We start from the raw sequence: 144,179 nt of genomic DNA, 5'->3' as shown, positions 1-144,179 counted from the left end.
CCCTGTCTCTACTAAAAATAGAAAGAAATTATCTGGCCAACTAAAATTATATATAGAAAAAATTAGCCAGGCATGGTGGCACATGCCTGTAGTCCCAGGTACTTGGGAGGCTGAGGTGGTAGGATCGCTTAAGCCCAGGAGTTTGAGGTTGCTGTGAGCTAGGCTGACGCCACGGCACTCTAGCCCAGGCAACAGAGCGAGACTCTTGTCTCAAAAAATAAAATAAAATAAAATAAAGTCAGATTCTTACAGATCGACATGAGTTTCTTTAAACATTGTATGAGTTGATCTAGATTAGTGGTTCTCAAATTATGGTCCCTGTACCAGCAGCATCGGCTATTACCTGGGACCTTGGAATTACCAGAAATGCAAATTCTTGGACCTCATCCCAGACCTACTGAATCAGAACCTGTAAAGGCGGGGCCTGGCAATCTGTGTTCTTTTTTGGTTTTTTGGTTTTTAGCATCCAGCACTCCACTCAAGAAAGGCAATCTGTGTTTTAAAAGGCTACAGGTAATTCTGATGCAAACAAAACATTGAGTTCCAGATAATCTAGCCTTTCTCAATCACAGGACAGATTTGAGCCCTAGAGAACATGATTTCAGTGACTCTTCTGTCATTTCTCCCAAGTAGGTACCTCATATTCTAGGAGACTCATAGGAAAGGAGTTAATTATTGCATGCAACAGATGCCTTAGTGCAGTAGGGCTTAATTCTTTCTCTTAGAAGCGGTTGAGAAGGGCTAATCTAAAATGATCTCCCAAGGTTCCCTTCAGAGGTAAATTTATGTGATTTAACCCAAGGTTTCCAAACCATAAAATAAAGTATTCTAACACAAGGATTTGAATTTAGTTGTTTCTGTTTAAAATGTATTTTCTTCTTTTCTCTATTGTGATTTCAGATACTGATCCTATTGTGAAAAGGAAGAAATAAATTACGTACTTTTACTAAAAACTAGAGACTAGGATTTGTTGAGAACATGAAAATCTAGTTCATTTATCTAATCATAATAGTCATACTTACAAACTCTTCCTAGGATAGTGATTCACAGCCTTTGTTCTGCTTCAACTCTGTTTTGTTCAGGGTCCACTCCTAATCAGTAACACAGTAACATCTCTCATCACAATGCTGTGGTTCTCAGGGGACTAGCAGGGGGTGTGGAGCTTGAAAAGTCTTTTCGAAGATTATAATGTTTATCCCCTTTCCCCCTCCAACCACACAGAAAAGAATCACTGCACTAGAATAAAAGACAAAGTTGCTAAGAACAATCTAAGTCAGCAGAGAACATATCGCCCTACCAGAATAGCCAAGTTTTAAATAGACATTGACTGAGTTCCAGGACGATCCGAGAGCTCAGAGCATAATTCATTATTGTATACTTATTTATTCTCTGCAAAGAATCACTATTCTTTTCAAAGAAAGCAAAATCTGGTTATGAGGAAGGGAAGTTTTTCTTCTTTTCTTGTCAATCAACTAATCAACATTTTTATGTCTATTATGTATGCATCAATGTACTAGGCAATTTGTAGGACATATACGGTTTTATAGCAACTGGAGAGAAAAGATCAGAACACATGAAATAAGCAACATAAAAATAAAACACTAATAAGTGATAAATTATGAAGGACTAATTATAAAACCATCTGAAGTGGTTTTAAGAAATATAGATCCCTAAATCCAATCCCAGAAAGGCTGACATAGACTTACCAGAGGCAGGGCCCAGAAATCTGCAGTTAAGTCTGCCAGATGGTTGTGATAATCAGTCAAGTTGGGCACTTTATAAATACAGAAGAGAGGAAAATTAATTTCAACCAGTGCTCTTACCTCTTTCACGGAGCAGTGAAGCTGAGGGGGTCCCAAGGACAGGGTGGAATATGAGCAAAGCAGCAGAGAGCAGAGGGCATACCTGTGCACTCGCCTGGAGCTGCCTGTGCCAAAGTGCTAAGGAAGCTTTGGGAGGAGGGAATGAGTACCCCAAGCAGTCAGAGAAGGCTTCTCTCAAACTGAGTCCCAAAGATTGAGCAGGAGGAACCTGCCAGGTGATTCCTGGAGGTTCCAGGCAAAATTTGCACAAAAGTATAGAACCATGAAATGGCAAGTTATGTGACTAGCAGAAGCTCCATGTGACTAGAATAGGCAAAGGAAAAAGGAGAGGCCCATGAGAGATAGGGTAGGAAGTCATCAACATGTTTAAGACATAAAAGACTAAAAAGGATTGGAAATCTCAAACTCACAGGGAGCAAGTAATGTGCTGGATGTACATATGATATTTTGCGTGAGTGACAGGATCCAGAAACAGATGGAACTGGTAGGCCCAGGTCCCAGCTAGGAGGGGCAGCCTACTCAACCTAAGCCAATCATTGCCTCTATGGACAGTGAGGTCCCCGTGCTGCCAAGTCAGCTGATTTTTTTTTCCAAGGAAAGCCAGAATTCCTGATTTTTAGATAAAATCTACAAACTTTTAAATGTTGACTCAAAATTCTTTAAATTAGTAATCAGGACAAACACAATATAACTCTTGTCCTGGTAGGGATGCTAGTTTATCACCTCTGGGCTAGATTCTAATAAACTCTTACTGCATCCAAACTAGATGAATGTCTATCTGATTCACTATATGCCTGATTTACAGGTTGGCAGAACATGGCAACTAGGCTGAAGGTACTTTGGGGAGAACAATAGGAATCAAGTTTGGAGGTTTTATTCTGGAAAGATCTGCATATATCTCTGTGTCTGTATACATACACACAAACACACACACACACATATATAAGAGAGAGAGAGAGATATATATATACACATATATATATATATATCTTCCTTTGTTTAGTTTAAACATATGTAAGATGTTGCTCTCAAATTTTGTAACATTCTCTAAAAATTGCTAGGGCTAAGAAAATATACTAACATGGCCAGAAGAGTGATTTCAAAAATAGCATTCTTTAGTAATACAAAAGTATTTGAGATCATACAAGATTCAATTCTACATGCTAACATTTAAGAAAAAGAAGAGTTGTGTTTTTACTGTGCAAGCTGAAAAGGACTTTATTTGGTAGCATATATAAATTTGCATTTCATGAGCACCATGAGCAAATCTATGGTCTTTCTTATTTTCTCTTTGTTGGAAGGTCATTCTACAGGCAAATTCATTAAACATGGAAAATGGTGCTATTTTTCAGACAGCACTCTTTTATTTGAGAAAGAAAAATTATTTATTTTAGATGCCTGTTTAATCAACTCTTAGAAACCATTTTATGACAAACCTTAAGTTCAAGTTTATATTTCCCTCATTGCCATGATAAAAAAAAAAATTACCCTTCTATGGATTTTAGAAGTAATTTTCTTAAGGATCTCAGCTGTGCTATACAAACTTTTAATTACTACATAATTAAAAACTTTCTTTATAATAATTTTTAAGGTTATGACATAAAAGATGTTCCTCTAAACACTGAAATCAGTTTTTAATTATCCCCCCTACATTTTTTTTACAAGTATGAAAAATAATTTCTCTTTACTGTTTTTAAGACCTGAGAAAGTCTGGTGTTTAAGATCATTCACTATTCTTATTCTCTAGGAAAGGCAGTGTCTGGGATATCTTATTCAGGTTGTTAAAAAATAATAATAATAAATTTTTAAAAAAGAAAGGCAGTATGGTAGGCAGAATAATAGACTACCTCAAAGCTATCTGTGTCCTAATCTTCAGAACCTGCAAACATGCTATTTTAGATGGAAACAGAGACTTTGCAGATGTGGTTAATTTGAACATCTTAAAATGGGGAGATTATTCTGGATTTTCTGGGCATTGGAAAGAAAATACTGATAAACTTAGCTAAGGCATCATGGTTCATTCACTAATATTATGTTTTACAACTTAACATCAAAAAGTGAATCACGAATAAAACACTTTTTCTTTCAAAATTGATTGTGTGTTTTTCTTCTAGGCTGAACTGACCAATTGTATTAAGCATTACTTTTTGTTTAGTACCTTCAACAACCCTATGAGAAAAAAATAATTATTCCATTTTTATTATAATAAGGTAATTATGTACAATATATAAAAGATTAAACAAATACAAGTAGCTAAATCTTTCTATCTTTTCATATCTTGTTTATAAATCCTTCTTTGACTAGTCAAATAGGAAGGAATATGGATTCAGATATGCCTCAATCTCAAAATCTAGTTCCATACTTATGGGCATTAAGATGGTTGACAGATCATTAAAATACTGAGCCTTAGTGTCTTCCTCTGTAAAATGTCATATTTACATAGCCTTATGATGATTGCAGCATAATGTGGGTCAGGGAAATAATCCCATGTCAAGCCACAGCAGGTACATAATAACTTTGCCCCACTTCAGATGATGCAAAATAAGGAGCTAAAAAATGTACTACTAAGGAAAAGGAGCATTTATTCATTAGACACAAAAATGCTTGAGAACTACAAAATAAATTCTACTGGTACCAATGTGAAAACTCTTTAATTAAATGCCTACACAATGTAACTATACCAACTTATGGTTAAATATAATTTTCTAAAATATGCCATCACTTTGAAAACAATTTTCCTCACTTTTCAATAATCCCTAAGCACATACTCATTAACTGCCAAGAAATCATACCCCATCGTGGACTGAATGTTACGCCCAGGCAAATAATGTCAAAAGCAATGAAATTACAGCCAAAAAGTTTATTCACTTTCTAAACTACAAGATTTTAAATAAATTCTATTCTATTTGTTAAGGAGTGAAGCCTCCCTCCCCACCTTTCCCCTTAAAATAAGATGCTTAGTGTCTAGGAAACACTTAAAAAGTCAGTTGGAAAATGCATGGGGCGAAACGATCCAACTATGGGAATACATCCGTTGTCTAAAGAAAATTGACTCATCCCTAACCCTAAACTACAGCTACTGCAGCCACAAGGAAATCAAATGGCACGTTAACTGTCTTTCTCGGCATTTGGCCCATCTTCCAGTCCTGGGCAATTAAGAACGGAGCACATGCATTTTCCTTCTCCATGACCCCCAGCTAAGGATAGAACACGCCGGCACGCTGCAGAAAACCACCCCGTGTACCATCTGGGATGCACATACTCGGTTTCACGACCGACACACCCCGCCCCAAGCTCCTAGCCCTCCGGCCCCGCCCCCAAGATTCACACATGCGTATACCCAATAAAGAGAGCTTGGAGGCTTGCCTGATCCCCACGCCCAGCTGCCACGCAGCCGGTCCTCCTGCCCTTCTTTGGGCGGCTAGCTTCACTATTCGTAATACGCATGTGCAAAACTGTGGGGCGCGGCAACTCTTTAGTGGGCAGGGGCGGGGCGGGGGGCGGGACCAAGTTTCTTGCGCACGCTCGGAACATGCGCAGTGCAGGGGCTGAGGCGCCAGCTGTCGATTTGGAAGTTCCGGGAGAGTAGCGCATGCGCGAGTGTACGCGTAGCCGGCGAAGAGGGGAGCCTGACGACTCGGAAATTTGAATACCACAGTAGCATGGAGTGTGACCTCATGGAGACTGACATCTTGGAGTCGTTGGAAGATTTAGGGTAAGACTGCCAGGGTACGAGTCTCCCAAACCGCACACTGCCAGTCCCCCGGGAACACCTCCTGCGCCCCAGTCAGAGACACCTGCCTCTCCACGCCGCACCCCGTGGCTCCTGGCTGTTGCTTTTCTATGGCCCCGGGACCCGCCGTGCCACGTCCACTGCTTGCTCTGCCGGCTCGGAGCCCTCTAATCCCGACTCCCCTGGGCCTGCCCAGTGCTCCCTGCAGCCGAGTTACCCGCAGCGTTTGTCAGTCATGCGTGTCATTGTCTGGGCTCTGGTTCTCGCCACCCCCCACTCCCGAGCTTCTCTTCTTGCTCCCCATCCTCCTGCCCTACCCCCGCTCTAGAGGTTGCCAAAGTTGATTCTCTGTTTCCTTACTCGCCCTCCAGATTTCCTGCTCCCGTCTTGAGCTCCTACTCCTACCCCACCCCACTTCTTTCAAAATTTCTCCTTTGCCCAGTCATTCTCTGCATGCACCCAGGCTTCCCTAAACCACATGTCTGGGCGCTGCATCTGTTCCGCCAGCCAGCCCACTTGTGCATCTACCCTATCAGCACCTCCCTGAGAACCACTGGCAGTTTCCCTTGACTCTGACACTCTGCCTTGTTGAGCCCCATTAGCCCATCTTCACCCACTAAGAACCTGCATATTTGTGTTGCATTTTTTTCTCTCGTCCTGAGTTACTCAACCATAATTTGTCAGTATCTAAGAGCTGGAAATAGGGTTTCTTATCTCACTGGGTTACCCAGATCAATGTACTCTATTAAACTTGAGAACTTGGAACCTCTTAGGCTAAAGGTGGTTCCAGAAACAAATTGTGTCATTAAATATTTGCCTACAGGTACAGTGTCAAAACAAAGTACAGGTTACCTGGCTGTATTTTTAAGTAACAAGTCCTTTATCAAAACTTTAAAACTTTCCCTTAGGTTTTCCCATGACATAGAAACCTTCGAGAGAAACCTTTTTTTAGGAAAGGACACCTTGAGGGTTCCCAAAGTCTACCCACTGAAGTATTAATAACTTGCTATCCTGGCAGAAATTTTTAGGAAGGAGAGGGATCGTGCTTATCATCTTTGTCAATGTGAAATACTGTTGTTCTTTTCTTTGAAACTTGCTCTAAATTTTAATATATATTGCAGAGTTTAGGGGACTTATTTCCTTCATTAGGACATAAGTAAAAATTACATTCAGCACAATGGTCTCTTTTTACTGGAATCTCAGGCTGAATTCCTTGTTCACATATGAAACCATTCATTAGATTAAATATTTTTGAGGAACACTTGTTCCTGGCATTGTTGAGCTGCTGGGCATTTAAGGGTACAAGGTGAGGTGAAAGAGGTTCACAGGATACTATGAAAACAATACTGTGAGGAGCGAGTTCCCTTTACTGGGAAAGGAAATGAAGTACTAGGAGCTGCCTGGAAGAAATGGCACTTAATGGTGTTGAAGGAGGAGTGGAATGAGAGGAAGCGGTAGACCTTATTTAAATGTAGTCATTCTGCATGGACAGAGATCACTTAAGAATTGGCCGTGGATGCTGTTTCTTCCCATTATTGTTCTTGTACCCTCTTTTAACTTTTTCTTGGGCACTATAAAAGTCATTGTTGGCCAGGCGCGGTGGCTCATGCCTGTAATCCTAGCACTCTGGGAGGCCAAGGCGGGTGGATCGCTCCAGGTCAGGAGTTCGAGACCAGCCTGAGCAAGAGCGAGACCCCCGTCTCTACTAAAAATAGAAAGAAATTATCTGGCCAACTAAAATATATATAGAAAAAATTAGCCGGGCGTGGTGTCGCATGCCTGTAGTCCCAGCTACTGGGGAGGCTGAGGCAGCAGGATCGCTTAAGCCCAGGAGTTTGAGGTTGCTGTGAGCTAGGCTGACGCCATGGCACTCACTCTAGCCAGGGCAACAAAGTGACAAAAAAAAAAAAAAGTCATCGTTACTTGCAATTGTAATTGAATAATTGAGATGGATTTTCTAAAAACCATTGAAAATTTTAACCATAACTACTTAGTTTGGTGACACTCAAGCACTAAAATTCAGTCTTAATTAATTGATATGTACTTTTAAAGGATTCACTGAGAAATATTAAAGTTAAATGACTACCTTTTATCTCTAACCAGCACACAGTAGAAATTCAGTAACTACATGTTGAATAAACTAATGAAGTCTAAATGTGAAACATAAGGAGAAATTTCTAGACTTAGTGTCTTTATTCCAGTGTCTAATAACAGGTGGTTTTTAAGTCTAGATATCAGACTATATGTAATCTCATATTTTGTGTATGATTTTTTCCATTCCATATCATATGCTGTATAAACATATAATCGTATTTTAAAGGGATTGAAAACATACTTATACTTCTAAATTTCACATTATCTTAAACATATCTAATGTGTCATCTTTAATAGCAGTGTTTTTCTCAATATTTCATTTAAAAGAATATAAAATAATCTGAATAATATATTTTAAGATTACTTTGATAAAAATCTTAAATTCTAAAATATAGATGCTTGAAGCTCATTGTTACTGTTGCCTTTTATAAATGTTTGAACATTTTATAATTTTTAAAATTACATTGGAATCACCTACAAAGGATTAGGATTCAGGTGCTCCAGTTCATTGACTGGCCCCAACAATTACTAAATTAATTCTGACATTTCTCTGGTACTACTGTGTCTTACTAGTTTTAACTGTCATTAAATATAGAAAAAGGAAATAAATGGTTAATTGGAAAGTTTTTGCTTTTAAAGGAAGTCTAACCTAATTGATTCCTAAAACTTTCTAGATAAGATAACCTATAAATAAGTTTTATTTCTAAAATATAAGTTATAATTAGCTATCACTTGTTAATCTGGTTTTAATTCAATTCAGTTATAGTAAGAAAATAAACCTTTACAATAAGAGCTTTCAGTAAATGTACAGAAGAAGTTGACATAATTTATTCTGTTAAACATTCACATATATTTTGAAGGGTTGAAATATAGTTAACATTTAGGTTCTTCTAATGGTTCAATATGGTTCTAAATTTTATTTATATTTGCAAGTTTAGAAGTTGATAATCATTACTTATCTTTATTAAATTATTGCTTAATTACATAAATAATTTATAGGTGTGTTTTATCTGTAATAAATTAGGTGTGATTTTATATTCTTAAGTGTAATTTCTTACTCACCAGTTACAAGGGCCCATTGTTGGAAGATGGCGCTCTGTCTCAGGCAGTCTCGGCTGGAGCCAGTTCCCCCGAGTTTACCAAACTCTGTGCTTGGCTGGTGTCTGAATTAAGAGTGCTCTGTAAGCTAGAGGAAAATGTGCAAGCAACTAACAGTAAGTAAACATTCACTTTTAGGTACAAAATATAAAAACAAAATTACAGTATTATCAATTGAACATTAATAGTACTAAAGCTGAAATTTCAAGCTTTTTTGTAAATGTGCAGAGAAATTTTGTAAAGGAGCCAAGATATTTTTTCCTCCATTATTTTTAGAGATGAGGTAATTCAGAAGTCGAAAAGCCAGAATATAGTCACATAACTATTTAAAATTGGTGGAGGCTGAAAAGACCCTATTACTGAGATACAGAAAAATGGAGACCACAAGTATAGACTATGTGAACTTTCTGCATTTTATAAAACATGAATTTTAAGATCCTAGATTGGTGGCTAGAACTGGAAATTGGGATGTTTTTCTCTTAGGACTACCAGATTCCAGAAGCACATATACCATGGTAAATTCGATATAATTCTGTTATGCTTGGGAAGACAGAGAACACTTTGTTAAGAAGCTATCTTTATCATAGGAATGTACCATTAGATACATCGCAACCAGATTCAGCATGTTCAGATTTAGGGGGCTGAGAGCTGTTTTATATTTGCCAATTTTGTTAACGCTTTTAATACTAGTAGATGCTACAAAAGAGACAAAAGCTTGGAACCTGACACTTCACCATCTGGTTCCCTCCTGCCGTAGGGAGGGAGGGAACCTATAATAGGAGACCAAGAAAAATGCCCACCAGTTAACCCACCCTTATGGAGAACTATACACATAATCCCCTTTTTTCTCACATAATCCCATTTTGAAGAGCTCACCCTCTTATGTGTTAGTTTGTGTACATGTTAATTGCATTCAGTTCTAATTATTAAAGAGGGTATAGTGTGACAATGATAGCAGCAGCTTACATTTATTGAGCATATATTCTGAGCATTTTACATGTGTTAACTCATTTAAACTTCAGGGTAACCCTATGAAGCAGGTTTTATTACTTTTATATATTAACTGAGAAAGCCCAAAGAGGTTAAATGCATTGCCCGAGGTCACACAACCCGTAAGAGGTGGAGCCAGATTCAACCCCAGTAGTCAAGTTCAGGAGCCAATGCACTTAAACAGTGTGCTGTACTGCTTCTTGACCTAATGTTTCAGAGATTGTAGGAACCTTTGAAAACACCAATACTAGATGATAACTCTTTTTAACCTGGAGCCCTTTTGTTCAAATGAAACATGATATAGAACCCAACATATAAAATAGGTAAAAAGGTGTAGCTGTTCTACTTAAAGTAGAGAGAGGGTACCTTTAGCACAACTCTCTCCTCATCCTTCCCAACTGCCTCTAAGGGAGCTCTGTGTAACTCTGTAGGGTTCCCAATCACAGGTTGCAAAACATTGATAATATAGTCTTACAGATGAGAAGATGAACTCAGGTTGAGTGACTCCCTCAAAGTTTGTTAGTTAATTTCTACTCCTCCTTCTTCCCCTTTTTCAAATGGTTGTGAAAATAATGAGAAAAGAGCATTGTTTTTTTTCCTTGGCTCACCCAATGAACTGTACTTTTTTTTTTTTTTTACATATTTTACATATTACAGGAATATAGAACTATAAGCCATCTTTGCTGTCTTCAAATTAAATCTAACTGGGAATATTAGGCACAAATGAAACAACTTAGTTGTTGATTAGTACAGGAATTAAATGGTTCACTTTGTGGTTCACAGGGAGAGGAAATCATAAGTGCAAGAATACTTGAGGGTTTCATCAGGGAGCAAGACCACTGAGCTTCGATGGATGGGTAGGATTTGCTAGAGGAGAAAGTAGAGGGCATATCAATCGCAGGGAATAACTTAAATGCAGGCACAAAAGTGGAAATGAGACTGGCTGTTCCTGGAACAGTGAAGAGACTGGCCTGGCACAAATAGAGGGAGTATTTGTGAAGGGAGTAAGTAGGTGATTGTTACTGAATGTGCTGGGAAGGGCAAGCATAAACAGCTGTGAAGAATCCTTAAAGGCAGACAAAAAGTTTGATTAGATGAGGTAGGAATTAGGGAGCCGTTGAAGATTCTCCAGTAAGAGAATAACCTAATGAACACTGTTTAAGAAAGAACATTTTCAGCAGTGTGAGAAAAAATAAACTCAAGTTATGAGTCTTATTTTAAATTTCAGTTAATATACAGTAACTACTATGCTAATGAGAGAAACAATCAGTATTATTAAATAAGATTATTTTAATTCTTTAAAGGTCCAAGTGAAGCTGAAGAATTCCAGCTTGAGGTGAGTGGGCTGCTAGGGGAGATGAACTGTCCCTATCTTTCACTGACATCTGGGGATGTGACCAAGCGCCTTCTCGTTCAGAAGAACTGCCTCCTTTTGCTCAGTAAGTTCATGACTACTAGAATGTAGCTATTATTTTCTGTTTATGTTTTCCATGACTAATAAGCTGGTGGTTCTTATTTTGTTTCATTATGGATTTAATTCAAATACTATTTATTTTTTTAAATAAATAGTATTTATGTATTTATTTTTTAATAAATAGTATTTAGGAGCTGATGGTGGGTGTATGCATTGGTAGCATTGTTGTTTTTATAACTGATACTCTTTCATTTCAGCTTTGGTGGTACTCAGGCCGTTGTGCTTCACCTAGTGTGACCAGTGGTAGTGCTGGAGTGTTCAAGTGTGTGATCATTAAACCTTAGCATTTTAGACTTGATGCACATTTTAAAATAGACTGGGAAGACAGTGTGGAAATAATGAAAAATTTCTTTGGAAATTAGTTTCTTTGAGGAGAGTAAGCATTCATTAGATGCAGTTAATGGTTAATGTAATGACTTAAAGTATTCTGTTGATATTTCTTTGTGGTTGAATAATTGTTCAGGGGTTTTGGTTTTGTTTGTAAGTATTCTAGAATAATATTTGGATTGGTCTTGTACTTGCTAATCATTCTGGGAAGTAAATTTTTATGACAGGTTCTTCCCTTGCATGTTTTTTATATACTAACTATTGTCTGTCTCTTCACTGAAAAACATTTAGTAGACTCAAAAATTTTATTGCCTTCTATAAACTTTCCACTAAACATAACTAATAGTCTTAACTCAGAATTTTTGTAGCATTCTAAAGCACATTTAGGTTAAGCTTTGGTTAACTAAATATTATAGTTCTCACTATGACAGACATAATTAAGAGGACTTTTTAAATGTTTGTTTTTACAACTACGCTTTGATTTCTGAAAAGTAGCACAATTCGTGTTTTGAAGGTTCAATTAGGAAAAGAATATGTTCATAGCCATTATACTTAAGCACTAAGTTATTCCAGAATCACTTTCTTAACTTCCCCTTTGTCTCAAATGGGTGTTATTGGGGGAGTATGCATATAAGGTTAGATATTGCTTTCTAGCTATTAATATTGCCACATATAGTTCTTACATATTCATTCAGTATCCTTCAAATTGTATAATTTCTATAACTGGCTCAATAACTGTACTCACCTGGTTCTTCCTTTGTAGCATTGCTTATCCTTCTCAATAATATTTGCACTTAGAATATGTTATCTACATATGAAGATAAGAGCTGTGGGGAATGCTTAGTAATGACTCTGAATAGTTAATTTCTTCCAAAGAGCTCAGAGTTTGGCCTTTTTAACGCTGTTGCTTACAAGAACCACTTTAATGTAAATCTTTTATAAAATGCTTTTTACTCTTTGCTGTTTTTTAAGCAGACTGCAGTGAACATTATTTTGGACTCAGGGTCATAATTATAGACTGTATTTTAATGTGCTGTCACCCTCAAAAGCTTTTCAAGAATATACAACTGTTTGTTCCTCAATTAAATTACTAATCAACTGAAGGTTACTCGTTTCTAATTCTTCATACGTACATACACACTATTTCCTTCTTTATCTTTGCTTCTATTTCCCCATTCTAATATATTCCCCTCAGTTTTTAACCTCTCTTTCATTTTGGTATTTATGTGCGTGTACTCATTTTCTACTTGCTCTTTGTAAATATTTCTCATCTTTCCAAGTATCAGTTGTCACATCTTAATGCTATAATTTTACTTCTTCTAGCACCCTTACCTCAATAATTTTAGTCTTTTATCACATTGTATTTTAAAGGGAAAAATAAACCAACCTCATTAGAATTGTTAGTGAAATAGAATAGTCTTTCAGTGAGTGGCTGAAAACTCTTATGTATCAGAGTAAGGATTCGTTGGCCTTTTATGGTTCTCAGATTATTTCCCTTAGGTAAGTTAAGTCAGATATCTGAGTTCCTAATAGATGAAGAACTATTCACCTTTTTGGGGCGGGGGGAGGGCATATATTCTTTATTCCTAACTAGACTGTCAGTAGAAATATTCATTTTTGTGTGTTTTTTAATCATATTTCTAGTGCCTTTCCTTGTGCTTTGAACACATTGATTACAGTGAAAGTTTTTTCATGGTAATTGTATTGGTGAGGTAATTTTGTGAATACCTGTACTATGTTGTCCCAAATTTAAAGAACCAGTATATTAAATCATAATATATGATATTCTAGAACAAGGGTTGGCAAACTTTTTCTAAAAAGGCCAGATAATATTTTTGGCTTTGTTGGCTGTAAGTTCTTTGTTGTGGCTACTCAGCTCTGCTGTGGTAGCATAAAAGCAGCTCTGGACAATACGTAAATGAATGAGTGTGGCAGTGTTCTGGTAAAACCGTATTTATAAAAACAGTTGTTATTGTTATAACAGTGGAGTTTTACTGTTTTGATGTTTTAACTCCTAAAAATACAGTTTGTTGTATAGAACATGTAAAGATTTTATAGTATCAAACCCATTTAAGATGACCTTTCCAGAAACTTAGCTATATTTATTGTTTTGGAACAGGAGTAGGCAACTTTTCAGAAATGATTTGCTAAAATTATGGCCCCTATGTTTCTAGCATTACACTTTGGGTGTAGGAAATGAGATATTCAAGGTGATCTCTTTTTTTTTTTTTTTTTTTTTGTACTTTTAATAGGACTTAAGGGCCTTGAAAATGTCTTTTTCCAAAACTGTTTTCCTTGTATTGTGAGAAGGATCTGACTTTGTCACGTAACTTGACATCTTAAGATTCAAATGATTATTAATCATCTTTATAAAAATTGAAATGTCCTTGGGAACGTTAAAGGAATGAGATTGACTATTGATATCTTCAACTGAATTACCTGAATTGCCCTCATTATACCTGGCTGAAATCAGCACACAAGGGGATGATACTGACACAAAGGAGACTCTGCCAAGAAGTGATTTGAAAGTTTTGTTGTTGTGGGGGGAGTGGGGTGAGGAAAGTAGGGGGAAAGGGAGCCCTGAGAAGAACATTAGATGGAAGAGGGCTTTCTTTTTACACCCAGAGGGGAACATAAGTATACTGGGAAAGGAACTTTTGGGAGTTTAGTGCCTTCCCACTTCTCCTGTAAGTTAAACTTTGAATACTTAAAAATGTGTTTCACACCGATTCTGAACAGGCTACCTAATCACTGGGAGACAAGAGGGTAAGGTAGTTGTATCACTGGTGTTCACAAGTGGTAATAAGTAAAAAAAAAAAAAAAAAAAAGGAGCACTTTTAATTGTCACTAAAAATTGGCCACCTGCCACTGTTTGCTAATTTTTTAACAGATGCCAACCCCTGTTCTGGAGGTTCCTTAATAATGGAAGAATCCAAATTTTTAGATGTGATCTACCTCGATCTTTTGGTTTCAAAGAAGAATCACTTACTTTTAAATTAACCTTTAAGCATTAATATCGGTTAAATACCTAAATTACATAACCAATTTATACGTTATATCATTTGCAGGTAAAATGGTTTTCCTTTCTTGTTTTTATCCATTCTTGCAGCTTTAAAAGTTACGTATCATTAGGTCTATAGAGTTGTGACTCCAGACTTATGACTATAACTGTAGCTGTATCTCATTTTGAAATCTTATTTTGTTTACTTCAGCATACCTCATCTCAGAACTAGAAGCTGCCAGAATGCTCTGTGTGAATGCTCCTCCAAAAAAAGCTCAAGAAGGAGGCGGTAGTGAGGTCTTTCAAGAGTTGAAAGGCATATGTATTGCTCTAGGAATGTCCAAACCTCCAGCCAATATAACTATGTTCCAATTCTTCAGCGGGATTGAAAAAAAAGTAAGACCTTTAGTACCAAATTGTAGTGTATTAAAGGCATAGTCCTACATTTGTTTGAAATGAAACAATTAAGTTAATTTCTCTTAATGGGAACCTAATGTGCATATTATTAAGTAATTGTTACTAATTGAGTTTTGGGTTTTTATCCTAGATACCTTAAAGAGAAATCAGTATTTTAGCATTTTTTTAAAAAACATGTTAGCATGTTTCTTTTTAAAAAGGAAACTTTACACTTTGGTTTATAAGCTAAAGTAAGCTAGGTATAATATAAAAAGGATTAAGATTTAAGTCCTTTAAAAATTATTTGATCATTGAACTTTGATGCAATTAATTTTTAAGGTCTTTATCATTAAATGTTACCACCCTTCTCCCCATTGACTGGTCAGAAAAGGATGTTAATATTTTGTTTTTAAATCCAATCACTTCGGGTCTCATATGTTTCAATTGGCAAACTAGATTTGTTGACTGATAACATTAATTTGGTATGTGAAAATAAATTAGGATTATTTTTATACCACACATCAACAGCTAAGATTTTTTATCTCTTAGGAACAAGCAATTTTAACAAAAAATTAATGAGTAGCAGAAAATGGTATTTGTTATAGCAGAGTTATTCCCTATTGCGTATCTGCTGGACTCTTAAGAATTGGTACATTTGCCTTGTGGGGTAGACTGGCACCATGATGCACAAATACGGCTGAACTCTACAGGGGAGCAGCAGTGTATCCATAGTCCGTATTTGCCTATGTGTTCATTCATCCATTCAGCAAATGCTCATTGAGTGCCTACTGTGGTCAGGCACTGTTCTAGGTGCAATGAAGGAATCGTGCTTCTATAGGCACATGAGGAGTGGGAAAAGTGAGTGTCTTGTGGGTCTTTTACATTCACATTTACATTTCAAAACATCCTCCACCTTTGCCTCTGTCAGGAATCTTCTTTTGATGGTAAGATATGATGGGAATTGGGAAGATGAGGAGGATATGTTTTAGTTTTGGATTTTTTATTCATTTGTTTATGTTTTTGTGTCAGTTAAAGGAAACACTAGCAAAAGTTCCACCTAATCATGTGGGAAAGCCTTTATTGAAGAAGCCAATGGGACCAGCCCACTGGGTGAGTAGTGACCATCTTGAATAAACTTTGTAAGGAATTATCTATTTCATGACTTTTATGCCAACACTTATATTTTGTGTTTTTTAAATTATGTTTTGTAATGTGTAGTTTTCTAGGTGGACATCCTTGGAATCATTTTTGTGAATCTCAAGATTTATGCAGAGTAATTTTATTTGTGTAAGATTAGAAATACTTAATGTTATAATTTGTAAATATTTCACATAGCTGATTAAAATAAACTGAAATTCAATATGACGCATGTTTCCAATTGCCAAGTGGATTGCCTTCAGGCCAAAAACTTAATTGGACTGAGCATCACAAACTGATTTATGGGAAAGCCAAATAAGAATTTTGTACTTTATATATTTATAAAGTTTTAGAATTAGCTTTTTGTTGCCTGTCATTTCATTAATTATTAATAGATTATGTGGAAAAGGGACTGTGTGTTAACTGCCTGGAATTCAGTTGTGAATGACACAGACACAGTTTCTGCCCTTATAAAAACAGAGGATCAAGCAGATTTAAATTCTAACTGGTCTTTTTAATTTTGCTTTAGGAAAAAATAGAAGCAATTAACCAAGCCATAGCCAATGAATATGAAGTCCGGAGAAAGCTGCTAATAAAACGTTTGGATGTCACTGTACAGTCCTTTGGCTGGTCTGACAGAGCTAAGGTACACATTAAATAATTTAAAAGATCAGAGTATTTATAGACATGATCCCTAAACATCTAAACAGGTTAGATAAAATGGAAACTACAAGAGAAACACGTAAGAGACACACATAAGAATTTTTCCTTAGTGACTTGCTGAATAGCAACTCTTTTATCTATTCAGCAATAATAAAAGCACTTATTTTTCAACTTTTTAATACTTTTCAGCAAAACTAAATTTTATAGTCTCTACTGGAAGTACCTGTTTGTGAGAGAAATGGAAATATTATAGAATCTAAAAATTACTAAAATAATAAATTGTTTTCAAATTATTTGTTTACTATATTTTAAGCTAACAATTTAATTTGCTAATTGAATTTAGAAATATTAGATTTACTATGATCAAATATTAAAATCTGTTAATGAAGAATTGGTAAGACTCAAGTTATATTTCAGCTTAAACAGATAATCCAGGTAAAAGGTCTCGGTCATGCAACAGATAATTTATTAACTTATAGAAACCAAAGATGGGAAAATTAAGAAGCAAAATTACTGAAGTGGGTTTACATTCTTATATGTCAATAGAGAAAATGAATGTGTTTGATCTGAGACCAACGTTAGGGAGAACGTTTTTTATCTTTTTGGCCCCACAACCCTAAAGAGAAGCCTTCCCACTCCTCCCCTGTCCCCACCATCACTCTTTGCCATATCAGCAGATATGACAGCTATACTTTAAGGTAGTTCTTGACTAGGTAGGAGCAATGATTAGTTTATAACTTTTCCTGCCATCTGTCACCTAGTAAATATCATTATCAAATATTTTGTAGATCTTTAACTTATTTAATATGAATTTATGCCATTCTGAAAATTGACATTTGTCTTTGAACACTTTTCTTTCAACAGAGTCAGACAGAAAAATTAGCCAAGGTTTACCAGCCGAAACGTTCAGTCTTATCTCCTAAAAGTACTGTTTCTGTTGCCCATCTTTTGGCAGCAAGACAAGACTTGTCAAAGATTTTAAGGACTAGCAGCGGCTCTATAAGAGAAAAGACTGCCTGTGCCATAAATAAGGTGATGAGAATACCTTTAATTTTCTTCCAAACACATTTATTTCAGCTCATAAAATAAAATAGTTTAAAATATCTTTCTTATTCCATAGGTGTTGATGGGCAGGGTTCCTGACAGAGGTGGTAGACCCAATGAAATTGAACCTCCGCCCCCAGAGATGCCACCGTGGCAGAAAAGGCAAGATGGCCCCCAACAGCAAGCAGGAGGCCGAGGAGGAGGGAGAGGTGGCTATGAACATTCCTCATATGGAGGACGAGGAGGTCATGAACAAGGAGGAGGGAGAGGTGGACGTGGTGGCTATGACCACGGTGGCCGAGGGGGAGGAAGAGGAAATAAGCATCAAGGAGGCTGGACAGATGGAGGCAGTGGAGGAGGAGGTGGCTACCAAGATGGTGGTTATCGAGATGCAGGTTTCCAGCCAGGTGGCTATCATGGCGGCCACAGTGGCGGCTATCAAGGTGGAGGTTATGGTGGCTTCCAGACATCATCATATACAGGAAGTGGATACCAGGGTGGTGGCTACCAGCAGGACAATAGATACCAAGATGGTGGGCACCATGGTGATCGAGGCGGTGGTCGCGGAGGGAGAGGTGGTCGAGGAGGCCGAGGTGGTCGTGCAGGCCAGGGAGGAGGTTGGGGAGGAAGGGGGAGCCAGAATTATCACCAGGGGGGTCAGTTTGAGCAGCACTTCCAGCATGGAGGTTATCAGTATAATCATTCTGGGTTTGGACAGGGAAGACATTATACTAGTTGAGGCTACAGACCTTTACATTTTGCTAGAGCTCAAGTAATAGAAACTTAGTTTCAGAATCCTGAATCCAGCATTCTATTTTGAATTAATGTGAGACCACAGGTGGCAGGCAGATTCCTGCTTGGCATAAGCATTTGTAGGTCTTCATTCAGTTCTGTTGGTTTTTTCTTTTAATGGATTTACATAATGTTGTTTATTTGAGAAACACATACAACATCTCTCCTTTCTATGAAAAAATTTTAAAAGGTGATTAAAATTGCCTTTAATTGACCAGTAGACTAATTCCACAGTCAGAACATGCATAGTTTTTGAAGAAATTACTTGAATAAGTAGTTCTCATGTTTTCAAGATGCAGTTTTGAAAATGAGGATTCGCCTAGACTTTTTTAGATTTACTACTAGGAAACCTCATATTAACAATCCATGTATATGTGTTTTGCTTAAAGTATTCTAATGCCTGTTTTCCAACCACAGTTCTGCCCTGGTTGGCTTTTTATTCAGAGAGGTTATGCCACAGTTGCTTCATGATAGAACTTTAGGTCAGTTCCTATTAAATGAGCTCTTCTGCAGATAGCACATTCAGTAGCCTTATTCTGTTGGTGGAATACTGTACCATATGCTCAACTCTGAAAACCTTGAACACGGCCAAAATCCATAAAGATTATAAAAGCAAACTAAGTTGTGAACCTATAGTACATGTAAGCGTTTAGTTAAGTATAGCAATTCAAACTGACCTGCATCCATCCAAAACAAGTTCTTCCTTCAACTTATTTTTACTTGAAATCTGCTAGAAGAAACAGCAAACCAAAATTTGTTTTATGCACGAGTTAATACCACTGGCTCAGCAAATACAAGTTAGTTTGCTTTAGGCAGGAGACTTTTTTTGTAATGGAAGAAATGCACTACAAAGGAAGACAGATTTTTGCTTAGTGCAGGAGGCCCTTTTTTATTGCTGCAGAAAACAAAAGCCTGGCTGAGTTGATGTTTTACATTGTCCTTTACTGAAATCTACATGACATGATGCTTCTTGCTGGGTTTTTGTATACGTAAACATTGTCAAGCTGTGAAAGAAAATGGCTGGAGGTGTGCTTTGTGTGAAAGGTGAGCAATAAAGTATCTGTACGTTCTCTCTTTGGTCTGAGTTTTATTTTAGCAACTTTTTTTAACTGAACTATTCTGGAACCTCACATCAAGCTTATGAGCTGAGGTTTTTGTTCCCAAAGATTCTTGAGTATTTCCTTAAAACGTATTTTGTAGTGAAAGATAACCCTTATCCTAAACCTTAAATAAATTGAAAAATGGCTATTTCCAAATTTACTTTTTATTGTAACAAGATAGCTAGAAAACGTCACTACTCATCTCTGGCCACTGGGTGTAGCTGTTGCTACACATATTAGGCAAAGATAAATTAATGTCCCTAACAATGGGGGAGTTTTTTTTTTTAATGAAGTGAATTGAAAATATAAATACATGTTTGTTAAAAGAGAAATTGTATTTTCCTACAAAATTGGGCTTTTTTTAAAGAATTCATGTCTTGCCATTAAAATTTTTCTACTTGGTATTGAAATAAGCACATTCTTCTGAGAACTAAAACTATCTTTGAAATCCCACATTGGTCCTTTTAATTTTACCCGTTTATTTTTCAGGTAGCAATTGCCATTTTAAAATGTTCAAATTTGAAGACAGTTTATTTTTTTATCATTAAAGTTAAGGTTTTAAGTTGTTTTGAACACTGTGTTGGCTTCTTTATGCTGTTAAATATGTATGTTTGGTATACGTAAGAGTTTCTTATTAAAAATAAAATTGTCAAGGTTTCATACCTTAAAGTGATACCTTAGAGTGTATTCGCAGTTAGGTTAGTATTTGTTTTGCTCAGACTCCACAATATATCTAATGAATACGTGTTTCATTCTTTTGACAAAAACAATTTTGATTTATATTTATGGTTAATAGATTGCTTTTTCAAATATGAGTATCTAAGAAAGCAAATGATACATTTCTCCATGATGGCTCTGAAATTTGCATCTTCATTTTCTGCTTCAAACTAGATTTTCCTCCCACATTATGAAACCATAAAAGAATTGAGTTACTCTTCGACATAGATTAAGTTCTCTAGAAATAGTGAATTGTAAACCATGAGTTAGTTTTGTTAAGTTCTTAGATTTTGTATAGTGTCTTTTGATATTATATTCATTCTTAACCTTGTAGTAAATAATGATTTACTGCATTAGGGCATGTGGGAATTTCTTTCAGAAATCAGAAAATTTCTAGGAGGGAATTTTTAACATGAAATCTTAAATTATTGTCTTTTAAAACAGATATACTTGAGACAAACAGAACCTTTTCTTAATGTTTTGTTTTCTCCCCCTACCAAGAACTAGAACAAGATGTCAGTATTCTCTAAGAAAATTATTAAAGTTGTATCAGTGTCATTTTCGTTTTTTCCTCTATATCCAAACTAAGCTAGTATCCAACTGTGTCAGACATAGAGTTAAATAAATTCTTCCTGGAGGAAGGCATTTGAAGTCATTTCTATATATGCTTAACTGATTTCCCAGTGCCCAAATCACCTCTATTCTTATACTTGAATACTTTCAGGTTGTGCCCATTCCACCTTTCTGGATATTTTGCCTGCCTATAGTACATCCTTTTGAAAATAGATTTTAAATATGTGTATATTATTTAATCATCATCCCCCCTTAAGTAATTTGGATGGTGTTTGATTCGTTTGTTTTTTAACAGAGAACACCATTGAGTTTACCTAAAATATAATACATTGATCTCAGAGTATCCAGCATTATATAAGATGTCTTTTTTTCCCCTACTTTTCTTATTTCTGTCATTCCTCATTAGCATGATTATAATAACTAGAATTGTTGTTCAGTGATGTATTTCCACATCTGTATACATTAATATATTCCTAGGTTCAAATCACTGATTGAAGCAGGTATGCATGTCGGTGTTTGAACTTTTCACCTTGCGTACATACAGTCACCTGGAAATTTGTGCTTGGTGAAGAAGTTGCGTTAAACCTAATTGTTGGTATGAGAACTTCCACAGTAAATCATTCACGGTCCACTAAATATAAATAAAGTAGTGTGGGGCAGATATAGAAAAAAAAAATTTTTTGTTCCCCACAAATTTGAAGGGAAATCTTGGGGAAAAAAATCTCTTAAAATGTCAGTATTTGTTAAATCGAGTTATAATTTCTTCAAGAAAAAAGGCCTGCAGTTTAGTTCAATAAAAACTTTATTTTATTTTATTTTTTAGGCTAGGCTAGTGAAGCAGTGGGAGTGGAAAAGGAACAAAGGAATCTGTAACTGGTTGTGATCAATTAGTTATAAACACGACTGCACTCACACCAGCCAATAAAAACTTCAGTGTCTGCTATATTCCAGAACTGTGTTGGGCTGAGGCACAAAGATAAGTTAGAAAGTCCCTGCCTCAGGAAATGTCTAGTGACAGAGCCAGAAACATAGATAATTGTAGCATAAATAATGAAAGTTATGCCAGGATACTGGTATAGCATAGTGTTTCAGTATTAACTCATATAAGGTGGAAATTGGCAGGAGTTGGGAAGATTGCAGGGGTCAGATAATAGAGGGCTCTACTTGCCATCCTAAATAACTCAGACCTGTTTTATGTATAGTAGTATACCAATAAGAAAGAGTATGGCATGTTCAGATTTATTAATAGACTATTATAAATATATAAATTGTTGGCTAAAGAGTATAGCTTTAGGGAGGGGGCGAAGATTGGAATCAGAAGCATAGAGCTTAAACTAATGTAGTATAATAATAGGGTTGGAGAAGGCAGATTTGGGAAATATTTAGGAGATAAAATTTACAGGAGTTTATTAGGACAAGAAATCTAGTATAACCCCTGCTTTTCTTGTTTTGTGATTAAGTAGATGATAGACTGTTAATTGAAATCAAAATTACAAGAAAGGGGAAAGGTATGCTGGAGAAAATAATTTCACTGTGAAACTCAGGAAAATGCCTGGAGGTAGAGGTTTGGGAACAGTCAGCATCCAGTGATTTTGCCTTAGAACATTCTATCAAAACAATGATTCCATCAAATCACCCAAGGTGGGGAAAGAGCAGTGGACCAAGGGAGGAATCTTGAGGAATAATCATTTAAGGGGCAGATGGAACAGGGTCACAGAGTAAGAGGAAAACCAAGAGAAAGATAGCATGGAAGTCTAGGTGTAGTAGTAAGAGTAGCAGTTTATTACTGTTTATTGAGAGCAATGTGAGTACTACTATTAACTCCATTTCACATATAAAGAGAATGAAGCCAGGATGATTGAATAGAGTTGTCCACACCCATATAGCTAGTAAGCAGCGGAGCTGGAGTCAGACCTAGGGCCATCTGGCTCCAGAGCTCAGTAATTAACAATTCCAGATGCCACGGAGAAATTCAACGAACTAGAGCTGAAAAATAGCCATTACATCTTACAGCCCTTTCAAGGGCAGTTTCAGAATAAAGAATGAGCCAGTTTTCTGGAGTTTAAGGAAATAACGAGACAAGAAAAAATAAATTTAGAGTACAGTTGACTCGAGCAGCCTAAGTTTGAACTGTACAGGTAAACTTATGTGTGGGTTTTTTTTCAACCAAACACTGGTGGAAAATACAGTATTTGAGGGATAAGAAACCCATGTATATAGAGGGGCCAGCTTTTCTTATTATACATGGGTTCCACAGGACCAAGTATGGGACTTGAGTATGTACGGATTTTGGTATATGCAGGGCCCTGGAACCAATCCCCCACATATACCAGGGGTCCACTGTAGTTCCAGAAACTTCTCTGAGAAGGGAAGGACAGAGTAAAATAAAAATACAAAATTTAATGGGATGAAGTGATATACTCAAAAGTTATAAAAAGCCAAGGAAATTTTCAAGGAAATGTAGCAATTAAAGATCTTTAAGAACCCAAAAGTGTCCATTGTAGAATTGTTAAGGAATTCAAAGCAAACATATCTAGTACTCACTGTTTCTTATTGCTATTTTCTTTTTTTTTTTTTTGGTAGAGACAGGGTCTCACTATGTTGTCCAGGCTAGTCTCGAGCTCCTGGTCTCAAGTGATCCTTCTGCATTGGCCTTCCAAAGTGCTGGGATTACAGGTGTGAGCCGCAGCACCCAGCCAAATTGCATTTTTTTAATGAGGCATTTACAAAATGGTTGAGATAAATGAGGTTTTCTTTGGGAAATGTATGAAAAGTACTACCAAGTCCTTAGAACAGGTAGGTTTATTCCCAGTTATACATAGTTTTCAGCACTTACCAAGGCCTTAGCCAACACTGGCTCTGTGTCTTAAGGCCTAACTGTTTCAGAATTGTTTCTCTGTCGAGACAAACCAGGTGTGGAAGATGACCAATCACAAGTCAACTACACTAACGTGAAACTACAGAGAAACTTACTTCATTCTAACTAATCCTCAGTTATCAGAAATTAGTAAAAAAATCTAAAGAAACAAGCAGAAAGTATTAATAAATCCCAACCTAAAAGGATGAGCAAGGACTATTTTAAAATCTTGTTTTAAATGATAAAATATAAATAGCTTTAAACTTTGTGGTGCTCTTTTAAAGTTAATTCCTTACCAAGTTATTTACACTTGATCTTAGCCAAAAGGCCAAGACGTGACTACTAAATTATTTAAGTGCTTACTATGGAGAAAAAAATAGAAAGCATGTTTCCTGTAGAGGCACTTACTCTGTAACAAACTGGAGCAGTGAAATTTGTACCCAAATTAAAATTTGAGAGCAATGGGCGGATACAACAAATACTTGCCTCACAATTCATTTGAATCATCGGGAGGCAGTTGGTCTGGATTCAGAACTCTGGTACACTAGCTACGTGACCTTGAACAAGTTATTTAACCTGGCTAAACCATAATCTTACAGTCTGTAAAATGAAGGTAATTCCCACCTTCTTAGAAGAGCTGTAAGAATTAAGTGTCATAATCCCTGTAAAATGCCTACTGCAGTGTATAGCACATAATATGCACTCAGTGTTTAGCTATCATCATCAATACAGAGGTAATTAATACTCTGGAACTCCCTAAGCAGAATCTTAGAGAGAACATCTGTTTACCCCTCCTCGTTCCAGTTTAGAACAAATGTTGCAAAGAAGTGCATAGCACTCCATTAGCTCTCCTTCCTACAATTTCAAACAGCCTAAAATAGCCTGAATGTCCACACATGCAGAATCCATGATGGGCAATCTTCTATGTATCCTTTTGCTTTGTTATTCTAGCTTTTTTTCTAATATGAGAATCCTCCATAGTATTCAATGTGTGACTGTAGCATAGAGCGGCTTTGTAACAGCATTGTCAAGGACAACAAAGAGAGTTGAAAGATTGTGAAATTCTGCTCATTGACCCATGTTACAGAATTCTTTTTATATCCCTTTAAAACATTTCCTCTAGTTGGATATGCTTTTTTTTTCTCATCTAAAACAAAATAAACAAGGTAGAATTATGCCTGTAATTTAGCATAGTGTTTTCCAAAATGGAATAAGCAATTGTACCCAAAGTCATTGCAAAGGTCGTGCTGCTCGGGTGGATAACTTTAAGCAAGGGATCCTCATCTTCCACAGGTATCCTTTCCTAAAACTAGCGGAGAAAACAGCTTTTCCTATTTGAAAAAAGAAAAGAAAAAAAAAAAAAAAGCCAAAAACTCATTCCCCATCTTCTACTTGTGAATTGTCCCAGGGTATAAAACCCTCCAGGTGCCAAACAAAGAAGCAAAACAAAATACTGGTTTAGGAGAGCCTGCTTCTACATCTGTTCGAATCATTTTACCCCTTAAATCGTTTTATACTGTACTTATTTTCCTAAAGGATCAAAGTGGCCTGTATAGGGATATCCTGAGTTCAGAGCAACCAAAACAATATAGGTTAGTTATGTGGGTTATTATAAACATACCTAGAATCTTTTATGAAAACCAAATTTGTCGAGATACATTGGATAAAACTCATACATAAACTGTTAAATGACTTTCCCATTCAGGGTTCTATACAGTAAGGTAGTTAAAACCTATGTTGTCAAATCATGTCATGAAATCTTTATTCCAATCACAAGCAATGTTCATTTCATCTTACAGCAAACAATAAACTTATTTAAATTTATGATGAAACATTTTTACATAGAAACTTAAAAATAAGCAGGTAAACAGGCTTAAAGACCACTAATATGGTAAATGGTTTTATGTGTATCTGAGGGATGTACTTCATTAATAATGCTCTGTCCTTGACTGGAGAGATTTCTCTGCATATTGTATACCACACAAAGCCCCTTTTTGAGACTGTAGCTTCTACCATCGTCTGTGATAGAAACTACCTATGACGTTATTATAGGTATAGGAAAAATAACTGGTGGTGTGAGGTACTGGAAAGAGGATTATATTAGGAGTTTTTTAAAAATAAGGTCTCAGTTCTGCTAGTCACTAGTTCTGTGATTGTGCTATTTCATTAAATGATTATTAAAACAGTATGCATTCTTTTGCAGTCAGTTCTTACATTTGTCATTCTTGTCACCTTGCCTCTGTTACTATCATTATTAAGTTTTTGAATAGGTAATATGTAGTTCAAAATGCAAAATGCAAAAAAAACAAAGTCATCCGATGAAGCCTCACCATTGCCCCTCAGCCACACAGTTCCCCTCCCACTGACATCTAATTTATTACGTGTGTATTTGTGTACTTTCAGAGATATTTTAAACAATCTTTTCCCCCATTTGTATACACATGATGGCATACAATACATACCATTTTGCTCCTTGGTTTTTGTTTTGTTTTATTTTGTTTTTTGAGACAGAGTCCCGCTCTGTCGCCCCAGCTAGAGGGCAGTGGCATCATCATAGCTCATTGCAGCCTGAGACTCCTGGGCTCAAGCCATCCTCTTGCCTCAGCCTCCTGAGTAGTTGGGACTACAGGCACACACCATTAAGCCCAGCTAATTTTCTTCTATTTTTGGTAGAGATGGGGTCTGGCACAGGCCAGCCCGATCTCGGACTCCTGACCTCAAGTGATCCTCCCACCTCAGCCTCACAGAGTGCTAGGATTACAGGTGTGAACTATCTCACCCGGCCTTCTGTTTTATTTTTTAAGCCTAGTGAAGTGAAGCATGGGAGTGGGGAAAAAACAAAACTGTAACTGGTTGTGATCAATTAGTTTAAATACCACTGCTCTTGGGCCAGCCTGCACCTTGGTTTTTAGTTAAAAATTTATGCATATTGGCCGGGCGCAGTAGCTCATGCCTGTAATCCTAGCACTCTGGGAGGCCGAGGCGGGAGGATCGCTCGAGGTCAGGAGTTCAAGACCAGCCTGAGCAAGAGCGAGACCCCGTCTCTACTAAAAATAGAAAGAAATTATCTGGACAGCTAAAAATATATAGAAAAAATTAGCCAGACAATGGTGGCGCATGCTGTAGTCCCAGCTACTCAGGAGGCTGAGACAGGAGGATTGCTTGAGCCCGGGATTTTGAGGTTGCTGTGAGCTAGGCTGACACCACAGCACTCTAGCCAGGGCAACAGAAGGAGACTCTGTCTCAAAAAAAAAAAAAAAAAATTATGTGTATCAATTCATATAATTTCTTCTTTTTAAAAAATATCTGGATGGTATTTATTACGTTGTATGGGTGTAACCATTTATTTAACCAAGGCTTTACGGACAGACTTTTTTATTTTTATTATTTCCAATTATTTCCTATCCTGAACAATACTATTGTGAAAAACCCTGTCCACTTTTTTATTTCTCTTATGTCCAAATACGGCTTGAGAGGTCACAAGCAAGAGCGTGGATTCTGGACACAGACCCAGTCCACCCCCCCCCACTAGGTGTGTGTCCTTGGGCCTGTTTAAGGACTTTGGGGTGAGTGGCTCGCCCTGTGTAAACTACTTAGAACAGTGCTTGACATGTAGTAAACACTGTAACTATTAGCTACGGCTATTACTATTGTTATTGCCATCATCATTATCTTTAGGATAAATTCCCAGATGTGGAACTATTGGGTCAAAAAGAAAGTACATTTCTAATTTTGATGGATATTGCCAAAATGATCTTCATTGAGGTTGCATAAACTTACATTCCCAATAGTGATGCATGAATAGAATGTCTGTTTCCCACACCTGTGCCAAGAGAGTGTTCAAATATTTTGAGTGAGATAAGAGAAACTGCTATCACAGTGTAGTTTAAAGTTGAATTTGTTTTTTAGTAAGGGCTGTAACATGGTTTCATGAGTATCTTGGATTTCTTTTGGTGTGGATTTTCTGTTCAATTCCTTTGCCCATTTTATTTGAAACTGGGATGTTGAGTTTCTTATGAATTGGCAGCTCTTTATATATTAGGTAAATTAGCTCTATGTTGGTGATGGTATTTGCAAATATTCTATTTTTTTATTAGTTTTTTTGAGACAGAGTCTTGCTCTGTCACCCAGCTGGAGTGCAGTGGCACCGACATAGCTCACTGTAACCTTGAACTCCTGGCCTCAAGTGATCCTCCTGCCTCTGCCTCCCAAAGTGCTGGGATTACAGACATGAGCCATTGCACCTAGCTGAAGTATTTTTTGTCCATCCTTTCACTTAGCTTTTGGTAGGATGAGCCACTCAGACTTTTTCTATATTTTTTTTTACATAGCTGATTTTTATCAATCTTCTCTTTTATGGTTTCTGTGTACTATGTCTCACTTAGAATGGCTTCCCCTATGCAAGATAATAACTTAAAATAATTTACCCATTGTTTACTTTTATGGTTTTATTCTTTCCCATTTAAATCTTTCATTCATTCCAAATTAATTTTAAGATCAATACCCAGTTGTCTCATATCATTTATTATTGAGTGATGTTTTTCTCTGAAATGATATGAGATGCCCACTTTATCATATACTTAATTACCATATTGCTTCTTCTGTTTCTGAACTTGCTATTCGATCTACCTATGTATGCACTTGTAATACACTGTTTTACTTGTTGGGGCTTTATGTTTTAATATCTGACGGGGAATTAGTAGTCATTCATTACTCTTGTTCAGGTACTTCCTAGCTATTCATGTTTGTTTGTTCCCCCATGAACTTTAAAATCAATTTGCTAATGCAAAAACGAAAATCCTCTTAGTGTTTCGAGGGGACAGCAGTATTAAATTCAAAGGTTAACTTGAAGAGAACTGAAACCTTCATGATGTTTTCTTCCTATCCAAGAACTTGGTGCCTTTCATTCATCTCAGTCTTCTTTTGTGTCTCTCAGGAACATTTTAAGGTTTTCTTTGTATAGCTTGCTTGTTTCTTAAGTTTATTCCTTGATATTTTCCTGTTTTTGTCACTGGTATATGAAGTCTTTTATTGTTTTCTAACTGATTGCTGTGTGCATTTATGAAAACTGTTTATTAATTTAATGCCCAACCATCTTACTGATTTTTCTTATTGTTTGTAATAAGTTTTCAGTTTGTTTTCTTGGGTTTTTAGGTACAGGATCATATCACAGTAATAATTTTGCCTACTTTTAAATATTTATACCTCTGTTTTCTTTTTCATCTATTTGTATGGCCCAATACCTCAAGGCAATCTTAGATAATAGTGACAACAGGCCTTCTTATCTTAAGTCGAGTCCTTAGTATAAACGCTTGCGCTGCTTCCTCTTTAAGGATCACATTGGTTTTGTGGTTGAAATAGATATATTTTAATCATATTTAGAAATTTTTACCTGTTTTGACTTTAAGAATTTTTAAATCAAAATGAATGTTGAATTTCATCAAATGTTTATTATTAACATGATCATATAGTTTTATTGTTTATGTATGATTAGCATAATAATATTCAAAACATGATTATTAATTATATTCATAAATATATGAATATTGAGCCATTCTTGAATTTCTAATATCAGCCTTCATATATTTTACTGTATTTACAACATTCTGATTTGCCTTGATGTTCATAAATGAGATTATTCCAGTTCTCTTATTTTGGACATTCTTATTGGGTTTTTGTATCAATATTATGTTTACTTAATTTAAAAGATTCTAGAAGTTTTTTCTTTTTTTTTTTGTTTTTTTTTTTTTTCTTTTTTTTGAGACAGAGTCTCGCTCTGTTGCCCGGGCTAGAGTGAGTGCCGTGGCGTCAGCCTAGCTCACAGCAACCTCACACTCCTGGGCTCAAGGGATCCTACTGCCTCAGCCTCCCGAGTAGCTGGGACTACAGGCATGCGCCACCATGCCCAGCTAATTTTTTTCTATATATATATTTTTTTTAGTTGGCCAGATAATTTGTTTCTATTTTTAGTAGAAACGGGGTCTCGCTCCTGCTCAGGGTGGTCTCGAACTCCTGACCTCGAGTGATCCACCCGCCTCGGCCTCCCAGAGTGCTAGGATTACAGGCGTGAGCCACCGCGCCCGGCCAGTTTTTTCTTTGTATTCTAGAACACTGTTAAATTTACACTGAAATTATCTACACTTTAAAAGTTTGATAAAATTTTCCAGTGAAACCATCTGAGCCTGACGATAATTTTGGACAGTAGCTCTTCAACTCTACTTCTTTTATTCTTAAATCAGTTTTTGTAAATTATATTTTCCTAGAAAATTATCCATTTTAACTAGATTTTTATTTATTTTTTGGTCTAGATTTGAGCAAAGTAGTCATTTATTTGTATTATTCCTTGTCTAGTAATGTATTTAAGGCTATAATTTTTCCTCTGAGTAGTGCTTCCGCTGAATCTTGGAGGTATTGTGTGCAGTGTTTTCATGATAATTTGCTATATAATCTTCAATTTAAATTTCCTCTGTGTTTCAAGACTTATTTGAAAGGTTTGGACAAGGTGGGTTTTGTTTTGTTGTAATTTCTGAACTTTAGGTATTTCATTTTTCTGGTTTTGATATTAAATTCTAATTTTATGGCATTATGGTATACTTTTATCTGTATTATTTCCAATTTTGAAATTTAGTGATGTTTTTCTTGTGGCTTAATATATGGTCAATTTTTGTGACTGTTTCATAAGAAGATGGAACAGGAGATGTATCTCTGTTTTCAAAGGACAGAGTTCAATATGTACTTTTATCAGTTGTAGCATCATAGCTTAGAGTACAGAAAAAAGCCAGACTGATGGGAACCAAATCCCAGATTTACTACTGTGGTCCTATGCAAATTATTTAATAGCTCTGTGCCTCAGTTTCCTCATCTGTAAAGTGGCTGTAATAATAGCATCTACCTCCTGGGGTTGTTGTGAGGATTAAATGGGTTAATATGTACAAAACATTTACAACAATGTCTGGAATGAAATAAGCACTGTATATGAGTTAGCTAATAAAATTATTTAAATCTACCTTGTTAATTATTTAGTTCTTTTAGAGCAGCACCACTGTTCAATTAAAATATAAGCCATATATGCAATTTTAAGTTTAAAGTAGCTGTGTTAAAAAAGTAAAAAAAGAAGTCAGTTACAGATTGAACTCCTTGTTCTACTACTTTCCCCCCTCCTCACTACTGCACTTGACTAGTCTAAAAAAATAAATAAATAAATAAAAATTAAAAAAAAAGTAAAAAAAGGCCAGGTGCAGTGGCTCATGCCTGTAATACTAGCACTTTGGGAGGCCAAGGCAGTAGGATCACTTGAGGCAAGGACTTTGAGACCAGCCAGGGTAACATACTGAGACCGTCTGTGCAAAAAAATAAAACTAGCCAGGCGTGGTGGTTCCAGAAGGATCACTTGAGTCCAAGAGTTTGAGGTTACAGTGAGCTATGATTTACACCACTGCACTCTAGCCTGTGCAACAGAGTGAGACCTTGTCTCAAAAAAAGTAAAAAAAAAAAATGAGCATTTATTATCATAGTTTCTGTGAATCAGGAATTCATTTTGTAGCTTTAATTCTTGGAGAAATTATTGGAGAAACAATTTTCATATGTTTTGCAGCAGCTTGTTTTCTGGTCAGAAGTCTTCTGATGTTTGTTTAACTGTCTTTTTTCCTCTAGTATCTCCTGGGTTTTTTGTTTTAACTGTTTTAATTTTGAGCTTTTATCCAAAATTTATGAGGAAGGAACCAGGATAGTGTTCACACCAGTTAAAATTTTTCTTATGATCCTAGGTTTTGAGTGTAAGCTCAGTTAGCCTTTATGTCTTGGTGGGGACTGGCAACTATGGGGTTTTTTATTATTATCATTATTTCATCATAAAGGCTTTCCAGCACTCTGCTGTCATAAGACAGATTGCTTCTTGCAAATACTGTTTGTCCGCGTGCCCTGGCTCTTCTGCTTCTCAGAACGAAAGCAGGCCTAGGAAGCTCCTGCCACCAGCTGGTATAATGCTGTTTCTTCTGTTGTAAACAAAGAATTGAGAACTTGCACTTGAGAGTATGCCCCTTCTTTCCAAGAGGGGTTATTGGTTGCTGCGTGTTTGTGTGTTTGTGTGTGTGTGTGTGTGTGTGTGTGTGTGTGTGTGTGTGTGTGTGTGTGTGTGTGTATTGTAGCCAGTGAATCCCTTTCTCCCACAGCAACGTCTGTCCACGGCCTCCTGCAAGCCCCTCTGGTCAATGTCTGATGCTCTGGGCCATCTATTCCTCTGCTGGGTCTAAGAGATTTGAGATCTCTCTTGGTTTCTCTGCAAGTGGAACTTGTTTTTGTTTTTATTCTCATTGTTGCTTTTTTAGTAAGAGAGGAAATAATTTCTTTTCACCCACCATTTTTTTTTTTAGAGATAGAGTCTCACTCTGTCGCCCAGGCTGGAATGCAGTGGCGCAATCACAGCTCAAACTGTAACCTCAATCTCCTGGGCTCAGGTGATCTTCCCACCTCAGCTGCCCCAAAGTGCTGGGATCACAAGTGTGAGCTATCGCGCCGCGCCCAGCCCACCCACAACTATTTCTTGGACTCCAAACCTTCAGAAAAGCTTAAAAATTAGTACAGTGAACATCCATGTACCCTTTACCTACAGTAAACATTTTAATATTTTGCCATATTTTATCTCGACACAAACAGAAACCTTTTTTTTTTACTGAACCCTTTGACAGTAAGTTGCAGATATTGATAATTCATCTCTAACTACTTTGGTGGGTGTCTCCTAAAAATAAAAACATTCTCCCAAATAACCATAAAATCCTTACCACACTGAAGTGAATTAACAGTCATTCAATACATCATTTAATATGTAGTCTATATTTAAATTTCCCCAGTTGCCCCCAAAATGCCTGCTTTGTTTAATTTTTGACCCAGAATCCAATCAAGGTTCATAATGTTGAATGTGGTTGTTGTGTTTTATTAAATCTCTTTTGATCCAGAAGTGTCCTCTTTCTCCTTTTTCTGTTTTTTTGTTTTTGTTGTTGTTTCATTTTGTTTTGTTTTGCTTTTTTGATGACATTTTATTTTTGAAGTGTCCGGGCCAGTTGCCTTGTAGAATACTCCACGTGATACTTTCCTTATGCTCCTGTGGATAAACTACATGTCACTTAGATTCTGAATGGATATGAATTCCAACATGATTGGTAGTAACATTTGTAACAGATAAAATATGTGTTTTTGTTTGAGGTCTGAGTGCTCTCTAGACTTTAGCCAGCAGGTTTTGGATTCAGCCGGGAGGAAGCTATTTGCTGACAAGCCTTAAATGCCAACTAATTTCCTTTACTTACCCACCTTAAATAGTTGTAAATATATGCTGGTTATCAAATAAATGGTTTGCATTTTATTTTAAAAGTTAATTTTTGTTTTCCTCTTGTCTCTCTGTAGTAAACTAAATTCTTTCAAGATCTAGCTTTTTAAATATATTTGCTTTAGCCTATTTATATGTACCCAATATATGGATTTTTCTCCAAACTCTTTTACATTTTACCCATGTGGTTTCCTAATCTTGCCTACCTATTTTCCAACAAGGCAAGAATAGCCAACGTTAGAAAACAAACCAGAGCTAATCCTACATACACACACACACACACACACACACACACACACACATATACAGAGTACCAGGAATAAGGAAAACTCTTTTGAATATTTTCATATATGCTTCTTTGTTTAAATATTTTTTTTCATAGAAAATTGATAAATGTTGGGTTTAGAGCCTCCAAAGTATACAGCCATATAATACATAGAAAGTCTGGGCTCTTGAGATAATTTTAGAGAAGAATCCTGCCTAATTGCAAAATATTAATATTAACTTATAAAGTCTTTACAAAGTACTTTTTACATATATTATCTGACTTGATTTTTACAACAACTCTCTGAGGAAGCTGAGGATGTGGTACATCCTTTGTCAAATGAAGAAATTGAGGCTCAAATAGATGAGGCTCTTGTCTCTCTTTGTCAAATGAAGAAACTGAGGCTCAAATAGATGACGTACCTGACTTGCCCAGGATCCCATCACTATAAGCCACAGAGATGAGATTTAAATCAGGTCGTGAATTTCATGCTAAAAGAATGCTTTGGGAATATAATTTGACTGAAGTTATCTCCTCAGTCATTCTAGACTCTTGTATATTTTGGCAAAATTAGTGTCCTTATTTTAGAAATACTGAAGCTTCCTACCATCAATAAACAGTGGTGTTCTCTTCCGTAGGAGTCTTGCCTTTATTTTAAATTAGCAAACCCTGCTGACCATTGGAGAGACTCTGGTACCATAAAAATTCAGGGACTTTATTGCTTCAGGGGGCATCCACTCAACATAAGGGTTCAAACACCAATTTCGAGGCCGAGGCCGAATGAGGTTGTTCACACCTGTAATCCTAGCACTCTGGGAGAAGGAGGCGGGAGGAGCATTTGAGCTCAGGAGTTCAAGACCAGCCTGAGCAAGAGCAAGACACACACATCCCCACTCCCCACTCCCAACCCCCATCTGTACTGAAAATAGAAAAAGTTATCTGGGTGTGGTGGTGAGGGCCTGTAGTCCCAGCTACTCAGGAAGCTGAAACAGGAAGATTGCTTGGGCCCAGGAGCTGGAGGTTGCAGTGAGCTATCATGACACCACTGCACTGTAGCTCGGGTGACAGAGTAAGACTCTGTCTTAAAACAAAACAAAACAAAAACAACAACAAAACAAAAACACCAATTACAGCTGCTCTGGTTTAGGTAGATCTAAAAAGAAAGGCATCTGTCCAATTTGTACACCCTTCAATGAAGACTCAATTGAAGCATCTAATAAATCCTTCCCTAATACCTAATTTTTTTTTTTTTCTTTGAGACAGGGTCTCACTCTGTCACTCAGGCTGTAGTGCAGATCATAGCTCACTGCAACCTCCAACTCCTGGGCTCAAGTGATCCTCCCACCTCCGCCTCCAGAGTAGCTGGGACTACAGGCACATGCCACCACATCCAGCTAATTAAAAAAAAAAAATTTTTTTTTGCACTGATGGGAGTCTCACTGTGTTGCCCAGGCTGGTCTTGAACTCCTGGCCTCAAGAGATCCTCCTGCCTCAGCCTCCCAAAATACTGGGCTTACAGGCGTGAACCACCACACCCAACCAATAATACTCATTTTTAAGAGTTTGGTTTTGTTTTTGCTTTTCACTTTCAAGGCAACAGTAATCATTGAACCTACAAAACGAAGGTCTGGAGGAACCAACCATAATAGTTCTTTTTGCTCCATCCTGGGTTTGCCTATTTTATTTTACTGTTTATGGGAAATTGACTGGAAACATCAGAGTCACCATTGGTTGTGAGTAAATGATATAATCAAAATATATAAAGCAGCTTTGTTATGGAGTTAAATTCTTCTTAAGCAAAGTGTTAATAATAGTTGTGTGTGTATACTTATACATATATGTATATACACACACACACAGTAAGTCCTCACTTAATGTCTTCGAGAGGTTCTTGGCAATGGCAACTTTAATTGAAATGACATACAGCAGGGCCTGGGATAACATCAGTTCATTCAATGTCATTTCATTGTAATGTTGACAAGAAAAAATGTTGGTCTTGTTTTACATTGTTTCACTTAAAGTTACAGGTTCCGAGAATCTATGGACAATGTTAAGTGAAAACGTACTGTATATCCACACATAACATATAGGCACATATATAGTTCATATACACATATATTTATTTGTTTTCTTTTTTGTTTATGTTTGTTTTTTACTCAAGTTACATTTAGAATCTTTGTCACAGGAAAACTGACAATATAAAACTCTTTTTATATGTGAAAACTCAAAAATACCCAAAGTGGCAAGTGAAATAATTTCTCTGAGAAGTAAAAGAATATTTATTAACAAGTTTCTCCCAGAATTTTCTTTGAAAATTTTTTAAACACATGAAAGTTTTCCAGTACTTAAATTGCTGTCTTCTGTTTTTAATATCATTACCATGTATTTCCTTGCAATTACGAATCAGAATAGATACTGTATATACATGGAACCAACACTCGGGGATGGCTCTGTGCCCTCTGAGGTGCTTGCCAACGGTGACTTCTCTTATTGTCTAGCTTAATCGCGCTCGCTCAACTGAGAATTTCATTTAATTTGCAGTATTGCCAATCCCTGAATGTGTTTAGCACAGTAAGGCAGTGCTGGCATATTTGGAACCGTATTTTAAGTCAATGGAACCACTGTGCTTTCATCCCCACACGCTCTCAGCTCCTGAGGACTGAGGCCAAGTTTTGCTTGTCTTTGTGCATCGAGCATGGGACCTGCCCAGAGCAGGTGCTCAGCAAACTTGTCCTCAGTTGCTCAGAACAGTCCTCAGCTGTCCTCAATGGAGGAAAGAGAGGAGAAAGGCTTTACAGAAGTGACTTCCCCAAGTCACTTGTTTTTTTTTTTTTTTTTTTGAGACAGAGTCTCACTTTGTTGCCCAGGCTAGAGTGAGTGCCGTGGCATCAGCCTAGCTCACAGCAACCTCAGACTCCTGGGCTTAAGCGATCCTACTGCCTCAGCCTCCCGAGTAGCTGGGACTACAGGCATGAGCCACCATGCCCGGCTAATTTTTTTGTATATATATTTTTAGTTGGCCAGATAATTTCTTTCTATTTTTGGTAGAGACGGGGTCTCACTCTTGCTCAGGCTGGTCTCGAACTCCTGACCTCGAGCGATCCACCCGCCTCGGCCTCCCAGAGCTAGGATTACAGGCGTGAGCCACCGCGCCCGGCCCCAAGTCACTTGTTTTATGTGGAATATATACACTTTATCCTCAAATGCGGACCAGCACACCTCTGTGGAATAGTTTATGACTAGTCACTTGGTATCAAATCATTCCCCTCACCCACAGGCTCAATCCCCTCACCCACGGGCTCAATCTCATCTCTGTTTCTGAATATCTTGAATCAAGTTCTCTCTCCTCTAATCGTGTAAGAAATAGACTCATATCTAGTTATTTTCAGTCAAAAGAAGATATTTAAAATACTGATATTTTAAAAGTTTAAATGAAATGTTGATCAAAGGTGATTTATAATTATTTTCTATGAATATCCTTTAATTACAGATGGCAATGTCTTAGGAAAAGTACAAGGCTTTGTTTTTACAACCAAAAGGAAGGTTTTGGGTTTTTTTAAACAAACAAAATTCTTAAAATTATTTTGGGTTTAAAAAAATTGATGGTTGGTTTGCATTTCACCTAGCCATTTGTTCCATGGTTGTTCTGCTAAATTTTATCCCCCCCAACTTGAATTGATTTCTTAATTGTTATTTCTATTTCAGAAATCTTAAGAAAGATGGCTTAACCCAGTCAGATTGGATAAGAATAGTTAATCTTCCCCCATGGCTGCTATAAATATTAGAAGAGCTTTCCCCACTATGTCATAGCTTCCTAGGGATGCAGAATTGGTAAGACTTATGTGATATATACATGTGTGGCTTGTTACACATCATAGCAAGAATACGGTACGACACGAACAATGTAAACGGCTCCTTGTTGCAAGTGATCATCATGAGAACTGCTGCATTCCAGGCTCTAAAGGGTTTCCTTGTCCTCAGCAAAATATTAAGTCCTGGTCCCATCCAAAGGCACACAAAAAGACCTCTAAATCAACTCCTTGTTAAACACCCCCTTCCCACAACCCACACAAAAGCTTATAAAAATATTGAAATATTATCCTCACCAAAAAAGCAAAGTCTGAGTTTTAGAAAATGAGTATCAAGTGCTTGCGGAAAAGCTTTCATTTCACCCGTATTATAAATGGCTCTAGAGAAAGATACCTAAGAAAACTACTAACTACGTAATACAGACCTTATGGCACCTAACTAAGGGCAGGGCAGGAGAAATAAATAGTTCATAGTCAGGGTGAATTCTCTGTCCCATAGTCCAATCACGGAGATCCCACAATGTCACAAGGCAGGAAACATCCAGACATCTTTCTAGATAACTTCCTGAGAGTCTGAGCTTTCTTCAATGATTCTCATTCTGCTCCTTCCAAAAGCCAACATTATTGCCTTCAGTTTCCACAGCCTGAAGTCAGCCATCCTGAAATACAAATCAGAACCTGTTACGTGGCTAGGTCTCATCTAACAAAGTAAGAGTGTTCCTAGAAAGCAGTTTTTCAGATGAATTTGAGGAGAACATCGGACATGATCAGTACCTTATAGTCTTAGGATTTAGTAGGAATTAAAAGATCACCTCGTCTACCCAGCACACGAAATCTTAAAGACTCCCATACAGAGTCCTAAAGGATGCTCACGCTACAGTGTTTCCTAAAGGGTGAGCCACAAAGCAAAAATCCCTCAAGATGTATGTATACATCTTATATATGTATCCTGTGCGTAAGTTTAGTCTGGCCTTTCCCAACCCTTCTATGGTAACTATTTATTGATTACATTTAATTTAGCATAAGAAATGGAAAACAGGCCAGGCACGGTGGCTCACACCTGTAATCCTAGCACTCTGGGAGGCCAACGCAGGTGGTGGATCCTTTGAGCTCAGGAGTTCGAGACCAGCCTGAGCAATAGCAAGACCCTGTCTCTACTAAAAATAGAAAGAAATTATATGGACAACTAAAAATATATATAGAAAAAATTAGCCGGACATGGTGGCGCATGCCTGTAGTCCCAGCTACTCAGGAGGCTGAGGCAGGAGGATCGCTTAAACCCAGGAGTTTGAGGTTGCTGTGAGCTAGGCTGACGCCATGGCACTCACTCTAGCCTGGGCAACAAAGTGAGACTCTGCCTCAAAAAAAAAAAAAAAAAAAAAAGACATGGAAAACAAAAGCAGAATTATAAAGGAAATACATATATTCTTACTGCCAAGACAGTAATCTCAACCTGTTCTGCCACCCAAGTGCTCAGTCGTCATTGGTGAGATGACATCAGCTGCCACAGAAAATGTTCACACCATTATGTTTTAAAATGAGTGCAAATCTTGAAACCCCATTGAAGGGAATATACAGATTACAAACACAACTACCTTTTCTGTCTTCTATCATTTTTAATTACAGGACTCAAAAACATCATCTGATACTAAATAATAAATGTGTACATCATTTTTTGTAATGCAGTTCATTGGCCTTTCCTGGCAGAAAAATTCTTAAATCTGAAAACTCCTTTGTCTGCATATTCAACGCTTGGGTGTAATTTTGTCACATTTTTTCCTTCGTGCTTTTTCCCTAAACAAGGCAAATGTCTTCTCATTTGTTACTGACTTGGATGGTAGTGAGACCATCCAAGCATGTCATATATATGCACTTTATACAACAACATACTGTCTTCATTAATTAGCACAAATGAAATTAAATACCAGTGGTCAGTGAACCACCCCTATGATTTATGAGATGAGAACATTGAAAGGGTAGGAGAACATTTGAATAGAAAAGTTCAATTTCCATAGAACAAAATTAAATTTAAAAAACCCAGATCTTTGTTTCTATTTTTCTTCAATAGAGATTAATGCAGGAAATCTTACCTACGTAAGTGATTCCTACACTTAACAAGCTGTGAATTTCTCCTAACTCAGGAGCACGGTTTAAGTAACTTGAACTGTGACAGGCCAATGGAAGTGAGCTCACAGCCAATTTCACTATTTGTTAAAGAAAAGCAGGCCCTCCTCTGAATTCAGAGATGTCCACAATGTCGGCACCATCCTGAGCACTCTCGTGGGCATCCTACGATTCTACCCAGAGTAGCTCTTCTTCTGAGAGTTCAGGGACAGCCACCACACTCATGGAAACAGCCTCTGCAGGCTGAACTGGCACATGGGGCAAGAAGCACAATTTCTGGCATCATCCAGAAAATCTTGCACAATGATTCTTTTTTTTTTTATTTGATCACAGACTCACATGAGAACCTGTTCGATACTATGGACTCCTCTTCTCCCCAGAAATGAGCATATGTCCACATATAAAGTTCTTTCATGAACCTCCCTGAAGCCATTTTTTAGACCTCATGTTTAGAGCCCTTGCCTAGTATATACTAGAAACCTTCCTCTCGCACCAAATCATGAGCCTTTTCTTATTCACCTTTATATTCCTAGCTTTAACTATGGTAGACCAGTAGGAGTGGAAGTACAGGACTGATACATTTGCCAAGATGATCAGTAGGGGAAATGTTAAAAATAAACTTGGTGTTGCAAATCCAAGAGACAGCAAATAAATTAGTTGATTGCCTGGGGCTGGGGCAGGGTGGGGGAGAGTGACTGCTCACAGGGTTTCTTTTGGGGATGATGAAAATGTTCTAAAATTAGATTGTAGTGATGCTTGCATAACTCTATATGAAAAGCCATTAAACTGTACACTTTATATGGGTCATTTTCATGGTATGTGAATTATATTTCTAAGCTGTTTTTTAAAGTTGGTGTTATGACAAAGGAAAGAATGGCTCAGCAGAAACTGACAATAAACTTCATGTGACTGGAGATAATGTGTGGCCTCCTTATTAATTGTCCTCAATGAGGAAGGAACTAGATATTTTGGCTAAAGGTCATTGGAGTTTTTCTCATCATGGGAAACTATGGAGACCGTGTGTTTAGGTATCCTGAAGAGTGGAATGTGGAATTCCACCCATAAGACTAAATATCCCGTAGGATCTCTGCCTAACCCAGACTCCTGTTTAGGAGAATGACTCAACACAGCTTCAATGACCGTTCTCCCTGACGTTGCTTTAAGGGTTAGGAATATGACAAGCCATTTTCCCAAATCCTTTTTCTTAATACACTATAGACGGTTGACTAATAAATGTATCTAACTCCAACTGGAACCAATTTATATTTAAGTATGCTCTAACAAATTTCATATGTATCCCAGTTTGCTTTGGATGATCTGAGTGTAATTCTTGTGTGGAGGCAAAGCCTGGTTTGTAGAACCTCGAGGTTCCCATATCTCTGGTTCTCCCCACCCCTTTTTCCATCATGCTGCCAAAAGTCTCTTTTTTAATAGGGGCAAGAGTATTTTTTTTCCAATTCTCCTTCCCTCTCTACAAGTCTTTGGCTTCCACTGCCTCCCCTGAGTTTGGGCCCTGGTTCTAGCTTGGAAAACCAAGCTGATCTGTATAGTGTGCTGGTCTATTGGATACTTGCAATAGTGGTGGCATCCTGGGCCATCATGTCAGTACACAGACATGACAATCTTCATTAAGTTTTAAAACTCAGTCCAGTTCAATTTCCTACATGATGAAACTGAGGTCCAAAGAGAAGAAACCGTATGCCCAGGGTCATGTAACTAGCCAATGGCAAGACTAAAAGTGACACATTCCCAACCATCCTGCTTTCAAAACTCCTCGGCTGCCTCCTAGATCCACTATAATGCTCATCTCAGGACCTCAGCCTCCTTCTTTAGATTTTATCTGTGGTTTCACCCCATACTGACCTCACCATCCTGTCTGCTCTCCTCTCCTTCATCCTGATCGGGTTCGAACTCAGTGCCTCGGTCTACAACATCCACCCCAGCCTGCACCCTGGGCTTCTCGTTTTCCCACTTGGCAAAGCCTTTGTCCTTTGCTGCTTTGTCATGGAACTTGGATTTCATTTTGGGGAAGGTGTGGGGCCCTGAGTCTCCCCAGCCAGCCTCTGACCAGACAGGTTCAGTCTGGGTGGCCTGGCTGGTGGTGGCCCGCTGCAGCCGCACAGAGATCTTGCGAGAAGAGCCTGTGACCAGCGTGATGGCTCTGCTGTCCAGGTCCCGGTGTCCAGCAGCAACCCCAGGAAACTCAAACACCTCATCCTGCACTGGAAGGGAAAACAGGATGCTGATTATTTGACATCTGGCTGCTCGATATTATAGCAAACCATCAAAGTTAGTGCAAACGACAGGAGTCCGACATGCAAGGTCCTAAAGGAACAGACTAGGGACAGAACGAGAAATTAGCTGCAGGGAAGTTGCATGTTAGTATTGCAAAGCAGAGAGAAGAGAGGGTGGTTTGAGAAGAGAGGGTGGTTTAGTCACTGCTGCTCACTCTAAAGAGAGCCTTAGTGTTTATAATGAGTCTGATCAGTTTCAGAGCCAGAACCCAAACGAGGTCCAGGTGTGAGGAAGTGCGCAGAGAGACACTGTGGCAGCAAAGAAAGCAGAGGGCATTACCTGGGGGCAGCGAGGGGCTTCCAGGCAGTGACCCGTGACTACTGCCCAAAGAGGGCGCCCGGGCAAATCTCCTGCAGGCCAGAACCAGGAGGTCTTTGCACTGTTTATGACAATTGGCTCCACAGTCTGAAAAATTCCAAATGTGTCACAGATGATTATGTATCTGGTGCTGACTGAGCTGCTGGGGTGGCCCTTGAGCTGTCCAGCCTCCCCGACCCAACCCCAGTTTCTGTGTTGAATTTCAGAGTCCAGCTCAGGCCCATGGGGTGTGTCTAGGGGCTGGAAAAAAAGCCATTGGGCCACTCTGAGGTTCCCAGAGTTCTCTTAAATTTGCTCAGTGTGTTCCTCTACACAATTCCTTGACATGTCCAGGGAGCAAACACCATGTAAATCATGTGGGGTTGGGATTCTTTCCCAGGCTGAGAGGGAATCCTCACAGAGGGTCCTGACCCAGAGTGAGGACAAGAAGCCTCGGCTTCTGGTCTCTCCCAGAGCTGACCGCGGCCTCTGGTCATTCACCGTGAGGTGCTGGTCTGGATTTTTAAAAATTTTTTCATTTCCCAAAACCTTTTCCAGAGCAAGTGATTACATCTTCTGCTTCCTTTCTTTGTACAGAAATAGAAAACCAGGTGAGCATATGCTCAATACATGCTCCATATTTGTCTACGGTTTGAAATGGTATATAGCAGATTCTGTGAAACTGCCCATTAGGATGCTTCACATAAGGCAGGATTCATATATTAATTACTACTTGGGGTAGAAAAATGTGGCCACTTGCGGAGACAGCTCACAATTGTTCCATATGATGAGGGTCCTACACTTTATTTAGAATCACTGAGGAGATGTGATCATTTTAAAGAGCGTATTTCTCTCCTACCATCAGAGAGGACCTTTCTCACTATTTCCAATACCCATTTCTCCCGCAAATGGTCTTGTTTCAAATAGGCTTAATGACACGTTCAGTCTATTTTAATTAGTTTTTTCACTCTATGTGCCATTAAGAGAAAACAAAAGATGATCCAAGGGTTTAACTGATTTTCATCTTCATAAAACTATGCATGTGTATGTGTGTGTGAAGTGCATGTGTGTGTGTATGTGTGTGTGTACGAGCACCCACATGCAAGCCTTGTATGTTTTAGGGGCTGGAGGACAGCAACCAAAATAAAACTGATGACTCACTGCCGGGCAATAAGATATTGCAGTGTTTTCGCTTCTTGAAAGTAAAAATTCAAGTTAGACCAAGACAAGTGATAAAGAAACACCAAAGGGAAAGTCCTTCTGAGCACTGAACAGTGGCTCCCTTCCAGCAGGGAAGCTGTTTGTTCGCACAGCATGAGGACCAACAACTGAAAGCTGGCTGGAGAAAAAAAGGCATCACAAGGGGAGCAGCATTCATCCGAAGGCATCCCGTGATTGAGAGATTTCTTTTTGTAGTTTTATTATATTTTTCAAGAATGTTATCAGATTCCTGAAAGAACCTGTATAAATTGGCTCTTTTTCATAAAATATCTAGCAACCTCTTAAACTAAACACCAATAAAGTGCAATAATCACATACATACAAGTAGCAAAATGCTTCACACACATTCATATTGCATTTGTCAAATATACATTTATTCAATTGTTTATAAATTTCAATTAAACAAGGGAGATAGAGGGACACATTCATTGAAAGGGACAAAAATAAGTTTTAAGGTTTCTTCTCTTTTTTTCCTCATCATCTATGTGATTTAGTGAAAAAAAAAAGAAAAGAAAAGAAAGAAATAGATAGCTATGTGTGAGTGAGAAGAAATGTCTATGAATTATATTAATAGAAATGAGTGTGTGGGTTTCTTCCTTGCAGGAAAAGGTTGTTATATATAGTATTTTCGTTAGGCCTATCCCAGAATTCCTACCTTCACTGGATGCTGTAGAAGGGCAAGGACTAGATTTACATGTGTTGGTAAGGGTGGTTTGCAACACTCGATACAATTTGAATTTTCTCCCCAAAGACCCACGTTCTCAATGATGCCAACAGCTTTTGTGCATTCACCGGACGAATTTGATTCCTACCCAAAATGTCAACTTTTTAAAAATGGTGACAAAATAACATTTCTTTACCTTTGCATTTGTATCCTTGCTTGATTATGCCCCACAGCTGTAACAAAAGACAAAGGAATGTCAGCGAATCTGAAGAGAAATTTGAAAGGGAAACAAAGCCACAGAGAAGGAAGTCCTGGTATACCTGAGGACTGGCCGGGCACAAACAGGATGTAGCTGCTCTTAACACCCTTCCTGCCAGATAGAAGAGCCCTCTCCCAGCCGCTCCAGCTGCGGTGATAACACGAGTTTTGCTTCCCTTTTCTCTCTCAAAGCCAGCTGGGAGCCGGGATGGAAAAACTAAAGTTGGTGCATTTGTCGGACTTTGGCATGATGCACTCTCAGCTAGATTTACAGGGGAGGCGACACTTTGTCTCTGGAAGCCCCTCGCTGCCTCTTTTTAACGAGAGCTGCCGGTGGAGCCCACCGCGGGAAACAAAGCAATCTAAGAAGGCCACATCATACTGCAGCATTTGGATTTTGCCAGGTTATTCTGTCAAGTAGTATTTGTACCTTGAAAGACCACAGAAGAGGAAACGACTTATTTATTCATGTATTCACTCTCCACATTTGCTCCGTGTTTGGCCTGCGCCAGGGCTGTGGGAGATGCAGAGAAAGCTCAGATTCTGCCAACCAAGGAATCAGTGACGTCCGTGTGGTTAACAAGTAGGAAGTGACACATGCCTCAGGAGAGACGGGAGGGCCTGCCGTTCAAAGAGGGAGTGTTTGCCCAGGGCATTGTCTTGGTGGTGGTGACTTTGCCCCCCTGACAGACTCCTAAGCTCCATGGAGAAGGGGGCCTTGCCATGTCCTTTCTTGTCTCCCCACAGCACTTGGCCAAGGTAATAGGGACACCAGAAATGTACAGTATGGATAATTAAATGGGTTTAACGCAAGTTGGAGAAGCTCTATTGCTAACTTTTTAGTGGTTAGGTTAGGTGGCTGTTGTCTACTTAATAAAATGATGTTTGGGCATGGTGGCTCAAGCCTATAACCCTAGCACTCTGGGAGGCTGAGGCAGGAGTATTGCTTGAGGCCAGGAGTTCAAGACCACCCTGAGCATGAGCAAGACCCAATCTGTACAAAAAATAGAAAAATTAGCCGGGCATGGTGGCCCATGCCTGTAGTCCCAGCTACTCAGGAGGCTGAGGAAGGAGAATTGCTCAAGTTCAGGAGTTTGACGTTGCAGGGAGCTATGATGACACCACTGCACTCCAGCCTGGGTGACAGAGTGAGACCCTCAAAAAAAAATAATAATAATAAAATAAAATGATATTGAAAAAAGCAGGGACAGTGGCCTCCTGGGACTGAAGAGGGTGCCACTCACAGAGCATTACAGGAGAACAATGCCCCGTGCCTGGGCGGCAGGGCCCTATAAAAACAGTAAGCTGCCATTTGCAGCTACTTACTCAAGGGCATCAGGAAGACAGCTCCTTATGGAATGGGCAAGGACATTCCACCAGTGGATTCCTTTGAGCCTTAAAAGTTATCTGGTCCTTCAAAATACATTATTGAGAGGCAAATACCTCCTGGGACAGGGGAACATTTTGCCTTGGAGACAGGAAGGATTATTTGACAGCCAACTGGAAGCAAGGCGTGGAATGGCTGGCAGAGGGATGGGCGAGATACAGAAAAGGGAAATGGTTGTCAGGATAACCGTATCTTCAGCTTTAAGATAATCTAGTTTGCTTCTCTTTTGTAAAAGGTGAATGTAATGATCCAGGAAATTAAATAATTTGCAAGGTCTCACAACCTGGAAGTTCTTTCCCCAGAGCCCCTGGGTAATGATGATAACAATAGTAATGATGATAGCTAACACTTCTTGAGCTCTTGCTGTGTGAGAGGCACAGTTTTAAGCTCTTTACACGTATTAACCCATTTAATGCTCATAATAGCCTTATGGGATAGGTAATAATATTTTTCTCATTTTTAAAGATGAGGAAACTGACCTACAAGGATGTAAAATCACTTGGCAAAGTCTTATAGGTAGTAATTAGGGAAAGATGTGTCACTTGAGGGGAAGACAGGAAGCCACTGCTCCTGGGTACTTTGTGCGTGAGCAAAAGCCACTGAGGCAGGACAAGAAAGGATAAAATTTAAGAAGAGGCATCCTAATATCTGGATATGTTACATGATTAGCATAGCCACCGGAACTGCTGAACAAGACATAGTCAAGCAAGAGTCCTACCAGGAGAAGAAGTCATGCCATGGTTTGCTAATGCTTACTTAATAACCAGGGGAAAACACTAGCCGGGAAGAGGCACTGGGTCAGTGTGCGGCCAAGGACGGTAGAGGGTGACCTCATGTAGATGGTGTGATGTGCAGGAAGTATTTCCCACAGTCCTTTGATTTGAGACCATGGGCTGCTGTAATACTCGGAGTAACTGTGGTGTAAGGAGCACTGGACTGAAAGTCAGGAGACCTGGATCTGACTCATGGTCTTGTTGCTAGTGGTCCGTGTGACCTTGGGGAAGTCACTTAACTTCTCCAGACTCAGTTTCTTCATCTACAAAATAAGGGAGTTACCAACACTCTCCCAGTTCTAGAATTATAACTCTAGAGTAAATCTAATGCAGAGCAAGAGGCGTCGTTGTCTTCCTTACCCTTAAAACGGAATGTATTTCAAAAGCAGATGGTCCACGCACTAGGCAATGGTTCCTTACATTCCCACACAATTCCCTTCAATGACACATCTATAGAGTTATATTTATACAGTCCTTTGAAAACCAATGGACTTTTTAAAATGTTGTGTGAGTAAAGATCAAATCAAATTGTACCAATGAAATTAAATATATTTTTTTAAAAAATAAAAAGGGCCATAAAAATTAAAAGTGACTTATTTTTAATTAAACTCCAAAAGTATTAAGGAACACTAAAAAAAGAAATGTCTCATACTCTGAGCTATGTGACATGCAGGATCTCTGATATTATGACCACAGCAACATGGTGGGCAAAGGAACTCCCATTTGCAGATAGGAAAACAGACTCCAAGACAGTTAATAACTTGGTCGAGGACAGAATTAGCAATGACCAAAACAAAGATTCAGACTCAGGGTTCCAGATTCCAAGTCCAGAGCCTTCCACTTCACCACAGCTGCATCAATAACAGAGCACCAGCACCAGCACCTCTGCTCTGATGAGTTGAGGGGGAGGTCGTAAGAAACACTGCCTTGCTGTTCCTTGGAACCAGTGCCTCCATAAAAGGGAGGGACAGAACAGAAGGACCAGAGGGCAGAGATAATACTTTGAGGGTTTTTTGTTTTTTTTTAATTTTTAGGGACAAAGTCTCGCTATCTTGCCCAGGCTGGACTTGCACTCCTGATCTCAAGTGATCCTCCCATCTCACCTCTGCCTAGCTGGGACTCCAGGCATGTGCCACTACACCCAGGACCCTGAGATTTGATAAGGGACTCCCAACTCTCACACCCCACCACAGGACAGATGTATCAGCCTGACTTTGAGCCAAGCCATGCCATGGCCTAACAGCCTGACCTTCTTGTTCACTACTAGATCCCACTCTGCAGGCGAATGCTATACAAGCCCCATCCCACATCAGCATTTTTCAGGTGCAGATACTTCCAAAAATTCCCATCAGAACAGAGAAACTAGAGAAACACAAAATAGGAGATGCATTAGTTTTTCAGTAAAGTGGTCTGAAGATGCGGCCCCAGTGGATATTCTGACAAAGGAAGAACTCCCTCCTGGGATGGTAAAGAGAGCTGGTTGGTCTGGCTTTGCCCTTGACCACATCAGCTGCTCTGACCATCTGGGGCCATCTTTGAGGTAACAGCTGCCTCTTACTTACCCATTCTCAAAGGGGTGTGTGCTTGAACATAAACTCCTGCCCTTGGGCTCCCCAAAGCCAGTTCTTTGAGCATGGGATGGGAAAAATGTAATTTAGTGGTAGGATGTGAATTCAACAGGGGTCAACAGTGGGATGTGACTGCTGAATAAAGCTGACATACCTGAGCTCTGGCATCTATAAAAAGGGGCAATTGTCACACTCATCTGTAGGACAGACCTCTGTCACCTGACATACCACATTTTCTCATTTCATTTAACTTAGGGATAAACTGGAAGGCGTTCATGGCCCAAGAGTCTATGTTAAGGCTAGGACCACAGAGTGACCTCAGTTTCCCAAGAATTATCAAACACGGGGAAGGAAGCATATAATCATCACATGCTACAATGTAGGTAGAGCACAGGACTCAGCGTCAGAACACCTATGCTCAAGCCCAAGCTCTGGTAATGATTAGCTGTGCAATCCTGGGGACTTGGTTACCCTCTCTGAACCTATCTGTCTTCATAGCCAAGACAGAGAGAGTAAACTGCCCACCTCAAGGGCTCATTGTGAGGATTAATTACATTAATGTCTATGGAAGTTTTTGTTGCTGGCAAGTGTTAAGGAAATGTAATTTATAATTACAACCATCTTCTCTCCAAAAATATCTTTTCCTTTTTGAGTTGTGAATTATTAAGCAAAGCCATGATGGATTCCTTGTGACTAATACCATATGAAATGAGCACTGGAAGGAACTGGCTAAGATAAATGTTCCCCTTAATTGCAACCACTTACAAATATCGTTGACGAATGCCAGCGCTTACTGGGCTGACACCTTTCCCTGGCAGGATTCACAGACAAACCAGTCTCTGGGTTAACAGGCTTCACCAGCCTTTCCTGTCTTTGCCGGCCCTGCGTTCCCAGAACGTAGCTAAACCCCATAGATCCTGCTTTTGTTTTTATTTAATCTCTAATTTCAGGGAGCCATCATGTTTTCCTTCTGATCCAAAGCAGACAACGGACTCTATTTAGTGTATCATTTTCCCACCTCCTCTGAACGCCGCACAAATAACTACACACCAGAGAAAATAATGGAAAACAGACTTACAAATCCTGCACAGTGTTCGCAGAAGGTTGGCTTCAGATAGGTCATCTCCTGAAAATTATGGACAAATCCCGGTCCCATTTTACAGTGTAGCTGGGATTTAGCTCTCAGGAAGTAAGCCATCATTTCATCTTTACTAATCAGGCCATCCCTGTTAAAAGAATCAAAGAACGAAGGGATCTTTGAGTATCACGTTGCTAAGTAGCCACCGTACTCTAATCACATACCTCCCAAACCTTTGTGACCAAAAGCAGATGAGGAATGTTCACTTCTCTGTTACATCCGAAAGGAGGGGAAGGCTTCAAACGACAGCTCCAGGTGTTCAAAATCTTTTTCAGTAAGCAGAAGAAGGTGTGCGTGTATGTGCCTGCCTGACCATACTCATGTGTGCATACATGTGGCCTGTGCACCACAGCACAGAAATCTTCATTACCGAAGAGAAGCTTCCAGAAGGACATCTTTCTAGCCATTGCCCAGCAATAGAGTTGCAAGAATTAGGATGCTGGGGAAAGGCAGGAAACTGTAATAACTGCACCTGCCATTCTCAGGTTCATTCAGCTTGATGCCATCCAGTCTGCTCCCATGGTGATATTTTCATTCACTTCTCACTGGCTCACAGGCCATTCGCTAGAGCAATTCCTCCAGATCTTCTCCACACAGAACAAACCTCCGGTTCTCCCCACCTCCCTACCCTGACTCACCACATACCCTGACTTCTTGTTTATCAGAAAAGATCAAATCCACTTGACATGGGTGAGCTCCATATTGGCTTCCCTCCACATTTGTAAAGAGATCACACCTTTCCTTGACAGTTCAGAATTCCTGTGTGTCTCCCCTGTCCTCTCTCGGGGTCCTCCTCTCTCTCCCACCTTCTCCCCACTCTCCTGCCCCCGCAGACTCTGCCCCTTCCAGCTTCTGCTCCGTCTCTTCCCTCATGTCTCCCTCACTTTACAAATGTGCGCAGGACTTTCTCTTCTAAAAAATCCCTTTCCTCAATCCTGCCTTCTCCAACGCTTGTCTTTTCTCTCATCCTTCTTCTTACTCCCAAAGTTTTCAAAAAGAATATTAATTAGGCTCTTTTTCCCTTTCCTCCAGTTGCTCTTTGCTCCATATAATAGGGATTTTAACCCTAGCATTCTATTAAAATTGTCACCAAGGACATCCTCCATGACCGTTTCTCATTGGCAGCAGGTGACACAAGGCACATTTCCTCCTTCTTGACACCCTCTCCTCTAGCGACCCCTGTGATTCCACACGGCCCTGATTTTTCTCCTTCCTCTCCTGCTCCCCCTTCTCTGGCTTTTCTGCAGGACCCACTTGTTCCTTTCAGCTGCTACACGTGGGAAGGGGATTCACCGAGGACTCATTCCTCAGGCCCGGGGCTCACCTCCCTCTAAACCTCCCCCCCAGAGTTGCTCACACACTCAAGACTCCAGTTCATGCCACTGGGCTGAAGACTTAGTCTACATCTCCAGCCCTGACAGTTCTCCTGAACTTTGGCACCACTTCTGCAACAACTTGCTGGACGTCTCTTCCTAATGGTCCACTCTCCTCTCAAAATTGACATACCTAAGCCCAACTCCGCATCTTTCTTCCCAACACTCCCTGCCCCAGGCTTCCCTATTATCTGCGATGCTATAATTCCCCTGCCCCCTGCTTGAGAATTTAAGATCCCTTTCTCAGCTTTTAGGCAAAATAACTTTAGTAATACTTAAAATTTATAAAATTTAAAGAGTCAGCATGTCTTGCTGATCTCAAGAACAGCAAATTATCCCGCAATCACTGCATTTGATCACAAACACACATAAGTGGCAGTATATTCATGATGAAGAAGGTTATTTACGTAGCCTAGCAGATTATAGAGATGTAGATGATATAGATACAGATACAAATATGGGCACAGCACCACCGAGTCACACAACCCCGGGGGCAGAACAGGGCCCTGGAGCACAATGCCCAGGCAGCAGCCCTGGCTCAGGCCCTTTCCTGGCTTTATAGAGAAAGGAGGAGCAATGCGCGTTGCAATGCATGTTGCCTAGCATGTGCCCTGTCTTTAATCCTATAGATCTGTTGATACAAAGTAGCTGCCCAGCCAGGAGCTACGTTTCCCAGCCTTTCTTGGATCTAGGTGTGGGTCATGTGACTACTGGCCACCATGCCAACTTGAGCAGATGTGAAATATAATACTTCAAGACCAAGGAGTTTGAGAAACTGTGGTGCTTCTCCACCTTCTCTTCTCTCATCTGCCAGAGGTATGCAGGGGAGTCCAGGACAAAGCCACAAGACAGAAGGAGCCTAGTTCATGAATCAGCAGGAAGAGGAATGCTGACCACCCACCAGGAACACTGGACTCTTCCCTGCATGAGGACAAAACTTCAGTGTGTGAAGCTACTGAAAGTTTGGGGTTTCTCTATTACAGGAACTGCTGGGATCTAACTAAAGGCACCTGGAAATATCCCATCCCTCTCTGCAAAGCAATCCATCCCCAGCTTATCGTGGGGATTTTCACATGTCATCAATGGGCACATGCATTCTCAGGATGGTGAGGCCAGTTTCCGTGAGTGCTGGGCTGGTCCTGGCATTGACCCAGAGAACGCACTGTGCTCACCACCCTCTCCCTCCCTTCTGGTAACCAAAGACACTGGGTTGTCTCTAGCCTTTTTTTTTTTTGAGACAGAGTCTCGCTCTGTTGCCCGGGCTAGAGTGAGTGCCGTGGCGTCAGCCTAGCTCACAGCAACCTCAAACTCCTGGGCTTACGCAATCCTTCTGCCTCAGCCTCCCAAGTAGCTGGGACTACAGGCATATGCCACCATGCCCAGCTAATTTTTTTCTATATATATTTTTTTAGCTGTCCAGATCATTTCTTTCTATTTTTAGTAGTGACAGGGTCTTGCTCTTGCTCAGGCTGGCTCAAACTCCTGACCTCAAGCGATCCTCCCACCTCAGCCTCCTGTCTCTAGTTATTAAGTGGAGTTCTAAAAGGATTTCTACCTGAATGAATGGAGGAGTTTTATTTGGTCACTGACCCATCAAAACCTCCCAGTATGGCCTAAAACCTATAACGACTTCTTCCTCCTGGGATCTTTCTTTCATGGGAGGCAGATTAAAAGTTTAATGTTGTCTAAAATAACAGATCCTAAGGAGCTTTTTGTGGAAGAACAGATCCTTGAGATGCTAGTAGGGACTGCAGGGAAGGGGAAAGGTTCTTTGGTAAATATATACATATATGTAAATATATAAAATAAATTTGTGAAACAGTGCACAGCCCGTCTACCCCCTAGGGAATCACAGTGTAGCACACCTTAGCCTATTAAAAGTTTTGGGAAGTTGCACAGTAGAGACACCTATTTAACGAGATTTAACCCTGTGTTTCTCACACTTGACTAGTTAATTCCTTTTTCAAAAGTACTAATTAAACTGGGCGTGGTGGCTCATGCCTGTAATCCTAGCACTCTGGGAGGCTGAGGCAGGAAGATTGGTTGAGGTCAGGAGTTTGAGACCAGCCTGAGCAAAAGCGAGACCCCTCTCTACTAAAAATAGAAAAATTAGCCATGTGTGGTGGCGCATGCTTGTAGTCCCAGCTACTAGGGAGGCTGAGGCAGTAGGATCGCTTGAGCCCAGGAGTTTGAGGTTGCTGTGAGCTAGGCTGATGCCATGGCACTCTGGCCCAGGCAACAGAGTGAGACTCTGTCTCAATAAATACATACATACATACATACATAAATAAATAAAATAAAATAAAATAAAAAATAAAAATAAAGTACTAATTAATAGCAACTTCTGTGGAACAGTTTGGAAAACAACACCTTACAGAAAACATCTTCTTTTTGAGACTTTCCAATATTAGCCACTCAAAACTTTAGTACAGTTAGCCATGGTAAAGTTTGAGGTATCAACTTAAGGTATCACATTGTCTGACAAAGGAAGTCATATAAGCAAACTATGAATAGTTCGACTAATCTCACACTATTAACAATTAATCAAATTGTTAGTGCCAGGCTTTCTTAGCATTTTTTTTTAAATCACTTTTTTAAATGAGTTGGGTCTTAGTCTCTAAAGCCATTTAATTTTCCAGGAATCATTTGAAGCTAAAGAAAAAATGAATTTTTTCTTCATTTATCAAGACAACTTTTGATCAGAAAAAACAAAGTATGGATGCTTCTTGGCCATCTGCAGCTACTATCTGCTTTCATGAAGACCATAAATAATCTTAAAAAAACTTAATGAATTTTAAGATTTCCCTCAGGTCCACTAATGCTGAGGAATCTCTCAGGCTATATCTAACTATATTTCTCCTCTACTCTTTTTTAGTGGAGAACTTTTGGTGTTGAGAGCTAAGCAGAAGTGTTATATAAGAAATGGAGAGCCAGGCTAATTTGCAAATGGACACCGGTTCAAAGCTGGTCTGCCCTGTGATTCCATCCAACTGATCATAAACACCAAGAATAAAATCAGTGACAAATTAGACATCTCTCATCAACGCTGTCTTGAAGGGTTGAAGGTGTCAAGATGTAAATTGTAGGTTTCCCTGATGTTCTCTGATAATGACTTTCTGCTTTAGGACAGTTGAATTAAAATATAATAAAATTAAAACTTACTGATCTTTGTCCAGCACACAGAAGGAATCCAAGAAGGGAAAATTGGCAGCTATACTTTCAAAGTCCTCTTGGGAGATGTACCCATCATGGTCATGATCATAGTTCCTAAACACAGACTGCAAAAAAAAAAAAAAAAAGGACAAGCATTTATTGAATGACTATTCCTGAGTCAGGTTCTGAACTTGTTATTGTGAAAGCAATGATAACTAACATATTATCCATCCTGTCAAGGAGCTTAGAATCTAGTGAGAGATAACTAAATCAAGAAGACTTTATAATATAACTAGGTAATTGGTTTGCTGAAGATAAAAACAGAATGGGTAGGGGCGGAAAGGAGGTAGATTGAGAACAGTTTCCTGGAGAAAGCAAGGTTTAAACTGAGACCTCAGGGTTGGGTAGGAGTTAAGCGGGGTATATTTACAAATTCCAATACTCTGACAATAGAAAATAAAGCTTTAAGATGTTACAGTATCTCCAAAATTAAAGTATACATTTAATGCAATTCCAATCAAAATCCTGGTAGAAATTTGTTGTAAATGAATAAAGTAATTCTAAAGTTCAAATAGAAGTGAATGTGTTAAGAATAGGCTAAAAATTGTTTCAAATGAAGAGTAATGAGGGGGACCAGGCCCTTCCAGAAAGCAAATATTTTACAAAGCTACATTAATCAAAATGATAGGGCACAATTTACTGTAGACAGTGGAGTCCAGAAATAGATCTATGTATATGTAGGAATTCAAAATATGAAAAAGTATCTTTTCAAATCCACAGGGAAATTATGGATTATTCAATAATTGTTGTTTAGTTAAATGGCTAATAATCTTACAAAATAAATCACCCCCAAACTAAATTCTAGATATATTAAATATTTTAATGTAAAAAAGCTATAAAAGTGTCAAAGATAAATAGACAAAAATATTTTTTCATTTTTCATAATCTTTGTGTGGGAAAGGCCTTTTATAGCATGACATCAAAGTCAGAAGCCATAAAGAAAAAAATGCAAAATATCTGAACCCAAAAAGCTCAATTAACAAATTTAAAAATAAATGACCAACAGAGCAGTTTATTTGCAACATATGTGAGAGCAAAGACACAAAAGTTGAACAGGCAATCACCAAAGTAAAAATACAAATGGCCAATACATTCAAGGAATGGTGTTCAACTCTGCTAAGAATTATATATATATAAATGAAAATTTTTGAAGTCTCAGATTAAATAGAACATTAAAATACTGTCATTGATAATTTTCTAGGGTATGAGACAATAGGTGCTCTTGTAGCAAGTTAGTGAAATAAGTAGCCACAATGTTCTTGGAGGACAATCACTTGAAGAAGTGCCTGCTCACTGACAGGGCAATTCCACTGCTGGGAATCTGTTCTAAGGAAATAATTGAACAAGATTGCTCAAAGACATACATGTATGTATGTATGTAGTATGTATATGTGTGTGTGTGTATATATGTATATATGTAAAGAGAGAGAGAGAGAGCATAAAGTCATGCAAGATAATCAACAAATCATCGGTGGTTAGTTATCTCTGGAGAATTGAATTACCAAGGCCTGAAAGTAAAGCTTTTTATTTTCTATAATTTATGTAATGCTTTAATGTTTACAATGATCTGTCTTCCTTTATAAGCAGAGAAAAATTAAAAAGGTTTTTCAGTGCCCTTTGCTAAATTAGGTTTTCCAAAAAAAATTGTATATTCTTTCTGAAAACACATGTATGCAAATGTATATTTGAGTTGGATTCCAATTATAATTAAATTTTCTCCTCTTTCCCAGTGGTTTTTATGTTATCTATTAATATCTATATTGTCCTACGCTGCAAGCTGCTTCAGGAGTACTTTGGGAAATATGCAGGGTATAAATAAATGAATTAATTTAAAAAATTGACTAAAATGGGTTATTAGCTCCCATTGCAAGTTTATCCACAGATAACTGAATTATAATTGCAAAAATCACAAAACATTACATTTTTTTGAAAATCCCAATATCAATATTTATCTATAATCGAAATTGCTTAGAAGTTAACTATTTTGCAGTGCCTACTATTTATTTTGACACCCATGTATATATACTAAGAGTACCAGATTTTTTTGTGGAATAAAACTTACAATGCAAATTCATAATAAAACAGAGAAGAGAATGAGAGAGAGACAAACTGAGACTCCCCATGTGGCAGCCAGCCTGCATAATGAGATTGGGAGGGAATTGTTCTGCCTTCCATTTCCTGGTGTCAGACATTCCTAAACTGCAACTGGGTCCTTGCAGTCCCTGAGGCCCCTGTATCCTTTCCCCACTTCCCTGGCTGCAGGCTGGGTCTGTTCCTACCATCACACGGCCTCCACTGGGCCTTATCTCCTTCTCAGCCCTTTCCCTCACCAAAATTCCTCCTGGCACCACCCTTTCTAATCTTTTCTTCCTGTCTCACACTCCATAAAACTTTTCTTTCAGTGCCTCATAGTTCCCCGGATTATCCAAGATATATTAGAATATTCTTGCTTTTTCTTTAAATAACCTTTCCCAGCAAAAAGCACATTATATTCCAAAGACTCAATTCTACTGCACCAGTGGATGTACCTACCAATCCATTAAATAGATGTTTAATCAGGGATCACAGTTTCCTGTGCCTGAGATGTTTCCACGTTCCCTACATTGGCATTTCTTCTCTTCTTTGTATGTGGAAAACTCGGACAGAGGCTTGTCTCACATCAGGTGATTTTTCTGACCTCAATGGCATTGTGCCGATGTCACAAAATCCCCAGAACACCGCAGGGGAAACTATCCGATTTACAGGATTGTTTTCCTGCCCTCAGGAAACCAATTTATTGGGCATTTTATTGTGACCCGTGTGAGTTTTTCGTGAGTGATTCGAATCCCCAAACAGTCCCAAGTGAGTGGCGATGGCAGAAGTGGCAAACGCCTGGGAAAGAGAGGACCTGGGCAAGGGAGAACAGACTGACAAGAAGGGGAGGGGACCTTTCTGACAGGTTCTCCCCAGAGGCCGATGCCAGGTAGAGCTAAGTGTCTGCTAAATGGTTCCTACCTGCCAGAGGGCTGTTTTCATGGACCCGCCTCATTCCTGGACAATTGCAGAACACTCTGGAAAGAGAAAGGGACCTTCTAGTGCTCTCCCTTTATTCTCCCTCAAACACTTACCTCGACTAATTTCCGTATGTGCTTGTTGATGACTGTGGGGTCCGGCTTCGGCATCACCCCCGACGCCCACTCCAGGGGCACCACAGGCTTGGTGGGCGTTGTAGGGGAGGTAGGCTGCTGAGAAAACACACACATTTCTCAACTTTAACTGGGGCCTTGAGCTACTAGAGACACCGAGAAAGACAAATAGGTTTTGGATATTACTAATACCAGTAAAATTACATTTATGTAGCACTTAAATGTTTATAAAACAAGCATCTTTTGTTAAGGGAATCTAATCTATAACTAAATACATGTTTAGATAGTGCCTTTTGTTTAGCAGCAGCCTAACTTCTATTATAATATTTTAAACAAGAAAAAAAATGCATTCCCAGTCCATCCAAAAATCCTATCCACGTTCCCCAAATATCACTAAAAGATCCTAAACCCCCCTATATAACCATCCATCATGGATTTTTGTATAATACAAGATATATAAACATCGGTTATCTAATTCTTTAATACTTGGTATTAGCGATCAATTAGTAGGTGCACGTAGCAGATAGGTATCAGTACATGGCCAAGTTCATGTCCTTATGCCTGCACCTCATTTTATGTGTTTAATCACTTCTGAGTGCTCTGCTAATCATTAGGTCTCTCTGGCCCTCTTTGGTGAACTTCCTTTCCCCAAAGGGTTTTCCACTTACTTTCAAGACTTTGCACTTCATCATGTGAGGAAGTTGGTGGCATAATGCATCACATGTTTGAACAACACAAGCACACAACTCTGTCCTACCAGGAGACCAGCAAAGGCTGCAGTGCATTTTCTATCCTTTTTCTGAAACCCTCGTATGAGGTCAACATTTTTGTTGGTGCACATATGCAAACCCGTGATAGCAAGTTTTTCATTTGATAATGAATGGGGGATAAACATTTTTGCAAGAGGAGCTGAGGAGCAACCATACTCATTTAAGCTCCCACGAATGTTGGGAAGTGGGTGTTACTAGTATCCTGCAGGTGACCAACAAAACCAAAAATTATCTGCCTTTTGGCTATGTTCACCCCTACACTCACACACACTCACCCCACACTCACACATACACATTTACACACATACCTACACACACCAGGCCTCTTCCTGTCAGGATTTTCGTCTTATTGATCAGCTAAAGGATAAGCCCACAGTTCCCTAATTGTATAGCAAGGTGCTCTGGAGCACTGCAGTGAATTCAAACAGGCACCAAAAGATATTTCAAACGTGAAATATGAAGATACTCAATATTTGTTGGATGCCACAAGAACCACCACCTCAAAATTGCTCAAGTTCCCCCATTAGATCATACTACACTCCTTGCAATGATATCATATCATTGTAAAGGAACAAAATTTAGATTTACTCGAGCTTATTTTCAGGATAAATTCTTGCCAATTTTAGGAGACATTTCCATCAAACACACAAAAGTCTTTTTATTTGCTGTAAGAGCAGAAGCTTTCAATGTGGAACAAGAAATAACGGTGGCAGCGTCCAGCCTGATTTCAACATTTAAAAAATTGTAGTGTCCAACAGGCACACACATCCATCAGTAAGTAATTGTGGTTATTTAAGAATAAAATAAAATATTAGTTTTCCTTAAATGTAAGTATATTAGTTTTTCAAGTGTGTACCAAGTTGTTAGAACACGTTTGGACCTAGCTATTCTGTAAGTGGAATGGTTGAGGTTTTTTTTTTTCCTGACCTAAGGGTGCCATGAAAAAAAAACTGCTGAGATAGTAAAACACAAAGAACTAGTGAGCCTCTAGGAACAGAAAAAGGTTGAGTACCTCTGGGACTCACTATTCAGGTTAGGTCAGCCAGCACCGTCTGTAAGCACAGTAAAGCTACAGGCTCTTAGTGATAGAATCCCAACTGGAAAGAATTCACTAGTTATCAGCACATGTCAAATAGGATGGCACTCCACTTAGAGAAGAGACAGAAAGAGACTGGGAAATGTGTTTCCATAGATTCACAGGGTTTTAGCACTGGGGAAAGGACTTTGAAGCCTTCTGCTCTCACAATAAATAAAAAGACTTGTGTGTTTGACAGACATGTCTCCTAAAATTCGCAAAAATTTATCCTGAAAATAAGATAAAGGACGTCGAAAGGTGCACAGGCAGGCAAGTGTGCTAACATGGTCATTCCTACCCTGTTCCTCGTGTGAGGGGTGGTAGAAACAGCACCGGGATTGAAGACAGGCCGGAAACCAAAGCCCAGTTCTCCAGCTTCCTGGCTGTGTGATCCACTAAGACACCTGCGATCACCAGACCTGGTTTCCTTAACAGAGTTAATGAAATAATGCGTGTATGATGCCCTGACAGGCGTCCAACAACTGGTAGCAATCACAGTGCCTGGTAAAGGTAAAGGAAGGTGTCAGGAGGTGGAAATTCTGGGTACAGTACAGCTTAACACACCATGACCAGGTTCATAGTGCCAAAGCTATAGAATGATGGAGCAGCTTACAAACTCCTTTTATTCAATAGCTCTACCCTTCTTGCTAGCTCCCGGTCATGCTAACTCTAAAGTCTAGGTCTGCATTCCTCCCTTTGCCTGTCCGAAAGGCCTCCCAGGAGGCCCCGTTCTGCAGTACTCTCAGGAGACACCTCTACAAACTGGCAGGAAGTAGAACGCACTCATGGACCCACCACATGGATTATTTTAAGATCAGAGGCTCCCAGGTCAACTGACTCAGACTTAAGTGCATGCCCTGCCAGGGCCAGCGAACAGCTGTCATCATCATTCAGTCTCCTTCAGTCCGCTGGTTCGGACTCACAGCAGGTGTTAACGGACTCAGGGGCTGTAGTTGTTGCCAATGTGCTACAGAGCTCAGCTGGTAAGGAGGCAGGTAGCACATGAGATCTTTATAAGAAAATTGATATCGAGATAGAATTGTAAGAAGCAAACACACACATTTTTTCCTTCAACATGCAAACCTCATCCTCACCGTAAATTTTAAATTCATCCAGGCATTTTTTCATTAGTGTAAAACATATCTAAAATATAGTTCACTCACTAAAACTAATAAGCAGTGTACATTCAATAATGTAATTTCCTCAATCTCATTATTTAATGTTTATTTCTTAAGAGTTAGCCACTGATGATGTGAGACACTATCCAACGTGATATTGAAATTCTGAGCTGAGTCAATCATTTTTAGAGAAATTTGTGACTTACGATCAAATGTAAAATGTATCAAATTTTATGTTGAATGGAGTTTTTTTAAAAGCCCGGAAGAGTCTAAATGATCTTTAACATTAAGATGAGTTACTATTCTTTGTTTTTTTCTTTTTGGTCCTATGTGTACATGAGTTCTCAGCAAGGACACAATAAATAGAAGATCAATAATAAAACAGAGTAATGAGAATGACGTTCTTCCTCTTTATTTGCCTCTGATATAAAGAAATAATTCTCAAACTGTCAGGGCTAAGCTGTTTCATTGCTAAAGTGGGAATAATATCAATTTCTAAAATTCTTCAGTCTTTAGAACACAAAGCAACACTGTAACAGCCAATTACTGTAAATGACCCAAAAATGGTGTTTGGCACTGATTTTTAGAGAGAAAACAATACTTACCGATTTAGAGTTTCTAGGCTCCAGCACCAGTGACAGTTTGTAAATATCATCCTCTGTGTGATAGAGGTCCAGAGAAAGCTGCAACAATGTTAGAAGGGAGAAATAAATATATTGGATAGTATTTATTAATTTACATTGCTGAAATACATTTCACATTGAATGTTTAAGTTCAATGTCTAATACAATAATTTGAGTGAATGCAGAACAATAAAAAGACAGCACGCAGGGGCGGAAAATGAAATTTACAAAAGGAACCGTTAATCCCGGTGTGCTCAGCAGCATCAGCAAGACCAGCAACTCAATTCCTCAATGTTTATTGAGCAACTCCTCGGTGTGATGTCTGACTTACAGACAAGGGATACTTGATGATTACAGGCGGGAAGCAGGGACAGATGCATAAAATAAGATTAGTAATAAATGCTGCCTGGGAGGTTGGATTAAAGAACTGTGGAAATAAAGGGGCAATTAACTAAGTTCCTATAATTTGAGAGCATTGTGCTAAGTCCTGGTGATGCAAAATGATATAAAATCATTTCTTGCCCTCAAGAGCCTCACAATTTATTTGAATAAATAGGACTTGAACACAAAAAGATGTGTTCATACCAATAAAAGGCAGCGATGCTGAGTGTGAAGTAAGCCGCTGCACTCTAAGTGCTACAGGAATCATTCAGGGAGGCGTGTAGCTCATACGTGAGGGCAGAGGTTTTGTAGCCAGGCAGCTCTGGGTTCAAACACTGAGCCTGCCACTGGCTAGCTCTGTAAACTTTAGCAAGTTACTGCTTCACTGAGACTCAGTTTCTGCATCTGTAAAATGGGGATGATCATAAAAGTCCCTTAAAATAAGGCTTAAAATCAGCCTGGACTATTCCACCCACGTCCTTCAATGGACACTCGATGAATCACACCCACCTCATCAGCAACACAGATAACCAAATGCTGGCTCCTTTCTTTGACCATTTAGGCATGAGCAATGTCCTCTAACATGCTTTGTCTAAAGATAAAGGCTTAATGTGCATGGGTGTGGAGTGAGGGTAAAGAGAAAGGAGGAAGCAAGGGAAGACTCAGACGCAAAGGATGTTTGTCAAGAATTTATTTTTTGTTTTACCTCCTTTAAAAGAGAAGTTAGCATCCTAATGTTTCATTCTTGAACCATTCATTCATTCAACAAATATTTACCAATCATCTAATATGCGCCAGGGAATATTCTAGTCACTGTTCTAGCAGCTACTGAATCCATTTAAATTAAGGACTTCATATATCAGGTCATATATTGTTTTACCTACACTTTGTCACCTGAAGTTTTTTCTAAACAAAATAAAATTGACTTTACCGTCAAAGTGCCTCAGCATATTTCAGATCATGAAAATCCTGTTCATAAAGAACAAACATTGTATCCACCTTCCCCTGAACAGCAATCACTCCTACCTCCAGGGACTCTGCTTTTTTATAGGAAAGAAGCCATCCACATGTCACAAACAGGTGTCTTTAGGAGCCAGCCCACTATATAAAGGAGTGAACTGGAATGCACAAAAAATAATATTTTGACAGAGACATTGGTACCATGATGTCTTATTTGGAAAGAGTCTTTGCAGGTGTAATTAACTTGGGGAGCATTCCTCTTAGCTCTGCAATAAGAAAAATGTGTGATGAAAATGGGATCTGACACTGGCTCTCAGTGTTAGGAAAGCAGCAGGGAGAAGCGCGGTCATGTGGTCTGTGATGAAGAGGGGAGACAGCCACTACTCAGTTATGGCAAGTTGTTGCCGGCCTGACACTGGACCTCGAGTTGCCAGCCTTTCTGATTTGTCAAGAGAAGCCAGAAATCTGGAGTTTTATATGAACTATTCCAATTTTTAAACACTGGCAACTAACAACAAGCAAAAATTTTATGATTCCACTTGGGCCAAATAAAACACATGTGCCACGGGCAGTTGCCCACCATTTTGTAAATTCCACAACAGACAACTCTGCTGGGCTCTAAGCCCCGTGAAAGTGGGCAGCACATCTGTCTTTTCCTCCTCTGCACCCCAGTCCCAGCTTGCAGCCTCGCACTGTGAAGGTGACATAAATAGGGAAAGAAAACCAAGTGACTTCTTCCTTCTGAATTCCTTGTTACCAGGAGTTAATCCAGACTTTGACGAGTGTGTCCTTTTCCTCCTAACTCGGCCTCCACGTATTGTGATGATGGGTACCGGCATCCACTGGAGATGAGATGACAGCAGCACCAGAGCATCCAATCAGAAACCCAAAGAGGCCACATGCTAAGTTGGGGAGATGTTCTTCCAAAAGAAACAGAACATCCTTGGGTATTTTCATGTGTCAAATGGACAGACAACTGACCCAGTGATGGAAGTGCTTTGGTCTTCTCCAAATGTTTGCTCTCTACTTATTAGTGGTGTGAACCAGGGCAAGTAATTAACCTTCTTGAGTCTCAGTCTCCTCATCTGTAAAATGGGAATCATAAATAATAGCTCCCTCCCAGGGGTGGTGAAGATTCAGTGAGCCAATGTGTGTCCAGCTGGGTTTGTTTAGAAGGTCACAGATGCAGGGTTCGTCTTCCAGTCAATGCAGCAGCCAAACCCCACTGTGTTTATTGGTGAATGTAAAGTTGCCCTTGAGGTGACTCCTGCCACCTCTGCTTTCCCAGCCCTGATCCTACTTCCTCTCTCAGATCTCCTCTGGGCTTTACAGACCTGCCCAAAGAGCCATCCTTTCTACTTCCTACACACCTATAGTATAATATGGGCAGCTTTGTCAATGGGATTTCCAGAATATTCGTTTTTGTCTAACACACTTTGAGCTGGTTGTTTCTGACAAATGTTCTGATCTTATTGTTTCAGGTTGTTGCCTTTAGTAGCCGATCCTTCCAGTACAGATGGTGGCAGATTTAATCTTCATGGGAGGGTCTACATTGGCTTGATCGTTTATTATAAAATAATGGGCATCAAACTACCTCCACTCACCATTTTTGAAACCATTCTTCTTCTTTTTAAAAAAAAAAAAAATGAGACTGTAAAAATACAGGGGCTTTCCAGTTATTTGCATGTACTCAGAATGGTAAAAGTAACTGATAGGGCTAAAAATACTATGAAAAGATTCAGAATATTTCATATACCATGAAACAGAAGCATCAGCTTTGAAAGTTCCTTGTGACATGAATTGGTATCACAAGGGGAAACTCCAGATCTTCCCCAAAAGGGGGACTGATCCAAATCCCAGCAGTTTGGCGGTGTGGTCCTCCCTCCTTCCCAAGCCCAGGGCTGTTTTCAAGGAGCAAAAGATACAATGATAGTAACGACAGGCACAGAGTCCCCACTCTTGTAGATTTTATCCCATAATTAACTCTTTCATTACATATCCATGAAGAGGGTGGGAGAAAGAGGTATTATTTAATGTTTACAGATGTGGAAAAAAGTAAATTAGATGTCAGCAAACCATCCCAGAGAAAAGCCCCAGGCTGGGACACAGTTTGCCATTTGCAAGCCTTTTGTTCTTTATGAATCTTGGTTTCTTCTTTTGTCAAAAAGGAAGAGGCAGGGGTGACATTACACTCATTGCCCTGCCAGGCTGCATCACAGGGTTTTCGTGAGAATTCACCGAGGAAATGTTCGTGAAAAGTGCTATGAAAACTGTAATCAAATATTACAGAAAGTTCAAGTATTGCAATACAGCCTACTGCATTGAGTAGGCATTCAATAATTGTTGATTCACTTAAGAGTTTTCTTTTTCAATCCTCCAGGCTCTCAATCATATACTGGGGCCTCACTTGGGACCATGTTTAGATGAAAACAATCACTTCAGGCAAAAACTTGACTTAGAGCCCTGTGGCAAAACGAATCTTCCCTTCAAATGCTGTGCTTATGGACACCCTCACAAGCATTTGGGCAGCTGCAGTCAATCACAGGGTTCTAATCCAAATATGTTACGTTCTTCATAAAATAACCCCTGAGTTCCAGGGAACACAGGATAGAAATCTCCTCAGTTCTCATATCGAAGAGATTAACTCCCCAATAGTCAGGAAGACTGAATGTATATTCCTATGCACTAAACCTCTATCCTTGGTTGTGGGGAGAGAGAAAGGACCGGCTTGATGTTCAGTGACTCATGTACAGGACTGTGCTATCATGATGAGCCATTGCGCTGGTATCACAGAATCGGATTGACCCTTGGTTCTTTATTCTCAGGGCTCCACCATTCCTTACATCTAGAATCGTAGAAGTTTAGACCTGGAAGAGACCTCAAAAATGAGCACAAAACCCTTAAGACAAAGCCAAAGTCAAGGCCAGTTAGCAAGGAGACAAAGTTAAGCAACTGCAAAGGCAGGGAAAAAGCAAAATCTCCCATCTTGGATTTTGCCACTAACTATGCTATACAACATTGCAGTTGCCAAATCCGGGGCATGGTGGCTTCTAAATTTTCCTTCAATGAGAGAGAGAGAAAAAGAGAAAGGGGGAAGAGAAGAGAAAGAGGCGCTCTGGCATCCTTTTTCTTTTTTCTTTACTTCCCAGCAAAAAGGAATTTTTTCTTAGTTTTTATTTCTAGAGTTTACATTTTACATTTGTACCCCTACAATTTTATTGAAAATTCTTCAATATTTCTGTAAACATCCATTTGTTATAATGTTGCTTGCTGCATTTATAACTCAAAATTAACTTCCCTACTCCATTATTATCTTTTACCTAGACGAGAAATTGCCCAAGAGTGGGCCCCTGCTCTGTGAGAGTTTGCTCAGCTTCGTGGACAGGCTGGACACAGGCACTTGACACCCAGGCTCCACACCGAGACTGGTCTGCAGACATCACCTGTGCCTGTGGGTTTTGCTGTCTGATTGGGCCTGCCACTCTGGTCACTTATTCATGGAAACCAATTTGCATGGCAAAAGATTAATAAATGCAGGTGCTTGGATTATTGTGAGTTGACTTCCCCCCCCCAGTAGAGAATGTCTGTGTGTGTACTATTTGTCACACAAACACCCTAAGAGATGCATGTTTTTGTGTGTTGGCCACTTCTGCTTCATTCTAACGGTGCAGCTAGCATCGTTGCCTACACTTAGGGGTCTATTCTTGGGTAAACAATTACATGTTCTAGGAGCAGTTTGAAAGAAGGTCTAGAAAGCAAACTCCTACACCAATGCATCAGTCCTAGGGGATTTAGGTTCTCAGAACTTAAGAGGACTTACTGGTTTCATTTTCTATGGCCATAAAAGGATAATAGTCAATTCAGTATTGCAGCCAAGTTTCAGATGCTACGGCGTTATACACCCAAACAGGGAAGTTGCACCTCTACTTGCTTAAGCGAGGGTGAGAAAATTCGGTTATGCTTCTTCCTCACACAAAGAAGCAGCCAATGGAAAATGTTCTCTTCTACACACCTGCTACATCTAAAAGTTCTAGGACCTGGAGACCAGCTAAACATGTGTGCTACAAATGCCAAAAACATATACGAGTGGTAGGTGAATTTCTTTCGTCTGAGTCACATCACTCCTAAATACAGCATTCAATTCATCTACTGAGTTCTTAAAATTTGCCTGGGACTGTGAGAGTTGCTAAGGATGTGATGTACAAGGCAGGCAAATAGAAAAAAAATCTAACGCAAAGTGATACCTCCGACAGTGAAGGAAAATGTCAAGTGCAAGGGCAACACACGTGACAGATGCATTACTGCATTGGAGGGGAGCAGAGAATGCTCCAGAAAGATAGAGGCTTTTGAATGTGAACTAGCCACATGGATGGAAAGCGATGGGATTTTCCAAGAAAGTACAGAGGCCAGGAAGCAGGGCAGCATTCCATGATGGAAAGTCCTAGTTCAGCGTTCCTCAAAGGCTGGTGTGCTGTGCGGAGGGTGATGACAAACGAAATTGGGCTGATGGCTGGAGACCGAAAGGACCTCGAATGCCGGGTTGAGAACTACATGCTGGTGGTTTGGGGAGGCTGGTGGTGGGGACAGGGAGACCACAGAGGAGGCCCTTGCACTACTCCAGGCTTCAGCTACAGCAGTGCAGTGAGGGTAAAGGGAAGCAGGTGATCTGAGGACGTACAGAAGGAGGTGATGAGCGAGATGAGTGTGATGAAGGAGAGTGAGGGCTGAAGGCGGGTCTGGAGGAGCCTCTCTGAGAACTCTCAGAAGCAGAGACTGGGCCCCACAGGGCCCCAAAGGAAATTTCTTTGCCCCGAAATTTGCTGGTTATGGGTGTGGGCCTTCTTTTCCCTTGTCCTTTGAGCTTTCTTCTCATGTACTGACCCTGAAACCAGTTTTCCCCCAAAGTGAACCGCTGGCACACATCCTCCTATGTCCCTGGAAAGCAAGGTGCCGTAGACTTATTTAGCACAAACTCGGCCCCGTGGAACTCACCGTGAGCAGGTTGATCAAATCCATGTTGGGTTCTAAGTGGTGAGAGGCATTCTGCAGGGAGACCAGTTCACTCAGGGTAACGGAGAGCTGGTGCATTTTCACAATGTTCACTTTGTTCTCCTCGGTCCAGTCTGGGAAAATGACATGGACCGCTATCAAGTCTTTCAAGTGTACTCCAAGAATGGGGATTTTGAAGCCATCACAGTCGGCAAAGGCCTTGCGGTAATTGCAGTAATTGCCGTTGGAGGAGACTAACTCTGTCATTTCATTCCAGTTCTGGGAACAGATGGAAAAGTAGAATTTTCAAGCAGCCTTCCCTTCTGCCCACCCCGAGGCCCTGCAATGTGTGGCTAAGAAATTCCTCAGCTACTGAGAGAAGTATCAATTGCACTGACGCTGATGAATAAAAATACTAACCAGGAAAAAGACAGCTAGAAAAATGCACTAGGCCTGCCTGTGAGTTGGGCAGGCTGCTCCATTCTGCTATAAAATGGAAATTGCCTGCACCTCTGCCTATGTACTAGGGATGTTGGAATCCCTATAACTATTAATATAATATGTTAAATGGCATCATGTACACTTAAGTATTTTGCAGTTCATGAAAATATTACAGCCCACAAGTTCAAGCACGTAGCATATTAAAATTTCTTAGTTGTTCCAAGAAAGTTGAATTCCAGATATTACCTGAGGTTAATCTGGGACAGTGTGGGGTAGGAAAAGGTGCACTGAAGTGTGAGACAGCTGTGGTTTTGGACTCTGCACTCACTATCTAGAACGGTAACCTAGAGCAAGTCACTACAGTTTCTTTGGGCCTCAGTTTACTTTTCTATAAGAAAGAGAAGTTCAAATATACAATTTGAAAAAAACCAAAGCAGTGGTCATTCCAAGTCTCTATAAGCCTCTATCAGATTCTTATTCTTTACAACATTTAAAATTTGTCTTTGCTTTTTATTTGAAATTTAGTACAAAGCTAAAAGAAAATGAAACACTTACATAATGAGTCCCATTATACTTGGAATGAGTGCAGAGTTTGAGGTCAGACAACAGTACTTCTGTGGCTTACTTCCTCTCTAGTTTATATGGACAAGTTATTCTTGGTTGCTTAACAGCAACCAGACCTTCCTAATAGATCCCAATTTTGATTAGTCTACTCTCTCCCAAAGCAGCCCACGTGACTCAGACGGAACTGTTTTCATTCCCAGGACCAAGGATGGGTTCTGACTGACCGTCAGAGTAATCCCATCCCTCTGGTTTGTGATTGGTTCAGGAACACAAGGTTAAGCCAATCAGCACATTGTATTCTTCTGGCTACTGTTATTGGTCCACATTTGGACACATGACTTGAGATGGCTCAATCTATCTAAAAAGGTCTTTAATTCTATGGGGGCAGAGTTGAAGTGAGAAATCTTCAACTCACATGAACAAGAGAACATAATTTCCCAGTTGCCGCAGACAGCCCAATCAGGAGGGAAACCAGTCTGATGAAACAAACAAACACCCCTGAGACCCAGAGGAAGGCAGAGCAACTGAGTCGGAGCTCTGACCAGCCCACGCCTGGAATCTGTTCTGCCTCTGGACTTCCAGGTATGTTAAACAAATACATTTCCATATTGTTTAATTAATTTAGATTTTTTTCCTTTTCTTTTTAAACTCAAGCCAAAAGTGTCCTTATCGAAACAGCAAAGTACACTCTTACAAGAGAATCTTTTCACAAAGATGAAATGCTCCTTTTTGTTCAGTAAGGAAAAAATTATTATTGTGGTACAGAAATAAATATGGCAGAAAATCTTGGTTTGGGAAATGATCACTGTTTTTTTAAAAAAAAAAATATATATATATAGTCCTGATATCTATAAATCTAAGGATTTCTATAAAAACTCTATGTCTTCCCCTTCCTTTGTATCTTCCAGTGTGCTGAACACAATGTTATGAATAGAGCAGGCATTCAATGACATTTCAGGAGGGTAGGGTAGGAACTATTTCTCTTATTCACTTGTATCCTCTGTGGGTATCACAGTGCCTATCACACAATAAGCACGATTTGTTGAATATTTATAACTACAATATGTTAACAGCATGTCAAAGCATTCTTATTGGGACATCTACCACCACCTCCAACCTGTTCTACAAGGTGGACTCAACTGGTTGTCTATCCCCTTTCTACTTTGTCCCCCAGGTGAAACCTGAGGAAAACTTTCCCACTCTGAGTGACATTTGTTAGGAGTATATATACTAAACCTAAGCAATTTACAAATGAATATTTTACTTATAATAAGGACCAAATCCACTATACCTTTGTAACTTCTGAAGAAAGATGAGAATGGGTCTCTTTGAGGCGTGAAATGGAACTATGACTAAGGCCTCCCACCACCGCCATCAGAGTGTTAAAATTTTTGAGCTGAAGGAGCTTCTGCAATAAAAATGTTAACATCAGTACTTTGTAAGGATTTTTGAATTATTCTGAACTTCTTGAATTACGGGTGAATGCATGCACAATTATAATAACAAGGATCAAGGAAAAAATAACATCAATTTAAAATGAAGCACAAATAGAATCCATCAGAAAAACAAATTAATTATTTCATAGAAAAATAGCTACACTAAATGCTTCTAAGCATTGCTTTTTGAAAGCAATCTTCTTGCATGAGAGAAGTATGATTTAGACATCAGTGGGTAGTTTAATTGTCGGATGCCCCTACATTGTGCACACCAAATTTCCTCAATAGCTTATGTCAATAGAGTGAAGAAACATCTAGAATCTAGGGACCACAGTCTGATTACCAGACATACCTTTGCAACATTGATAAACTTTGTGATGACTTCTGCCCTTTGCTGGGGGGTTGGTTTGCTAAGAACCATCAACTGGACCCACTTAGAGATTCCATTAAATAAAGCAATAGATCTCTCCAAGGTTGGGTTATTCTCCAGGCAGCCATGGATGACATAGCTTTGATAATCGGTGAACTAGTAAAGGAAGATTCAGAGATTCTGAATTATAATGGAGCCTTTGCAAAATCAAAAATTAGAATATTGCATAGAAGAGGTGAGATACTGTTTCATAAGAGCATAATAATTTCTTTTATTTCACATTTATAATCACATCCTACAAGTTTGAATGTGTCCCTTTAAAACCCCACTCCCCCCCCCATAAACATACACTATTACACATCACAGTATTGCTGGGGGAGGAAGGGGCAAGACTCAAAGTCATATTCCACTGAGTTCCAAATTTACCGGATTATAAGATCCACCTGGGGTATTTGCTAAAATGCTGATTCCCAAGAACACTCAAGATCTGAAAGAGCAGTATCTCCAGAAGAAGAACCTAAGAATTTCCATTTTTAACTCACAGCCAATGATTCCAAGGATCAGTTAAAGGTACAAGTTAAAGGTACAATGGCACACAATAAAAAAGAGGAAATGAACCTAAACATAATGATTTCAAATTAGAACCATTTTGTAAAGTTGTCAAGGGGAATAAAAGGGTAAGAAAAAAAATGTCAGTTGAAGTAAGTCAGCTTTTTAGAACACAGACACATTTTCAGAAAGTTAGCATGGATGTCATCAAATACATAAGTGCCTTCTATCATATAAACAGTACAAGGGATTCCCTCCCCTGGCCTGCCTGCGGAGGCTCATGAAGTTCCTCTCCAAGTAGGATTCCATAGTGAAAGAATTAATGTCTTTTGGAAATTCAGGCTTCTAACCAAGATGGTCTTCTTTGCAAGCAAGAATGTAATTCATTCTCTGGCAACTGGGAGAAAAAGGAAGAGAACTGATGTCCCCAGAGCTTGGTGAGATAAAACAAAGTAAAATGCTGACTGTGAACCAATGTGGAAATATTATCATAACAAGAGGATCACAAGTAAGCAGCTAAGAAGAGGCCACAGTCTGGAGGGAGAAAAAGGATGTAGAGAAGGAAAAACGCCATCAAGATGAGTAGGAAAGAAAAGTGTAATTCAGGATCTCTACCTCTGGTAAAGAAACAATATGATGTTGAGATTCTCCTTAAAGCCTACAATTCCTATTTTCAACCTACACCCATAATTAGGCATTTATACAAATCCCAACCTAAATAAATATTTTTCCCCCAAAATGAAGGGCCTAGCAAAACATGTTCACTTGGGAGAAGTCAATGGAGCTAAATCAACCTTGAAGGGTTAAATCTCCACTGAGTATTTAGAAAAATCATGCTTTAATCCTATGAAAGGAAACATTGAAAATAGCGACAGAAATATAGCTCTGGAGCCATAAAATAAAGACAGAATCATATTTATCTTTGGTTAAAAGGGATTGTTCCTGTGAATTAAGGGCACTTTTCCAGTGGCACAGTGATGGAGGCTGCCAACACTTCAGAGCATGAAAATGCGGGTCTTGGGAAAGTTGGCATGGTGGTTGTTATCCTTGGAAGAATAAATGTCAAGTTTCTTACTGAGATCCTTCTAAAAGATTTATGCTCCAGAAAAGTGAGGTGCTCAGCCAATTCAACGGGCTCCAGATGGTCAAACAGCAGACAGGCTTTTCCCTTCTTGGATACTTTTTTCCTCTGTGTGACTCTTCTCATCCAGTCGTAGGAAGGACTGTAAAAGAAGAGTCTGGTCAATGTGCTGAAAGCCCATTTCACTCAATGGAAGTTATTAACCCACTGACTCTGTAACTGTTGGCCTGTTTCCAGGGGCTTGTGCAAAATGCATGCCCTTTCATATTTGAAGAGAAAACCAATGAGCAATTGCCAACAGAACATAAACTTTGAGTTGAGTTGTTTTTCCAGACAGAGTGGGTTTTGCACCGATCCATCCGGAATCTCTTACTTGGTCTTCTTGCAACCAGCAAGGTCTGGGTCAGAAGGGAGAGGTCAGGGCTAGGTATATAAATTTGGGAGTTTATCAGGGTACAGATAGTGATTTAAGTCACATGGAAACCACCAGAAGCTGTGGTTCTCACACTTCGGTATAACACAAATTTTCTGAAAAGCTTGTTGTAAAGACAGAGGCGTTGACCTCACTGTAAGAGACTCTAATTTACTACGAATGAACCTGAATAATATTTATTTTTTAACAAACATCCCTGGTAATTCTTAGATCATTCACTGTTGATCATTCTTTAAGAAGAATTCTAAGAAAATAGAATAGGATATGAATGTCTAACACAAGAGCACACATTGGCAAGAGGGGTAACCATACTTGGGATCATCAAATAGTTTCCTCTGTGCAAAGTTAGCTAGTTGATATGAAACTAGCCTAATTGCACTGAGTTCCTAATAACTGAACTAACCAGCTCATGGCACAACTATGGTCAACAACCATAGCACCACACATGGTACAGGGCTTCTGGGCTTCTCAAATTTGAGTGAGCATGTGAATCACCTGGGGATCTTAAAAGTGCAGATTCCAATTCAACAAATTTAGGGTGGGGCCCAAGAGTCTGCATTCCTAGTGAGCTCCCAGGTAAGGTCAATCCTGCTGATCCGCAGACCACACTCTGTGTAGCAGAACCACTGGAGACATTAGCTAGATTCGGATTCAATAACTAAGTGCTGAACATCTATTGTGTTCCAAATGCTTTCACACGCTATCTTATGCACTTATTAGATGCTCATGATAATCCCACGAGAAAGGTACTATCCTCATCTTACAAATAAAGAAACTGCAGCTTGGAGAGATGAATTGTGTCCATTACTATACCCATTGCAGCAAGGCTTTCCTTACAGAAGCAAACCTTAATGAATTCTGGAATGGTATGGATTCAGGACAAGTGGGGTCATCTCTACTCCCTTCCCAAAGCAGTGGATCCATCAAGTTTGAAAGACGCTTGTACCACTCTTACATGCTGGATATGTCGATGAGACCGATGTGTTTTTCGTATCCTAGTTGACTAGCTACTTCTTGGAATTCCTCAGTCATACGAATCAAACCAAGGTCCAAATTAAACTCTGCAGGAAACTTCAGAATCCAGTACCTGAAAGGCATCAAATCTTTTTGACAGCTGTAAGATTTCAAGTTAGACCTCTATGGAAACTATTATACCATTTTACAGACTACCTATAACACTGAATCCAGGACCATAATTCAAATTAGCCATCTCCTATCCCCCTTCCATCGTACTGAGTCTCTCTCTTCCCTCCTTCAATCAAAAACCACTCTCATCCTAGCCTCTCTTCCTGATTCTCTCTAGAACCACAGTGGAGAGGAAACCCCTCCCCTAATTCACGGCAAGGCGGTGGGAAGGTGTGTGGTGAGGGAGTAGAAGAAAATGAATTTACCCTTTCTAAGAGCTAGTTGCATTTCCTAATCACATTGACCCCAACTTGATCTCTAGTCCAAAAGATAAAGTACGTGCCCACCCCACGCCCCAGCAGAGGAGGGCCAGTTTTAACAAAGTCGGTATCAAGGGTCTCTGAGTAGCTTCTATTGTCAAACTAGGTCTGCTGCTTGGGGAAGAGGAACACTGTCAACAATTCCAGAACTAGAAACTACAAGAAATTAAATTAAAGCATATTTACCTCATGAAGTAGCAGATCTTTAATCGAAACTCATCACAGCTTTCTCCACTGGCATTTCTGTACGTGCACCAGTTAAAGAAAAAATCCTTGCACCCTGTTTCCTTTGCACACACCTGCAGCTATTTCATCAATTTGTCTGAATGCCTTGTAAGAGGGCCATACTGGGGACATTCGGGTTATATGGACACTCAAATGGGGAGGGAAGGAGGCTCTGATGACTTCAACACTGAATAATCTAAACTTGATTTCTTATAGCACTGAGATGTATTTTTTGGTCTGGAGGAAAAGCCACTTATAAAATTAGTGTTACCTACCGGAGCACTTACAACCAATGACAGCCAACTATAATTACAATTAGACTGCCAACTATACATAATTAAAATTAATAGTACACAGAAGAACTATTTTAGCCAAAAATACTTTGTGTTTAGGATTAATACCTTATATAGCCATGTACCACATAACAACAATTCAGTCAACAAAGGACCATGCATTATGGCAGTGGTCCCACATGATTATAATGGAGCTAAACAAAATTCCTAATGCCTAGTGATATTGAAGCCATCATAACGTCATAGCCCAATGCATTACTCACATGTCTGATGCTAGTATAAACAAACCTACTGCTCTGTGAGTCATATAAAAGTCTTGCACATATAATTGTGAACACCACATAATATTTGATAATAATAATAAACAGCTATGTTACTGGTTTATGTATTTACTATACTATACTTTTTGTTGTTAGAGTACTCATATGATTTTTTTAAAAAAAAGTTAGCTGTAAAACAGCCTCAGGCTGGTCCTTCAGGAGGTATTCCAGAAGAAGGCATTGTTGTCATTGGAGATGGCAGCTCCATGTGTGTCACTGCCCCCGGAGACCTTCCAGTGGGACAAGATGTGGAGGTGGAAGACAGTGATATTGATGATCCTGACCCTGTGTAGGTCTAGGCTAATGAGTGTGTGTTTTAGTTTTTAGCAGAAAAGTTTAAAAAGTTAAAAATAAAATAAAAGATTTTTTCAACAGGAAAAAGCTTATAGAATAAGGATATAAAGAAAGAAAATATTTTTGTATAGCTGTACAATGTATTTGTTTTAAGATAAGTGTCATTATAAGAGTCAGAAAGTTTAAAACTTTATTAAGTAAAAAGGTTAATTTATTATTGAAGAAAGAAAAATATTTTTTATAAATTTAGTGTAGCCTAAGTGTACAGTGTTTATAAAGTCTACAATGGTATACAGTAATGTCGCAGCCCTTCACATTCACTCTCCACTCACTCGCTGACCCACCCAGAGCAACTTCCAGTCCTGCAAGCTTTATTCATTGTGTTTATACATGTATACCATTTTCTTATCTTTCACATTGTCTATTGTATATTTCTATATTTAGATACACACCTACATGCCATTACATTATAACTGCCTACAGTCACATTCTGTACAGGTATGTAGCCTCGAAGCAATAGGCTATATAGCATAGGTGTATAGTAGCCTATGCCCTCTAGGTTTGTGTAAGTGCACTCCATGATGTTCCCACAATGATGAAACCACCTAATGATGCATTTCTCACAAGTATTCCCATCATTAAGTGATGCATGACCATGTAAGTACTCTAATTTCTCCTTCCTTCCTTCCTTCCTTCCTTCCTTCCTCTTTCCCTCCCTCTCTCCTTCCTTCCTTCCTTCCTTCCTTCCTTCCTTCCTTCCTTCCTTCCTTCCTTCCTTCCTTCCTTCCTTCCTTCCTTCTTTCCAACAAAGTCTTGTTCTGTCACCCAGGCTACAGTGCAGTGGCACAATCACAGTGAATTGCAGCAATCACAGTGCATTGCAGCCTTGACCTTGTATACTGGAGCAATTCTCCGACCTCAGCCTACTGTGTGGCTAGGACTATAAGCATATGCCACCATGCCTGGCTGATTTAAAAAAAACTTTTTTTTTTTTTTTTTTTTACAGATGGGGTCTTGCTATGTTGCTCAGGCTGATCTCGAACTCCTGACCTCAAGTGATCATTCCACCTTGGCCTCCCAAAGGGCTGGGATTACAGGCATGAGCCATTATGCCTAACTTCTAATTTCTTTTTTTTTTTTTTTGAGACAGAGTCTCACTTTGTTGCCCGGGCTAGAGTGAGTGCCGTGGCGTCAGCCTAGCTCACAGCAACCTCAAACTCCTGGGCTTAAGCAATCCTCCTGCCTCAGCCTCCCGAGTAGCTGGGACTACAGGCATGTGCTACCATGCCCAGCTAATTTTTTCTATATATATTTTTAGTTGTCCAGATAATTTCTTTCTATTTTTAGTAGAGACGGGGTCTCGTTCAGGCTGGTCTCGAACTCCTGACCTCGAGTGATCCACCACCCGCCTCGGCCTCCCAGAGGGCTAGGATTACAGGCATGAGCCACCGCGCCCAGCCTCTAATTTCTTTTTTAATATTGGAAAATGCCGGCCGGGCGCGGTGGCTCATGCCTGTAATCCTAGCCCTCTGGGAGGCCGAGGGGGGTGGTGGATCACTCGAGGTCAGGAGTTCGAGACCAACCTGAGCAAGAGTGAGACCCCATCTCTACTAAAAATGGAAAGAAATTACATGGACAACTAAAAATATATATAGAAAAAATTAGCCAGGCATGGTGGTGCATGCCTGTAGTCCCAGCTACTCGGGAGGCTGAGGCAGTAGGATCGCTTAAGGCCAGGAGTTTGAGGTTGCTGTGAGCTAGGCTGACGCCACAGCACTCAATCCAGCCCGGGCAACAGAGAGAGACTCTGTCTCAAAAACAAACAAACAAAAAACAAATATTGGAAAATGCCATTTTCAGGTATATTAATATACAAGTTGTGTTATTTATTTTCAAGTCTATTTATTCATACTCTTTTAAACAAATATTTATTGAGCTCCTGCTATATGTCAGGCATTGTGGATACAGAATAAGCAAGGAATCCAAAGGGAGGAAAATTTAAAGAAGTGTTGATACACAAGCATCTTCAACTTTTATATAACCTGTACTTTCCCATACTGAACTTCACTATGCCTAAATATCCTTTTCTTATTTGTCATTTCCTACATCAGTGGCCACACGAAGGGTGAGAACACTGTTGCGGGCACATGCTTTGGACAATGTCTGGATCGTGGAGAGGCTGGGGCCAGACTGAGTCAGTGCCCTCTGTCCTTCCCTAGTTCTACCCTTTCACAGTGGGACCCACGGGACCCTTGGACCCCTGGGAACTAGAATCTTGCTCTCTTTCAGGGCCCTCGGTTCAGCATGAATAACCCCTTACCCTCTTTAACATCCCCTTCTGCTCTGAGGTTAGCGAAGAAGTGGGAAGTGGAGGAAGCTTGAACTGAACAGGTCGAAGCCCCACGTGGCCCAGGCAGCCTTGTCAGGCCTTAATAACATCTGATGGACCCTTTCCCTCTAAGGATCCCCCTGCCCTGTAGCGGTTCTCACTCATCTCCAGGGCCCCCTGGGCTTAAAGAGGGCAGAGGCTGCAAGAATCTACATTAAAGATTATATAATAAACATTAGATGTCAGGGGATAAAGCCTCCTTACACATGGAGACTGCATTTTCAGTCATTTGGCTTTCAACCACTTTTCAGGACCACGTGATGTACAAAAGCGGTAGACTGCTAACAGCCCTCATTATAGGATGGGGTTTCTAACTCTGTGGGTTTTGTTTGGTTGGGTTTTGTAATGTTAGAAGAAAATTTAAAATTAGTATCAACCAACAAATTACAATAAGCCTGCTAGAATGTTCATTGAGTCTTGCCAGCAAAGGAAGATGTGAAAACTAAGTTGGTGTTTGTGCCTGAGCCAGAGCATATTATTTTGGCTGGCGCTTCCATATGATTAAGCTGTATCCTCTCTGCCACCATTTTGTCATCCTAGAAAAAATAAATTAGGTCTTGAATCATTGTTAAATATTCATTCATTGTACTAACAGCAGACATGTTTAACACAAGTTAGGAACATTCAGCCTACAGTTCCTGTTTCATTTTTACATCTTAGCGATTATTTCTAAGTACAGCCAAAACATGCAGATGGATAGTCAACTATTTGGTCCATCACCCAGATGTTTTGTCTAGACATCTATATATATTCACAAAACAGCTGGGTAACTTACTGAAGACTGTTTATTCATCTTAATTTACTGGCTTTGGATAGACACTCTATCTAAATATAGAAGTTGATTTATGATTGTAAAAATTACACAGTAGTTGAAAAGATATATGCAAAGAAGTTTTTCTGCCAATTCAGTGGAAGATAAATACCATCGGTGCATCAGTAGAACTATTCTTGGCAAATAACTATTATTCAGCTCTCCATTGTCATCTGTTTAAAAAAAATAAAACAAGGGGTGAGGAGAAAACAGTGCTACTCTTTACTGTTTCTAATATCTCTAGAGAAATAACAGTGTCAAAAATTTCTCATAGACTCACTTTCTGCTAGTATTTCCTTGCAGAAATTGAGTTAAGGTGGGTGGTTCTCACCTTTCCTCTGGTTTACAATTGACAGATTTAGCAAATAAACATACAAGACACTCAGTTAAATTAGCATTTAATGTAGACAGCCATTACTTTTTTAATATAAGTATGTCCCAGGCATTATTTAGGACATATTTACACTAAAGATGTTGTTTATCTGAAATTCAAATTTAACCATTCACCCTGTATTTTATCTGGCAACCCTGCTCTGGTTTAACTCTGATTCCCATAGTAACCAATTCAGCAAACAACTCCAGTGTGACTCTGCTTGTGCAAGAAATAATCCAAATGAGGTGGATCCAAAAGTAACAACATGAAAAGCATACAGCTGTCAAGTCTATGATCTGGTAGGAGAAAGAAGATGTGTACAAATATTGAATGCAGTAAATGATTCTACCCACACTTGTCTGAGTCAACAGACAAAGAAATACTCAGAGCAGCACGTACTATCTGCCATAAGAAAGTCACAATCGGCCGTGAGAGGGTGCAAGAGGCAACCAGCATTCCTGACGGGGGAGATTAGCAAGGGTGTCATGAACATCTGACACAACATCTGATACGAGCCCTGAAGCAGAATTTCAATGACAGGAATTCGACAAAGGCATGGAGGTAGAAAAGTGCAGGAATGTTTCAGAAACAATAAGTGGGCCGTTTGGGGCATGAGCTGTGCACAGTGAGGAAAAGGAAACGCAGAGGGCAGTGAAACTGGACAGACAGACTGGGGTCAATTCAAGAGGCCTTAAATGCCGAGGTATAGAGACTGAACTCTGGCCCACAAGCAACTTGCCTCTGAATGGGGGGAAGTAAGATATGGAGATGTACTAAAGGGACAGAAGGAGAAAAGGCACGTACCAAACATCTCAATGCACGTGCTCAGCAGTTCATCCAATGTTGCAGCTTTCCCAAGGCCACTTGACCCCATTGTTCTTCAGCCGTTGTCAAAAAACCATAGACATTTTCAACATCAGATAGACCATCCCCATAATCACGCAAGTCGGTGACGACTGCTGGTGACCTCTGTTCTTAGTTGTACTTCAAATAAATTCTAAATAAACAAGAAGAGAAGGTTATTAGACTCCACTAAAGCATTGCTTTCCCACCTGAAAAGATAATGACTTCCACAGACTATATCTTTCTGAGAGAAAAGTATCAAAGTGACTGAGATTACAACACCCGCCATAATGGCAAAATGCCTGCTGAGCTGTCCCTGAGTGTGGAGGGTGCTTGAGACCATAGAGATGTTCCCTGTTAAATACCATCCCATTTCACAGCTGGAATTTTTTTGATATAGTATTTTACACTTTCTTCATATTCTTCAGTGATAAGACATTCAGGAATATGATAAATGTTACTTGGTTTAATATCAATATAAGTATATAAAGGGAGATAAATTTTAAAATACAAATATATTTATAAACATTATCCTCTGTGATTATATAAATGTTCAACAACATTTAAAAATGTTTAAAACTGTAAAAAAAATTCTATTGGCCTAATTTCTCATACAGTAACATTATTATTAGCAGTGGCAAGAATATTAATAATAATGTATTGAACACTCACATTATGCACCAGGCGCCATACCAAATGCTTTATGTATATATATTATCCCACTTGACCTTCACAACAATGCTGTGAAGTAGGAATTATTACTCCCAGTTTACAGATGAGGTTATGGGATTCACAGAGATTCAGCAAAACCACGCAATTATTAAGGCCTAGAATCAGGACTCCATTATCAAAGAAACTTTCTGGGTTACCTTTTCCCTTTTAATTACTCACTCCCTCAAGTGAGGGTATCACAAACTGTCATAATTTTGCCCCCTGATCTAGTGTGAAGAATATCACCCACCACACCATCTCAGAAAGAGGATATAAACCAAATTATCTGTCACAGAGGTGGAAGGACAATGTGGGGACGACAGCCATCCCATTTTACAACACTGTCACGGGGAAAAATGGGAGTGGAAATAACCTCTTAATAGTTGCTTATACTAAAAGCATCCCTGCTGGGGAGACACCATCACTTTATTTTACAGAGCAGGTCCTTGATGGCGGGCCCATATAGGACTTGGAGAAGTAGGGGCGCTGTCATGATGTAAGACTTTCATCCACTTTGGATAATTTAGTAGGCAAATGTGGTCATTGAGGGTGCATCTCGTGAGCTGTTTGAAACAGCCAATGTTTATTTTACTCACAAACTTTATTTATTCAACCTGACCTATGCCAGGCCCTAGGTTAGGCACTGAGGCTGCCAAGATGAACCACAAATCATTGTCCTTTCCCTATCTTCACTGGGCTCCCAGTCAACTTCAGAAAGAAAACACAGGAATGAATAGGAAAAATACCTAATATCCATATGGTTGTATTACTTCAGTGAGACCACTGAAGAGTGACATTTGAGTGAGTCTGTTCACCGGGCATATCACTCTGGGGAAAACATGTTTGCTGTTTATTTGTTCTATGAAAGAACAATATTCCTGTGCTGATGGTACCACTCTTAGAGCACAGAAGGAAGGGTTATTTCAAGTGTGCAGTAAAAACAATAGCAACACTGGATCGATGATCTCCCACTTGTACTGCTCAAACGATTTCAGAAGGGATTATTAGAGTCATCTGAAACCAATATTTTTATGTCTCTTAACGAGGTTACCTTATCAGTAAGGCCTTTCCTGACCGCACTATTTAAATAACAACACCACCTCTCACTTGGCATGCCCTACCTCCCTTCCTGGATTTATTTTTTTCCAAAACACTTATCACCATCTGACATACTATATATTTTGCATGTTTTTTTTTTCAATCTCTCTAGTGCCATAAACATAAGCTCCATGATTGCCGGGATTTTTGTGTTTGTTTCCCGTATGCTTCTCAACGACTAAGGTTTTGCTTCTCACATAGAAGATACTCAAAAGGTATTTGTTAAATTAATGAATGAGTAGATTAATGGATGAAGAAATTAATCAAATAAAAATTGCCAAAGGTTTGTCTTGAATATGAGTATATTTATGTGTGTGGAGGTACTGTAAATTTTTAAGAGGTTATTTTTCAGTTTGTTTTACTAATTTAAATGAGCTTTAAGTAAATATCACTGGGACAAAAATTCCTTCCAGCTTTCTAGACATAATAGGATCGTGTATATTTATAATAAGAACTTGGTACCTCTTCCAGGACATTCTGGGGCAGCACTTCCCTGATTTCCTTAATGTAGGTTCTATCAGTACCTTTAAAACTCAAGATCGACCAATTAACAAGTTTAATTACCTTCATGTGCATACAGACATTTTTTATCCTGTCACTCACTAAAAAGTAGACATATTATTTAGAACCAAGTAACCTAGATTGACTGAACTGGTTTCTCAATTCAAAACTAAAATTATGCAGTTGAGCTGTTTGGGGATGGTGGTGACCTCCTTGCAAGGGGTTAGAGATAACCTGGTCCCAAAGACCTGTCACCATGTTCAGAATTATATTTGTGATCTGCAAAGAAGCTGGCACTTGCTGAGCCAGGTGGGCCAGGCTATCCAGTTACAATCTGTTTCTGCAATCAGTAGATGTGTCTGCATCTCTGCTTAGCATCCTGCCGCCTGCACACGTACCTGAGATCTCATTTCATACGTGTGGACGTTATTGTGTCTACAACTGCCTTTTCAAAAATAAGGATTCTTTATTGCAAAAGCAATAAACATTCTTTATTTAAAATAGGGCAGTAAGGGAAAAGGAAAGGAAAAAGTTACCTATAATCTCATCATCTAAAGATAACTCGTGTTAACATCATAGCATGTTTCTTTTAGTTTCTCTAGGTACATTTATTTTTTAAGGGAATTTCTTACATAATCTCCAATAGTTTAAAGAAATACTTACCTGTTGTTTTCATACAGATTGATTTCCAACTGCAAAAAATTTTAAGGGCAGTTACCATCATTGGGAAATGTACTGAGGAAGCAGTCTCTAGAACTGGTTTGTTCAACTCAGATTATAAGTACTTTGGAGAGCCTGATAAAAGAACAGAAAGAAACCCCCCAAACAGAATTAAATAAAGGAAACCTAAAAGAATCCACATTGTTTTAAAGCATTTCCAAAAACCTGGAGTTATAGGTAGTATAACTCCAGTATTTGAGATTTTGTCTAAACTTTACTCATAAAATCAATTAAAAAGGCAAAGTATTCAAAACAGTTTTTTTGTAACATAATGTTTTTTTAAGCAGGGTTTTTTAAAAACTCAGCCTGCAGAAACCCCCACAAATTGACAAATATGGCAAAAACAAGTTTTATACACTTACTATAAAATACTATTTTTGCCCAAATATACTTATATCAGTGGATTACTCATTAAGAATTTCTAAACACTGACTTTGGAATCTTAGTAAATCCTTAAGACTGTTTGTTGTGGGGATAACCAAACTCTGACCCTAAATCACTCCTGATTGTGTCAGCATGAATGTCCATGTTATTTTAGTCCAGGTTGTTTAGTCTCCCGATGTCCCAATGCTTTAGGACTTGCAGTAGTGTTGATAGCTCTTTGGGCTGTGATGAAAATTATTGCTCTTCAGCATAGACATTTTTCTCACAAGTCTGCACAATAAGCTAAATTTCTCCCCTAGTTTGAGTTACTTCTAAGTGAGAAGTTCTTATTTCAAAGGGCAATAGAGTTCTGTTGGGTGTGATTTCAAAGGCCATGATATGTTCACATAACAAAAACACTCATTAACATGACTCGTAAAGCCTCTGTCTTCAAAAAAAAAAAAAATCCTTCTGAGGTTACCTAGGACAATAAGAACTGTGCTCCCAATTTTATAAGTGGTAAAAGGGAGTTGATTCCATGCAATTGTTCATTAACAGATATAATGTATATACATTAGCACCCCAGACTCTTGACTCAGAAACTTTCAATTTAAAAATTGAGTTTCAACATTAGAAAACCAAATAGGGAATGTTTTACTTACCTCGGAATAAAATGCCATTAGTGTTGCTTACTTTACTTGATTGTTTAAGGATCAGTGAGATCCATAAAGTGTACTCACCAGGGGCCTGCAAAACACTGGAAGGGGTCTCCCTTTTCCTGCACTACCTCTCAAATAGTTAAAGCCTTTTAAAAGTTGAAGACTGAAGTAGAAATGACATGACAAGAGATGTTCATTTCATTTAGAGAAGGGAAAAGGAAATTGAAGGAAAAATACTGTGATGCTAGAGCATCTAGGAGCGGACCAGATGGCCTCATTACCAACAATAGACTCCCATTCCAGGGAAAGTTCTCAAGCCAGAGTTAGGTAATGACTGTCAGAGATGCTGTAGACTAAATTCCCAGACGGTGTCTAGGAAGTATGCCAAAATGACAGTGAAGGTTTCTCCTGGCTCTACGATTGTAGGATTTATAAGGTGAAATATTATATCTAGTAAGTATTCACCAAATAGTTTTGAAATGATGTTGGCATAGTAGAACTCCAAAGATTGCCTTGTCTATCTCTATTCCAAGAAAAAAAAAAACAAACAAAAACCCTTGAGGACACTTCTTTGCTAATGGCAGATATTATCTTTATGCATAAATGACCAAATATTTATCTTTACATTCATATGACCTTCATATGGAGACAAAGAAATTTCTCTAAATGCCTAAATCCTTTGTGAAAACAAGTGGTAATTATTACAAACATTTAAATCATAAAGACTAATGACAAAGGTGTCACAGCATTCATTGTTCTGGCAACTTGCAAGCTTCATTTCCCTTTCTCACCACAGACACAAGACTTTTTTTCAAAAGCGCTGTGATTATATTATCTGATACTCCACAAGAGAATCATGATTATTGAGTTCAGTAAGAGAAATGATAATAAAACTCTGAGAGATAATTAATTTATTTGACAAATACGTACTGAGGATCCGCTAGACACCAGACACTAAGCAAAACACTACAGTGCCTGGTGGGAAGGGCTGGGGCTGGGGGAGGGAAGGATAAATGGGTAAGCAAGACAGACATAATTCTTGCTTTTCTACTCTAGCAAAGAATTGAGAAATAATTACAATAAAATATCCTATGAAGCACAGAGCAGATGAGGAGGGGTACTAATTCAGTCTAGGAGCCAGAGGAATTTTGTTAACAGCTAGGCAAAGAATGGGTGAAAAGATAGCAATTAAGAGAAACTGAAAGACATTTAGAAATATTAAAGAATGTGGCAAGAGATGAGACTAAACAGTCAGTAGGAGTAGCTCATGAACAGTATTGTGAGCTACATTAAGGAGTATGGACTTTATCTGAAGAGCAACGGGAAACCATTGTTTTAAAGGTGAGTACAGGAGAGTGTCATGATCATTATCTGGATTTTTTTAAAGATTCTTCCAGCTACAGAATGGAGAAGATACTGCAGTAAAGACCTACAGTAAAAGGGGGGAAGCCAGTTAGTAGTGGATTATAACCCCCCAGGCAGAGATGACGATGGTCTAAACCAGCATGTGGCAATGGAGATGGAGGGAAGTGGCTGGTTACAGAATTTATTCTGAAAATAGATCCGATGAGATCTGTTCATCACTGGCTATGGGGAAAGACCAGAATCAAGGATAATTCCCAGACTTCTAGCTATATGTTTGGTTGGGTTATGGTGTCCTTCCCCTGAGACTGAGAAATTGAGGGTTGGGGGAGGAAAAGCAAGTTTGGGAGGGGCAAATTATGAATTCACTTTTGCCTATGTTGAGTTAGTGATGTCTGAGACATTCGAGGGGAAATTTTGAGTTAAATTCCAGATGCCCTTATAGACTTCTGAGTAGACCTCAGCATGTCTAAGTGCTAAAAACTAGCAGAAAAGGAAATTGAAGGGACAGGAGAGTGAGACGTTGATCCACATAACATGGTCATTGCGAGGACAAGAGTGATGGACTCATATACTGGTGGAGCAATTGACTTTGGATAAAGTAGAAGGCCACATCTTTCAATGCAATAACAGGAAAGGAAAAAAAAAATGGGTATACATATAGGTAAATTTATCATTTTGGTGGCAAGAAGTCAGAGAATTCCTGTATGTGACTTCTCTTTACTCTAAAAAGGAGACAAGGTCATCTGCTGGAAAGTTACAGTTCGGAGATTTATCAAGAGGAGAAAATTTACAAAAGACATTGTGAGGAACAGAAGAAAGAAACCAAAATTATCAGGATTATTTCTATCACGAGTAGAAAGCCGCTGTTTCTCCTCTTTTGGAGTTTAAGAGGAAGCTCAGTGTTCCTTTTTCCTTGAGCTATTGTCCCAACCACTTGTGTCATGTTTCCAAAATTATTTCAGATAACTCTTCTGTAACAACATACATGGCAAGTCTCTTCTGTATTGAAGAAGCCATTCTGGGTTTCTGTTGATGTGGTCTAGACACACTTTCCATAAGTGTGAGCCTCAGAACTAAAGCAAGGCTGGCACTTGTTAGGTGGTGTTTGCACTAGGGCACAGATCCCAGCTCGCATTTCACCTAGCTTTGCTTTATATGGTGAAGATGACATTAAGACACTATTGGAAATGAAATAATAAGAAAATAATTCATCTCTCACCCTTTGACTTGATGCAGGATATTTCATTCTGGCAACTACAGCCTGAGCCGCCTTCCGCATGAGCTCCACCTTCCTGACCAGGCTTTCTGCACCTCTGCCCCCCTGCCCCCCGACCCATCCTCTCTGATGCCTCGTTATCTGTTACCTTTAAAAGGTCATAAATCACAAGGTATCATTACCGTTTTTTCCCCAGTTTACTCTTTATATTTGATACTCTTTGGTTATTTCTGCATTGTTTTTTTATTTTAATTTTCCTTCTCACTTCTTTTACCTTTACCCCTCAGTTCTTTGAATTTCTTTCTATTTGATTTTCTTCAGTCGTTTGCACTTCCCAGTGTGCTCCACCAGAGTCTCACAGTCATCACTGTCCAGGCTGTTTCTAGCACAAACCTACTGGGGTAGTATGAAAATAGGAAAAGGGCCTGGTGCTTACAGTAAAGTTAAATCACTGTAAATGGGCCATAACTGATGACACAAAGAGTAAAATACTACCCCTTCCCCCAATTTATGCATAGTGAAACAATATCTCCGAAGGTTATTTAACAATGACAGTAGGGAGTAGCCATGGATAATATGGTATTTCCTAACATTGAAAGTCATTTTTTTTCATTCTTGCATTGGATGGGTTTATTTAATGTGATCATGGGATTTTCCTGGGTTTTAAAATTTTTGTTGTTTGTTTGTTTTACTCTGCAAAGAGCTTCTACTAAATTAATGGGGCATTAATAATCAACATTGTCCTGGATTTAAGAAAATGGAGTAATAATAGCATCTACAAATGCCGCTTGTTGGTGGCAAAGCAATGGGATAGGTATATGTTGGGAAAATTACCTATAACACCCTGAAAGCTAAGTATTATTATTCCTATTTCACTGATGAGGAAATTAAGGCCTAGAGAGGTTAAATTACTTGTCCAATATTATGTTACTAGTTAAGTTGCAAAGCCAAGTCTGATTTCAAAATTTTATGTATTTTTCTACTACCCACACAAGTTTTAGCTGTTGTTAAGGCTTGCCTATTAGATCAATTTTCAGGCATTATCTATAACAAAGGTTTACTATTCACCCTGTTTCACTCCTAAGCATTCTATCACTAGCCCGATTGTCTGAAAATGAATAAGCTTCATTATCACAGCATGTTTGGCAATTCGGGAATCACTGGTACCAAGTACTGAACAGAAGTCAACAGCCAGCTCAGAGCTCATCTCACAAGACTTCATTGCATTTTTCAATAACAAGTAACAAGGTTTAGCTGCATTTTATTTATTGTTTTCTTGGTTGCTGGTATTTAATATCAGCAACCAAACTCATGTTTTATAGCTACCTGATATAAGCTGAATGAGAAATGAGAGTCTTGAAGAAAGTCTAGTAATAAATACCATGAAATTCCAAAGTCCAGCTAAGGGGGGATTTTCCTAGCATTTGTCTGGAGAGGAACAGGAAAGGAAGCGATAGACACACCTTCTGATATTTACACACTCTACACACCTGCAGTCGGATGGTTTCCAGATAGACACATTCAACCACATTGAAGGGTTATGACCTACTATGGCAACCCCAGTGTTCAAACTGTAAATAAAATAATATCCCAAAATAAGACCCAGGACTAGGAAATTTTTACCTTAGAATTTAACATTTTAAACTTTGGGGAAAATAGTTTTTTTGTTTTTAAGATCAATGTTTACTTCTCCTGAAAATGCCAATGCTGTATTCATAAGAATCTCATCTCTGGTCCTCAGGCTCTAAAAGTACCTGGTCTCAAATCTCCTGAAATAAAGTCACATTCCCTTACTTCTTGGATTGTTCAATTCATTTCAGAGTGAATTTGATGATGATAATGGTGATGATGATGATGATGATGATGGAGGAGGTGGATGAAGAGGAGAGGGAGGAGGGGCTTTGTGAGTGTTCTTCAAGCCAGTCACTAAGACTGAGCATTTTACCTAACGAACTCTGGGAGGGCAGGCCCCTCCCCAGAAAGCCACCAATAAATAAAATGCATCTAAATCTGGTTACTTAATTGTTACCAGAAAATGCAACCAGGTCTTATGATAGCTGGTTATTGACTTCTGTCTGGTACTTGGCACTGGTGCAGGCGTGCTCTGCCTTATGTGCCCGCTATGAACAAGGGAACTCTTTTAATAACTGCATAAGTAAAACTCTTAGGGATCCTCCCACTGGTTCCAGATGACAGTCTCAGATTCTACACAAAGGAGGCTCCAAGGGAACGAAGGCATTACACAGAAAGCCTCTAAAAAGCAAGGGAATGTGAAGGCACGTAGAAGGCACGGCCTGGAGTACAAACTCTCTCTAACCCACCATCACTCCACGCTGGGGTGGAAGCTGCCTGTCACTGAAAACAAGGGGAAAGGATTTTAAAACCAGAGTTCTAAGTTGTTACACAGGGATGCAACAAGAAGCACTAACATAATGAAAAATTGCTTTCAAATGTATCTCCATGTTCTCAGAGAAAGGCATTAGTTTGGTTGAGCAAAAACACTAACATTTATCATTTATTAAACATTAAGCATGATGCTGTGGGCTGGAGATGTGAAGCACCTGTTCTCATGGGCCCATAACCCTGTGCAGGAGACAGATTATAAACCAGTTATTATAAACCAAAGAGCCTATTAAGTCCAGTGACAGAGACAGATGCCAGGGCATTATGAAAGCATATAAGTGGGACCGAATTCTACCTAAAGTGATTTAGAAAGACTTCCTGAAAGAGAAGACAACCACAGATATTAAGTTTTATGGGTCACAAAACTAAAACAGAAAACACAGGCTAAGTCCAATCGTGTCAGACAGTGAGGTGGTTGGAAATACCTGAGCATGATTCCAGAATCAGGCATAGAATAGGTATGAGCACCCTACTACCAAAAGTTTATCATCACATGAAAAAAGAATAACAGACAACAATATCTAGAATAAGAGCTGATGACAGAGTGAAATGATCGGGGTCAGGTAGGGATGCATTGAGTTCTAAACTGTCTTTGAATTTTTAAAAAGGCACAAAACTTTCCAAAAACCAGAGGGACTACACAATGCTGGTTTATTATTACCGTTACTTTTATTATCCAATTTCACTCTTGACGGTGAAAAGCTTAAAAGATAAATTTCTTATACCATTTTGACATTAACTTTGTATATACATAGATACAGACCCATTTGAAGATGTAATATAAATTTCTCTTTTCTAAGAGAAACTATATACTACACTATTATCTAAGTGAAAACGTTTTGCCCCTATTTAGAAACCTGTGTGTTTATAGTACTCTTTTATAGGATGGTAAAGTCTCAGTTTGAAATTACTTCTGAATCAGGGATTTGGAGCTAGACTTTTTATTGGAACTAATTAAAAGTAAAGTATAAGAACCAAAAAAAAAAGTGTTTAAAATTATTTCTGTGTTCTCAATTAAATTTACACAGCTTGAAACCCATAATTGGAAGGCTCCACTTAACGACTTTGTCATTTTCTTATTTCAGAAGTTTCTACTACAGCAAATGTTTCCTTCTTTCTCTGAAAGGAAAACAAATCTCAAAAGGCAGTGGTCTCTCTCTTCTTCCCACCTAAGACATTAACTAATTTCACCTTACTCTTGAAAAGAAGTCACAGTACATACCTACAAAATAACTAGAAAATTTCTGTAGTAACTTAGGTCCCATTTAACTCATCAGAACAACAAAAACAAAATCATTTGAAAAATGTTTTAAGAGGATAAATCACAACAAGGAAAAGAAAAAAAAAGGAAGTCCTAACATTGTGAAACGCTCCCAGCTAAATTTGTAAAGTGGTTATTTGGAATTCAGAATATATTTCCGCCATCAGAACAATATTATAAATGGACAAATAGCAGATTTACATATGGGAAACAAGGAGGCCAATACAGAGATGTCAAAATGCCAAAAAGAACTTTGGGAATTCTCAGGAATTTCAGAGGTTGGCAGTACTGGTTCGTTAGCAGGCCAAATTAGCCTTCTGAATTTGTGCAACTCCTAGAGACAGGAATGTGATGGGTACTTTTAACTCATTAGTGGATCTAGAGAAACAGAGAAAGAGAAAGATAGAAGAAAAGAAAGATAGCTTTTCCTAAAGTAACTGTTAAACAGTTAGAGGAGGCCAGGCGCAGTGGGCTCACACCTGTAATCCTAGCACTCTGGGAGGCCAAGGCGGGAGGACTGATTGAGCTAAAAATGTGGTATATGTATACCATGGAGTATTACTCAGCTATAAGAAATAATGGTGATATAGAATCTCTTATGTTCTCCTGGATAGAGTTGGAACCCATTCTACTAAGTGAAGTATCCCAAGAATGGAAAAATAAGCACCACATGTATTCACTATCAAATTGGTTTCCCTGATCATCACCTAAGAGCACATTTGGGAATAACACTAATCGGGTGTTGGGCAGATGGGGGCGGGGAGGAGATGGATGTATACCTACATAATGAATGCGATGCACACTGTCTGGGGAATGGACACGCTTGAAGCTCTGACTCCGGGGTGGGGGGCAAGGGCAATACACGTAACCTAAACTTTTGTAGCCCCATAATATGCTGAAATAATAATTTAAAAAACAGAGTTCAAGACCAGCCTGAGCAAGAGCGAGACCCCATCTGTACAAAAAATAGAAAAATTAGCCAGGCGTGATGGTGCATGCCTGTAGTTCTAGCTGCTCAGGAGGCTGAGGCAGGAGGTATTGCTAGAGTCTAGGAGTTTGAGGTTGCAGTGAGCTACGATGCAAAAAACAAAAAAGAAAAAAAAAGAGAGGAGACCGAGGAGTGGGAATAAGCATGCTGGCAGGTTATAAAAAGAGGAATGCATGAATTGCAACTTACTAAAGTGTGAGCAGATTAAAACAAGTGAAGGGGAGCCCAGAGTGAACTATTTCCCATAGGGAGGTATGTGTACCCCCCTGCAACAGCACCGTGCCTTTCTCCTCTCTTCCCCATGAGGAAGGCTTCTCAGTGGGCTCTTCACCAGCACCTTGATGCAGCTGCCTAGACTTTGTATCCTATCACTTATCGCCTCTCCTTCCTCTACTGTGAACTCTCCTTGTCTTTCCTCTATGAGTCAATATGATATGTCTCTTCTGACCAAAACCAAGCACAAACAAACAAAATCCACCAACCCTCTATTGGCCATGTCTCCTCTCTCTCCCATCCTTCACAGCCAAGTAGAATTTGCTGGTTCTACTCCATCCCCTCTTCAGACCACCAAAATCAAGCTCTATCCAATTCCCCCTCCACTCCCTTCCCCCATTCTTCTTCACCCAAACTACTGTGGCAGAAGTCACCACATCCAATAAGCTCTCTTCATCCTCTTCTTAGCTAAGGCTCAGCAGCAATGGGTTGTGTCTTGTCCACATCCTCCCTAAAATTCTCCCCTTAGTTGGTTTGCCTGGCAACTTCTCTCCCCTGGGTTTTCTCCTATGCCTCTGGTCAGACCTTCTCAGCCTCGTCTGCAGACTCCTCTCCTACCGCTGGCCTCTGAACTGCGGAGGGCTCTCAGGTTCTGTGTCCACCCTTTCCTTGCACCTTACAAACACTCCACAGTCAACTCATCCACAAACGTGGCTTCAACTACCACCGCATGTTGATGACTCCAACCCTAACAGAGGCCAGCTGCACGTGTACCGTAGAGGAAAGGGAGTCAGGTTTGGGGGTGGGCAAACTTGGGACTGCGTCCTACCTCTGCCACCTACTAGTGTGTGACTTTGGGCAAGTTTCACTTAACTTTTGGGTAAGTTTTCATATCTCACCCTCATCTATTGCTGGTGGGAATGTAAAATGGTACAATCACTTTGGAAAACAGTTTGGTAGTTCCTCAAAAGCATAAACAGAGTTACTGCATGATCTAGAAAATTCACTCCTAGGTATATACTCAAGAGAACTGAAGACACATGGCCACACAAAAACTTGTACACAAATGTTCACAGCAGTAATTGTCCAAAAGTGGAAACAACCCAATGCTCATCAACTAACGAATGGATAAGCAAAATGAGGTATCTCCATACAATGAAATCTTATTCAAGCATAAAAAGGAATGAAGTACCGATGCATGCTACAACATGGATGAACCTTGACAACATTATGCTAAGTAAAAGAAGCCACACAAAGAAGCCCATATACCATAGGATTTCATTTATAGAAAATATTCAGAATAAGCAAATGCATAGAGACAGAAAGTAGACTAGTGGGTGCTTAGGTGCTAGGAGAAGGCAGGAATGAGGGGTAACTGCAGTGGGTTCAGGGTTTCTTTGCAGAGTGATAAAAATGTTTTGGAATTTGGTAGTGGTAGTTGTTGAAGAACCTTGTTAATATACTAAGAATAATTGAGCTGCACATTTAAAAAGGGTAGATTCTAATGGTATAAGAATATGTCCTCTTCACTCATTTTTTTTTTTTTGGAGGCAAGATCTTGTTCTGTCACCCAAGCTGGAATGGAATGCACTGGCACTATCATGGCTCACAATAGCCTCTAACTCCTGGGCTCAAGTGATCCTCCCTCTCTAGCCTCCTGAGCAGCTGGGACTATAGGCATGTACCATCATACCTAATTGCTTAATTTTTTGTAGAGACAGGGTCTCCCTATGTTGCCCAGGCTGGTCTTGAACTTCTGGCCTCAAGAAATCCTCCTGCCTCAGCCTCCTAAAGTGTTGGGATTACAGGCATGAGCCACCCCACCCAGCTCTTCCCTTTAAAAAATGGCTATATCTGCAATAGTTCTTTCCTTGACCTGCCTCCCATTATTCCAAGCCAGAAGCTTGGGACTCACCCCAGATCTCTTAGCCCCCTCTTTCACCACCTTCATCCCCAAGTCTGACTGTCTATTTCCCAATTGTCTCTCACATTCCTCCACTCTTCACCTCCTCTGCTACTCTGGGCTCATGCTGTCCCTCCCTTTCCCCTGGCCCACTGCAGTGGCTTACTTCTCAGGCTTCTAGGTTGACTCTCAGGTCCTGTTTACCTCTCCCCTCTACTGGGCCCAATCAATCTTTCCAAATGGTTAGAATGATCACAGAGCTCCCTATTCAAAATTCTTCCACAGTTCCCTGTGGTCCTGTATAAATTGACAGTCATTCCACAGCATACAAAGCCCATCCGCCCAGACTCTCACTCTTTTCTCCACCCCACGTTCTAATTCTGTAAGAAGGCACTTTTTTTTCACAAGCACCATGCTTTGCACACATTGTTTCTTTTTTTTAAATGCTTCCCCTCCCCCACTATATCTGCTTGGCAATAACCCACTCACTCTTCAACAATTCTCCTCCACCTTCCTGACTCTCCCAGGTAGATTTTAGAACTCAATGTACTGACTTCCTTTAGGTTTTGTATAATTTATGTTGCCAAATGGTTTTGTCAGTATCCTCAGTAGTTTCTTAAGAATGAGAATGTGTATTTTTCTATCCCCCAACCCAGAAGTGTGTCTGATATTTCTACACGATTAACTTTCTCTGCCATTTTTTTCTTCTGCCATGGTCTTTAAAATTCAAACTGGCTTCTTCTCTCATTTTCTTCCCCAATCTTATTCTTGTCTTGAATTTTTTCTTTTGGTTATTGACTCAATTTATTCCTTTTACATTAACATGCCCATAATGGAATTTCAAGACCTACTTCCAGATTTTTAGTATTGTAGATTGTTAAAGAGAATAAAAATTCCTTGAATACTTCTTCCAGTCGTTTTCTTGTCTGTTTGGAAAACACTTATGTCTGTGCCAGACACTGTGATTAACACTGTGGTAGAGGTACAAGTATTAATCTATGTCAGGCACAGATTGTGATCTCAGAGGCCCTCGGATCTAGAGAGAGGGGCACACGTGAACAGAAGTTATGATCCAGGCCATTATGAAAGTCAGTCACGAGAGAGGTAAAAACAAGTTCTGACTCATAGAACTGAGCTGTGCCTAAACACATGAGTAGGGTTGCACGGACAGAGACGAGAGAACTGCATGTGGAGAAAATGACACTAAAAAAGGCAGAGAGGCATGGAAAAGCAGGAACACTCACAGGACGGTGAGGTCTTAATAAGTATGTATTTGGTCATCCTTTCACTCAAGAACATTTTTGGGGAGAGAGACGGACTTACCATGTTCTAAGCATCAGAACTAAAGCTTCTGTGAAAGTCCACGTGACATAATCCAATGTAGCCTTTTTTGTGGGTCTGTGTGAGCCTTACACATTTTACTCATTCTTAACGAGTTCTTTTCTGAGCACAGCTTAATGGTTAAGAGCCTGGACTCTAGAGCCAGACCATTGGGATTGAATTCAACTATTGAACTTTCTAGCTATGTGGTTTTTGGACAAGCTCTTTAATTTATTGTGTCTCTGTATCTTTATCTATATAATAGGATAAAAATACCATCTATGTTGTAGGGTTGTTATGAGAATTAAATAAGTTAATAACAGGAAAAGTACCTATTAACTGGTACATAGTATGTTCTCAATGAGTGTTAGCTACTATTATTATTTTCCTGGTAAGTGACCAAAAAGTGCCCTCTTCCCAAGGGATAAAATGATTCCTATTTCTGTGATTTCTCTCAAATTCATAAGCCACATATATTTTAGCCACATATACGCATTTTACAAAGAAAAGAAGGAAGGCAGGAAAGGGAAGGAGGGCGGGAGGAAGGAAGAGGAAAAAAGCAGCATACACTAGAAATTTGAGTCATGAAATGAGAACTAGTTTATATCTCATTGCTACTGTGACTTAGTCCACATTTTCCTAAATGAAAATTCTATAACCCACTTCTTATTTTGTATTATTCATTATTTTGGTAGGTTAAAACTAGCTGTTTCTAGACATACAATCCAACCCATTCTATTATATTTTTGTTAATCATTTACAATCTAATTTTTTAAAGAAGTATTTATCAAGCACATAAAATAAGTACTCAAGGGAATACAAAGACACACATCTGTCCCAGGAGAGGTTAAAGACCAGGGGATTTCAGTAGACGCATATAGAAATGTCAATAACATGTGCACCAATCAGTCTTGAATGGGACCCCAGTCTTGACATTGCATTCATTCTTACGTGGAATGGAAATAAATGCACGTCAGGGTTATTAATATCCCCAAAACATGCTGGGGAGTGGATAGTACACAAAAACATTTCCACCAAAAGTTTTGCTAATCAATCTACTAGTCATAATTAGGATGTTGAAGCGTTGTAATGGTAAGTGAAACCAAGCTGAGCACTAAAATTAAAAGGAGAACCTCATGGGCTTCTGTGGTAATTTGTGGGGATTTCACAAGTCTGCAAGTTCACACAGTTTTATATCCTTGCCAATCTTCATCTCCCCACAGTATCTCATTTCCAGTGGCTTCTTTTCAATGCTTGCATCTGATTGCTAGTCCAAGGAACAAGGCACGTGTTTGTTTATTTAATTATCATAGCACTTTTTAACTGTTAATCACAAAAAAACTTGAAAGTATTCACCAAACATTTATGTAAAAAGATACACTTCCTCACTGTTCAATGCAATATGAATTATTTATTATATTATTAAAACAGAAAAATACAGATAAAAATGTATAAATCTCTTATTCACTTATTACCACATACTTGGTTTGGATGAAAAAGACAAAAGGCTACCATAAAAAAAATCAATGACTAGGAAAAAAAAAATACTGAAACATCTGAAGCTGTATCTGTACTTGACAAATCAAGTAATACTCAAGACCCAAAATGTATTAATATAACCTTTGTGCATCCAAAGCAGTGTGATGAGAGTCCAGGTTTTGTAAAAATGTGGTGTTGTTGTTTTCAAGTATTATGCTTTCTTTTCCAAAATCTAATTTTGCTTTTGGATAAGGGAGTCTTTACTTCAATTATATGCTGTCTACTAAGTGCCAAACATGTATTTTTAAAAAACTAGAAATTCCTTATGTCATCTAGATATACTGAAATCTCCATATTTTTGTTGTAACATGGGCCCTATCTGAATCATTCCAATAAATTCTTTATTGAGGACCATATTCACAGCAAGATGACTATAAATGCCATATGTTTGACATCAGCAATATCTCACACAGATGTGCTTATGGATCCTAAAACAAAATCATGCTTTCCATAATAAGCCAAGAACTCTGGCCCTGATGCTATAGCAATGAAATATAGGAGCAGAGTGCCTGTCCAAACATTATAAATATCGTTCTCAAATGCCTTTCTCTTTTTACATTTTTCTCTTTATCTGAGAAAGCCTATTTAAAGACATATAAATAATAAATCACAAGGCTTAGTTTTTTCTCCAAATTGAAGATGGTGCAAGCTAATAAGTTCTATCTCACCCAGCATCCATAGGTTATAAAATGATGACCCCTTGGACAGATCTAGCCCATAGATGTATGTTTTTGTTAGGCCTATACAGGATTGGCTTTCTTGCAAAGTTTCAAAAATTTTGAATTAATTGCAAAAATGTAAAAATTTGAACTTCCACTTTAAAAATCCAGTTTTCTAGATTCTTGTGGAAAAATCAGATGTGCCAATTTTAGGGCTGCATCCCACGAGGCAATATTTGGGTGGAGCTCAGCAGCCACGACTCCCAGTTCCCCAAAGTCCCTACTACCCACTGTTGTCTCTCCAAACTGAGACCAAGTGACATTACCATTTATCATCCCACTGTGCTCCCTTTCTCTTTTAGTAGATTTACGAGGAAAGTGAACTATCACTTGTCCCAGATAGAGAGAGGATTTTTCTTCTCCCTAATCCACTTCACTCTCTCTGTCGTTATATCTCCTTGGCCCTGCAGGTATTTGCAGTCACAAGCCCTTACCTCAGACTTATTAGGCTGTCCACTGGCATCACAGATGCAAAAGCCAAGGAGAACCCTTTCATATGCAGATAAAAGATGTTACTATTTGTCCATCGGACAAGGAAGAATGACAAGACAGCTACTCTGCTTATGTAAGCCTTCTGACATACGTTTACGCAAAAGGCAGTTTCAAATTACAAGACAAATGTCACCTCTTGCCTGAGCAAGACAGTAAGTTTGAAGGTTTCCACGGCATTTGTCAAGCTGACACATGATTATTTATTTCCACTTATCCTCAAAACGTCTAGCTTACCTCCAAGTTTTGCAATTTCTTCAGATTTCTATGTTTTTCTTTTATAGAAAAGTTGTCATAATCAACAAAATAGGTGTTCATTAATGATTTCCAAAGAGCATGGGACTTGGTGCCGATGCTCCCTTAACACTTTACTTTGTAGATTCTGGAAAGATTCAGAGAATATAGAATGTACGTCGAACTAAGTGAAAAAAAAAATGGACCTACTCATGCTTAGAGGCAAACATTTTCGGATTCTACACACCACAGTGAGTATGTAGTTTCACTCTCTTCCACTTCCTTTCTATGCTGCTTTGTATGTGTTTACTATAGCAAGTCACAGCTCACTTCTCCATGTCAGACTCAAGTAAATCACAGATACTCATCACTGTGGACTTTTCAGGATAATTTCCTACAGGATAACTTCTAGCACATAGAATGAGTCATTGCTATAATTAGCAACCACACAAGTTGAGCTGCTATTCTTCTTTTGTTGTTGTTGATTACTCTAAAAGGAGAAACCAGAAACCAGGGAAGGGTTATTTACTGGTCAGTGCAGCTGCAAGAATCGATCTCCAAACACCTGGTTTCATCATCTTGTTCATTCATGTCTTCTGATAGTGTTTTTCGTCTACTCCAAAGAGTCCCTGTAGCTCTAGCAGAGATAGAGGTCGTGGTAATAGGAGATGCAGGGAATATTTCCACTTTTCAAGGGGACCTTTTATTTAGTTACCAGTTTGACTACCTCATTCTATAAAGGAGAGCCCCAAGGGCAAAATGATAACATGATCTGCCCAAGTTTAAACATGAGTTAGTGGATGAAAGGAAAATATTCCACCACAGTGAGCTTCCGTAGAATCCAGATTCATACTGGGATCTCTGGGACATAAAAAATTCATGGGGCAGAAGGCTGACTTTGAACTAATGCACTGCTTAAAAAAGTGTGAGTTTTCTGACATGAAGCCACCCTTTTGCCATTTAGATATGAAGAAACAAAGCAGCTGTAGGCTATCAGTCACAGAATTTTTGCTCACTGGTCTGATTTCAAAGGAAGTTAGCTCTTTCATTTTGCAAAGATTATTCCAACCTAGCATCTCTCCTTATCAAAATAATTTTTAAAATGTATGCAGGAGTCTAAAATGATAGTGGGGATTTTAGTTAAAAGCTATAACCCCTGGCTGGTGGATGCTGGGCATCTGGAGTGGTTCTGGGTACCTTTGAGATGGATGAAGGTGAGTTGGTGGAGATGAGCTGGAGAAGGTGGAATCTGGGAACTCAAAATGGGTCTTGGCACAAACCACTGGTTCTCCGGCTCTGATCCTTGGGTCCTGACCCTGCCTGTTCATTTACTCCTGCCATATTGAATCCCACAGATTTTGCTAGTTACCTTTGGCAACTCAAACTTTGGCTTTTCTTTTTAACTCTTCCAGAAAAGACCTTCAGGTTCTCCCCTCCTCTAGTCCAAACTCGCTCTGACAGCCCCACCAGATTTTGGGAGACTCTTCCCTCTTCTCCCAAGTTTTGGAATAACTAGTCTGCAAATGCAGCTCGCATTGTTCTTATCCCCAAATTCTACCAACATCAGACAGTGGCAGCTTTCTCAAAAGGGATAAGGATGGGGGTAAATGGAACTTTCTGGAACAAATGCTTCCCACATTGTCAGGAGTTTGTCTAAGGCTCAGGTAGCTCCAATCTTAACTGTGGGGAAATACTTCCCTACTTTACAAAATAAGATTATTGTGTCTAGCAGGATTCCTGCCTTATTAAATACTTGAAGGAAAATTCGAAGAGGCCCCTGGGCTCAGATAGACGACCTGCCCAGTGAAATGAAAAATGTGGAAAAGGTACCTGCCCGGCACCAGAGCACACCATCCTGTGTGGTCTTCATTCTTCACCTGTCATTGTGGACTCATGAAGCCTGGGGCAGGGAGAGCCAGGCACAGTATGGCTGACCCTGCTCCCGTGTGCCAAGGCTCCCATACACCACACCCCCAGAGGTGCAGAATGTTCCAGATGCAGAACATTTGATCACTGGGGAACTCCCCTCCCCCTCCTGTCCCCTCCATGGACCAATAAGCATGAGCACAGCTACCTTAGAGGCCAGAGCAGTTCCTAGGGTAGAAGCTTGTCTTACTTGGCTCAAGCTGCTCTAACAACATACCATAGGCTGGATGGCTGAAATGACAGACATTTCTCACAGCTTTGGAAGCTGAGAAGTCCCTAGTGAGGGCTTTATTTCTGGCTTGAAGATGCCTGTGTTCTCACACCTCAGAGAGAGAGAGAGAGAGCGCTCTGGGGTCTCCTCTTCTTAAGAGGACACCAGCCCTACTGAACTAGAGCCCCACCTTTATGACCTGGTTTAACCTTCATTACCTCCGAACACGATCACATTGGGGGTTAGAGCTTCAACATGCAAATTCTGCAGGGACAAACTTCAGTCCATAGCTAGGCTCTTAACCAAGAATCAGAGATCTATAAAATCCTGACATGATACATGGAATTTTGTATGTTTGTGCCCATGGATTTCTTTCTAAAATGCCTTCATCAGGGTCCTAAAGGGGTCTGTAAGGAAAATTTCATAAACACTACTCAAACACACAAAGACTGATTGCCCCAAAGGGTTTTGAAAGAAGGCAAAGGGAAATTGGTATTCCCGAGGTTCTACCATCCGATGTCTTCTTTTATAGCTTAAAACAAATGGACTTGCTCAGTGCAAAAGGGGAGGAAAAACAACTTCATTACCTGCTGTTTAGAGTCACAAAAATTTCAGATACTGAAATTTTAACCTCTTCCCAAGAATCCAAGAGCAACCTCAGACTGACCACTCAATTCTGAAAAAATAAGGTTTTCTTTTTAGCAGAGATGTCTTATGACCCTGTCGAGTTCTAGAGATATTGCTCCTTACTCCTCCCCGTGAAGTTGCTTCTTTCTCTACTTTGTTTGCCTCAGTTACCCTTCAGCATCTTGGCCAAATGCCAGAATGTCTACTGTGCTCTAGCCTAAGCCTCAGCCTGGGGCCACGGTGCTCACTGTCCCCCAGCCTCTCACGGCACCTCCCACAGGGCAGGGCACTGAGAGGAGGGCTCCAAGCTGCAGAGACAATTATATAATTTTAGCCAATGAACAAAAACACCATCCAGTGGTATCCTTTCAAATAAGACTTACAACAGTGAAGACTGATGACATTTTGTTGACTGATAAACCTTAAGAGTTGACACCTTAGCGCAATATGATCCTCAGACTAAGGAAATTGATAGTAAATGTAATCTCTGCACCATCTCAAGTATGGTTTTTGTATGTATTTAATGTCTGTATCCAAAGGATATTAAAAAGCAATTACCTAACTTTGCCCTATGAAATAATTTTGGAGGCTGGGTGCAGTGACTCATGCCTACAATCCCAGCATGTTGGGAAGCTGAGGCAGGAGGATTGCTTGAGGCCAGGAGTTCTAGACCAGCCTAAGAACATAGCGAGACCTTGTCTCTACAAAAAATTAAAAAATTAGCTGGGAGTGATGGCATGCGCCTGTAGTCCCAACTACTCAGGAGACGGAGGCAGGAGGATCTCTTGAGCCCAGGAGTTTGAGGTTGCAGTGAGCTATGATGACGCCCCTGCACTCCAGCCCAGTCACACAGAGCAGACCCTGTCTCAAAAATAAATAAATAAATAAATAAAAATTTAAAAAATAAAAATAAAGTCTGGCAAAGAGAGTTAATAGCATTATTTCTATGTTATAAATGAATGAATTGGAATACAAAGAAATTAAGTAAATTTCCAATTTAAGTAAATTTCCAATCAACCAACAAGCATTTATTAAATATTATCTGCTTTTTTCTTTCCTTTTTTCTGGGCAATGCTTAAATGTTGTTGTTTAACTGAAAATGTGACTCTGACAACAAAAGTACCTAATTCTTATCTTTTCAGGGGGAAAAAAAAGTGTCTGTTTTAGGAGCAATATCGAAATAGTCTTCTATTGATTCAACAAACATGCCTCTACCTAGCAGACATTAAGCCAGGGCCTGGGTGAACTAAACAGAGCAGGTCCCTGTCCAACCGTGTGTACAGCTTAGTGAGTGAAACCAACATCAGCAAGTAGACGGACAAATTGATACAAATTATTATAAATGCTATGAATGAAAACCCACACGGGATGCCAAGGTAGAGAATGGCAAAAAGGATCATTTTAGCTGGGTGGTCAGGAAATACCTTGAAGAGATGATATTTAAGCCAAGAGCTGAAAGTTGGAGACTGATTTGGTTTTGGATGGGAGGGAACAAAGAGGTCGAAAAACTAGCTGGATCATAATTTCATTTACTAACTCGAAGAAGGCAGGTAAGATGAAGGGAAAGGGTATATGGGAAGAAGTTGTGCTTAAGAAGAGTTAAGGCTGAGACGCCTGGGAAACTCCCGAGTGTGGGTCTCAAGTTGAGTTGCAGTCTCAACAAATCTGGAGCTCCAAGGAAAAACATGGGATGGAATTTACAACTGGGAGAACAGCATTTAAAGCCATAGGAATGGTTCGGACCCCTCAGGAAGAAAGTACTAATATAAAGAGAGAGGACAAGAGGGCCCACCCTCAAGCCTTGGGCTTTCCAACATTCTGAGGACAGAGAGAGGAGGAGAGCAAAGAACCTTGAGGAGGTGCTGTCAGAGAGGGAAAAGGAAAACTTAAAACTATGCCAAGCCATGAGGCCAGGAGAAGAATGTGCTCTTGGAAGTTGAAACCGACAACCACGTTGAACGCTACTGAGAAGTCAAATAAGAAAAAAATAGGAAACTATTTGCTTTTGAAAACTTTGTCACAAGGAGGTCACTGGTGACCTTGACAAGGACAGCCTCATTGGATCTGTGGGCAGAAGCTAGGTTGGTGTGAGTGGGACAGTACATGGGAGGTAAAGAAGCAAAGACAGCATGTGTAGACAAGTTTGTCTAGGATGAAGTGAAGAAAAACTGGCAGAGGTTGTGGGAAGCAAAGGATGTGTTTATAAGGTGAGAGTTACTGAAGAACACCTACCTGCACAATGATGAAGAATATCTGGGAGAGGACGAAGCTGAAAACGCAGAAGAAAGAGAAGATAACCAAAGGGAAGGTACTAGCTGTAATGCAAGTGAAGAAAGTAGGAGAACATGGTTACCAACATCATATATACAATTATAATTAGTAAGGGGAAGATGAAGAACAGTAACATAAATGACAGATACATGGTCAACGGACTGGCATCAAGACGGCCTGCTTCTGATGCTCTCGGTTCCCCTTCCTGAGTTTTTGAAGAAGAGGAAAGCAGGAAACAGAGAAATGAACTCCCCAAATCCCAGGATAAACTATCCCATGACTTAGGACCTAAAGATCCTTTGATTTGTTCTGATCAACAGTGTGGCCCTCATTGCTTTGAATATTTTTCTGCTAAGTATCAGTATCCTTGCTTGCCAGCATTTCCTCTTTGGGACACCAAAGAGTACAGTCAACCTGTGTTGTGAACCACTCAGCTTGGCATCTCATAGACCTTATTTTGAAGGACAGAAGTGTGAGGCCATCACCACTTACTGCCCAATAGCGGTTACAAGAACAAAGTTCCATGTAGCTCATCTAAAGTGTCCTGAAGGCATATTAGAGTAAGATTTTTAGTTGATTCACATTGCCCAGCATTTCTCAGCCTTGGAACTAGTGATATTTTCGGTTGGATAATTCTTTGTCATGGGGCCTATCCTGTGCATTGTAGGATGTTTAGCCGCATCCTTGGCCTCTACCCACTAGATGCCAGTAGTACTCCATCCCCACTCCCCGCTGGACCTACCAAAAATGTCTCCCGACATTACCAAATGTCTTAGAGGGCAAAATCACTTTCAGTTGCGAGCCACTGACATAGACTAGTATCATAACATCAAAATGAAAACCATCAAAATCAAGGGAACACTTAAAATTTTTTCTAGTATCAGAATGGCTGCTCTCTGTGTAGTCAAATGCCCAGTTATTTGATTGGATTTTTTAGTTTCCAGATGAATACTAGAGATCTTCATCAACAACAAACATTTGAACAAATGCATCTTTTAGACACCATCTCGGCTTGAGTTTTAGTTCTTGAACCAATCAGCAAGATGGAACGTGTCAGAATTTGGCACAATTGAGAACATTTTAAAGCTTTCAAGGTCCAAACTTATTCCCCACCTGACTAACTGGCATATTTTGGCGCTTGTTTTATTAATGTTGTAATCATTTTCAGTTTGATTTTATTTTTGCTTTTTATCATAAGTTGCTTTAATCCTCTTTGGAGGAAGTCAGGGGGTAAATATGGACACAGGGTTTTTTTTCAATATGTGAACAGAGTTCTTTTTTGTGAGAACATTTTACCTCCTGCCCATTGCCCAACTATTCACTCACACTGAACAATCTCACAGTGACTCTGCAGACAATGCATCACCTTTTTACTAGTAAATCATCTCCTATGCTGCATTATTACTCTGCGGAGTTGTTAGAGGCAGAGAGTGATGCTTACTGAGAAACTATTAGAAGTAATTAGTTCTAGTGCCAGCTCTATCACTCACTGGCAAAAAGCTTATGTTCCTGGGTGTCAGTGTCTTCTCATTCAAATTCAATGAACATTCACTGAGAGGAGCAAGGCTTTGCCAGGCCAATTCCTGACAGTGCCTCAAAGGCTGTTTTGTAGGAGGGTGCGACTGCTTTTGAGAATTAAGAGGTTCTCAAACAGTTTCTTGTTTTCATAAATAACCCACTAAAAATCAGCCATGAATTATGCTAATCCTTCTTGAATCACAGCCTTACCTTTTGAGAAAATAAATGTACAAATTTAATCTCTCTTGTGTAAAATATAAATTCTGCATAAACAAATAGTAAATGCTGGCTAATCGCATGTATGACGATGAAGTGTTCAGGAATGAAGTATACTGCTGTCTGCAACTTATTCTGAAAAAAATAAAAATAAAATGGACCAATGGACAGATAGAGGAATGGTAAATACACAGATGTGTTAAAAAAAATGGTAAATCGTTACTTGTAGAAGGGCATTCATTGTATAATTCTTTCAACTTTTTTATTTGTTTGAACATTTTTATCATAAAATGGGGAGGGTGTTTTTTTCATTGTTTTGAATTTACCTCTTTGAAACCTCTAGTGGTTTAGGGTTTGGTGAATAACTCATGTTCATTAGTCTTCATGGTTTTATAGCTATTAATCATATTTAAACTGAGATGGTCTCAGTTTTCAGTCTGTCCATGGGCTCCTCTGTCTACTTGAATGTTTTCTGCATGTTTTCCAAGTTATGTAAATGATTTTCTTAAGGTGGAACATCAGAATTACTCCAAATGCTTCAAATCTTAAAGTTTTGTTTTTGTTCTTTTTCTTTCTTTCTTTCTTTCTTTTTTTTTTTTTAAGTGACAGGGTCTCTCTATGTTGCACAGGCTGGCCTCAAACTCCTGAGCTCAAGCAATCCTCCTGCCTCAGCCTCCTGAGTAGCTGGGACTTCAGGCACAAGTCTCAAAGTTTTGTTTTAGGGTAATAGAAAGTTATTTTTGGATTTGTGTCGGATAGTCTCTGAGTATTTTTGAACCAAGTTAAACTACTTTTCAAGGAATCTCTATACTGTATGAGTTAATGGCATATTCATATGCTGATTACTCAAACTAAACCTCCAAATCTTCTTCAACTCCCTCCTCTCCTGCTCCCCTATATGTGATTGATCTAAAGAACTAACAACTGTACTTTAAAAATTTTCTAAAAATTCTTCCATCCTCTCCATTACCATTGCCCAGGTTCTAACCTATCTGTGGAGTCTTCTTTTGGTGTTCAGTATTTTTTTGTAATTTGTCCTCCTCATTGCTTTCAGAGTTTTCTTTCTAGAATGCAAATATATTCATATCATTCCTCTACTTGACAAGCCATGATAACAAAGAACTAATTATTTTAGATGTATTAATGATATTGTGACTTTTTAAGGGAACTTAGGTTTTAGAAACACATAATTGAAAATTTTCAAAGTTGGATAATAAATACATAAGGGTTCATTATACTATTTTGTCTATTTTTTATATATATTTTAAATTTTGCATAATAAGAAGAATTTTTTTAACTTTAAATAGTTCTCAAAAATATCTAAATGGTTCAGAAGAACAAACATTACTCTTAACCATCTAGAACCACCTTGTCTTTGATCCTTTTCTCTATTCCATCCTCCAACATGTACCCTATGATTCAGCTCTATCAAATTACATGCTATTTCTGGTATGAACTCTTTCAAAATATAGGTTTTTCATCTTGAACAATGACTACTTATCCTTTTATACCTAGTTCAAATGTCACCAACTCTAGGGAATCTTCCCTGACTCATTCTGATACAGTTCGTTATCTCTATTCCCTGGGCTCCCAAAGAACTTTGTATAACCCTCTTTTATATAACATATATTTGTGTATTGTAAGATGATTAGTATAATAATTTTTTAAAATATTGATCTGCTTAACAAGGTAGTAATATCCCGTAGGATAAAGTCTATATTATTCATGTTTGTGCAGTATGTAGTCCAAAAGCATATGTTTAAATATACCAAATGAATCACATTATGTGAAAATATATTTTAGATTTTTTTCTATTACTTTTGTGACCTAAATGTAAATTCTGGCTTCTACATAAGGGAAACTATAAACTAGTCTGTATTCACTGAGGTTTTAAGTGAGTAAAATTTCTAAATCTGGGGATTAGAGCTCAGAACAATTTTCCAAACATATTAGCCTCTCATCCACAAGCTTGATGTGAGATAGTATTCCACATTGTTGCAGAATTTTATGCATGACACATGTCTCAGTCATCTTTGCAGCTGAAAAAGATAAGCCATCAATTCTTACATAATAATACCAAAGCTTAAGTCAACCAGAGTTCTTCCAACTTCCAAAGAGAGGTTGAAAGCAGTGTATCTTCTAAAACATAAGGAATTAAAATAGCATGAAATATGTCACACTGGTCCTGCTTCAAGGTCTCCTTGGCCCTTTTATCTATCTGTAATCATGGCCCCAGAACACATTTTATGGGAGTGCATATGATCACCCCTCTTGGTGCCAATAGTATGTCACTCTTTATAAAAATGAAATATAACGTAAAGCCAACTGTCACTGCTGGTTACTCAGTTTGTCCTATAGGCATGATCTTTTTTTATACCTGTCACCATCTGATATAGTATAACGATTTTTGAGTGTTGCCAGAGGCTTAGCTCTGCAAGAGCACCCTGCCAAAGGTGCAGAGCAGCACAGTTGAGAGAACACCTCAGTAATGAAAGCTGAGTGTGTTCTGGGTAGGAGCTAAAAAGAGACTGTAGGGTTCAACCATGAATCCACAGAGTCTTAGGGCATTTCTTTGTCTTACAGCACCCTTCTAATAGAAATGGGTTTGCACTGGGCATGACATAATGTCAGTCATATGACAAGGACAGCAGAATCCTGACTCCACAGAATGGCTGCCCTTTCTTTAACATAGACATAATGTTTAACATAGACATAATGGTTGAATGAAAAATGCATGTACTTTGTTTTCAGGCAAACTAGGGCCAGGATCCTACTCATTGGCTTGTATAAGGTATATGACCTCTCTAAAATTTATTTTTCTCTTCTGTGAGAATGTTGACAACAAGTCCACCTCTGAGTGATGGAAAATAAACATTATTTAATTTCCTCTCTCAATAGCAGAGACAGTTTAAATGCCTACTACAATAGGAAAATAGAAAGAGGCAGATTCCTCTCAGAATCAAGAGTGACTGGGGACAAAAATGAACTACAGAGAAATTTCCAGCAACACTCAGACTGGGCACTGTCCTTGCCATAAAAAAATAATGATCTGTAAAACATCCTGTCAACTCATATGATTTTGAATGGCAAGCATTCCATGCATAAATGAAATACTTTTTACTTTTAAAAAGCAGAACTGAAACCTGAGCAGAATCCAAAGTTCAGTTAAATTGAACACATAGTATGAGTTTTCCAGAACCAAATATGGAGATTATACTCAGTTCTTCAATTTAAAATTGTTTAAAAATTCCTGAGTACTTTATAGGCTCCAGAAATCTATATTAACCTGAGACTCAAGAAGAGTCTTCCTTGATGGTCACAACCAAGTTGTTCGAGTGTGGCCAGAAAACATTCATCCTTCCTGACTCTTTGATTTCAGATCTAGAGAGTTCTGCAAAACCAACACATGTGTGTTAAATTCCTAGGAAGGAATCCCTCCTGGTACCTTTCCAAAGTTAATTTATGTAAAAACTCCAAGGAAACTTGGTTCAGCCCAATTTGAATTGTTGGATGGAGGGGAAAATTTTACGTTCTCAAAACAAAACAGAGAAGTGACTAAGCCAATTTTTTTAAAAAATGTAGCCTGATTCCATGACAGATGGATGGCCTCTTTTGCCAAAGTTCTTCTCCAGCTCATCACTCCTTCTTTTGTCCAATTCATTAATTATTAAGGTTTCTACTATGGTACAAACACCCCATATGGGAAAAAGAGAAGCAACTAAAATCACTTACACACACTCAAATGTACTTCTTTGTTTGTGATTTTTAAAACAATTAGGCAATTTAGTGACTAATGTGAAATTCTGGGATTAGATATGAATTTAATTTTTTCCATGTTATTTCTCCATCATTATTAGTTCTCGGTCAAGAATTATAGCTGGAACATGGTCAAATTCTGAGAACACTTATAACACTAAAGCAAATCAATGGCACGATGATCTATACAAGGGGCTTAGAATGTCTTGCGGAGTGGAGACGGATCCACCTAAACCAACACTGTTAAGTGTAAAAATTGGACAGTATTTGGCAAATAGAAAATCCTTCAGCAAATAAAATTACCAATCTATTCAAATAGAAACTTAAAAGATGTTGGGATATCCACAGCTACATAAGTCATTTATACAAATTCTCCACTTTCAATAGGCGCATCAAGGTTTATATTACCTCAAATTTTATAGACTATAATCCAGGAAGGTAGACACTTAACTCACATTTCATTTTCTTTTCTTTTTAATTTTCTTTCTCTTGTGCCCTCTTGAAAGGTGCAGAAAGTTCTGATTATTACAGTAGTCACTAAGGAAAAATGCTCTTTGAGTCTCCTCATAAATTAAATGTTTTTCAGGATTTTTTAAATTCAAAGAAGGCTACCTTTCACATTGATACTCAAAAAAGTTATTTTATGAAGAAACACTATGACAGTGTTTATTGTCACAAAGCTGTTCACTTGCCTCGCCCCTGCCTCTAAGCCCCAGCCATCGCAAAGTGCAGTTGCACCGTTAAGTCATCAGGCATCATGTACTGCCATTTTATGATCTTGCCAACGTACTGATAGTGCTGTTATATGATAAACTGAATCGCCGTAACAGAGAATTGAGTGACAGGGAAGAGTCTCAATTATTCCAGTAAGCTAAGACGCTCTCAGTTGTGGGCAGATAATTGTACTGGGAAGTGATTGCAGCGGACACTATGCCCAGTGGTCAGAGTGCACAACTCCTCCATGGGAATAAAGGTGCTGTGCCCAGGCAGAACTTTCAAGAAGGCTGATGGTTTTATTGGGCAAGGAGAGTGCACGCCGAAGGGCAGACTGCCTTCTTCATATCTCAGAACACAACCAAATCCCCTCTAAAAGCCAAATATTACACCGTGCCATAGTTGGTATTCACTCCAACTTAACTACATTGAGTCTGCAGAGTAGAAAAATGATCACTAAATTCCTTTAAAAATATTACCCTAAGCAAATACTATTGTGTCTGTGACTAAACTGACCCTGTTCCCAAAGTCAATCATCTATAGGCTTTGGAAATATCACCACTGACATGCATAAAATGGCATATCACATATCAATCATCCATTTGCCCTTTGCCTGTCAGAAGATAATAACACAAGCTACATCACTTTTTATCACAAAGGATAATTCTACAGCCTATGTGTAAGTACATGGCCATGAAATCGTGGAAATTGGTTTTTGTCTGGAAGACAGCATAAACTCAGAGAAAAAGACTAGCATTTAGAGTCAGTAGACAGGAGACATAGCTGAGCTCTGTCAGTTACTTGTCCCATGAGCATGGACAAGTCACTCACTTTTCCTCATTCTGTTTCTTCTCTGTAAACACTGTGATAGTATCCTCTCTCTTTCACAGGATTGTGGCAAAGCGCAAGAAGGTGCCTAATGTAGGTATCTACAAACGCAGGGGCTCGTCTTCTCAGCACCAAAGATGGGCTCGAGGATCAAAGCGCAGCGACACTACATACCAGAGACTCTGCAGGTACAATAAGCACTTGAAACAGCAGAAAGCCCAAAGACTTCAAATCCCACAGGGCAATGGGAACAGGACAGCAAACAGTTAACTCCCAGGACTGTCAATGAGCAACCCATACAAAGGGAAAGGGGATCAGAGAGTTAACTCTGTTAACCTGTTCCTTTGGAAACTGGTGTCTTTGAAACAGGCAATCTGACAAAAACAAAGAAATAAAACAAGCACTGTATCACAGAATTTGTTTCCTTATCATAAAAGGCCCCAAGAAATTAATTAAGCACTTTATTTTGCTTCAAACAACCTCTGGAGTCTGGCTTGTGGACTCCGTCGCAATCCTAAGTCTACTTCGTGTGTCCCCATATAACACACCCTAGACTAGCCAGCTTTTATGGAAATAAGCAATTCTGGCAAGATTGGAGGTAATTCCCAGTGGTTTGGGTTTAGCAGACTGAATCACTAGCTTCTATTGAGTTGGGCTTAGTTTTAGAGGCAGCAGGCAGGTGGGATTAAAGATTAAAAATTTCCTTTCTTGCTATAAATAGCTTGATCTTCAAAATCTGTAATCTTGTATCAACCTTGCAAAAACCTTGGTAACTTTCTCAGAGTCATCCAGGCATGGCCTACTTGCTTAATTCCCCCTCATTAACCAAAGGACCCCCCACCCCCACCCCAGCTGCTTATGCATCACCCAGTGCTCTTTCTCTTTGTCCCCAACCCTAATTTGGACATTTAACTAAGTGGAGGAACATGGAGAGCCAAACGACATTTGTAAAAGGATTCAAGAAATAGGTTTCTGTAAGGCCCTGTGTGATGACCAGAAAGGCCATACGTTCATGGCCCACAAGCTAGACAGCCAATGTTGAGATATGCAACAGGTCCGGGCAGAAGCGTGACTCGGGGCAAATGGCAGGGCAGAGAAAGGCACAGCTCCCCTCCCTCCCCACTCCCAGCCAGTCCCCTGCCCTGTGGCCCACCCCTTACACCCAGAGCTTAGAACAAAGGGAACAGAGTGGCGGATTGCGTCATTTCTACTCATAAACAAGCCACTAGGACAACCAGCCTTCCAGGATGAGCCACAGATAAAACTGATAACAGTTTTATCAACACCAAGCCAGCTATTTGGGGTGGGGCATGGGTAGAGTGACCATCCTCCAAAGGAAAGGAGTGACAGGAAAAACTGAGGGAAAGGCCAGAGGGGGCATGAGAGCCCCGTGTTCAGGTTCATAACAAAGCTCTCAGTTGCTGTTCTTACCAACGTGAGGGCCATCATCAAACTACTTTCAAAGAGAAAAACACACTGGCAGTCCATGAGCCTGTACAGCATGGGCTCGGACCGTCACAGGGGGAAACCTAGCCCTTCCTGCCATGAGAGGGCCATAACACGCATTGTGTGTCGAATCTTGGTGTGCTGGAAATACTCTCATCTGCATTTCATGAGCTTTTAAGGTTAAATGTGTGGGGTTAGCACAGGTGTTCCACTTTTATTTTTTAATGTGCATGTGTTCTGGAGTTAGGTGTCACTCTGCCTGCATCATGTATAACCTAGTGTCTAAGGGGTTTCTGAACCTCAGTTTCTCCATCCATAAACTGGAATAATGCTATATAGCACACAGAGTTACTGTGAGTGGTCTGTGAAAATAAATACACTTGTTTAGCAAATCACTTGGCATAGTAAGTGCACAATCAGTGTAAAGTATAATTATTAGTGTTGATATTATGATGGTAATAGTAGCAGAAGCCTTGAGCTCTCTTTTGTGGCTCAGCACTATGACCGAGATACATTTGCTAGTTTCTTCATCTTTGAAATGAAGAGGTTAAATTGTGCATTCTATAGTTTCTATCCAGATCTAAAAGTCTTTGACTCAACAAATGTCCCATCTGCGTGTAAAATAATTACTTTTATCATTTCATTGTTAATATTCTGGAAAGTCAAGGTATCATGGGTTTTTCAAAATAATCTATGGGCTTTCAAAAACTCAGCAGCTGGATAATTCAAAGGATTACTCTGACTCCCATTGAGACAGTCCACTTGATTATGGGAGGCTCTGTTATTCCAGAGACACAATTCACCGCAGAGTTCTTCTGCGCTATCAACCTGTGGAAAAAGTGAAACTATACCAGAAACAAACTCCCTGAAGAACAGCCCAGGAGGACAGCCAGCCCTCTGCAATCAGACAGGGAAGTTGCAAGCTACAGGCCACGGCCTGACCCAAGGACCTCATGCAAATGGCATAGTGAGAAACAGAGGTGTTGGAATTATTTTTTCTCATTGGCCAGTCTTCTACATTTTAAGGAAAAGAAAAGGGAGAACTTCTCGATGCCCGCCAGACTAACCATTTTCTTAGGGCATCTGAAGCTGCTTTCATCAGAGATCTCTGGCTGCTGTGGTACTCGAGACCAAGTGTGTCCAAGGAAACTCTACCTACGCAGAACTTACACAGGTGTCTCCCTGCAAATCCAGTGCACCCTGGGTCATTCTCAATCCATTCTCCACATACAGCAAGGGGTGGCAGGGTGGAGAAAGAACAAAGTTCCCTTGTGGCAGGAGGCAGAAGGTGCATGAAAATTGTACACCATGAGCCTACGTGATAATCCACCAGTCCCCTGGGAAAACAAGCACACTTCGGAGAGCCCGAGGCTCATCCCAAGCAAAACAACTGTTTGATAAGACTTCAAAGAAAAACAACCACTCTCTGCTTCCCCTCCCTAACATCCAGGCAGTGCAGAAAAAGGAACCTATTTGGTGATCTCCCTGCAGCCTCTGATTCAGAGGCCTGTCACTTTCAGAGGTTTACATCATCGATTCAAGGTTCTGCCCTCTCTCTTTTCCCCTTTTTCCTTTCCTCTTAAGCATTCTGCCTGGTGACATCACGGAAGGACAAAAGTCCCTGAACAACAGCTCGGTTGCAGTATGGTGCCTGCCTTGCTGCTGTCCCAAGAGCAAGTTCCGTTATTGCTGAACGAACCTGGGAAAGAACAGGTCCTCTCGGTTATTTGGATGCCAGCTCTTCCCACCCGCCCCAGAGCTGATAATCAACTTCAGGCAGCACTTTCATAATCCAGGTCATGAACAAGGAAGAAAGACGCTTAGCGTCATAAAAACATTAAAATAAGGAAGACCAGGGGCAACTAAAAATTTTAAAGTAATGAAGGTGAATTACCTCATTGAAGAAAAGAGCTATAAAATACAGCTTTCAATGAGTTGAAAAGCATGCATGAAATTTTAATATGATCTCAGATTCATCTAAGTCTAAATATTACCTTGTCAGTTGTCTATATTGCAGGCTGTTATACATACTTAAATGAGACGAGGCAGCCAAACAATAAATTCACGTTATGTGAAACAACTATGTTTTCAAGTTTCAGTGGTAAAACTGATTAAAATCAAATCTAGTCATCAACTCACTTCAGTGAATTCTCTGCTTCAGAACCTGAATCTTGGCTTTGAACCTAAACACCAGGGACCATAAAAATCCTGAACCCCTGGAAAGAGACTCACTGTTTCCCAGAGAGGAATCGGGCAGTGTGCCCCATTCATTCTCAAAGTTAAGAGACAACGTGGCTGAAAAGAACAGGTTCTAAAAAAAGTCAGTAAAAACACAAATGGCTTTTAACAGGTACACATAAGAGATCTCCTTCTATAGTGCCAGAGGGAAACCAAAATCAAGATAAAAAGTAGTTGGTGGCTTGCAACGCGCGCGCGCACACACACACACACACACACACACACAGAGGAAAGCTCTCCAGTTACTTACTGGGGTGGTTTTGTCGGTAGTTTTCACATCAGCACTCTGCCTGTCCAGCTGCCAAGTGCCGGAGCACGCCGAGAGCAGCTGTTTCCTTCAAGCCGGGGCCCTGTGTCTTACCCAGTCACATGCACCTCCTGATAAATACCGCCGCCGTGCCAGGAGGTCAGAAACTGGAGCTCATTCTTCTCCCCACTCGCAAACCTTCTCGTAACCCGCCCCTCCCCCTCGGGTTGGCCCGGCCGTTTCATTAGCATGCGGGGCAGTACATTCCACAATTTGTTTTCTTTTCGTGACAAAGGGCAAACAGCTGATAAGTCACACTGGCGGGCAGGTCACTGCAAGTGGAAAGTCAATCATGTTTGCAAGGGGGTGGGGGTGGTGTGGGGAGCCCGGCAGGCTCCCTGCTCGCTCAGCTCACCCAAGTTTCCACCGAGGGCTCGGGGACAGCAAAGAAAAGGAGCCACCGCCCCACTCGGCAGGTGGAAGCTGCTCTAGATTCCAGGTGCCCCCGCCCCCAAGCACATCAATCCGCTTGGTTTCATTTTCTCAGAATGCCAGGCTCCTGTGTGTCGGAAGAGCCACAAGGCTAAGTGGACTGTCCCGAGGAAGGAAGACCCTAAGTAACCCTCTGAGAATGCTTAGATTTAATTTCAAAGGCCAGGGCTGCCGAGCCAAGTGACGTGGATGGGCAAATTAGAGAGGGGTGCATGAAGAATATCAAAGGCAGCTTTATCTAAATCGCTAGTGGATATGACTCCAGGTGCTTAAGACCAAACTTCTGCACAGTTATCTTGGATTGTGTCAACATTTGGAGCCACAGCAGAGCAGTGGAGATTATCAGCAAGTACAAGTGGAAACATAAATTATCACCAGAGTTTACAGCGTCCTTCACAGAGGCGCTGCTGCCCGCTTTGGTGTGCCGGGAAGTTGGACCAACCTGGCGTTCTCTGCACTGCTCACAAAGGTGGCAAATCCTCTGGATGTTTTGTTGAATTCATACTTCTCACCTGAGCTGATGTTCCCACACTTCGCTTTGCATCCTCCTCTCCAAGGAGAGCCCTTGCAGTATCTGACTTTGTATAGTGTCTGATTTCTTGGTATAGTCAGGTGACATTTACCAAAATCAGTGCCTGAGCTCACCCTTTAGGTAGAGATATGACAGGGAGTCAGCCTTTTGACAAAGTGAACATGCAAAAAGATGGTTAAAAGTCCCCCAGGGGATTTCTTAACCATAAGAGGCCCGTTAAACTGCCAACCTTGATTTTTAATATGTGAGATCTTACTCAATATAGGAGCCTGTGTGAGTAATCTTTCATTTCTGGGCTTTGTCTAGTATTATTTATAGTGTTAATCAAACCAGAAGTTTCCCTCTATAAGAGAACAGAGTGTTTTCCAGAATAACAGAAAAAGACAAAAAAAAAAAAAAAATCCTCAGTCTCGCCTTGTTATCAACTTGTGAGAGCCCAAAGTGCAAATGGAAAAATTTTGCAGGTGTCAAAACATATCTCTTTCTAAGAGTTTAAAGTTAGCAGTAGAAATAAACAGATATCAAAATGCAATGCACTAAAATACAGGGCACCTTCTTAGGCATTTCTGCTCATGTGTTCATGTGATAATCTCATCAGAAACAGAAAGGAAGGCCTATTGAGGATCTGAAAAATTATTTTGATTTATTTATACCTTGTATTTACAATAACAGAAAGTTTTGTGACCTGATGGCATCTATCAATCACCTTATTTACAATTGACTGGGTTAGTTATTCTGAGGATCCATTGATCCATTGCATACTACGAGTTAAAGAAAGACTTCTGGAAACTCTTCAGTGACCAACAGAGACAACAGCCTCAGGCAAGGTAAGTGTAGAGATTCTTTTCTATTTCTATTGGCAGGGGAGGAAGGGCTGGATCCTGAGTCATCCCTATGATGCAAACTGTAAACACAGAGGCCAAGACCCTGGGCCCTACCAGTCAGGGTCCAGGAGTGTGGCTGAAGGTTCTACAATGACACAGGCTTGCAAAGAAATGGGGAGATCCCACCTTTCTGCCCACACTGCCTAGAGGTACCAGTCATTTCCTTCAACCCAAAAAGAGGTGTCCCCCTCCCCGCCCCGTCAGAGGCCATTGCCCACCTGGGCTTTGTGTCTCACGCTGGGTCTCCCACCCGTTTAGGACCCTCTTAACGACAACCACGCCTTCTCTCCCTCTCAGCTCACCCTCCTCATTGTCTAAACATGCTTACGTTGTCTTTATATCTTAACAACGATCTTGTTGATCTTTTGCTCCTTTAATGACTGCCCTAACTCACTCATTCCCTCCACAACTAAGCTCTTGGAGAATGCTTGTCTCCACCATCTCTCATCCCATTTACCCTCAACCCGCCTACACTATGGCTTCTTTCCCTCACTTCACTAAAACTGCTTTCCCTGAGTCACCAAAGACCAAGGGCAATAGACGCTTTAATCTTATGTGACCTTTCGGCTACATTTGACCCAACTGACCAGGCACGCCTTGAGATGTCCTCTCGTGGTTTCTGTAAAACTCCACTCCTACCTCCTTCAGCCTCCTGTGTGGACCTCTCTTCTTCTACCTGCCCCTTAAATGTGAAAATCTCCTCTTTTTGTTCTCTAACATCTTTTATATGTTCTAACTTATTACTAAATGACTATAGCAATTTCCTAATTATTTGTCTTGCCTCCAAAAAGCCTGTCTCTGCCCTCAATTTATCTTTTACACTTTAGGACTGAAAGCCTCTTGCGGTCATGTTAGGCAAACTTGTATTCCTCTCACTCTGTGCTGCCTCCTTTTGACCATTCCACGGCTGTTGCATTTCTTTCTCTATTATAATTATTAGGTCTTCATGTAGCTACGTCCCTTCTAAACTTTGTCAACTTCAAGGAAAGCTTATGATGATGATTTTGTATGTTGCAATGCCTAATACAATGCCTGGCATGTACGAGACACATGGCTGAAGCCACGCTCAATGCATAAATGAATGATTAAAGAGAAGGATCTCTGTCAATTCTGTTAAGAAAAGATAGAAGAAAAGTTTGCAAAACTTGATTTTTTATTAGGCCACCAAAAAATCTTAAGTAATTTCTCTCCAAAAGAAATCACTTTGGCCACATTCTATGATCACACTGTAATGAAACTATAAATTCATTACAAAAGTGTAAGTCAAAAAAAGCCAAGCTCTTGTAAAAACTTTATAGCTCTTCTTAAAAAAAAAAAATCGTTGATTAGAAAAGAAATCAAAAGACAAAATTACCAAACACTCAGAAGGTTTCAGAAATGAGAATACCACATATCAGATATTGTGGGCCATAGCCAAAATAATAATTAGAAGCAAACTGACCCAAGAAGAAGTTGAAAAATAACAGATCAGTAATCATAGAAAAATGTAAAAGTTATTAAGAAATTGTTTCCAAAAAATTTTTAGTTCAGATTACTTACACAATCAAGCTTTCTTTGAGCTTCCAACCACAGATAATTCCTAGGCTATGTAAAGTGTTCAAGTGAACAAAAGTAACTGAAACCTAACATAATACCTCTGACTTTAAAAATAAAAAAAACTGGTAATGCATAATAAAGAAAAACCACAGACTGACCTCAGGTGTAAACAGTTTACCCTAAAGACATAAAAATATCTCACTATTAAGAAATGCATTAACATAATTAAGACATAAACATGGAGAAAAGCTTTTGAATTACCACAATAGCTGATCTTGATAAAATTCAGTGTTAATTTTTAATTAATAAGATGAAGTTAAAAGACATTCTTATCATGATAATCTATCTCAAACAAAACACAGGCATCATACTTAATGGTAAAATACTAGAAGTATTAATATAAAATTCAGAGACAAGAAAAGGATGCTCACGATCACTACCACCATTTAGCACTGTTCTAGACATCTGAGCCACTGCCGTCGGGCAAGATAAAGAAGCTACACAAGAATTATGGGAAAGCAGGAGAAAAAACTTTTCAACCTGCAGATGTTATAATCATTTACTCAACAGAACCAACTAAAACTACTTTTAAATAATTGGAAAGTTCAATGAGGTAAACAGTTACAAAATAAATGCACAAAATTAATGGGATTTTCCATATAACCACCAAAAACCTAGACAACATAATAAAAATAATTCTCATTCACAATAGCAGCAACAACAAAACTTCTAGGAATAACAAAACAAAGTGAATAACCCATGTAAAAAACATACAGAACTTTACTGGAAAAATAAAAAATATTTTGATAAATAAAGGGTAATACAGTTTTCCTGTACTGGAAGATTCGACATGGTAAAGATGTCAATTCTCTCCAAATTAGTTTATAAATGTTATCAAATTCTGGTTAAAATCTCAAAGAGATTTTCCAAACAGATAAAAAAAAATCCTAAAGTTTATCCTAAAGTTTATTTAGAAGAATAAAAAACTGAGAATGGTAAAGGAAATTTTAGAAAAGAACCATGAGGGGGATACTAGGTATTAAATAGGCTAAAAATTAAATAATTTAAAGTTTGGTAGTGGTGCCAAAAGAGGCAGAACAATGGAACAGAACAGAAAGCCCAGAAATATACATATGAGTATTATATTTAGATGTTTCTTATTTGTTAAATATGGTACTTAAACCCACCAAGAAAAGGATGGACTTTTCAATAATGAGTTGGTTAACTATAACGAAAAATGAAGATGCCATCACTATTTCATGCCACATACAAAGTAAATGCCCAATAGACTAAAGATGCAAATGCGAAAATAAAACCACACACAAACTTGAAGAAAATCATGTGATTGTTTCTATAAGCTTAAAATTATTTTAATCATGATTAAATACTTTTATCATGATAATATTTTAATCATGATTACAAAAGCGGAAACCATAAAGAAAAAAGTTAAAATATTTAAGTCATAAAATGTAAAATTTATGTATGTTAAATATAACCCCACCATAACCGAAATTAAATCACAGATGACAAAATGAGATTAAAAGATGAAACATATGGTAAAGAGTTAATAGCCTTAACATATAAGTAGCATTTACAATTAACAACTGGGCAGAGGATATTAACAAATAGTTCACAGGGAAAGAAATATAAATGATCAATATACATATGAAAAAAATATTCAGCTTCCCTAAAAAAAGAGTATAAATTAAACAATGATAAGATACCATTAATTATCTATAAACTTGACAAAGATGAAAAAATTAAAATTCCCAGTGTTGTCAGGAGGTTTGGAAAATTGTACTTGTTACACTGCTGATAAGAATATAAATCATAGAACATATGAGGAAGATAATGTAATATATGGCAAAAGCTTTTTAAAATGTGAATATCCTTTAACTCAGCAGTTCCTGTTCTAGAAACATATTCCAAGAAAAGAATTGCATATGTATAAGGATGTTTCCCACAGCATCATTTATACTAGGGAAATATTAGAAACAATCTATGTGCCAAAAGTAGTTGAATAAATTAGAACACATTCATAATATCTCCATCTTTGCACTCATTATATTAGTATTGAAGTATATTATTAACATGGAAAAATATTCAGTGTAGATGAAGTCAAAGACACAAGTTACAAAAGTTTATTCAGTACAATCCCATTTTTTTGTGTGCAATCTCTTTCTCAGACGCATGCGCTTTTTTGATACCTTCTCTGTTTCTCTTTATTCTTCCAACATTTGTCTAAGTATCACGGGAAATTTTCTCTAATCCTCTTGTACTTCCCTTTTTCCTCCCTTTGAACTATGTGTGAGCCAAAATAAGTACTCAGTCACAGTCACTCATAAAAGCTGTGCTAGCTACATGCTCATAACAAACAAAAAGAAAGAAAAAATTTCGAAAGACTCAGAGAGTCGAGTTGTTAACCTCTAAAACCCTTGAATGAAACAAAGCAACGTCAATAAATGAAAAAGATAGGTGATGTCTGTATTCAGTGTGTATTCCATTAGGGATTCACCAAAGTACAAGAGAAAAATCTCTGCTGTCAAAGTTCATAATCTCTCTGGGAGAAAGGGGAATGTACAGTAAAGCTATTTTTTTATATATCTATATAATAGTAATTATTATATATAATAGCAATCAGTATCTACTAATATATGTTATGTCAGTATATTACCAGTAATATGTAACAAGCTACCAGCTGTACAAAATGCTCATTTAATTTTCACAGTGATGCTCTAAAAGCTGCTATTATTACTGCCAGATGACCTTTAGTGAGGTTAACTAGCCTGCTCAGAACTAGTAAACAGCAGAGGGAGACAGAAGTAAGCCCAGATCTGACTCCAAACTTTGAGCATTTACCCTCTCTCCCAGTGAGTTAGTAGCCACAGACGTTTTCATAGATTTGCTTATCCTCTTCTTATTAAACCTAAGTCACTCAAAATTTTTGGTTTCCCAGTGCATATAAAAGTCATGTTTACACTATGTGTAGTCTATTAAATGTGCAATAGCAAGCATTATGTGTGTTTCCACCACATCTGCAGCTACTTCCTCCACTAAAATCTTGGACCCCTCAAAGTCATTCATGAGGGCTGGAATCAACTTTTCCAAACTCCTGGTAATGTTGATATTTGACCTCCTTCCATGAATCATGAATGTTCTTAATGGCATCTAGGATGGTATGAATCCTTTCCAGAAAGTTTTCAACTGATTTTTCCTGGATCCATCAGGGGAATCACTTTCTATAGCAACTGTAGCCCTACAAAATGTATTTCTTAAATATTAGTAATAAGACTCGAAAGTCAAAATTACTCCTTAATCCATGGGCTTCAGAATGGATGTTGTGTTAGCAGGCATGAAAACAACATGAATCTCCTTGTACATCTCCATCAGAGCTCCTGGGTGACTAGGTACATTGCCAATGAGCAGTATGATTTTGAAAGGAATCTTTTTTTCTGAGCAGTGGGTCTCAACAGTGGGCTTAAAATAGTCAGTAAACCATGCTATAAACAGATGTGCTGACATCCAGGCTTTGTTGCTCCACTCACAGAGCACAGGCAGAGTAGATTTAGCATAATTCTTAAGGGCCCTAGGATTTTCCGAGTGGTAAATGAACATTGGCTTCAACTTCAAGTCACCAGCTGCATTTGCCCCTAACAGGAGAGTCGGCCTGTCCTTTGAAGCTTTGAAGCCAGGCATTGACTTCTTCTCTCTGGCTACGAAAGTCCTAGATGACATCTCCTTCCAGGAGAAGGCTGTTTCACCTACATGGAAAATCTGTTGTTTAGTGTAGCCACCTTCATAATAAATGATAACTTGCTGCAGCTTCTACGCCAGTGCGTGCTGCTTCATCTTGCACTTTTATGCAGACAGCTTCTTTCCTTCAATGTCATGAACCAACCTCTGCTACCTTACAACTTTTCTTCTGCAGCTTCCTCACCTTGCTTAGCCTTCACAGAATTAAAGAAAGTTGGGGCCTTGCTCTGGATTAGGCTTTGACTTAAGGGAATGTTGTGGCTGTTTGATCTTCCATCCAGACCACTGCAACTTCTCCATATCAGCAATAAGGCTGTTTCACTTTCTTATCATTAGTGTGTTCATTGGAGTAGTGCTACTTTAGCAGTGCTGGAGTAGTGCTACTTTAGTAGTGTTACTTTAGTAGTGCTATTTTAGTTTCCTTTAGGAATGTTTCCTTTGCATTCACAACTTGACTAACTGCTCAGTGCAAGAGGCCCAGCTTTCAGCCTATCTTGGCTTTCAACATGCCTTCCTCACTAAGCTTCATTATTTCTAGCTTTTGATTTAAAGTGAGAGACATGCAACTCTTCCCTGCACTCGAACACTTAGAAGCCATTGTAGGGTTATTAATTGGCCTAATTTCAATATTGCTGTGTCTCAGGGAATAGGGAGGCCAGAGGAGAAGGGGAGAGATTGGGGAACGGCCAGTCCATGAAGCAGTCAGAACACACACAGTGTTTATCAATTAAGTTTGCTGTTTTGCATGGGTGAGGTTCATGGTGTTCCAGAATAATTACAATAGTAACATCAAAGATCACTGATCACAGATCATCATAAAATGTATACTAATAATGAAAAAGTTTGAAATATTGCAAGAATTACTAAAATGTGACACAGAGACACAAAGTGAGCAAATGCTGTTGGAAAAATGGCACTGATAGTCTTGCTCAACACAGGGTTGCCACACACCTTCAATTTGTAAAAACTGCAGTATCTGTGAAGTGCAATAGAGTGAAGCACAATGAAATGAGTTGTGCCTGTATAAAATAGAAAGAAGAACAAAGAAGGAGGACAGCCTCTACCAGAAGAGAGGAGGCTTCTGCAGAAGGCACCTCTGCATCCCAGCCTCTGTGGGCCCCTTTCTTCAGCATCCTTGGAGAAACTCCAAAGTTTCCAGAAAGTTGGGTCCAGTTTAAAAATAGACTTCCCCTTTCATTCTCTTTCTTCTTCCTCTTTTATCTCTTCTCTTTCTTTTTGTAAAATTTCATTCACTGGTTTTTTTGGGTTTTTTTGATCTAAACAACAGACATTTATTTTCTCATAGTTCTGGAGGCTAGAAGTTCAGGATCAAGGTTCATTAGGTTCATTCCCTTTTCAAAAACATTTTAGCCTTATTATTACTGCATTTACTTAATTTAATTTATTTAAATTTACCTTTTGTTCCCTCTCCTGGCTTTTCCCTATTTAAATTTACCTTCATGGCAGTGTTTTCCTCTTAAAATTTTCCCTCCATCTAATCAGCTTCTTAAACTAGGCTAGATTTCTAGCTGAAGCTGGGTCAAGTGAAATCTGGGAAGGAAAATTTAGCATTCATGCCACAAAACACCTGGCTTACCATAATTACTTACATAATATCTTTTTCCCCTAATAGTTTTATTTTGAAACCCTTATTTGACAGCAACTTTCATTCATTTTTGAGGATCTCACTCCTCTAAATCGTGGACTAGTGGTAAAGTTAATCTGAGTCTAGATCTGAAATGCCACTGCTGTTTCTGGGATTCTTTTGGTTCACGAAAAGAGTTGCTTGTAGTAAAAAAAAAAAAAAAAAATCTGAGGCTATCTCTGTGCATTTTTCTGAGAATCATTTAGTGTGCAGAGAATAATATAAGGGTAATTTTCTGATTTATGATTTCCTTTCTATTCAAGCACCAGCATGGTTGCTATTTCAAAGCAGAAAATACAAAGCTGATTCAGGAATGAATGGGCAAGGTAAACATATAAATTTTTTTTTCTCATAACTTGTGATAGCTAAATGCATGAGATGAGGGCACAGTTTGATTTTCATAAGAATCACTGGGAAAGTCTAGTTAGAAACTCCAAATCCTCTTGTTCTCAAATGCAAACTGTAGGCTTCCTCTGCCTCTTCTCCCCATCTTCACATTATAGCCTGACTCTCAATAGACACAGGCCTCCTTTTGAGTCCACTAAGCTGTCCTGGGTCCACACCACAGCCCACTGGCCTTGGCTGGAAGATGATGCTCAGTGTACACTTCCTGAATGAATGAATGAATGAATGTATCAATCAATTTTTACATCATGATCATAGTTATAAAATAGCCATGCTAATTTGATACCAAATCCATCTGCTAAACATTGTGCATAATTCTAAATAATGTCAACGTTCCCATTTATCACTTTTGCTCTACACTTTAATTACCAGATTATCCAAACCCAGCTACCTAATTACAAGTCCTATTTTCCAGCCTTAGTGCCAAACTCCCTGCCCAAGTTTTGATTCAGCCATCATAGCCTCGAGGTTATAACTCTGTGAGGCTCGGGCTTTCGACCTCATTTCCATTTTCCATATCCTTTACTAAAGTATTACTGTCTTTATCATACACTTCATTAAATAGAGCCATGATTTACACTGTATTTGCTCAACCTGTGGGCTGCAGTCTCAGTATTACTTGTTCCTTTGTGTATAGAAAACCTTTGGATGAGATATTCTTATGACTTCCTGGGAAAACACAAAGGCAACCGCAGCAGAGGAGTAACCTGCTGGAGAATAAGGATCTAATATTATTGCAACAGCATTTTCTTATTTGTAGATCATAGGGGGTAAACTAAGAAAAAGCACTTTTAGAAGCACATTAAAAAAATGTGGGAGGGAAATTTCCAGTTTTCCCTAATGTTTTAAGTAAATAAGGAGTGTTCTCAGGGCTCATCTTTAGGATAGTCACTATCACAGGTGAAAAACAGTAGATTAATTAATGTCGGGGTAAAACTTAAATTGAGAGGCAAGTGGAGGGATCTGAACAGACAGGTGGGTGTTGCTTCCTTAATATAGACCATAGGAGGTAAGAAGCTCAATAAATCTTCCTGGCTGGTGGAAATAAACACATGGTAGTGAGAAATCAATGTAGAGAAGCATGGGCTACAACAGCTGAAAAATATCAACATTAGCAGTAAAGCTTTTGTAGGCATTTGAATTCCTGTAAATTCTTTTAACATTTACATTCTAATGACCAGAATAATGACATTATCACATTGAATAATAGTCTTGTTTCCTCTTTACAAAATAAGAAAAGCTGGACTCCTGTGTGTATTTTTTAATTTATAAGATACTTAAATTTAAAAGGCAATACATGCCCGTTGTAGCTAGTTGAACAATACAGACACATACATAAAGAAAAATTTAAGAACTCCTCTTTCCTATCCATTCCTATCTCACTACGATAACACACATCTTTCTCTATCCCATATCAAAATGTAACATGGGATAGAAAAACATACCTCATACATGCATATATGTATGAGGTTCTATTTTTCCATTTTTAAAAACCCCATTAAATTGATTTTTTTCCCTTAATAATGTTTCATGGTCATGTATATTGGCTCCAAAGTCAATAATATAGATTGAATTTATTCCTTTTAATAGCTGAATTCTACTCCACAGTATAGTCACTTCATAGTTTATTCATTGTATTAATGTTCAAAATGTTCCTGGTTTTTGCCTCTATAAACAGTGTTATGCTACGCATCCTTGTACATATATCTTTAGTTGCTGGTGGTTTTATTTGCATAGTGTAAATTTCCAAAACTGGGATTATTGGAATTGCAAAGTTATTCCTTTAATGTTGACAGAGATTCTTTCCTTGACCAAGCTAAGCTCTAGCCAGTTTCCTCCAAGCTCTCTTGTCAACTAGGCCTCAACCTTGGCCTATAAAGACTTGAACAAACCCTAACACAGTTTCTAACAGTTCAAGGTCTCATCCCTATGATAACCCTAGCCCCACTTAAAGTGTCTGCCTGAGAAAACTCAAGGCTAAAAAATTTCCTCTTTCTCCTAGTCTGTGGGAGGACAGAATCCGAACTTCAGTAACTGCCAGCAGAAACAGCCTAATCACATTTCCACTAAACAACCCTTTGTAATTTTTCACTTTCCTGATTCTACTGAGGGCCTACTTGTGCCCTCCCTTCTCCCTCATTTGCCCTTTAAAATGCCTAGTTACGTCTTTACTAATCAAAGTTCAGTTAAGTTCATGCTGGACATTTTTCCCTTTGCAAGTACGTTATTACTGATTAAAATCTATCCTTACCACTAGTGTCTGACTTTGCTTATCTTTGACACTATGCATTCCCAGTTAGTTTCCTAAAACTGAACTAAAAGCAATGCAAGGGTCATGGGCTTAAAGTGTCTGAGAAATGTCCACTTTGAGGATCAAGATTTTAATAAGAGAGCCACTAAAAATTCATTTTGGAATTATAGCCCACCAGGCATATTGATTAAATCATTTATGTTCAAGATGTTTGCTTGTTTTTCATGCAGAATTATAATATTTTTAAAAAGCAAAGCATCTGAAACCCAATTAATTAAAATTTGTCAAAGTTAAAAGTTGGAGTGTATTTGCCCCCAACTAGTCCTTATCTGCACACACCAAAATTTTCATGAACTCTAAAAACCATTGTAGTCATGGAATCAATTGCTGATTGGTTAAAAATAATTTTTTTATGAGCAAATGTGGACTGATTTGCTATTATGAACAAAAATGTTAAGACAAGACTAAAAACATTTCCTTTTGCTTTCCCAGCATGCAATGATGCTGGTGAAAGAGTCAGTCACTTTCTCACTTGTTTCTATCTTATTTGCTGGCCTTGGGGACTGAAGAGCCAGCTACTCTGCGTGTCATCTGAGGCAGGAATAGGGCCCGGAATCTAAACATAGGGAAGAGGAATACCCAGCGTCTGCAGCTACACTCCTTCTGGCATGGGATTTAAATCTCAAACCACCTCTTCTGAATTCCATGACTTCACCATATAGTTTGGTTTGGGACTTTGCAGTGAGAGGTTGAAATATATTTGTCTATATTTTTTAACAGCATATATAGTCCATGTTACTGTTAAGTGATATGGCTACACCAGCCAACACATTCTAAGACACAAATAACAGAGCACAAGGTTTCCTGCTTTAAGGAAAAAATTAACAAATTATATTCAATATAAATTAAGGAAAATTTGTTCACATTAGCAAAGCATTCTTTGTTTTTAGAAAGCCACTCATTAAAGGATTACAAGAAATGTGTACACCTCTGGTTTATTAAAAATGGCATTTGACCAACAAAAATTCAACTCGTACTATTCAAGAACACATTTATTAAGTAAAATAAACATAAGTCCAATTCTGGACCCAACTTACTGGCCCAGTTGGTCTGTGTCCTTTCCTTCACAACAAAAATGTGGGCAAGCAATTCCTAGCTGCCCGTGATAGACAGCTACTTCACAGCCTCCCGGGGCGCTCAGAAGTAACCTGCTATAAATAGCCCACAGCTCTCACATCAGTGTCCTTAGTGGAAGGTCCAGGTGAAAAAATAAATTGCCTGAAATATGCGCCCTGCATTCTAATGCCACAGGCTACTATGGGCTGAAAATTCCCAGTAATCCTCCTGACGATTTCACCATAAATAAATTTTTTCTTTTTGAACCATTCTCTGAACTGTCAGGAAAGGCAGTGTGGTGAAGGGTGGGAATGCTACACATTGCAGAACAGGAAACCAGGACCCTCATTCCGCACTCAGTCACTTAGGAGCTGAGTCAGTTAAGTTTTTAAGTATAAAATTCCTCGCCTGTAAAAGGGAAATGATAACATCCAACTCAAGGGGTGGCTATATGGGTTGGAAAGAATGCATTCCATTTCAGGATTTTATCCTATAAAAATATTTAAAAGGTGCAGAAAGATATCCGTAAGACAAGCTTAATGTGACATTTGTAATACCAAGAAAAAGAAAAAGAACAAACCAAAAAATAAGGGGAGAGTGATCAAAATAATGACAATGTTGTATACATTCAATGAAAAAGATTAAATGGAAAGATGGCCTTGATGTAGTAAGTGAAAAAAGTAAGTTGAAAAAACACTACACATTTAGCTCCATTTGTATTACAACAACGTATGTTTTGAAATGCATAGAAAATATTTGCAGTGACAACAAACAATAAACATATATCCATTCCGAAGAATAAAAGAGGGTTCCAACTCTTTTCTTTTTCGTATGATTCATTTTAGTATTGAGTACATTCATTTATAACAAACCTGTATTGCTTCTATAATTAAAAATTAAGGACAATAAAGAAAGCAATGAGAAATAAAGCACTTAGCACAATGCCTAGTGGACTCTGGTGAATGGTAATTAACAGTTACTTCTGTGCAGAAGCTACACAACTCTTTAGGGAAAACAAGTTTATAGAAAACTAGCAGATCTTGGTAACATACAACCAGTTCTGTTCACGTGTGAACTGGATCAATATTTTCTTTTTAGAAAAATGGATTTTTTTAAATTGTGGTGATTGTTCCACAGATGTATACATATGTCAAGACATCAAACTGTATACTTTAACTATGTGCAGTTTATCACATCATTATACCTCAACAAAGCTGTTTTTAAAAAGTGGTACTAAAGTTTTCAATAGGAATTAAAATAGAAGACTGAGATCAGAATTAAATGTTCCTAATGTCTTCATGTTATTCAGAAGAAGATTGAAGATATTAATATTAGACTTTATTAATTCAAGTATGTATTTTAAACTTTTAAGGATAACCACTAAATCAAAAGAAATAGATTATATAATTTTCAAACCGATAGAGGGGAAAAATTGGGAATAAAGAAAACTTGGAAAATCCAAAAGAAGACAGGAGAGAAAATAAAGAGAAAGAATGGTAAATACAAAATAAAAATAACATTAATACCTCAATAACCACAGTGCAGACTGTCAAAACCCAATGAAAATGTAAAGACTATCATTAAATAACAAATAAAAAGATGGATCCATTTTTAATCAGTTCAGCTCCACAGGTGTAGGGCTGTGTACACATGGACAAAAGGATCAAATACCTCTCCCCAACTCAACCTCTTTTAACTGCTTTTCTGAAGCATTAACATTAACTGAAGGAAAGTTCTTTATACCAAAAATAACAAAGGAAACTGACTTGGTGGGGAGAGTAGAGGGGCGGAGAAGTGGAAAGGAGACAAAGAGAACTGGCAAAGAGAAATAATGTTTCCATGTTATAATCTCAGCAAAAGGGAAATTTAAATAGATGTGAAATTATCTAACTGATACCCAGCTGGTATAAGAAAAGTGGCACAGCACTTGCTACCTAAAATGAGACCCCTAGGGCAGGGTGGGGCTGTGTCTAGGACCCCCCAGCTGCCCTTCTCAGGAGGTCTGAAGGTGAGGAGCACCATGGAGCTGGAACATCTCTGAGAAATCTGAACTAAACCAGGCCAGATGATACAACTCATCCGCACTTTCAGAGAACCTGCAAAACTGGATAGATGGTTCTAATCAATCTTATCAGGGCAACAGATAGAAAATTCTTTCCCAAAGTTAATTCTTTAGTCTTATTCCAAAAGGAGGCCACATGGCTCCTCTGGGCTGTCTGCATTTGGCAGCACTTCCCCGGTCTCTATTGGTTTTACACGTGTTGGGGCTGATGTTCGGGGAATTATGGTGAGACACTAGGAAACTATGAGCATTGATGCTGTCGTTGCCTGTAAGCAAATGTTCTTCCCAGCCCGATTATCTAGGAATTTGTGAGCCTGTCCTGATCACTCGGATGCTAAAACAGAAATTTCACAGGACCAAGAATCAAACGATATGACTTCTCATCCCAGCCCTGCCCTAATCTACTTGAGGGATAGTGACGGAGTCCACTACATTCTGAGTCCACTTTAATAATCAATCAAAAAGATAAGCATGGCAATATTTGTCTCAGATTTTTTTTTTGAGAATAAAATAATATAGAAAAAAGTACTTTGAAAAATCATAATGTATCATAGAGATGTTAAGTTTACTCCTTTCTTATGTTCATAAAACAATTTTAAGCCTTCATGTACCTCTGCCTACATGGCATCATGTCCTACAGAAGAGGCTGAAAAGTTATAGCTGACATCTATAACACCGTCTGCCTGACATTCCCACTCTCCTCCATTGCCACCGTCAACCACAACCCCACCTGCCCCTCCTACCTTGGCCCTGAGATGTCATGTGACCCAAACTGGGCCAATAATGGTCCCTCTTGCTTTGGCCACATTCGAGTGTTCCAGGAGTAAGCACTTGATTCAGGTGGACAATTCCCTAACCTACCAAGTCCCTTCCCCTTATTTTTCAGACATAGAACCAGAACATCCTTTTTCTGCAGCCAAGTTACAAAATATAAAACCTAGAACCTATTAGGAGTTACATTTTCTGCCTTGCCTATGGCATTCTGGGAGCTGAGAGGGGGAAGAGGACCGGGTCTCAATTTTCAGTGGATATCCCAGTTTTAAGTGTAATATGTTTACCTTCAGCTGACCCTTATCGAGAAACCAGGGTCTCCCAGTCTGAACACTCCCTATTTTACCCTATTGAGAGAATAAACCTCCAGTCTTCTTCTATGAGGAGTGAGGGGTGGTCTTCCACTTGTGCAAAAATACTTTGATCTCATTTTAATGAGATTTCAGAAGAAAGCGAAGGTAGGTAAGGTGTGTGTTAAACCTGTCTTTAGCTGGAAGCTCAAGCTCTTTATAGTACGCTCATTGCTCTTTATAATATTCTTAACCCATTTTGATGTCTCTGGCCCTTGGTGCCCATATACTGCCATGTCTACCCTAGACTCTACCTTGGTCATCTCTTCCCTCTTCCCATTCAAATTCCCCTTTCCTTTGGTATAGGATTATATCTTTTTTTTTTTTTTTTTTTTTTTGAAACAGAGTCTCACTCTGTTGCCTGGGCTAGCATGTCCTGGTGACTTCATAGCTCACTGCAACCTCAAATCCTCAAATTCCCAGGCTCAAGCGATCCTCCTGTTTCAGCTCCTAGAGTAGCTGGGACTACAGGTGCCTGCCACCATGCCTGGCTAATTTTTTCTATTTTTAATAGAGATGGGGTCTCGCTCTTGCTCAGACTGGTCTCGAACTCCTGACCTCAAGCCATCCTCCGGCCTGAGCCTCTCAGAGTACTAGGATTACAGGTGTGAGCCACCGCGCCTGGCCCTATAGGATTATATCGAACAGAGAAAAGCATAGATGCATCAAATTTATATCAAAGTAACAGGGATTAACTCACTACTCTCTGGAATATGTATGGTTTTTAAAAATTAACTTTTGTTACAAAAAGAAGAAGAAGACAGGGAGAAAGCAGCCATCACAATCCACAGAAACCACCTAAAGAGAAACCAAACCTGCTAATACTTTGATCTTGACTTCAGCTTCCAGAACGGTGAAAAATAAATTTCTGTGTTTAAGGTCCCCAAAAATAACTCTTGTTGATTTGTATGTGTGTGATTTCAAAAATCATATATGTTCACCACAAAATTTTTTTTAAGGTATAGAAAGGTACAAAAAAGAAAAATAAGATCAACTGTAATTACACCTTTCTTAACATTATTTTGATATACATGTGTGGTAAGTTGCAGAGGGCCACCAATGATCCTCACATACCCTTGTGCAGTTCTTGCCCACCCTGAATCAGGGCTGGCCCTGTGTGACCAATAGGATACATGAAAAGTGATGATGTGTAACTTCCAAGGCAATGCCATAAAAAGCATTGCAACTTTCACCTTGGTTTCCTGGCTCCCTCACTCTGAAAGAAGTCAGTCAGATGCTATGTCATAAGGGCATTCAATCATTCCCAAGGAGAAGCCCACAAGGAGAGGACCCGAAGCCCCCAGCCAACAGCCAGCACCAACTTTTCAGCTATGCTGGAGAGCCACCTCCAAAGCAGACATCAGCAAGATGGTGGAATAAGACCTTCCAGCACACATCTCTTCATAGAAACACCGATTTGAACAACTATCCATGCACGGAAATACCTTCACAGGACCAAAGGAATCTAGGTGAGAGATTACAGAACTTGGGGTAGCACAGAAATAAGAAAAGATGCATTGAAGAAGATATGAAGAACCGTTTCACATTACCTGCATCACCCCTCCCCCAAGCCTGAGCACACAGTGCAGAGAAGATACCGTCTATTTGGGGGAAGGAGAGTGGACTGAACACCCAACTTTGCTATGGACCACAGCACCAGGCTCGCCTCAGTGAAAGCCAATGCCAGGGCAACCCCTCATGACCCCAGGCTCCAGGCCAAAACCTGTAGATTTAGGCTCCAGGCCCACCCTAATGCCAGGCTGGCCTCTATGGCCCTAGGCAGCAAGCAGTCTTACAGCCTCAGGCTTCATGCCTGCTCCAGCCCCAGGCCAGTCCCACAGCCCCAGGCTCACTCCAGAGCCAGGTCTGCCCCAGCACCCCAACCTCCAGCCCAACTCCTGCCGGCCCAGGCTTCAGGCCAGCCTCAGCATCAGGCTAGCCCATGTGGACTCTGGCCCTAGGTTTCAAGCCCATCCCAGTGTCAAATGGGCCTCTATGAATTCAGGCTCAAAACTAACCCAGTGCCAGGTTGGCCCCCATGGACCCAGGCTTCAGGCTAGCCCCTGCAAACAGAGGATCCAGGACCACCCCCATGAACCCAGAAGCTAGGCCCACCACAGCAGATCCAAGCTTCAGGACTACCCACCTGCTGACTCAGGCACCAGGACAGCCTACCCAAAAACTGTAGAAGAAAGCGTGCTCTCGGACCCCTCTAGACAGCCCACCCAGAATCTCTGGATGGGCTGACTGGTAAAAGCCAATATGTAAAGAGTGGAATAAGTGCCTGCTTCTTCAAATGTACAGATATTAATATATGGCCACAAGGATCATGAATAATAAGAGAAACATGATACCACCAAATAACAAAATAAAGTAACCAATCCTTAAGAAATAGAGATATATGAACTGCCTAATAAGAATTCAAGATAATCATCTTAAAGAAGCTTGGTGAGGCCAGGTGTGGTGGCCCATGCCCTATAATCCCAGCACTCAGGGAGGCTGAGGAGGGAGGGTCACTTGAGATCAGGAGCTCAAGAAATGAGCTCAGTCTGAACAAGAGCAAGACCCCATCTCTAAAAATAATAGAAAAATTAGCCAGGCATGGTGGCATACACCTGTAGTCCCAGCTACTTGGGAGGCTGAGGCAGAAGATTGCTTGAGCCCAGGAGTTTGAGCTTGCAGTGAACTATGATTACACTATTGCACTCTAGCTGGGGTGACAAAGCTAGACTCTGCCTCACAAAAAACAAACAAACAAACAAACAAAAAAGCAGCTCAGGGAGCTATAAGAGAACACAGATCACTAAATGAAGTCAGGAAAACAATACAGAAACAAAATGTGAAATTCAATGAAGGTATAGAAACCATAAAAAAAAAGAACCAAAAATAAATTCTGGAGCCAACGAACACAATGACTGAACTGAAAATTCCATAGAGAGTTTCAACCGTAGACTCAGTCAAACAGAAGAAAGAATCAGTGAGCTCAAAAACAGATTACTTGAAATAACCAGTCAGAGGAAAATAAATAAATAAATAAATGTGAAGAAAGCCTACAGGATTTATGGAACACTATAAAGCAAGCAATATGCATTATGGAATTGACAAATGGAGCAGAGAAAGTAAAAAAGGGCAGAAAGCTTATTTAAAGAAATAATGGCCAGGTACAGTGGTGTACACCTGTAATCCTACCCCTCTAGGAGGCTGAGGCGGGAGGATCACTTGAGCTCAGGAGTTCAAGACCAGCCTGAGAAAGAGCAAGACCCCATCTATAAAAATAAAAATAGAAAAATTAGCTGGGCATGGTGGTGTGTGCCTGTAGTCCCAGCTGCTCAGGAGGCTGAGGTAGGAGGATCACTTGAGCCCAGGAGTTTGAGGTTGAAATGAGCTATGATGATGCCACTCCACTCTAGCCTGGATGACAGAGCAAGACTGTATCTCAAAAAAAAAAAAAAAAAAAAAAGAGAGAGAAAAGAAAAGAAAAGAAAGAAAAAAAGCAACTCATCACATATAAAGGAATTCTCAGAAGACTACCAGTGGATTTCTCAGTAGAAATCCTGGAAGGCAGGATAGAATAAGCTGATATATTCAAAGTGCTGGGAAAAAAAAAAAAAAAAAACCTGTCAGCCATGAATACTATACCTATTAAAGTCATCCTTCAGAAATGAAGGAGAAAAAAGGACTTCCCAGATAAACAAAAACCAAGAGTTGATCACCACTAGACCTGGCTGAAATGTTAAAGGGAGTTCTTCAAGTTGAAATGAAAGGATACTAACTAACAACATAAAAGTATAAAATTCACTGGCAAAGGTAAATATATAGTCAAATTCAGAATACTCTAATACTGTAATGGTGGTACATAAGTCACTTTTAACTCTAGTATGAAAGTTAAAGGACAAAAGTATTAAAAATAACTATAGCTATGCTAATTTGCTAATGAACATACAATATAAAGAGATATAAATTGTGACATCAATAACATAAAATGTTGGAAGAGGATACATTAAAGTTTTGAGTTTTTGTATGCAGTTGAAGTTAAATTGTTATCAGCTTAAAACAGACTGTTACAACTATAAAATGTTTTATATAAATCTCATAGTAAATATAAAGCAAACACCTATAGTGCATACACAAAAGAAAAAAGAAATCAAAACATACCACCACAAAAAAAAAAAAAAATCAAATCACAAAGGAAGACAGCAAAAGATGAAGAATGGAACAAAATAACTACAAAACAGTAAGAGAACAATTCACAAAATAGCAATAGTAATTTCTTACCTATCAATAATTACTTTAAATATAAATGGATTAAATTCTCCACTCAAAGGGCATAGGGTGAATGGATAAAAATAAACAAGATCCAACTATATGCAGTCTATAGGAGTCTCACATTGGCTTTAAGGACACACACAGCTGAAAGTGAAGGGATAGAAAAAGACATTTCATACAAATGGAAACAAAAAGAGAGCAGGGGTAGCTATACTTATATCAGATAAAATAGACTTTAAGTAAAAAACTGTAAAATGAGACAAAGAAGGTCATTACATAATGATAACAGAGTCAATTCATCAAGAGGCTATAACTATTGTGACTATATATGCACCTAGTATTGGAGCACCTAAATATATAAAGAAAATATTAAAAGAACTAAGGGGAGCAATAGACAGAAATACAATAATAGTAGGGAACTTCAATACCCCATTTTCAACAATAGGCAGCTCATCCAGACAAAAAAATCAACAAGGAATCACTGGACTTCAACAACACTGTAGACCAAATAGATTTAACAGACATATACAGAACCTTTCATCCAACAGCAATATAATACACATTCCTTTCAAGTACACATAGAACCTTCTCCAGGACAGATTATGTATTACACCACAAAAGAAATCTGAACAAATTTAAGAAGCCTGAAGTCATATCAAGTATCTTTTCTAACTATAATGGTATGAAACTAGAAATCAATAAAAGAGGAAAATTGGGAAATACACAAAAATGTGGAAATTAAACAACACACTCTTGAATGATTAATGGGTCAAAAAAGAAATCAAAAGGAAAATAAAAAGATATCCTGAGATAATAGAAAATGGAAATACAATATAACAAAACTTACGGGATAAGGAAAATCAGTTCTAAGGGAGAAGTATATTGTGATGAATGCGTATGTTAAGGAAAAAGAAAGGTCTCAAATAAATAATCTAATTTTATAGCTTAAGAAACTGGAAAAAGAAGAACCAAATAAACCCAAAGTCAGCAAAAGGAAGGAAATAATCAGAGCAGAAATAAATGAAATATAGACTAGAAAAATAACAGAAAAGATCAATGAAGGCCGAGTGCACAGTGGCATAGTGGGTCATGCCTGTAATCTCAGCATTTGTGAAGGCCAAGGCGGGAGGATGACTTGAGCCCAGGAGTTTGAGATCATCTTGGACAACATAGTGAGACCCTGTCTCTAACAAAAAAAAAAATTAGCCAGGTATGGCGGTGCACACCTGTAGTCTCAGCTACTCAGGAAGCTGAGACAGGAAGATTGGTGAAACTAAGAGCTGTTTTTTTTAAAAGATAAACAAATTTGACAAACCTTTAATTAAACTAACGGAAAAAAAAAAAGACTCAAGCTGATAAAATTATAAATGAAAGAGGAGGCATTACAGCTGATACCACAGAAATACAAAGCATTATAAAAGAATACTATGAATAATTATAAATAAATTGAATAATCCAAAATAAATGGATAAATTCCTAGAAACATATAACCTACCAAGACTGAATCATGAAGAAATACAAAATTTGAACTGACCAATAATGAATAAGGAAATTGAATCAGTAATAAAAAACCTCCCAAGAAAACTCACAGGACAAGCCCATAGCTAACACCATATTCAAAGTGTTTGCTATCTGCAACCATTCCCACCTCTCCTGATCAGTTCACTCATCCTTCTTCAGTATCCTTTCTCTCAATTGCTTTTGCTTCTAGGACATTTTCTTCAAAACCTCCACATTTCTTCTTTGCCTTGGAAATTACCAGCCAACCTACCTAAACCTGCCGCCCGCCTCTAATTACCCATTTGGATTCTGATTTCACTGTCGAAATTCTCAGTGAGCATTCTGTCACATACCACCTTTATTTTTTCACTTCTCTTTCAGATTTTAAACACATAAAATCTGATGGTATTACTCAACCCCACTGAAACTATGATGTCAGAAACTTTCTAAATGTTGACGTGAACAACCCTTTTCACCTGCCCTCCTTTGATGAAGCCATCACCGGTCTTCACAGATGCACGCTCCAGAGCTGTTACAACTCTTTGAGGGGCATGTGGCACAGCCTCCCCACCCTTTGTCGTTGTTAGTGTCTTCCATTACCAGACAAACAGCCCCAGTTTCCAGGCGGAAAAAATAGGGAGTGATCTAGAATAGATTGTTCCTCTGGCCTAGACGCCTGTTTTTCAGGCTACATACCTCAACTCACTTGTAGGTCCCTGAATTCTCTTGCTGTTTTGTGAAATTAACCAGCAGAACCACTCAACCCAGCCTTCTCCACCTTGCCTGAAGGTCTATTAATGCCTGACTTTGTCATTCTTTCCTCATTTTCTAGTGATTAGGAAAAAAACGGTATCTGCAGGTCCAACAGTTAATGGCACTAAGATATTAAAAAAAAAAAAACAAAAGAAAAGAAAAGGAAAACTGACTTGGAAATCTATGTGCAAAGGCCAATTGTACACACTCCTTCCCTTCCTTTTCCCCACCCTAGAGGCTTCAGGAATCATTTCTTGAAGACCACTCCTCTAGAGCTCCCCACCTTTTCCCCTAGGAGAACTAAGAAATTTTGCACAATTCTCTTTCTCATATGCCCATGTATTTAATTCTAACCTTTCCCTTCACCTTCCTCTCTTCTACTTCTCAGCCAAGTTAACACTTCAAGAAAGTCTCTCCCTTTTGGGAATTAAAAATGGTCCTAAGCATGGCTACACATTAAGATCAGTGCCAGGGCACTTTGTCCTTAAGGAAAAGGCAAGTTCAAAGGTTGGAAGTAAAATTAGACATAAAAGTCTAAAAAAGGCCTCTCCACCTACGGGTCACTTAGGTAAGGCAATCTTCTTAAAAAAGAATTCCCACTTGAGCACAGGAGTTCGAGGCTGCAGTGAGCTATGATGATACCACTGCACTCCAGCCTGGGCGACAGAGAGAGACTCTGTCTCTTAAAAAAAAAAAAAGAATTCCATCTATTTAGTATATTTGCTTTTCTATCAGCATTAAGGGACAAAATCTATATAATTTATTCCTTATACTTGTCCCCAAACCTAATATAGCACCTAGCACTTCCTGGATTCTGTACCAGTGTTTGTGGCTTTGAATACAAGGTGATTGTGTTTATATAGTATATTCTTTGTTTGGGTTAATTTATGTACTATTAATGTATTAATGTAATATAATTATTAATATATTAATGTACAGTATAATGTATCAATGCAGAAGTAATATATTAATAATTATATTTCATCATAAATGCATTATAATCATTAACATGTATTTATAATAATTTAATAAATAATACAGTACACTGGAAATACATTGTAATAATTTCATTGTAGATATATGGCATTTTAGGTACACATATTCAGTCACTATTTATAACCTTGTTTCTATCGGGAAAATGGAAAGTGTATTCAGAGGGCCAAGAAAATTCTTAAAAACAAGCTTTTGGAGCATGACCAATTTGTAAATCATGCAATGAATGGTCATTATTTATATAGTATTTTACATGTCTTTAACTTTTATTTTGATTTTAGAATTTTCTGACTGCTTTAAATCTAGCTTTATAACCAAACCCTCATGGAATAAGAAATTAACCCAAAATATGATCATTCCAGTCGGCTGCAACTCATTGCCAGGACTTCAGAGGCATTTCCAGGTCCCTGCCATTGGCGGGGCCATAAGAATCTACAGTGGCTTCTGGTTTTATCCACTTCCACCAGTTCTATTTTTGTATCTCCATATATAGCACTGAGAACTATCTTTATCACCCCAGCTGACTGGCATGAGAGTCCTCAGGGCATAGTAGTTACACAAGATTATTGAAGCATACTTCCTAACCTTCCAACAAGACAACGCAAAATGCAGAAAAGACATCAGCAAATGGTCACAATGTTAGAAGTGTGTGTGCGTGTGTGTATGTGTGCACATACTTGTGTGTGTTTTAATTGCTAAAAATTTCTTTTTTTGTACTAAGTTTTATGCACTATTAAGAGTACAATGTTGGCCGGGCACGGTGGCTCACGCCTGTAATCCTAGCCCTCTGGGAGGCCGAGGTGGGTGGATCGCTCGAGGTCAGGAGTTCGAGACCAGCCTGAGCGAGACCCCGTCTCTACTAAAAAAAAAATAGAAATAAATTATCTGGACAACTAAAAATATATATAGAAAAAATTAGCCAGGCATGGTGGCACATGCCTGTAGTCCCAGCTACTCGGGAGGCTGAAGCAGGAGGATCGCTTAAGCCCAGGAGTTTGAGGTTGCTGTGAGCTAGGCTGACGCCACGGCACTCACTCCAATCCGGGCAACAGAGCGAGACTCTGTCTCAAAAAAAAAAAAAAAAAAAGAGTACAATGTCTATAATGTTTTCTAAAGTTAGTTTTAGACTGTGTAATGGCATTTATTCCTATGCCTAAATTCACTCAAAAACATCATGACATCACGATAAAGTCTCTTATAACTATAAAACCCAGATTTCAAATTTGGGGAATTTTAAAATTTCTATTACCCTTACTCTCAATTTAGGAATCCATAGTTGCCCAGCCTAAATGAACAGTTGGGTTGTTCTAAAAGGTCAAATCTGAAAAACTGCCAATCCTTGGCTTGCTTTTCAACTATTCAGTTTTGGTTGATACCTATAAAAGTAGCCAGCTCAATATATTAAAATGGAGAAGTCTGTGCATCCACAACAGATAGAAGTATCTCACAGCCCAAATTTCAAATGTTATTTATGAAACTGTGGGTGGCACTGTAGCTCTTCTGTTTAGATTCGCACTGTCTAATACAGTAGCCACTAGGCATCTGAAGCTATCGAGCACTTCAAACGAGGCTAGTCCGAATTGAGGTATGCACTAAGCATAAAATACACACTGGGTTTCAAAGACTTGGTATAAAAGAGGGAATGTAAAATATTTCATTAACAATTTTTATGTGGAATGCATGATGAAATGATGCTTTGGATATATTTGGTGAAATAAACTATATTATTAAAATTCATTTTACCTGTTTCTTTTTATTTTTTAATGTGGTCACTATAAAGAATAAAATGACCTATGTGGGTCACATTTGTGGCTCACTTCTACTGGACAGTGCTGTTCTACGGCCTTCACAATAAATAGAATGGCCAATAAGTAGTCTTTAAGATTGGAAGTCGGAGCTACTGCAGAATTTAGGCTAGTCAGAGAAGAATATGACTTGGGGTAAAAGTTATAATAGCCCAGGCATGTTTAGTTTTCCCATCCAAAGAATTTTAATAATACCCACAAGACAACCATGGACACAAGCCACCAGGAGAGATAAATAAATGTTACTGCAGTATAATACATATCTTACTTAATTCTTTCCTAATTGATAGCACATCCCTCATTTTCATCTAAGGGGTTATTAATTGTGCCCACTTCATGGCATGGAAACTAGATAGTGAATTCACTTGTTTGGGGTTTTTGTTGTTTTAGTTCCCCACCCATTGCTGCTAAAATGAAGACTAGGGATCATCTCACAGAAAATAGAAACATAAATTTGATATTTTTAAGGTTAATGGAAAATAAAACTTTAAAGATTCTATGTCTGGGCAACAAGCAGCTAGTTAGAGGCAGGAAAAGTTACAGAAATATCGGGAAGCATCATTACTGGATACGTGCAGGGGGAGGAGTTCACACTGACCCTGAATATTAATAAACATAAAAAGTTCAGCACAAAATCCCTGATGTGGGATTACTGGATTATTGAATTAAAAACATATTGGGGGGGTCATTGCTGCCAGCAAAGAATTGTGTAACAGCTGGTAAAAACAATAGTAATTTCAGGAGCAGACTGAGAATAAAACAATAATATCTTTGTAATGTTCTGAAATTGTTGCATGAATAAAGCTGAGACTGGCTCCACTGCATTTCCCAGTTTGATTTGCTGACCATCTTGTCTGCCTTTAATTGTTTTCTGCCATTCATTTCCTCCAATTGTCAATTATTACTAGAACAGTTATGAAAACAAAGTGCATGTCTTTGTTTCCTGTTGCTGATGAATGCAGTGAAGTCATACCCTAGGCCAGTGCCTCATAATCGTTTCCATTACAATGAATTATGCTGTCACAAACAGGATATAACTCTTTACTTGGCAAAGAGGCCATAAATGGCGCTGAATTAGCACAAACATATTGTCAGCCATGACAGCAAGAAATTGGAACAGAGACTTAGCTTTCCACCTTTAAAAACACACTGGTTTTTGTTCCTGATTGTAAAACTAGCACATGCTTATTTATCCTGGAGACAAAGTAGAAAATAAAAATCACCATTACCCTACTGACCAGAAATTCCTATTGTTAATATTTTGGTGCATGAATTTTTAGCTCTTAGCTTTTTTTCACATATACATACATATTTTTTAAGTAAATGGGATCACACTATGTATATAATTTTGCAGACGTCTCTTTTTTGCTGAATATTTACTATGAACAGTAAATATTTTAATATAATTTAACGTCCGTATAAAGTTCCATATTGTGGAATATTATTTAACAATTCCCTTATTTTTGTACATTTAGGTTGGTTACAAAATGTGTCTGTTACACATAGATAAAGATTCTTTCACATACATTTTTGTCTGAATTTATGATTCTTTCCCTTAGGACAGATTCTAAAAAATAGACTTTTCACTTTTTACTAAAAAATATATTTATATTTTGAAGTAAATATTTAGAGTAAAAGGTCTAGAAAATCTTAACAATAAAGGTACATATGTGCACTGACAGTTTAATAACCAAACATGATATGTACCTGCCTAAAAGGGTACAGAGGTGAAATAATTTCAATAATTAGAAAGTTTAAGATAAATCTAAAACTGTTCTATTCAAAATGCCCGTCAGGCCAGCCAGTTGTAAGGGTGCGTGTAATTCATGAAGTCTGTTTCCAGAATTTCCTAGCACAACTAAACCTCCACACCAGTTAGGAGTCCACAGATGATTTTGTAGTGATTTTGTGAACTCTCGGTTATAGTATTCAGAGATTCCTAAGGAGCTTGGTCCTAGTGCCTGTCTGTGCCGTCTCCGGCCTGGGCTGAACAGTGTTAGCTGGAATGACCACTAGAGGGCAGACAGGGACAGGGAGAGGAGGTTAACACGCTTCTTGGTCTCCTTTTCTCTTCAGCATAATCTTTATTTCACCAGAAAACTAAGGGAAAATTTAAAACGAGCCACTGAGAGGAAAACAATTTCAGAAAAAGAAAGAAAGAGAGAGAAAGGAAGAAAGGGAGGGAGGGAGGCAAGAAGGGAGGGAAAAAAGAGTAAAGAAAAAGAAGGAAAGAAGGAAGGAAGGAAGGAAGGAAGGGGGGAGGAAGGAAGGAGAGAGGAGAAAAGAAAAAAAGAAAGAAAAATGAAAAGAAAGAAATGGAAGAAAAGAGAAAAGAAAGAAAAGAAGAGAAGAAAAGAAGAAAAAGAGAAAACCTCTATGTATAAACTATTCCTATTTCCTCAGAGATTAACCAAAAGGTGCAGAATTCCATGAGGGCTGCCACAGTTGGGAACAATAAAAGACTAGGACTCTAGGTAAACATTGGGTTATAGCACAAACAACTGGTGCCTTTAGATCTTTGCAGATGGCTGCAGTGAAGCCAGAGCAAGGTGCTCAGCATTCTCTGTGGGAATTAGCAACAGCATGGGCTTTGGCCTCATACACAGCTGGTTCCATCTTCTATCTGTCTGTCAGTAACTAGGCAAGCATAGGCAAGTTACTTAACCTCTCTGACCTTCCGTTTTCTTATCTACAAAACCCAGCTAGCAATGGAACCTGCCAACAGGTGTTTATGAGCATAAAATAAGATAATGGAGATAAAAGGCTTAACATACAGTCAGTGCTCAATAAGTGTCAGCTGTTATTGTTTCCAGTCCTCCCCTCCCTCCTAAGCTGCTTCCCATTTCCATCCGTTCACTTAACTATTTCTATCTGACTATTCCATCATCGCTTCAAATTTAACACGTCTAAAACCAAAATCTTCATCTCCCTAACTCCCGGACTTGCTGTTGTCTCTTTGGCCATTCCTCTGAATAAACCATAAACCATGACATCTTTAACACTTCCTCTCCTATAACCAAGCCTGATTAGTTTACAAAACAGGTCACTTTGTTCTCGAATATGTCCCCATCTGGTTCCTCTCTGTTTTCATCAGCACCCAGGCCTCGGTGACCTGCTCTCTGCCCCAGTGACTCCTGCCTCAAATGGGCGGATCGTATCCACGTCATTTCCCTTTCCAAAACCCCTCAGTGGTTCCTGCATCTTTAAGTCAGATTTTAAACTCCTTAGCCTGGCATTACAGTGCCGCCACAGTATGACCCCAGCCTCCTCCAGACACTTCTCTCCTGCTCCATATGTTAGTCCCTCTGCTCCTGTCAAGGTGATCGACTCTCAGTTCCCTGGTAGAGTTGTCAGATTTAAGAAATAAAAATACAGGGCTCCAAGTTAAGTGTGAATTTCAGCTAAACAACAAATAATATTTTTGTATAAGTGTGTCCTGTGCAATAGGTCTCATACACACCCATGCAATAGAACACACTTACACTAAAAAAGTGTTCGTTGTTTATCTGAAATTCACATTGAACTAGGCATCCTGTATTTCATCTGGCAACCCTGTTCCTCGGATGCACCAAGCCCATTCCTGTCTCTGCCTGCACTGACATCTCCAGTCTTATCTTGGATGCTCTTGTCTCTCTCTGTCCCACCAGATCTTCTTCTGCCTTCCAAGGCCCAGGGCAATTTCCTACCCCCATGAAGCCTGCCCAGATCAGGTCTTCCTGCCGTGGCGTTCATGGTCTACATCATTAATTTGGCTCCATAGATAGGATGCCTTGTGTCCTATATACTTCCCTTTCTCCAACTTCATGTTGAGTTTATCAAGGGTAGAGACTGCATTGTAAGTTGGAAAACTTCATAAATATACTTTGGTGGTGTAGTGCTGTTTGCTAACCTGCAATCCAGGGTGTGAGGGGATGAGAGGGTAGGAAAAGGGGGATCTTCAGAGGCCATTCATCCAAATTTAAGGTGCCTGTAGACACAAAAAAATCAACATGCGACACCCCCCTCGCCCACCTAGCATCAGGCCAGATGGCAGACAGGTGTGGCTGCCCGTCTGAGGAAGACAACCATGACCTTGGCATGCTTCTCCCCATTCCCCTCTTCAATACATCTCACAAGTTGCAGATCCTATTTGGTGACATCCACATTTTTTGCTGTTTTGTTTGATCTCTTTAGTAACCTGATTTCACTTATATTTACATGTGAGGGCTGGGGGCGGCTAAACTACGTAAACTGTCAACACATAGTGATTATAGAAGTTTATACTGGAAATGAGGCAATAGATTTCTATTTAATTAATAGGAGAGCTAAAAAAGTTGACAAATTATTTTCATAATTCACTATCTCTAACGTAAAATACTCTCAGGAACTTAAAGATACAGCAAGAAACCTGTGGAACTATTAAGCAATTTCCAAGAACTGTATTTCTAAATAACTGGCATTTCATGAATACATTTATAAGCATCTATGGTCATCCGGAAACCAACGACCATCAATGACACTTATATCTCACTCTGTTGCCTGGGCTAGAGTGCCGTGGCGTCAGCCTAGCTCACAGCAACCTCAAACTCCTGGGCTCAAGTGATCCTCCTGCCTCAGCCTTCCGAGTTGCTGGGACTACATGTATGCACCACCACGCCTAGCTAGTTTTTTTCTATTTTTAGTTGCCCAGCTAATTTTTTCTATTTTTAGTAGAGACGGGGTCTCACTCTTGCTCAGGCTGGTCTCGAGCTCCTGAACTCAAGCGATCCTCCCACCTTGGCCTCCCAGAGTGCTAGGATAACAGGCATGAGCCACCATGCCCTGCACATCAATGACATTTCTGCAAGTGAATAAATATATTCTCAGAATAATATCTATAACTTACAATTTTATCTATTTTTAAAACTTGAATAGTGTTAAAACATTTTTATCCTCATAATTTAAACATATGAATGTGACAAAGGTGAAAGCTCTTTTGAAACTCTAAGAGTTCAAATGAGTTCAACATTAACAGAGATCAGGATCACCATAAGCAACGTTCCTATCACTGGAGCCACGTAGAGTGGCGATTAAGTAAATCACCTTGGATTTCACTCTCTGGAAGGTAATAAAATGGACCAGAGCTGATTTTGCAGCACTCACTGGAGTGTCCTGACAGTAAGTGCTGAGGGTTTATTTGTTTCTTCACATCTATCATATTTACCCAGATGAATTTCATGTGCCTCTTGTTTCTTACAACTTAAGTTCAACTAAGAAATCATGCTCTTTCTATCGAAGCATATTATACTTTCCAACAGTTTCCGTGGAATGAATTAGAATTTTCTAATCAGAAAAAAATAACCCTTCCATTCTCCCGGGAAAGGGACTAGCCAGTGGGATGCACTCTGAGCCAGAGCTGAGGCTGGCCCTCTGTACCAGTTCTGGCTGGCGCAGCCTTTCTGGCTTCCAGCTTCGCTATCTTCTTGCGACAGATTCTAAACATACCCATCTCCAACAGGGATAAGCCGAATAACAGCAACACATTTCCTTCTGCTCTTCCTCTTCAATAATCCACCAGAACCTTATTCCTTTGCTAGTCATTGTGGTAACATTAATCAAATTACTCCAAGACACAAATGTGGATATTATCAGCAGTGCATGCAAATATGGTACATCATTTAAACAAATGTGCTTGTTTAATGGCAAAGAATGCTAAAAGAATTTGGAATGTCCCTAGGAGCTTTCCAAGTTTTTTGTGGGCAGCATCAACTGTTCTTGGATTTAATCCATTTTCTTTGGTCCTTACCACTTCTAAACCCAGTGACATTTTTCAAGTCACTCAGAAGATATATATTGAAGGAATGTTTTGAAATTATGATTTAAATGTAAATAATTACTATGAACAGTTTCTATCACTGGAAACTGTTCAGTGATTTTTTGTGTGTGTGCTTCTAGAAGGTTCTCCTTTACCTGAAAATGAATGTCCAAGAGAAGAATTTTGTATTAAAAAAAATTTTATCTTCACTTAATTTTACACATTTAAATTTTAGTTAAAATAATTTTTCTATAATCGTCCATTTTGTTTGAAGGGCTATGTATTAAAAGTATTCTAAATCAGTATGGATCAAAGAAATAGTAGGTGGATTATTAACCAGCACTTTGAAAAGGATGGACAAATAGGCAAATATCAAGAAAATATTTTTTCAAAAGCGATCATCAATAAAATTACTGGTATTATCTAATAGCCTGATGATAATGAAACGGAAGAAAGTTAGCGGAGATAAAGTTACCTTCAGAAAACAGCAACTTTAAAAAAAATTGTTAGAAACTGAAGATATAACTGAAGCTGATTTCTACATTTCTTCTGAGATATAAGCAAAGCTCATTGAAAAGTTACATGAGGACCTGCCCTCAAATCATATCCACTGTTCATGGCTAATATCCGTAGTTCATGAAATTAAATGCATTAAGACATAACAATAGACAGACTTAAAAATGACACTCACCTTCTTTTGCAGACGTGTAATCATTTAAAGTTCATCCCTAGATTGAATCATCTTTTTCTTTTCATTCATCAACCCCTAGTAAGTTTCTCTTCAATGTGTCTAAACACCTAGAGATGCCTGTTCTTTCTTCTAAAATAATGCCATGACCTCCATTGCCCAAATCCAGTTCAAAAGTGGAGAGAGGAAAAAAAAATAGAAATTTGCAAGCTGTTTACGCCTAACAAGGACAGTGAAGCTGCTAAGCTTTGAGCTCAATGAATTAAAGGTTGTTTGGCTAAATGGCAGGCACACTTCCTCCTATTCTTTCCGAACTTAGTTTTCCTGCCTCCAGTGGAGCTTTTTCCTCTCCTGGGCTATAAATAGCTTGGTCATAAGAGTACTGAGGAAAGAAGAAGGCAGGAAATGTATTTGATTTCAGAAAGCAGTCTTAGGGGTGTGTGTGTGTATGTTTCTTTCAAATGAATACT

At 39.1% G+C, this 144,179-nt stretch overlaps 2 protein-coding genes across 5 annotated transcripts; one reads left to right on the top strand and one right to left on the bottom strand.

The window, feature by feature from the left end:
• Positions 1-5,331: 5,331 nt before the first annotated feature.
• On the top strand, positions 5,332-19,642 carry FAM98A (family with sequence similarity 98 member A). The gene is made up of 8 exons (XM_045549368.1): positions 5,332-5,538; positions 8,716-8,864; positions 11,043-11,177; positions 14,752-14,936; positions 15,966-16,046; positions 16,603-16,719; positions 17,601-17,768; positions 17,857-19,642. Exons 1-8 carry the CDS (start codon positions 5,486-5,488, stop codon positions 18,517-18,519), a joined length of 1,551 nt encoding a protein of 516 aa, XP_045405324.1. The 5' UTR covers positions 5,332-5,485; the 3' UTR covers positions 18,520-19,642.
• Positions 19,643-36,866: 17,224 nt separating this feature from the next.
• Positions 36,867-143,941, bottom strand: RASGRP3 (RAS guanyl releasing protein 3). Of its 4 annotated transcripts, none has more exons than XM_045549363.1 (18): positions 143,713-143,941; positions 81,408-81,539; positions 78,396-78,588; positions 77,289-77,391; positions 73,073-73,135; positions 72,397-72,528; positions 71,003-71,150; positions 69,361-69,534; positions 68,864-68,980; positions 66,571-66,846; positions 60,220-60,297; positions 56,634-56,750; positions 53,476-53,591; positions 48,881-49,028; positions 44,013-44,049; positions 41,914-42,039; positions 41,203-41,561; positions 36,867-37,874 (listed from the first exon to the last, which is right to left on the bottom strand). In XM_045549363.1, exons 3-18 carry the CDS (start codon positions 78,463-78,465, stop codon positions 37,866-37,868), a joined length of 2,073 nt encoding a protein of 690 aa, XP_045405319.1. In that variant the 5' UTR covers positions 78,466-78,588; positions 81,408-81,539; positions 143,713-143,941; the 3' UTR covers positions 36,867-37,865. The 4 variants fall into 4 exon arrangements, with proteins under 4 accessions (XP_045405319.1, XP_045405320.1, XP_045405321.1 ...); XM_045549364.1 differs by lacking the exon at positions 143,713-143,941 and adding an exon at positions 112,138-112,379; XM_045549365.1 differs by lacking the exon at positions 143,713-143,941 and adding an exon at positions 112,138-112,346 and having other exon boundaries at positions 56,634-56,747.
• Between the last annotated feature and the right edge of the window lie 238 nt (positions 143,942-144,179).

Source organism: Lemur catta, chromosome 4 (assembly GCF_020740605.2).
Source record: "Lemur catta isolate mLemCat1 chromosome 4, mLemCat1.pri, whole genome shotgun sequence".
NCBI classification, from domain to species: Eukaryota; Metazoa; Chordata; class Mammalia; order Primates; family Lemuridae; genus Lemur; species Lemur catta.
The sequence above is the reverse complement of the archived record's forward strand: the minus strand, read 5'-3'. Positions and strand labels throughout refer to the sequence as shown.

Excerpts from the sequence above, each read along its gene's own strand:
- RASGRP3 (XM_045549363.1), bottom strand. The coding sequence starts at position 78,465 with ATGGGGTCAAGTGGCCTTGGGAAAGCTGCAACATTGGATGAACTGCTG. Across the intron at positions 53,592-56,633 it reads ACATACGGAAATTAGTCGAG|TCTGTGTTTAGGAACTATGA; the intron begins GTAAGTGTTTGA and ends TTTTTTTTGCAG. Across the intron at positions 41,562-41,913 it reads AAGCCCCTCGCTGCCCCCAG|TGCAGGATGAGGTGTTTGAG; the intron begins GTAATGCCCTCT and ends TTTCCCTTCCAG.
- FAM98A (XM_045549368.1), top strand. The coding sequence starts at position 5,486 with ATGGAGTGTGACCTCATGGAGACTGACATCTTGGAGTCGTTGGAAGAT. Across the intron at positions 11,178-14,751 it reads GAACTGCCTCCTTTTGCTCA|CATACCTCATCTCAGAACTA; the intron begins GTAAGTTCATGA and ends TGTTTACTTCAG. Across the intron at positions 14,937-15,965 it reads TCAGCGGGATTGAAAAAAAA|TTAAAGGAAACACTAGCAAA; the intron begins GTAAGACCTTTA and ends TTTTTGTGTCAG.